General features: G+C 36.6%; 4 protein-coding genes across 5 annotated transcripts; 2 read left to right on the top strand and 2 right to left on the bottom strand.

The window, feature by feature from the left end:
* The first annotated feature begins 12,274 nt into the window (after nucleotides 1-12,274).
* On the top strand, nucleotides 12,275-44,696 carry LOC139115575 (myotubularin-related protein 9-like). Its single transcript, XM_070677815.1, is given in 15 exon segments — nucleotides 12,275-12,453; nucleotides 28,086-28,415; nucleotides 29,630-29,775; nucleotides 30,671-30,799; nucleotides 31,450-31,606; nucleotides 34,455-34,559; nucleotides 35,504-35,629; nucleotides 36,669-36,771; nucleotides 37,113-37,251; nucleotides 38,685-38,769; nucleotides 39,727-39,796; nucleotides 40,626-40,660; nucleotides 40,663-40,724; nucleotides 41,533-41,660; nucleotides 42,140-44,696. Coding segments are annotated over 15 exon segments (1,689 nt in total). The 5' UTR covers nucleotides 12,275-12,434; the 3' UTR covers nucleotides 42,195-44,696.
* Nucleotides 44,697-45,564: 868 nt separating this feature from the next.
* On the bottom strand, nucleotides 45,565-57,701 carry LOC139115573 (serine/arginine repetitive matrix protein 1-like). 2 transcript variants are annotated; one of them, XR_011548144.1, is made up of 5 exons: nucleotides 57,475-57,701; nucleotides 50,978-54,629; nucleotides 49,960-50,187; nucleotides 48,839-49,451; nucleotides 45,565-48,749 (listed from the first exon to the last, which is right to left on the bottom strand). XR_011548144.1 is itself a non-coding variant. In XM_070677812.1 (4 exons), the coding sequence occupies exons 1-4, from the start codon at nucleotides 57,504-57,506 to the stop codon at nucleotides 49,413-49,415; spliced, it is 3,951 nt and encodes a 1,316-aa protein (XP_070533913.1). In that variant the 5' UTR covers nucleotides 57,507-57,701; the 3' UTR covers nucleotides 45,565-49,412. The 2 variants fall into 2 exon arrangements, 1 of the variants encoding a protein (XP_070533913.1); XM_070677812.1 differs by having other exon boundaries at nucleotides 45,565-49,451.
* Nucleotides 57,702-58,058: 357 nt separating this feature from the next.
* Nucleotides 58,059-100,735, top strand: LOC139115574 (uncharacterized). The gene is made up of 15 exons (XM_070677813.1): nucleotides 58,059-58,225; nucleotides 67,308-67,457; nucleotides 77,613-77,794; nucleotides 80,717-80,839; nucleotides 81,344-81,463; nucleotides 83,270-83,392; nucleotides 85,665-85,787; nucleotides 87,344-87,552; nucleotides 87,950-87,995; nucleotides 88,982-89,115; nucleotides 89,904-90,032; nucleotides 91,227-91,341; nucleotides 92,602-92,736; nucleotides 93,664-93,789; nucleotides 95,713-100,735. The coding sequence occupies exons 3-15, from the start codon at nucleotides 77,641-77,643 to the stop codon at nucleotides 95,832-95,834; spliced, it is 1,659 nt and encodes a 552-aa protein (XP_070533914.1). The 5' UTR covers nucleotides 58,059-58,225; nucleotides 67,308-67,457; nucleotides 77,613-77,640; the 3' UTR covers nucleotides 95,835-100,735.
* Nucleotides 100,736-103,645: 2,910 nt separating this feature from the next.
* On the bottom strand, nucleotides 103,646-118,765 carry LOC139115572 (zinc finger protein 800-like). Its single transcript, XM_070677811.1, has 4 exons — nucleotides 118,682-118,765; nucleotides 118,386-118,445; nucleotides 114,923-114,989; nucleotides 103,646-114,350 (listed from the first exon to the last, which is right to left on the bottom strand). Exon 4 carries the CDS (start codon nucleotides 114,320-114,322, stop codon nucleotides 112,046-112,048), a length of 2,277 nt encoding a protein of 758 aa, XP_070533912.1. The 5' UTR covers nucleotides 114,323-114,350; nucleotides 114,923-114,989; nucleotides 118,386-118,445; nucleotides 118,682-118,765; the 3' UTR covers nucleotides 103,646-112,045.
* Between the last annotated feature and the right edge of the window lie 12,656 nt (nucleotides 118,766-131,421).

Here is a 131,421-nt window from a genome sequence, read left to right as displayed (position 1 = left end):
AGGGACATCTTTCTAGTCGAAAGCCTGGCGTCTTTCGGGCTCTAAAACCGCTACAGAAAACACCAAATCAATGATATTTTTGGTTGACTGGGCATGATATAAGTTCAACCTATTGGCTTAGTGTTAAAATTGGGCGAAATTTGTCTTACTTGCTCCTCGGGCAGTCCTCGGGCAGCTACGGGCAGCTACGGGCAGTCACGGGCAGTAATTAGTAGGACCCGGAGAACTCAGCAAGCTGGAGAGATTGGCCAGGAGGAGTATGCGACCACTTAAAATATATGATGAGACTACAGTGTTCTTCTATTTTATAGGTTTCGCCAAAGTTATAATGTTAAAACGATGTCAATATCATTCATGAGCGTGATGTTTGCAAATTTCCTTCCACCATGGTGGTACCTCCTTGCTTCAACACTAACTACAAGATGACATCAGCCGCACAGTGTGGTACATCGTGTTTTGCTTTTAATTAAAAAACCTTTAAACCTACGATTTACCACTGTCAAACCATGATATAAAACATTATTCATCCAACGATCAACAATTAAAGGTATACTGTCACCTGTTCCAATTTAGCCACTGTTACCATGGAAAGAGAAAATCTAACCTATCACAGATTTTAAGCGGGTGGCCACTTTTTAAAAACAGCGCCCTCATATGGGCATTTTGAATACCAAGGAATGCCCCTTTGACCATATATGGGCATATTCAGATTACAGGTGACTGTATAACTTTAAGTCATTGTTACTGCCCACACATTGTACCTCTCGATCGTATGCTCACACTGCTCGCGATCTGCAGAAACGCTGAGGCTGACCAATGTTTTTTCAGGGTTGAATGTCTTCCCGTTTGCTGGATGTTCAGCAAAATAGCATCAAAAAACTACATTTGCATGCGTATAAAAGCATCTGCTGACTGTGAAGAGAATATGTCATATGCAAGTGGCCGACCTCTCCCACTGGCCGAGTTGGTCGGCGCGAGCACTGGCCAAGCTCGCAACTGGCCCACCTCTCTAGTTACCCAATGGCTACAGTGTGATAGAAGTTAAAAGACGCGTATTTAAAAGTTTCATATGAAGAAAACTGCATTCAAGAGTCTTTTCAGTGGTAACATTAACAAAGGCACAGCTTGCCAATTTTAGTGTTTCGTTGATACATTGCTCGCTGGCTTAGATAAGGATACAGCCTTTGTGTGATGTCTCTATGGCAGGAAAAAGAGTGTAAAATTAATTGCCCATTTTGTGGCCAAGCAGTCATGCTATTAAATCAAGAATAAATTTTATCAGCTACGTCAATTTGAACCTATGAGACTTCTCTTAAAACCATTGGGCATGTGACATAGTTGGTGACATTTTTATAATGCTGTCTATATGTAGAGATAAAATCATAGGTTTTACCACAGTCCCTCCTTGTGGAGGGACCGTGGTTTTACTGAATCTTAGAAGCTGCATGAATTTTGTAGACCATTATCAACTTCTTATGCTATTTTGCCTGAAATTTCACTCACCAAGCACTAGTGGTTAGGTACTCTGCCAGAGATATTACTGAAATGCATAAACTTAGTGGTGACTAGCTAGTCACACTGTCTAGGTATGACGCAAGTCTTAAGAAACAAAATAAAAATCAAAGGGTTGTTGACACTGACAGTGAATGGATTGGGCAGTCACTGATTTAAAGTATGCTTATATAACCTCCACTGACAGTGAATGGATTGGGCAGTCACTGATTTAAAGTATGCTTATATTACCTCCACTTTTGCAATCTCTTTCATACAGATCATAGAGAAAGTCATAAAATTTCTTACTAAATTATGTGTGGAGATGGATACTTGTGTTCCGTTCATGTAAATCTAGTGATATGTAGATCAGTGGTGATTCTAGTTTCCACCATATGTTTTGAGATGAGCGATCACTCTGCTTGCCTACCGCTCCCGCAAATCAAATTCCGTGAGAGCGATTAGCCACATGCGCCACGGCTTGGACCATGAGAGTAATTAGCCACACGCGCCACGGTTGGGACCGAAGTTTTTGAGACCAAAGGCACACGTTGTATCCAAAATGTGACATACTCTTATCTCCTCCGATTTACGCGATTTAGCTAATAAAAGTCTGCTCTCAATGTTCAGTTCACTTCACTTCAAGTATGAATTACGTCTCGGCAAGCAGATTCTAGCAATGGGTTTCCCACTGAATGGAAATCATTGGTCATGGATTTACCGCAAACAAGTTTTTCAACTTGAAACATTTAGCAAGGTTATTGGGTAGAAGTGACTGACTCATACATTTAATTTTAGATGTAGCAGCTGAAGGACATGATTGTTACGGATGTGAGAATGTGCCACTGCTACCATTATCCTAGACTGAAAGATCCGTCGCTCGAGGACGCGCCCTACGCTCCCCTCCTCAGAGGCAGAGAGCGCCCTCACGTGATGGATCTTCCAGTCTACAATTATCCCAATTTACCACGACAAGGAGTTTCGTACAGTAGTGAACTTTACCATATATCTCATTTGCATGGTGTAGTTTGACATCTGCTGGCCTATAGACTAGTAAACATATGAATGCTTGACTTGCCTCAGATCATCAGCTGATTAATTGACAGTGTAAATTTCAGCATAGTATGTCACATTTATCATGGTGTAATTGAGCCACTAACTTCTGCATATACGGGAGCAAGACAAATAAAAAATGAGAACTTACATATCAAAAGAAATACGATGGTCAATAAAAAGGTGTGAATGACTCCATAAGTAGCTCCGTATCTTTATTTAAATTTGAACAAGTATATAATAACAAATGGGCAAGTTGGCAAGACTTCCGTTAGTCCCCCACCCTCCTGAAATCAGTTTATAAGGGGGTCTTTTCACTGAGGAAGCATGTCAAATGTAACTTTGGAAGGTTGCAGAGTCAGGCGGGTCAGGATTAGTAAAATTAAATATCCTTCAATAAATTTCTGCAAAGATTCCATTTATAATCATCAATTGTTGCATGGATCCTCTTTTTTAGGGTCTGTGATTGTAGGAATATGGTTTTCAATCAGCACAAATGCGATATATCCTGCATGAAATGAGAAAGGTGAAGGAAGGGCCCAAGGAAGTCTTTTGGGAAAGTCTGATATATAAATGCCAGAGAGGGAAATAACATGATCAATAATTTCATTCTGGATTCAGTGTTCTTTAGGAAGCATGTCATTTTTTAGCTCCCATAGCCATATGTATATATGGCAATGGAAGCTATTCTTATAGGCTAGGAAAATATCTGTATGTCTGTATGTCTGTCCGTCAACATCAAAAACTCCAAAACCGCTGTACATTTCATCTTGATATTTGGTGTGTACATGGATGATGGGCTGTAGATGAGATTTTGTTCAAATGAAGTTGTCATTGCCAAAAATATGCAAATTAAGTGAAAAAATGTAAAAACAGTCAAAATTGAAAAAAACTCAATAACCACTGAGCAGATTACATGAAAAATTAGCATGTAAGTACTTTGGGCTGACATGAAATGATTGTGCACATCTTGGGTCAGTATCTTGGACTTGCTATTTTTCATGAATTTTTTTGTAATTTTCTCCCATTTTTGGTCAAAAAATCTTCTTCTCTGAAACCACAAATCCGATTGATTTGAAACTTGGTATGGAAGTGCATAGGAGTGACCTTTCCCAAATTTGGGCAAATCGTGGTGAAATTTGCATATTTTTAGTTTACACGTCCATAGACTCCCATGGATAAGGCAGATCTCCATAGACTCCCATGTATAAGGCCACGAAAACTAAAAATTTAGTTTCTCATCATATTCATATAGCAAAAAGGATGCAGTGACACAATTTTTAGTCCCCACGGATGAAGTCCAGTGGGCATATCAGGGCTCGACGCAAGGTCAAATCATCCACTAGCCCGAAGGACTAGTAGCAGTTCATTTTTAGTAGTCCTAAATGAAATCTACTAGTCCTGCTCAAGCAAAGCCAAATGTTGCTCTCATGTTGTAAAGAGGTGTATATGACCATTCTCATATTTTTTGTCGCAAAGGTTTTTAAACCCAATAACTAACTTTCATGCAAGACTAGCACATTTGCTTACTGCAAAATGTTTAACTTTGAATCATATATAAACCACAAAAATAACCTGAATGAAATGTCCTGTGTAGGAGGAGAGGTCATGAAAATAGCCTATTACCATCAAGAATAAAATCAGACGTAGGAATGAATTTGTTGGAAAATTCTTCATAGCTCAGGTAGTGCGCCATTAATTTGCATAGAACATGTTTGTTCATAAAAGGGACAGATTTGTTTCTCCAGAACTGAAATTCATACAGCCATTCACAAATGTCCCTGTGGAGTGCCTTCATATTTTTGACATATATCACATTTTAAAATTGACCAGCTTGTGGGGAGGACCTCTCATTTGTAATAATGGTTTGTGAAAAATTTTGTTTTTAATAGTAAAAATGTTGCATTTTACCATTTCATGTGCTTGTGTCTTTTATGAGTTTTTGCCAGTTACTGGTAACAAAATGTGATTAGCACAAAAATAACCAATGACTCCCAGAAGTGATTGGATACAACAGTCTGATACACCCATTTCATATGTTGTTTTTTCACTACTGTTTTAAGGTTCACTTCACTATTATTGCCCCAATAATTTACACTTTTCCACTAAAATGGCAAAACAATAAGTTGCTAGCACCAATTTATTATCTGTGAGGAATATTCCCTCACCTGTAAAGCAGTAGCAACTTGCCATAGCACTGTTTTGGCAAGCTAGATGGCTCTTTTTAAGATCAGCTTCAATCAAGCTAGGGGGTCTTGACTATATATGGAGGTCAGCATGTGGAGGCATTCTAAAAGCAGGGTCAAGCGGGCTACGAACTATCGGAGGTGTTGTTTGGGAATGCCCCTGAAGAAATCTTGAGAAAAATCTTCTTTGAAAGGCAAGGACTGAAGGATACAGTGTTTGAAAGAAATTGTGGGGTTGCTCATGTTTTTAGGCGAAGTGATGAGCTTCAAGCAAACCAAAATACACGATGTGCAGACAATTCCGTTTGATGCTCAGCGTTGAGCCATGTTTCCCGGGGCGATGTTACTATGGCGTGTACAGTACAATTTGATTCTCCGTAGCAGGTAAACTGTTTCATTTTAAGTTGGTGATCAATAAAGTTTGCTTCACTGTTTCACTGTCCAATTTGTTTGGGTAAAAGTTAGTTTATTTTTATATAAAATGATCGAGGCTTGGTTCATTCTTATCGAATGAGTGGCCCGGCGTCCCATTAGTTTTGTAGCGATAAACTTTCCTGGACAACTACGGAACTTGAAAATTGCACTAGTCCGCAGGACTACCTCCGAAGACATTTTTACTAGTCCTCTTGAAAATTTACTAGCCTCGGGCTAGTGGGCTAGCGCTTATGTCGAGCCCTGCATATAGATTGGGTCATGTCCGTCTGTTCGTCCATCCGTGAGTCCATACGTTCACGCAGATATCTCGGATATTTTGACAAAATGTCATGTGACCTTGATGACCTTTGATCTCAAATATACATATTTGTCCATAACTCAGTAACCACAAGTGCTACCACCCTTCATATATGGTATGATGGGACACCTTATGACGCCACATATTGTACCTCATTAATTATGTGCATATCTAATTTTGAGCGAGCCAATAGAGCTAGAGGTCTGATTTTTGGTATATAGGGATAACTTAGCAATACAATTTTTTTGACGAAATATCACGTGACCTTTGACCTCAAATATACATATTTGTCCATAACTCAGTAACCACAAGTGCTACATCCTTCATATTTGGTATGATTGGCCACCTTATGACACCACATACTGTACCTCAATAATTATGCACATATCTCATTCTGAGCAAGCCAATAGAGCTGGATGTCTGATTTTTGTTATATAGGGATAACTATAGGAGAGAAATTTTTTGACCAAATGTCATGTGACCTCGATGACCTTTTACCTAAAATATATGTTTATGTCATAAATAAGTAACCACAAGTGCTATGTCCTTTGTATTTAGTAGGATGGAAGACCTTATGACAACACACACTTTACCTCATTAATTATGTACACATCTAATTCTGGGCAAGCGAATAGAGCTAGAGATCATATTTTTTTGCATTAATTAGCAATATAATTGTTTTTTCAAAATGTCATGTGACCTCGATGACCTTTGACCTTGATTATACATATATATATGCATATCTCAGTAACCACAAGTTCTATACCCTCCAATTTTGATAGGATATTAGACCTTAAGATGTCACATCTTGTACCTCATTTATAATGCGCATATGTATTTCTTGGCTGGCCAATACTGCTAGAGGTCTGATCTTTTTTCCCGATTTAGAACCATAACTTAGACATGCCTCATGTGTTTCAAATTGGGAACAACGACATAGACCTATGTGCCCATAGATCTGAATATATACACTCCAGTGATACTTCTTAATGACCACATTTTCCTGCCCCATCAAGACTAATACTCCTATTACAAGTGGGGACTATGTCATTGTAAATGACTTGCTGAGTTAATGGTGGTATCACAGTATTCGATATATCTAATTCTGTATGTTTTCCATTTTATATTCTGAATAAATACATTAAACATATTTCACTGTCTCCAGTACATTACATTTAAGTATTTTCACTTCATGCACTTTATCCCTTTCACACATGTTCAAATATCTGACCAGAGAACAAACACTAAATAGTCCAGGATGGGAGCTACAGTGTCATTGACGCTATTTTCTGTTTTGCTTGTTTATCTGTTAAATATCATTTGAGGTGCAATGGAATTCATTCAACCTGCAAAGGTATGTGCTTGCATTGTCATACATGTCACTCTATTGTGTGGCCCTACCCCATTATCAAATGCCATAATACAACGTCACACAGTGGTACCATGTAAATCCATTACAATTTATATGCATAAGTGACAAACACTCTGCATGTCAACATTTGAAAAAAATCCACACTCGGTCATTGCCATCGTTTTGACATATTTTGTTTTGAGAATTCAGGTCAGCAGATGTGTAAATTTTAATTGCTTACACATTTTAAGAACGCTGCAAGTCACTTGTTCCCTTGCCTAGGAGTCACATGATATACAAACACTACACAATATTTTTGCAGTCTAGAATATTCCATTTTGATATATTTCAAATCAACTGCAAATTCACAAATTATTTGGTATTTCTTGTGGAATATTCATTATCATGCAGAGATACACTGTGACAAGGAAAGATACAATTGTATGTGTTTATACCACGGTTTTGTGGAGGGACCCTGTTTATACCAAGGTTTGAGAAGGAAGAAAACCAGTTAGCCTGTTTGGCGCCCTCTACAGTTGATCTCTAGCAGTTACTTTGTCAATAAAATGTACTTTTATTGCTCAGACACTGGGATGAACAAATGTTATCGTGTAATACATTGCTTCCTTGATTTGAAAACTTTTTTTTTTATTTTCTGCATTTATAAGGAACCTGTTTTAACCTATCAGACATCTAAATGAGTCAAAATATAGATAACAGACTTTTTACCATTGTAGGATGAGCTCTGTCCTCTGAAGCAGCATAAAAAAATTATGACCATGTATTATTCTATAAAACACTCCAATTAAGAGGTGTCGGAAGTTGATGCCATGATGGTGGTAGTTCACTCAATGAGCTGGTATATCTGGAGTTTCGTTTGGCTGCACAGTCTACTGATCACGTAAATTTAATACCAGCGGAAAGAGAAATATTCTTAATGATATTTGCCCAATCTCAATATTGCAAATGTATTAGAAGTACCAGTTATACTCTTTTACAAACAATACTCTTCAAATCTCATTGAACTCACATTTGTTGTCCTCACAGCATGAATTTACTGAGGGGCTCTTGAACGTATATCTGATTCATGACGATTTTCAATTTCTTAAATATTTTTTATAGTCAAAGATTTGATCCCAAAAATTACTGAGTGTGTTTCCACAAAGCTGTATAGTGTGTTACACTCAACTACACTGTCAGGGAACCTGTCATGATCAATGTACTGTAATGATTATTAATGTCAAGGCAATGTTTTTAACCGTGTGATGGCGCCAAAAAACAAAATGTGTTTCTGTTATCGTGCCTTCAAGAAACAGGGTAGGTTGGTCGGACACTTTTTTATTTTTTTACTTTTAGATAGGGAGCAACCCATCAAAAAACAGCAAAATTTGGCAATGATTATTGAAAAATTAAAAAAATGTTTATGGTCAGAGGGTTTAGAAAGAGGGTAGATCAGGTTATTTGGAACATACATGTACATATTTTTGTGGGCCTAAATGCTTCTGTCAGAATGAATAGAGAAAACTTCAAATACAGGTTTTTTGGTTACATCACATGTAAATAATCTTATATTGACAGAGGTAATAGCATAATAGTCCAATGAATCAGACATGAATCATGGAATTCATGTAGACCTGGCAAATTTGATAACAACAGAATATCTATCAGGAACAGGGAATAGTGGTTTTACAGAGACCATATCAAAGCCACATGACCTTTGATTAAATGTCGGAAAATAACCTTTTGATGTATGACAATGCAGCCTTCACAATGTAAGGAGTATCAACCAATGCCTTGAGATGTCAATGAAAAATTAAATTCGTCTGACAAGCAGTATCAAAGAAGGTTTGACCAAAATTGATAAAACCGTTTCAATTCAACATGCTGAACATTTCAGATTTCATCATATTTGAACAAATCCGACTAAGGTGATCTGTATGGATCTCAATATCAAAATATCAGAGAAATCGAATAGAATTTATTTTTCAAAAGTGGCGTACTGTTACCAAATGCATGTGGAGAATGACAAAAAACTACTTAGGTATTTGGCACTGTTTCATTAACTTGCTGTACAGCTAACAAGCTTGAAATGTGATGGCATTTCACGGTTGAAATTCTTCTCCAATGCATGATAATATTAAAAGCCGTACACAAAGACGCAGAAAAGTAAACCTGATTCACAGTGGTACCAATGAGATTCAGCTGAAAAGAGTGTGTACAATCTGACCGAGTCAAGGAAAAACGGACTCCAGGAGAAATCACCATCATAGTAGCTTGAACTGACTCAGATAAAGGTGAATGTCAATAATATAATATGAATTGTTAAGATAAATAGTTGGTCTACAGCGATGACACAGAACCCCTTGCTAAAGTAATTCGATGTCTTGCAAGTCTCCTTACCCCAAAACTTCGTGCAATTTTCCTGTAAAAACCTGATTTTTCTCCAGTAAATGCGGATGATTGCCTAAAACATCCTGTCTCCCTGCCAGTTATATTGTAGCGTTACCTCATTTTATAGTTTTGATCAGATCTGTGATGGCCGTGAAATCTCAGTTAAAATAATGTATTATTATATTACGGCAGAGTCTGGTACAGCAAGATAGCCCTGATGAGAATTCAGGTTTTCATTGTCTGATTATGTTCATCCCAATAATAGGACGGCTTTTTTTTTGCTCCATGTGGTATACCATGACTTTGTGTACCCATCTAAATTATCATTTGTCAATTTTAAACCATGAAATATCTACAGCTGATGTACATGTACCATGCTAAGGGTTTCTACATTGAGTTCAATGCCCAGGAGTGTCTTGTCATAGATTTGTGTGCTTTCCACGTTGCCATGGTGATTGTTCCTTTCCTTCACCACAACGTAGTCATTATTTTAACACGTGTGACCTTTGAGTTCATTAACGGAAAGAAAACATGGATTGTATTTGAGATGTAATTTTAATATATTTTAGATGATCATCACAGGTCAACATTACATATGAAATTGAAATTTCTTATTGTGTCCTCTCTGATTAAAGTTATGCCTGTCATTGCTATATTACATTCAATTTCACTAATGATAGTAGTCTAGTGTGTGGTGCTTGAGTAGTTTGTGCCCGTCACGTCTCTTTCAGATACATAAACTTTCAATTTTATGAACTCACGCAATAATGGAATGCAAGCTGTAGCACATTTGAAACATGAAAGCAAATATGCATATCATACAACTTAATCTGTAGTTGCAGCATGCTAGTAAGTTTAAGACTGTGTCAAAATAAATTCTAGATTTCTTTTTTCTTTTAAACTTTTCTTCAAGATTTCAACCATCATACATCCAATAACATTTCCTTTTCACTATGACCTTTGACCTGTGCCTAATTTACATGATCACCCTTTACTTATTATAATTATTCATATCAACTGGAGTTAAATGTTACCTCATCATTCCAATAGTTCAAACCACACACAGTTACTTGGTGTTTTTTTGCATATGATAAATAACTCGAGTCGTACCTCGGATAAAAATTTAAAGCCCTATTAGCTGTATCAGTTTGCATTTTGTGTACCAAAATACAGCCATCTAATCTTTGGAGAGATGTGTTTTGATTACTGTCATTAGGCCATTAGGAAAGTTATTGGCGTTTGTGGCCTGTGAACGTTTGAAAAAGGTCCTATGGTTACACTTTGATAAGCATTTCACATAGGTTGCATTTGATTTGAAATATCTGACCGGAAAAAAAATGAAAAAGTCACGGCTATAATATGGGATTTTTCAAGTGTGCATTAAATATGTTAAAACTCCAACAGGTTTCACATTTCTGTGAAGTCCTAACATGTATATAGCCATGTGATTGGATGTCCGTTACATGTAGACAATTGACCCGGACACGGTATATCCGAAGTGTCCACAAGTGTCAACCCACTGAAAACCCACATAATCCTTTGATATATGTGTCTGCTATTTACGTAGATCTGATGGCTTTTCTGTGTATTAGTGTACACATCACTGTGAGTGGCATGTGAGAAACAGGCTGCATAGATGTCAATAGGATGCAAGGCTGTATACGCCTACACTGTGCTCATGTGTTTGTACTGTAATAGGTCCCATCAGACAGTCGTATTCCTCAGAGTTTTTGTCATCATGTCTGGCTAGAGAGGAGTGTTGCTGTTAAACTAAACTAGAGTGAAAAATGATGCAACTGGCTAGTTGAATCAAAAAGTCATTTCGTTTTTGTTTGTTATACAGCAGCATACTGTTTAAAACATTAAAATTGACAGATTATGAAATCCCATTTATTTTTTTGAATTTTATCTGGACAAAGATCATTTTAAGTCATCTATGTACTCAGGTGTGTAACAGGTAAATCAGGCCAACCCTTTTTACAACCCTCAAACCCTAAACTTTTTTTAATACACTGTCAAAAATCACTCATGATTTTGCCAGATTTGCTGTTGTTGATGGGTCACAGCCAAATATAATAAAAGTCTTGACAGACCTATCTCCTGAACGCATGTTACAACTTCAACAGAAACACACATTTGTTATGCCTAATTCTAATTGAAATAAGAATAAAAATCTATCATATATGAATTACATGTAGCCATTCATATTTTCTTTCAACTGATATAGAATCACGTCTGTTGTTTTAGAGAAGTATTTAATTTATTAACAAAGGCAAAATCTGAGGAAGTCAGCCCCCTTCAAGCATTACCTATGCATGTCGTAGACATGTTGGAAATTCACTGTCATCTGATCTGCTGATCGCAGCAAAGACTAAGTTAGCTATTCCCTTTCACCCAAAGGTTCAACCTTCATAGGGTCGACCATCCCATTTCGAATCACGGGGGAGGAACCACAGCGACAGTCTGATGATGAAAGGTCTGAGGTTGCCTTTGTAATTTGTTGTGAACCCTATCACCCCCATTCCTCATGTGCACTGATTCAAACGTTGTAGTATGAAATCATAGGACTGAACCAAACATTGTAGCAGACAGGGATGATAAAATTGAACTGCTCAACCTCTATGTGTACATACAGTAATTTAAAAATAAGTGAACAATAACAGTTCATTCAATCTACTGAAGCACACTGTAATGCTGTTCTCGCAAAACAGCGTCAGCCTCTCTACCTCGTTGAGAATGGAATAGTCTAACACCCCCTTAACAAAAGTTTAGTGAGCTGTCCTTGCCATTTTGAGTGTTCAGTATGGAAGGTGTTATTCTGTCTAGGCTCTCAGATCTGTTTTCCTATTTTGTCTCTTGACCTGTTGTGCTGAATTTATATCGTGAGAAAAACTTCATCTATAATTTACACACATTGGCAAGTTTTGAACAAAAAATTACAAAGTATCGCCTGTTTGAAAAAATCACTACAAACAAGAGCCAAATCATCTACAGCATACAAGATAGCAGTCAGGTGTAGAGGCTATCACCCCTTTCCCTACTAATGGAAGAACCCATACAGGTGAAGGGTATCCTTTGGAACCAAATGCATCCAGCGCGACCAAATAACACCAGTCGTAGATTGTCAGGTATCGTAGTTGTAGGCAGTGTAGGCGGGAAACGTAACATGGTTAGATGTGCATGCCGTAATGTAGACTATGTGGTGTGAGTCGGAGTTTCCAGTACAACAATGGATCACCAACATCAACGTAAGTGTCACAGTATTGAGATAAGAACTTTATAATTCATGATCAAGTTGCAAGGTCTTTGACATTCAACTGAGTGACACAACTGTCATCGTTTAAATGAACACGCCACATGACTCTAGCCAGCCATATGCCGATATTTATTGCATCAGTATTTGTCCGCATATTTCTATAATTCACATAGGAAAAAATTGAGCTTTATGAGGATGCTGTAGAGCACATTTTTTGTCGGGTTGTGGAAAAAGATATTTTTAATCCGAAAGGAATATACCAGTGGGTGAAAACAATTAAAATCTAAGTTGTTTTCATACTTCATTATTTTGCAACTCTTGATATTGTAAAATAACTTACAAAAAATGACTACTCTGGAAAAAAAATAATTTGGACCAAAAGGAAAACAAATATCACATTGTTAACCATATGTTGATACGAAATCATTGCCAATTTACTTTCATTATTAGGGATGGTTGGAATGATCCAATGCAAGATATTTATAGTTTCAGCCCATCTTCATCCAAACACTTTGGAACATCCCCATTGTCTACAATAGGATGGGTGGCTCTATAGATAGGGAAATGGGTTTGAAAGGATGGAAAATACCCTTGTCTTGAGTGAGGTTAATTTGCAACCACTTATATGCATTTCATACTGTGTCTTTGTTGCCGAATATCTCGTTTTGCATAAATTTGCATAAAGGCAGACCAGCAATTATAACTTGCCCTGTGATATATTCTATTTGTAACTGTGATAGTGCCCTTCTGGTCAGTGCCCCAGCAGGCCCTGCTAACAAAACATGTTTGAAATTGAAAACCATAATTAACATGTCGATGTCCTGTTCAACGTCTCTTCAAAAAATTAACTCCTGTAATATCCCGGTCAGCCTGCAGTTAATGTGAAATGATAAATTGTCAATTGGACTGAAGAAGAAATAGAAATGATATACTTGATATAAAGCACTTGTGTACTTTACAACATAGACACTCAAACATAATGACTAGATGTTCTTCATAGAGAGCTGTTCAAATTGAATATTAGTCTCAGCGTTAGTATCATTACATTCAGAATTGTGCCAGAATTGTCAGCTTTGCGTTTCAGTTGTACAGCATTTTTGTGTGCACTGATCTGTAATAACTTGTAGTATTTCAATCAAACTCATCAGTGTTTTTGTTAAGGTAGAACACACCTCGGGGACAGACATTCGCACTCTCAAACTTTTACAATTCTCTTATGATATACCACATGTCGGGGTTCATTTTAAAGCTCTTGGTGAAAGAAAACTTTTCAATGGCTTAGTTTTTCGAAATTCGAAATTTTTTTATTTTTCTCCATAGAGTTAACACAGGGATGGCGGCCATTTTGAATTTCTAATATCGGTAAATCTTGGGTAATTTGTTTCTCTAGCACAAAAATTTGCACGATGACCCCCTATTTTTATTCTTGATTTTGAAAGAGAATGATTGAAAGATCCCTTTAGGAAAGTTAGAGCAAAAGTTTAAGCCTTTCACTTTCGAGGTGCATACTACTTAAAGGCCGGTACCTCAGTAAGTGTTACCAGGGTTTCCCAGTCATTTTACCGGGGTTCCCCATGGTATATCAATGTAATCAAATTAGGGGACAGCAGAAATGTGATCAGGGTTCCCAAGTCATTTACCAATATTCCCCAACCTTAGCAAGAAAAACACTGCTCATACACTGGTATATTCTTCCAGATATTTTTCTCTTTCGTAAGGAACATTATGCTGTTTTACTGTATTGGAAGACATTGTTTTTACCAATACAGGGAAGTTATTTATATGCCAGGAAATATGTGGTGTATGTCATAGGTTATAATATTGGTTTTAAATTATGTATTTGTCTCTTTGATTAGAGATACCACGAACACACATAAATTTATGTAGAAAATTTGATATCAAAACTTGGTACTCATAATTGTGTGAATGATGTGTGCTTGTAATTCATAACATTTCATGATCTGTTGTGGTTCATTTTCTACAGTGAAGTTCCAATAATGGACATCTATGTAAAGAAAGTCAATATAAACTGTGACCCTGAAAGGCTGTGACTTTGTCATCCCTATACTCTTAATGCAATGGAATTCACTTGCAGTGGACTTGACCTCAGTGTAAAAGAACAATTTCACATTTAATTCTGTGCAGGTAATTTTTGTTCAACACTGCAAGTTTATACTACATGTATATACAGACCAGGAAGAAAATTGCTCATAGACATGTTGTGCTGTGCTGTGCAAAAAAAAAAATTTTTGTAAGTTCATTAAATAGATAACTATGTACATGCTGTAACATGCTGGTCATAGCTGTTTTAAGAGTGTAGCCAACTACCCATCAATCTGCTTGTGTGACAGTCTCCTACAGAGCTCTAAAATTATCCAGTATGTTATTCTGGTTATACCGGGCATTTAAATGTACGGTACGTGTAGTGTGGTAGCTATCGTCTTGTGACCAACAGCATACATGTAGTACTGGTCCTTATATGGTAACAGATGTACATTTCAAGGGTAGGCAATATGGCACAGTGCAGTGTGAAGTTGATCATGGCCTGTGACATACTTCATGGCGCACAGCCGAGTATTAAACAGATACTCTGAACAAATGATTGTAACACTCTGCCGGTGTAATGGCACGTTTGATAAGTTTGAAGCATATGTTTCAAAACTCCACACCATCTACCAAAACCAGTCTCTCCAGTGATGGAGAGACAGCGAGGTTGTAGAACATATTAAATTGTTTATGTGGTAAGAACATGATTTTAATTTCTCATGTTCAAAGTCAAGATCTGCCTCTTGACCAGAACTGAAAATGTTATACCAAAGCAATATCGCAGTTGGAGGATACCATGTTGATACCAGCCAGGGTTCAAAAGTTGATTGTACTAACAGATGAGATACATGTATGTGTATAGACTGCCTTCAGGGTAGCTATTATGCATGGATAGGATACTGTACCAGTCTGAACCATGTGTGACACGACATCCCTGACATCTGTCATTTAATTAGGACAATTAATCTGTTTATTAATATGGTAGGATGGCTCACTGGGCAAATTTTAATTGATGAGACTAAATGTTCTTTTAAGCCTATTACCTGAAATAATAGAAGCAGACAATGGCAATTAAAAAAATATTTGCATCCTGAACAATACAGTATGTTACATCAATGTAGTGTCTGAAACATACTAATGGTTTCACTAGCATGGTGTGGTCAATTCAGTTCCATTCCCTGGAATGATTTGGTAGGTACCTGGGACACGAGTTGAATTTATCATTTTTTTGCAGGATCTCTATCATCATAACTAGTAGTCAGTACATGCAAACATTATCCATATAGCAAGCACAGACAACGTACGTGTAGCCCGGTCAGCATATAAAGTTTTGTCCACCTCTTAGTGTAATGGCATTCATTAAATTGTTTTCAGTGTTTCATATGTCACAGCCTTGTAAGATAACAGAGCTATGTAAATAATTGTTTTCACTTCGAAGAAAAGACCATAGTCAGACTTGGTTCTCATAAAAACTAATAACCATTTATGTCATAGACATTTCTAATGCATAGTGTTTCTAATGTATACCATTATTTCTAATGTATACCATAATCAAAGAAATCCAATATATACTGGTATTTTGACCAAAATAGACTACCGGTATTTATTACTCAGGACATGCAAGGTATTGTGTGGGTATGGTAATAAATGTTTATATGTGAATAGCAATAATGAAAATAATCATATCTATCTATCTAGATCCATCTATCTATCTGTCTATCTATCTATCTATCTATCTATTTATTTGTCTATCTATCTAGCTATCTACACATTGTATACAGTATGTGTATATATAGATAATACCAGTTTTGCTTACATACATGTATGTATATGTACATGTGTATGTGTGTGTGTGTGTATGTATATATATATATATATATATATATATATATATATATATATATACATACATACATACATATTGTATATATATATATATATATATATATATATATATATATATACATACATACATATAATATACATATAGTATATGTATATGTGTGTGTGTGTGTGTGTGTGTGTGTGTGTGTGTGTGTGTGTGAAAGTTGTCCATCCTTTATTTATATTATTTCAAAAAAAATGAGTTTAGGACTTAAGGCAATGACGTCACTATCAAGTATCATTTATCTGCTGTGCCCTGTATGTAAACAGGTACATAATTCATCTGATTTATTTCTTTAATTTCACCAAACTCACAACCCCTTTGATTCATTTGCTGAAATATAAATTATATTTAGCACCAGTCTCTTGTCCCTCCCAGGAAAGCATAAAAATCTAGATTGATTGTGAATTATAATTGATGATTTTGCCATAAATTACCCATTTAGTATGGTTTAAATACCAGCTGTTGTGCTAATTCCCCCACATTTGTAAATATTAGCTCATAGTTTTGCTTTCACACAAGGTATTTCAAATGATCTCCTTAAACGCTGTCTTGTAATTGTGTAGTTTTGCTAAATCATCCACGTCTATCTCCGTAAGTAGCTTTTAGTCGCCCCTGTTCAACATGTAGACACAAACACCTTTGCATAATTGAAATATTTTTTAGAAATGTGTGAAAAGCTGTAACTTATTGGGGTGTGAGACCAAAACTAGAGAGAGGCTGTGCATGATATCGAAAGTGTCTGTCTAGATTTTAATGAACATTTTATAACATACGGCAAGCCTTTGTATTCTTTAATACAACCCAGCACAGTTGGGGAGACATTCTAATAACATCTCTCAGAGGAGAGAGAATCTAATTATTTCTCAGCTGGTATTGGAAGAAATCATCAGGTGGTGGATATGATTTGTGTGATGGGAATCACAATTTTAAGTTTGAAATGTTTTAATATAGGTTATAATGTTTGTACGACATTTCCCAGCAGCAAAACAAGTACACATGCGCACAGAATTGAATTTCTCTGTGCCTCCGACTACTCCATTTGATATACCTGTATACAGTATTTAGTATTCCATATCAAATTCTAAAAATTTGATTACAACATTTTTGAGAGCGTAATTCCTCATCCTGTACCATCCCCAGGGACACATATACACTCTTGAGAAGTCTGATTTGGATGTTAGCCAGTCTCCAGCTCAATTTGTAAATCTGCTGTCGTGCATATGGAACTTGGTGTAGATGTGTTTCTGTCTGATCGTGTATTGGTTTACTGACCCTTTTGCTTTCCAAGTAGAATTCATGTCGAAGACAGGCACTACAGATTGCCTGTTTTGTTTTTTAAAGCCCCAGTAATGCTAACTTTTGATGATAATTTCATTATTTTTATTTTAAATGTGTACCATAATTCCTTGTTCTTCTCCCCAAAGAATGTTTATATACACAGTATCCAGCTTGTCAACTCAGCCCCTATGGTTGTAAACTGCATTGTTATTGTTGAAAAGTGACTTCTGGTCCGGACTACAATTCATATGTAAACAATAAAAATGCATTTAACACATTTGAATGATAAGTTGACAAGCTAAATAGTGGGTGTTTCGACATTCTTTGGGGAGTAGAATAAGAAGTTACAATTGATATATAAAATAAAAATAATGAAAAAATCATTGAAAGTTAGCATTACTGGGGCTTTAATGTGAGTACAGTATATCATAAATACCTGCTCAATGAATACTAAATATTCATATCATGTGAAGGACAATGAAAGTATGGTTATTCATAACCTGCAAACCGTTGCCACTGGTCCTTGTCTTGCTCACTTCTGCTCCTTCAAATGTTGACTCCTCCATCAGTGTTCAAGGCATTCATAGGAACCGCAGGCCCAACACACACACATTAACACATATTGCCACCAAGAAGTCCGTACATTGTATTTCTATGAAATTTTAATTTCATTTAATACTTTGCGTCTTCAGAGCATGTCAGTACTGATAAGCTGACTTTGTTCTATTCTTAGTATTGTAAGCAATGATGAAATCATAAATATCGGTATTATCACAGAAAACAATACTCCTATTCAGAAGTACAATCCTTCAGCATTTTCGCTGAAAAATTTTTGTGCATTCAAGTCTGGCATTTTCTGTCAAAACAGAGTTTGTTTTTCACCGCATTTAATACGGCAGGTGTGTGATATCAGCTGTTGATTGATTGGGGGAGTGATAGGCACAAATTAACCACATGGGACACCAACAACATGTTTGTGTGTAAGAATAGGTGTCTGTCGATAACAGTGAAATGGCATAGGGTCATGCGTGAAGGAGATAGAACTGCTCTTACTGCGTACATCATCAACTTTTCTCCTATTCTGTATCTTCATGATATTCTCAACCTGGATGGAATGTCCTCCCCCACTTTTATTTAGCCAAGTAGGACAAAATAAAATTGTTCTGAAAAATATCGTACAGGTATCCCACAGATGCATATCCAAAATTTTCAACCCTTTGAGTGCTGTCATTTTTCCCGCCAAAATTTTTGTGCAACATTTTACCGCTTTTAATGACTTTTTTTGTTATTATCTTGATAGTTTTGGACCAGATGGACAGCACTTTTCATGGGCTTCAGTTTTTGATCAAAATTTTGGGGAAAATGTGAAAAAAATGTTTGGACCTGAAAAAATTGTTTTGGTTGTATTTTATGTGGGCGACAAACACAGGACAGCAATAACTGTAAGATGTGTTTTTTCGTTTAATCAAAACAAATTCATTTAATCAATATCAATGTTTTGTCACTGGTTGTCAAAATCATGGTGTGTTTTGCTTCGCAAGAGGTGAAAAAAAGTTACTCTACATTTTTGATCAAGCAAGAAGCATTTAAAAGTGGCCCATTTCCCTAATTTGCTGTTAATCAGATGTATCTTCAGTCGATTAAATGGCCTTATCTTTCTCTGAAAGAAAAACACAAAAATCCATTACATTGATGAGGTAGGCGGCCCAACTGTAAAGATAAAGCTTAACCATTTTTACCTTCTCGTGTCTATTTATAGACAGAGAAGGTATTAGAGTTGAAAACCAATGTGCTGCTGTCAAGAACTTCCGTCTGTCAAGACTTCCGTCTGTCAAGATCCGTTGACGTCATGCCATTGTGATGGGTCATATCATAAACTAATGGGGGTGTTCATGGCTCAGGTTGAGGTGTGGGAGAACGATTTTGAGCTATGACAAAAATCAAAAGGGAATTAGCGGCATAGCCACAATGTTAAGCCTTTCTCCAAGGTTTCTTAGTTGACTACAATCTATTACAGACTACTGAGCTGACGTTAGGGGTACTCACTTTGTGTTTGCTCACTCTGTGAGCACTAGTGTTGGTACTGAGTTGCGTGGATATCCCCTCATGGCCTCACGTGATCTGGGCCTGTTGCATAATATGCAGAGATGATCATATGCCGAGTCTGAAAACTGTCATTGTGTAAGCCTGTCGGCATTTTCCTTGCATTTTTTCTCATTTAATTTTGCAAAATATCGGCGAGTACCTCAATATTTCAAGATAACCCTTTCTTCCCAATCGTTTCCTGGAGTTTCAGAGTCATATGAACGAAAATGAGTGAAAGTTTTAGACAGGAAAATCGGACGTCGGCTATGTTCAATGTTTACAGTACAATCAGAAGTTTACGTGGAGGAATTAACCAACAAACACAGGAGTATTCATGATGCCCGCCCTCTAGAGGCAGACCCTCCTAAATGAAGTACCACATTTGATGCTTGTGGAAAGCTTGACCACACAATGGAGCATTTAAACTTTTAGAAAATGACAAACTGAATAAGAAGGTATTCGGAAAATGTCAAATACTGAGGAAAAATGCGCAAATATTCAAAATAAACAGGTTAACTGATTGGTCAGCTATAAAAAACAATGAAAATGTTTATGATCAAAAGTTTTTGAGATGCGCACATTTTAACAAATACAGAAGTTATTAACATTATAAATATAAGACCAAACTATTTTTTCAGGGATGGGACAGGTTGGAAATGAGGGGTGAGAGACAAGGGCACTCCTATTGCTGCATGTGGATGCAGCCACACCATTTCATTTACAGCATACTTACTCACTGTGTTGTGTTCAAGTTCCATATTGTACTGACTGTCATACAAGGATAACATAAGCAAATAAAATCAAATTAGAAAAGGATCGATGCTGTTGTGTGGATTTTGCTGAACATGGCTGATATTTCGCCCTATATATTTGGTATCCAGCAAAGGCATATTTTGATGTAAAGTCAAAATTAACACTACATTGCTGACAATATATTTTACCGTTTCTGCATGAATTTTTCTTTTTAAATTATAGTATATTAGTACTTCAAACAGATTAACAGTTATCGTGATGTCAACCCATAATTTTACATCACAAAGACTGTAATTCTGCCAATTTTTTTTGTTTTTCAGTCATTTTATAAATTTTGCACTGCACAAGATGATTGAACAAATTGCAATGTTTGAATTTGTAAACTCAAAGAATAAAAATCCTTTGGTCACAAATTAAATTATTTTTGAAAAGAAATTTACTCTTAAACACTTTTAGCATATATTCTTTACACGGTCATGTATTTCAAGGAAAATATGCCTATTAAAAACAGTAATTTCTTCACTTTCAATTTTTTTCAATACTATGACAATTATCAGCCATGAGGTTATACAAACACAAGACCAGATAGGCGTTTTTCATCATTTCCACAGGACTCTTTGGAAAATCCATTAAAAACAGTTAAAAGTGACTGGAAATGATCACTTGGTATACATTTAATTTACAGATGCCAGGTTGTGTATTTCACATGCACTCAGGTCAGTAAGGAAGTGCGTCATTACTATTTTGGACTGTTAATTCTTATTTCTGAATTGTTTAACTTTTTTCCACATTGAACTATCTATCTTTAGGCAGTTTATACTGTAGCTTAGAATTTTTTTGATTGATGTACACTGTATTTAATCATCTTTTGGGTTCTTTGGGTCCATATCCCACCTCATGCCCCTACATCATCAACTATTTACCAACAACTCCATGCCAACAACCAATTACCTGACCTGGCCACACATTAGAGAAGGTACAGCGTCATGACGGTATTTTGTGACAGAGGGAACTTCTTTATTTTAGTACTGTAGCAGAAAATTTTCAGTGATGTACAAGAGCAATTATGAAATTTTTCCTGAAGTTTAAACAGAAATCATTTGACATATTCTACTGTCATAGTAACTTGCCGCTTATTCATTTTTGTAGTTTTAAACCGATGTAATGTCATAAATTGAGGGGGATTACGGATGAAAATTTTTCAGAATAACTGCCTATCACCTACGCATATAATTCAACAAAGAGGAAATGCCCCAGTGCTCATCTACGGTATCATCTTTTAACTTGCTACATTCACGGGGAATTAGCATCCTAAATCGCTCACAGCTGTGATTGTACTTTTCACCTTTAAAAGGTCAATAGAAGCTGGTGTCGTGACGTTCTTAAATGTTTGCTGGTGGCCATAATCTTTCTCACTCTCAGCTCTTTTACACCCCTCTCACCATATGGTATAGCCCAAAATCCATTGGTTTCAATGATGAGTATGGTTCTGTTTACAGGGATACAGGTGTGATCAGGTTATAAAACACTGATGCCAACCAGAATCACGTTCACATAGGCAGATAATTTTTTTTACCAGGATTCCAAGGGCGTTGGGAATGCCTTTATGAAGAAACGAAATTAAATTCTAAATATGTTATGTACATTTATGCAATTAGGCTGTCTGTAATACCATATTGATACATGTAATTGGTACAAAAACGAATTTCTGTAGAATAATTTTTTTGTAGAATATTTTCTTCATCTTTTTTATACGAAATATCAGTAATTATCTCAATGTGGTAATTGTACCAAATGTATCCGACCCTGAAACTTGCTGACAGATTCGAATTCCCCTTAAGACTAGCATCCCACACCCCCTGCTATGTTCACACATCCTGTTTATAATCACTTAATGTCTCCTACAAATACAATACCATTTCTGAAAAAATACTGAATATTGAACATGATATTACTCTGTATTTGTATAATGATCAAAACATTTTTTTTTTGTTTAACTTTTTTTCGTCAACTAATTATCTTGTTGTTGAGACAAATGTGCATTATTCATGTAATTTGTACGTTTCCCAGCATGAAAAATAAATTTTTATAGTAACCTGACACTGGTAAAAGTCTGTGTGAAGCTCCATAATTTATCAATTCTCCAGTTACAGGTATCATCTTCAGTTCACTGATGTTTTTTTCACACACACTGCATTACACTTATTGATTTATCTATGTTCTGCTTCGATTACCAATTCTGTTCTGTTTGTGAAAAAAACACGAAGACTAAAAACAAGGACTTGCCAAGTATGTCGTGACAGAAATATCAAAATGGCCAGAAATTTCCTAGGTAAATGAAAGTAAACATCAAAAAATAAATTTGATTTTTGGTATTTACTTAATTATTAAACTCATACAGATTTATGCATATGAATAATTCATTTGCATTTCCTGTACATAATGTATGAACACCTTTGATAAAGAAATATTTATTTTAACAATAATATATAAAAGCAGAAGGTCCTCACTGTTTTTAGCAGTGAAATATTTTCCTGTCAGATATAACCAGTGTGTTCATCTCTATGTAATGTTTTAAAAGACTCTTCACCTTCATTGTAAATATAACACACTACTGATGTAGCGATGTACCACGTGTAAAGATTCAGATACCACAGATCAGTCTGTAGAAGTTGACATACATCAAAATAGAGTTGAACCAAGGTGATGTGATGGAGGACATGACAGTTTTACTAAGTCTGGGAGGCATAAGATATGCAGTTTGTGTATTTCCTGATGATATGCAAATGAAGGAACTAGAATATTTACAAAATGAGAGAGAGAGAGAGAGAGAGAGAGAGAGAGAGAGAGAGAGAGAGAGAGAGAGAGAGAGAGAGAGAGAGAGAGGGGGGGGAGAGAATAAAGAGAGAGAGAGAGAGAGAGAGAGAGAGAGAGAGAGAGAGAGAGTGAGATAGAGAGCTCAGTTTTGAAAGTTGTATGAGAAAGTGTCTCTATTGTTGTGGTGAAATCGCATGTAAGGAATTGCATCATAAATTTCTGGTATTTCTTCATTTTTATGATTAAAAAAAGTACCGGTATGACACGGCTGACAATTTTGTATTTTTTCCTAATTGTATTCAGTGTGTCATGTTACACCCAATGCCAGAATACAGCCAGACACCATTACTGCAGTCAGACACCTGTTGGATAAAGAAAGATAAAGTGTTTGGCCTCACTGATGCAATGCATGGTGCAGTACAGTATGAGATTATGAGGTTATTACGAAAATACCGCAAAGGATGCACGAGGACATTGGCGCAGCGTATCGCCCGACGCGAAGCTGAGGGCGATGCGCGGCGCCAATGTCCGAGTGCATCCTTTGCGGTATTTTCGTAATAACCTTATTATTACACATCTTACATTCCTGATCGGGGCATCAAAATGTCGGAGTAGTGAACGTTTTCGTGCAATGTCAACAATTTTTTCCCGATTTTATCGCGCCAGTGTGGAACGCTACCTCGGACGCGCTTCTGCAAGTTTTGGAGTGTGTGCACTACACACATACGTACGTACAGAGCGCGCGCGAGACTTGTTCTGGCACTCGTCCAAGGGGTCCCTTGAAACCGTTCTACAGTGAACGCGCAGATACAGCCGCAGGAATGGGGCGCCTTGAAACCGTACGTGTCACGGAACGGGCGCCAGTTCCGTACGGCTTTTTAGCGCACGCTAAATTCTATTGTTCTCGATGGTAGATGTATAATAATATGAAAATACCGCACTGGATATACGAGGAATTTGGCACATACCAGTATCATATATACAGTTTTTATTAGCTCCCATAGCCATATGTATATATGGCAATGGAAGCTATTCTTATAGGCTAGGGAAATGTCTGTATGTATGTATGTCTGTATGTCTGTATGTCTGTGTGTCTGTATGTCTGTATGTCTGTATGTCTGTATGTCTGTCCGTCAACATCAAAAACTCCAAAACCGCTGTACATTTCATCTTGATATTTGGTGGTACATGGATGATGGGCTGTAGATGAGATTTTGTTCAAATGAAGTTGTCATTGCCAAAAATATGCAAATTAAGTGAAAAAATGTAAAAAACAGTCAAAATTGAAAAAACTCAATAACCACTGAGCAGATTACATGAAAAATTAGCATGTAAGTACTTTGGGCTGACATGAAATGATTGTGCACATCTTGGGTCAGTATCTTGGACTTGCTATTTTTCATGAATTTTTTTGTAATTTTCTCCCATTTTTGGTCAAAAAATCTCCTGCTCTGAAACCACAAGTCCGATTGATTTGAAACTTGGTATGGAAGTGCATAGGAGTGACCTTTCCCAAATTGGGCAAATCGAGGTGAAATTTGCATATTTTAGTTTACACGTCCATAGACTCCCATGTATAAGGCAGATCTCCATAGACTCCCATGTATAAGGCCACGAAAAATAAAAATTTAGTTTCTCATCGTATTCATATTGCAAAAAGGATGCAGTGACACAATTTTTAGTCCCCACGGATGAAGTCCAGTGAGCTTATACTATGGATTGGGTCATGTTCGTCTGTTCGTCCATCCGTGAGTCCATCCGTTCACGCAGATATCTCGGATATTTTGACAAAATGTCATGTGACCTTGATGACCTTTGATCTCAAATATACATATTTGTCCATAACTCAGTAACCACAAGTGCTACCACCCTTCATATATGGTATGATGGGACAGCTTATGACGCCACATATTGTACCTCATTAATTATGCACATATCTAATTTGAGCGAGCCAATAGAGCTAGAGGTCTGACTTTTGGTATATAGGGATAACTTAGCAAAACAATTTTTTTGACAAAATGTCACGTGACCTCGGTGACCTTTGACCTCAAATATACATATTTGTCCATAACTCAGTAACCACAAGTGCTACACCCTTCATGTATGGTATGATGGGACAGCTTATGACGCCACATATTGTACCTCATTAATTATGCACATATCTAATTTTGAGCGAGCCAATAGAGCTAGAGGTCTGATTTTTGGTATATGGGGATAACTTAGCAAAACAATTTTTTTGACAAAATGTCACGTGACCTCGGTGACCTTTGACCTCAAATATACATATTTGTCCATAACTCAGTAACCACAAGTGCTACAGCCTTCATGTATGGTATGATGGGACAGCTTATGACGCCACATATTGTACCTCATTAATTATGCGCATATCTAATTTTGAGCGAGCCAATAGAGCTAGAGGTCTGATTTTTGGTATAAAGGGATAACTTAGCAATACAATTTTTTTGACAAAATGTCACGTGACCTCGGTGACCTTTGACCTCAAATATACATATTTGTCCATAACTCAGTAACCACAAGTGCTACAGCCTTCATGTATGGTATGATGGGACAGCTTATGACGCCACATATTGTACCTCATTAATTATGCGCATATCTAATTTTGAGCGAGCCAATAGAGCTAGAGGTCTGATTTTTGGTTTATAGGGATAACTTAGCAATACAATTTTTTTGACAAAATGTCACGTGACCTCGGTGACCTTTGACCTCAAATATACATATTTGTCCATAACTCAGTAACCACAAGTGCTACACCCTTCATGTATGGTATGATTGGACACCTTATGACGCCACATACTGTACCTCAATAATTATGCGCATATATCATTCTGAACGAGCCAATAGAGCTGGATTTTTGGTATATAGGGATAACTATAGGAGAGAAATTTTTTGACCAAATGTCATGTGACCTCGATGACCTTTTACCTAAAATATATGTTTATGTCAATAAATAAGTAACTACAAGTGCTATGTCCTTTGTATTTAGTAGGATGGGAGACCTTATGACAACACACGCTTTACCTCATTAATTATGTACACATCTAATTCTGGGCAAGCAAATAGAGCTAGAGATCTGATTTTTTGGCATATAGGGATTAATTAGCAATATAATTTTTTTTTTCAAAATGTCATGTGACCTCGATGACCTTTGACCTTGATTATACATATATATGCATATTTCAGTAACCACAAGTTCTATACCCCCCAGTTTTGATAGGATATTAGACCTTAAGATGTCACATCTTGTACCTCATTTATAATGCCCATATGTATTTCTTGGCTGGCCAATACTGTTTGAGGTCTGATCTTTTTTCCCGATTTAGAACCATAACTTAGACATGCCTCATGTGTTTCAAATTGGGAACAACGACATAGACCTATGTGCCCATAGATCTCAACATATACACTCCAGTGATACTTCTTAATGACCACATTTTCCTGCCCCATCAAGACTAATACTCCTATTACAAGTGGGGACTATGTCATTGTAAATGACTTGTTGAGTTAATGGTTGTATCACAGTATTCGATATATCTAATTCTGTATTTTTTCCATTTTATATTCTGAATAATTACATTAAACATATTTCACTGTACATTTCATTTAAGTATTTTCACTTCATGCACTTTATCCCTTTCACACATGTTCAAATATCTGACCAGAGAACAAACACTAAATAGTCCAGGATGGGAGCTACAGTGTCATTGACGCTATTTTCTTTTCACCTGTTTTACAAAAACCATACTTGAAAACTTTCATACAATAATTATTAAATAAAAAAACACTAATACATACTAGTATGATATTTTCCCATTTTTGAAATCATATTCCCGGCAAAAGTTTTTGCAACTAAAATCTTTTGCCTTTGATACATGTATTTGATTTTGTTTTTGATTTAACATAGACATTCAAATCTCTACATACTGTATATTTTGACTAGTCTGTTCATGATGTGAACACATCAGCTCAGCGCTTTTTACCATTAGCCCAAAGTACTGTGTGTTGTGAATTACTGAATAATTATTAGCTAGGTAACATACAGTAAACATTCCAACAATTTGTTGTAAACATTTTCTGTGTTACTGGTAAATAAATCACCAAATGAAAATTTAACAGATTTGCATCAGAGTTATACTCTGAGGTGTAACCAGACTGTACCATAGGGATTTGGAAATAGGGGTAACAGCATCCTGTCTTGAGGAGTTGTTTGTACCATGACTAATCTAGCCTTTCACACGGTATACCTGATAGTTCCCACTAGACAACATTCAGAAAAGTGATTTTAACATCTTAGTTGTCGGGGACAGTCAAGGATTGGTTCTCAGACGTATGAATCTAGTAAAAAATGTCTTCAAGGTCTGCACAAAGGCAACATCTCATATGTGTACAAATCAGTATGTCGTAGCTACTCAGTGGAGGTCCAAGAGGTTTTCGAGAAGCCAGTGTGTTGTTGATTTTAATGTCTGTCCCCTTTGTTGTGTGACATGATTCAATTTGGTTGCTAATAATATCCTGGGGTAATTTTTTGTATATGGCCAGTATTACAGATTTTTTTCATAAGCCGTATTTGTAGCCACTGTTCAAACATACAAGATGAAAGTTAGCAATTCAATATGTTGTGGTACACTTGATGTCATGTACACAGTTGCTTGTTACACATCACCAAAATTGTCCCAAAGCAAAGCTTTACAAATTACAAGTGTTCTCTGAAGCCGAACTTGTTTTTTCTTGTCTTCCAGGGCATCGGGTGGAATTTCACAGAATGGAATTTGTGGAATTGATCAAGACTCCCAAGGTTGATGGAGTTAGCCTACACCTGCCCTTCCAGCCTCCCGTTGAAGGCACTCTGTGTTTGACCGGCCATCACCTGATCCTGTCATCGCGGAAAACCAACAGTGAAGAACTCTGGCTGCTGCACAGTAATATAGACAGTGTAGAGAAGAAGTTTGTGGGATCCACGGGGTACTTAACTTTGAAGTGCAAAGATTTTAAAACAGTGTTTTTAGATATCCCAGGAATGGAGGAATGCCTGAACATTGCCAGTTCCATTGAGGTCCTCTCATCGCTAGGTATGTTTAACCCTTCTACCACAATGGTTTGGCCGAAACCTATTGTTATCAATGTTGAATGTGGACCTGTGAACAGGAAATTAGGGATGAATGGTTACAACATATTCAGATATTTGTTTTCTTACAATAATCCCATAACAGTAACAAATGCAGTGTTTTTTAAGGGCAGTAGCTAGGTAAATTTTATCCCAGTCATGTCACAGGGATTTTCCATATCAATATGATAATCATACTGTACCGGTATTATCACACAACAGCAATATTTCCAGGGTTCCAAAACCATTGACAGGCCTTCCTAAACCTTAGCAAAAAACACTGAAATGAGAATCCTTTGATGGATCTCGGTTTCTGGTGTCAATGTTTTGCTAAGGTCAGGGAGCTTAAGCTAACTGTACGTGTGATAACTACAGTAGCATCTCCAATGTGTTTGTAATTGCTTTGATAGACCAAAGGGAATATTCTGTTGAAATGACTTGGGAACCCAGTAACATTTACTAACATACATATAATGCACCTTGCTTCTTGAAATCCCAGGTTGTCAAGTCGTCTTTCTGTAATGATATTCCTGCTTTCCTTTCTGAACTTCACCATTGTAGTTATACCAATTCAATTGATGCAGGACATGTTTTAGATTCCATTGCATTACTGTTGACCTCTGAGTCTGTGCAGGATACTAGTACTGTGATCACAGATTACCCACCAGCATGGAAGACACTCCATAGCTCAGCCATACATGTACATGTGGGTCTGTACAGCTGTCTGTTTGAAGCCGTATTTGAAGGCACCAGATTGTTTTTATGTTAGCTATCATGACCACCTTCCAAATTTACCATCTGTTTACTGATATGACTAAGCATTTTCTGATGAAAAATTAACCCTATCCATGGATGGGGATGCAACTGCTGTTGATTTGGCACATCTGAAGTACCCTGGGGCTGATCTTCATCACAAAATCATTAAGGTTTTCTAAGGGGGCTCTTCCCATCTTAATGAAGTGGACCCCCTATGATTACGTAGATTTGTAAAATCGTTGCCCCCAGTATTCTTCAGTGTTGAAGTTCATTCCTCTCCTCTCCTGGTCACTACAAATTACAATTTACTGCCTATTTGAAAACATTTTGAACATCTCTCCTAGATACTGTCTCTATGGTAACAGCATTGGTAGTAGCAATCAGCGGGCAATCATATGAAACACGATTGTTCTGATATTACAGAATCTGTTTCCCTGACCTACCCGTTCTTCTTCCGACCGATGTTTGATGTGATGGAGGACGGATGGCAGGCATTCCTACCGGAGAATGAATTTGCAAGACTTCTAGGAGAAGAGTGGAGACTCAGCCACGTCAACAAAAACTTCGATGTGAGTTTTGCAAACATCGTTACAATTTTCCGATCATAAATGTATGTCTCAATTTATCTTTCTCAATACAGCATCCCAAAATAAACTTAGGATGCTGTATAGGTGGCTGACACATTTTAAACTTTGATTGAAGCCGCTGTAATCATCAGAACTAGAGCTCAGATCAATATTGCCTGAATGTGGTAGGAAAACACTCACTCATGGCTTACAGGATGTGGACAATTGTACATTCATTCAAGATATATATGTACATTGTCGTGGCTTGATCACTTGAAATTTGTGTTTTGCTCGAAAGATACAGGATGAGATGCTTAAGTACCGGTACAATACAATGGAAATAATAGGAAAGACTGACAGAACTGCATGAAAATGTCGGTATTTCAAAAACCTCAGATCTTGAATGTGTAGTAAATATAATATGGTACACATCTGAGTGCAGGTGTAGTAAAAATGTTTGGCAGCCATGGGTGATTGTTTTTCTGTGCCATTCTGATGATCATGTCCCAGCTGGAAGTCACTGATAATTACAGCAAGCTCATCTAAATATAGAAATGTACAAACCGTTAATTAAGAGGCTTGCTGTGAAGATTTTGGATGTAAAAATTACCAGTGTATTCAGTTCCTATAATAGTATATCATTAACTGTGTGAAATTGTACTATCTCTATACTGTATGAAATTGTACTATCTCTATACAAGCCTTGAATGCTATTGATGTTCCATATCATGAAGATTGATAAATTCCTGTCCAATACAGAATACATTGCATGATTTTAGGCCATGAATATTTTGCAGTGATTATCATCAATGTGTATTTGAAAATCAAAGGTAAAAATTCGGCCCTCAGTTAGTATGCCAAGTGACCTAACATGCTGACTGTCGTTTATCCCTCACAGGTTTGCTACTCATATCCCCAGTCTGTTATAGTTCCCAAATCAATAGATGATGCCACCCTAGTGAAGTCTGCGTCATTCCGTCATGGCGGTCGCTTTCCAGTTCTTAGCTATCATCACTCTCCCAACGGGGTAAGTAAGGAATTACTTTATGAACTTTCTTTTTTCAGAGCTATGATTAACCCTTCCACCATAATGGTTGAGCCCTACCCCATTGTTATCATTGGTGATTGAGGACCTGTGTACAGGGAATGGGGTGAACAGGTTAAAGTGAAGAAATTTGTGGGTAGCATTTCTCAAAGATTCAGTATTGCGGAAAACCACTAACTCCAGATCTCAACATTTAGCGTACCGTGCTTTTAACCTTACCACACCTATGTATGCCCAACCAGACATTTAAAACAATAGGATTGTTCCAAACTTTGGAGGCGACAGGGAAATCAAACACACCAGGTAAGCAGAAAGACCAGCAAACAAGGAGTATTGACAGTGAAAGGTAAAGCTCCACTCTATATGAGCATGAGGGCACACTGAATATTAGCAGTAGGTCAATAGTGTATTTTCAATCTTAAAATTGGTAGACTCCTTGATGCAGAGAAGCTGGCTCTGCGTCCATTAAGGAAATCAAAATCCAAGAGTTCAGAGAATTACACACCAGACAAAATTGTATCACTGTCTTATCATTCCTTAGAGATTTTAACGCTTAATGTTTTCATAACAACTCTTTTCAATTTGAAATACCGCAGCACATTTGTGATACCTGTTTGTTTGTATGCACACAGATGGTAATCATGCGATGTGGCCAGCCCCTGACGGGACCTAACAGTAAACGTTGCAAGGATGATGAGCGATTAGTCAACGCTGTGTTGGGAATTGGTAAGCGAGGATACATCATAGATACCAGATCACCCTCTTCAGCTCAGACTGCAAAAGCTAAAGGTATGTCTCTTGTCAAATATTATGTTAAGTAACAAATTTTAAATAATTTTCAGTTTTATTGACTTTGCACACTGCTTATTTGAAGCTCCCTTAGCTAGAACTTTGAAGTACTTACTCATATTCTCGTTCGGTCTGTAAAATGCACTTTCTTGTACTAATCTCTACATCACGTTGAAACGCCAAGTTTCAACTTGTCAGCACGTCCTGTATCTATCTTGTATAATGGCAGATATCATTGTTGATAATGGAGTTCATGTCTGGACTACAATGAATTCATCGATAATAACAGTGTATAATGTATGCAGTGCATTGTCTTGGCAAGGCCAATATTTTGTATCTATACATACTGTAGGGAGAAGAATGAGAAACTGCTCTCGTTTTACAGAACGAAATTGTCAAAAACAACAAAAATACAATCAAAAGTTATAGCTCTTGTCCTTTGATGACATCACTGTTGTTTCTTCATGCTGGTGCATTTAAGGGTCATAAGAAGCATGTAGATATGTTGATGATGTACGTATATAATATTTATGGGTATTTCTACTTGGGGAGAACAATTGTAAAGTTATCTCTCTGCATAACATAAAGTGTCGAGACATTTACATGTAAATTTTTCCTGTAAGTTTTGAAGGCTGATCATGAATGGTTTCTGATCATTGTGTGTGGCATTGTTTTGGAAACAACAATGAAATTTTGCAAAATATTTTGACAATTTGCTAGAATCCAAGGGCAGTCTTAATCACCGATCTCTAACTGCTGAGATGAAAATCGCAACAACACTTCAGAAAGATTCATAACACAATTGTCACAGAGAGCTTAGTTCAGGGGATACAATTTAACATGCTGTACAAGAGTGGAAGAGACTTACAGTATGTTATGAAAGTATCTGCTGATTCCTGTTGTTTGAGTCTAAGGTTATCAAAGTAATGGCTGTAGTATGAACAGGGTGGCCACTTTTACGTGTTTTTTAATGAAATGAATGGCTTTGTAACAAACTCAGAGTGACTCAACCCTAATCTTACATGTTACTAGATTTTTTGCTAAAATTTTTGAGTATTTTTTTGTAGAATTTAGCCATGAAGTATGTTGTATGCTGATGTATTAGTCTTGCAAATGTAGATGCTTGTTGGGTATTTTGAGATGATTTAATCGACAAGTTTGATTTGTTACATGTTCAGGAGTTCCTTCTGAAAGGTTTATATAATGATACATTCACAGTAATAATTCAATTTTAAATCTTTGTTGAGGCACATATAACTGCCCCATTTTCACCTTCAATGTCATGCATTTGTTAACTTCTATAGCCCAAAACTTTGTGTGTGATTGGACAGGCCTGTTGTTTTTTATCAGTACACAAAAAGCTTTCACATGTTCTGTCAGATATATATCTTCACTATGATTGATAATTCTAACTCCCATGCTCAAAGATAAAGGCAGTTACATGCACAGATCCTTGCTTGAGACACACATGATATATAGAAACGCATTTCAGTGCCCACTGAAAATATTATCTATGTATAATTCCGATTATCATAAAATGGATGTTGTAGATTAAAGTTTGATATCATCTCTGTGAATGTATTCCAATGAGACAGTCTTCTATCACTTTATGTATTATCCAAGTTCAGATCAAAGTCACCATAAAATGTTACCGGGATAGTATGTACATTTCCCATGCTAGTCATTATTTGTCTGTAAATGATGTATCTCCTGAATGACCCACCCTTCCCTTAAGGTACAGTGCGCTTTGGAAACACATTTTTTTTTCAGACCCTTTAACTTTTACATTTCTTTTCTGATGTACCACTTGTGGGGGCTTATTTTAAAGCTCTCGATGAAAGAAAAATTTTCACCATTGTAGTTTTTCGAAAATCAAAATGTTTTATTTTTCTCCATAAAGTTAACACAGGGACGGCAGCCATTTTGAATTTCAAATATCAGAATATCTTAGGTAATCTGTCTCTGTAGTACCAAATTTTGCACTGTAACCCCTTATTTTTTATGCTTGATTTTAAAAAAGAAAGGTTGAAATGTTCCTTGATAAAAGTTTGAGCAAAAGTTAAATCTTTTACTTTCGAGGCACCTACTACCTGAAGGATAAAGATTAGATTTTCTTGGAGGCCCTTCTAGAATAGCAAGTAGAACAGTTCCCGCTAGTATGTGTAGGTTTGTAAAATTAGTGAAAGTGTGCCTGGTTTGCATCAAATCTTGGCATTCAGTTTACAGAAACAAACTGAATCTAGAAGTATGACAGTAATGTACCGACCCTGCTTGTTTGTAAAACAAGTGATCAATGGCAAAATAGTGCTTTCCAACACATCCAACAGTGTTGTATTGCTTCCTGCTTGTGTGTGAATGTTTGCTCTCAGGTCTAAGATTTCCTTGAAAGGGAAAAAGTATACAGCACTACAATTTTGAAGGTTGTATACACCTCAGAATTGAAAAATTTAAAGTCCTGCTCAAAAGTTTCCTACAGGAAACTTTAAATCATTGATTTTCAAGATCAAGAACGAAAATCGAGGTCGCTGGACAAATTTTAGTACTGGAGAAACAACCTAAAATTTACTTGTTTAAAATTCAAAATGGCTGCCATCTCTGTGTTAACTCTATGAAAGAAATGATTTTGAGCTCATATTTGTTATGTATATAAATACCAAAAAGAGCTCATATGGTGAGTTGGTGGCGTCTGTATGTTTTTCTTACAAACAAGACAGTAAAACCTTCATTGCTTCAAAATAATTCAGCACAAGCAGCATACTAGATAAGCATTGAGAAACTTTGAGAGTCTGAATATCTGTCCCCTTTGGGGATTTTACCTGAACTCTCTGATTTTGTGCTTGGTTTCTAGGTGGTGGTGTGGAACCAGAGGCTCATTATCCACAATGGAGGAGAATTCACAAATCAATCGAAAGATTTTACGTACTTCAAGAAAGCATGAACAAACTTATTGAAGGTAAACAAGCTACAAGTCATCGTTGTTATCTGTAAAAACTGAGTAGAATATCTCCATGCCTGGACTGTTACCCTATGTTACCACAGTCCCTCCATCATGGACTGTGATATAACACAGTCAAATGGGCATAGAAAGATTCAACTGATATGGAAAATTATTCTGTGCAGGAGATTCTTAACCCTTCTACCACCATAGTTTGTCCCAATTGTGTTGTTTTCTGTGATAAAAGTGGACCTGTATACTGGGAAATGGGGGTGGAAGGGTGAAAATGTCTGATGATATGATGTATTGCAGTTGGCCTATGCCCATTTGTACTTTCTTCTTTGTTTCTTTGTCTATCTGTCTGTCAGTTTGTCGATCTGTCTGTCTGTCTGTCTGTTTGTCGATCTGTCTGTCTGTCTGTTTGTTGATCTGTCTGTCTGTCACATCATTTTTGGATTTTGTCTTTTAATGTGAGTGTATTTTCTGTCTGTTTGGTAGAGTCTAATAAACATCTTTTAAAAATTACTCTTCTTCAAATCTGTCATGTACTGCATGAGAACTGAAAATACCTGTCCAGAAAATACAGTGCACTAGTTGTCGTAGCTATGAACCCTCAGAAAGTGCAACACAGAAAACATTGATTTTCCAACACTTGAATCAAGCGCTAGCACTCATTTCATGAGATATATGTTGGTTTTAGAACATGAATTGGTATTTTTTCCTGTGATTGTTTGCGTTATACTTAAATAGCATCATGTTGCATGATAGGTGTATACCATAAGCCTTTTGTAGCCTACTTTGGTGAAGCCACATTTGATAAGAGTGTTCAATCATACAAATATCATAGCTACTGTTTTGTCAGCTGCAACTATTACACGTTAAATGAAAAAAAATTCTTCCGGGGAATAACTTAGCAACTTGCTAGAATGATTGATGTGTGTTTACTCTGTTTTGATGCGCAGCCTGTACAGATACCAACAGCAGTATGGATAAATGGATATCAAGATTAGAATCATGTAACTGGTTGAGTCACGTCAAAGATGTCTTGACAACGGCCTGTCTGGCAGCGCAGTGCATAGATAGGGAAGGTGAGCTGCAGCGTATCCTGGAAGACATGTCTTTGTCAAATATGACGCTCCTCAATGCACGTCTTGTTGTCTGATGTACATTTTTCCAACCAGACTTTACTTCAATGTTCACATTTTCAACCCTAAACATAGCATAGTTGATACTTAGGTTTTGGTGATGAGAAATTCTCCTTACTCGTATCTGATTCAGGAATTATTTTTTATCAAACCTTCCAATGAAGTAAATTTTCTTTTGCCGCACATAGTTTGGTACAGAGTTACAATATTCAACAACATTTAAACATAACACAAGGTAATGTTCATGTTGACTGTATGTTATAGGAAAAAAATATCTTTTTTTATCCAAGAATGCTTTTTTATGAAGAATAGCTCAAGTGACAAAAGATCAGACTTATCATGGATGTAGCACTTCACACATCATTGAATGAATGAGAATATTGTAGAAAGCAGAAATGACAATTCACACAAAGCAGTGTTGACACTGATGTACGATGTAGAGAATTCATGTTATGACACATGGCTAATGTGTCCTTCATCAGACAAGCACACACTGCTTTGCATAAAGTAATTGAATGCTGAGTGGTTTGTGCTTGAACCATCACTCTGTTTATTAGTAAAACCCTTTCCATTGAGTGGTTATACTGGATTAATGAACACGATGTGACGTATAGAGTTCACTGCAAAGTTGTGTAACTATCATAATAATGTCAATTATCATCAAATAAAAAAATTGTGAAAAATGTTCTCCACTCTTGAACTTGGCCATACATGTTGCTATAGCTACTATATTGCACGTATTTGTATTGCATTAATTTCTCTCCTAATAGCCGCCCATGTATGTTCAACTGAAAAAGTTCTTTTAATTTCACTTTAGGATATTACATGTATGTCAACAGACATAATATCCTCAGCAGACAATTGCAAAACCAAGCTTAGACTAAGGTTCAATATTTTAAAAAAATAGCCCTATATTTGCCAATGTTATTGCTGTTTTGGAGCCCGTAAATGTAGAAGTCCCTGTGTTTTCTCTTCACTACAGGTGCATCTGTGTTAGTTCATGGTTCTGAAGGTATTGACAGCACCCTACAAGTCACATCACTGGCCCAGATCATTCTAGATCCAGATTGTAGAACAGTCAGAGGGTAAAGTTCAAAGTTCATATGCAAATATTATGCAGTATAACAAAATTTTTCAAAACAGAATACATTGAAAGACCAATACAGGTTTAGTCCTTAGATTATCTACTTGAGATTAATCAATTTTCATCCTCATTGAGATATTTATTGCTGTGCATCAATTGTTGTGCATCTTATATATGCCTGCTATCAAACGAAGTCTGCAAACTGGAAAATCAGACCAACTTCAGGAAATACAGAAACGGTAATATCGGCATTCACACATGAAATTATGTAATTCAGATTTGACATCCATCATACAGAATCTCATTTTCTTTACAATATTTTGAATTCTTTCATTCCGGCAGATTTGAAGCCTTGATTGAAAGAGAGTGGTTACAGGGAGGTCATCCATTTGCCGATAGATGTGCAAAGTCTGCGTTTTCATTGAGTAAACCTCGATATGAAGGACCAGTGTTCCTGTTATTCCTAGACTGTGTATGGCAGGTCAGTCATTGTGATTTCCAGTATATATTTTGCCACTTAAAAGTACTTACTTTTTGTGATTTTTTTTCATTCATAGCAGATTTTTAAGGGTTTGGATTCGTTGTTCTATCGGTGAGATACCATTGTAAATAAGTCCCTGCAAAATAGTGGATACTCAGATCACAGAATAAAAGTGACTTATACCCAGTTTCCTGTTTTCAACTCAATCACCATAGTGCTGTGGGTTTCAGGCGATGAGAACGCAAACAGATTTGAGTTTGATAAAAGCCTATGTCGATTGACAATATTTAGTTGATCTCATCTAATATGTTTGCTGCATTAGGATGAATCCACCCAAGTGAAAAATGTTCTTTTCTGATTAAAGTTTTTCTGTGGACACTTTTTAAGGAATACAGCACAGAACACTGCCACGATGTCAGTGCATTCACAGTAGAACATATCGGCACAACTCCGATCTCCTGTTCAGGCAGCTTGAGTTGCCTGTGTACCAAGATCTAAACCAAAAGAATGCCAATATCATATATCATTTTGTCAATAGAGTGCAGTGATCAGGGATTTCATCTTTTGGCTGCTGACTGTCACACTTTGGCTGAGAGGCTGACATTGATTGAAAACATTGTGTTTAATATTTTCAGAAACCTGCATTCTCATAGTTTCAAATTGTCAGTACTATGACAAACCGTGACAGATGGCAAAATGTTTGCCCGGAACTACTAAGAGCAGTAATTACAATGAGTGGCTTTTTGTTCAAAATAATTTTTTGTCAAATCTTCTCATGTTTCATTCATTTGATCTCATCATAAAGGTAAATCGAAAGACTTTAAAACGTTTGCTCACACTTCCTATAATCAAGAATAAAAATCAGGTGCCACCATGCAATATTTGGTACTGGAGAAGCAGATTACCAAATATCTACTGAAATTCAAATTGCCACAAACCATGAGTTAAGTCTATGGGGAAAAAATTAAATTTTCGATTTTCACAAAAAAAGGCCAGTGACAAGCTTTATTACTCCTTGAGGTGCAAAATGAGCCCCAAATGTGATAAAATAATAAGATATTGTAAAAGTTTGAGAGTCCAAATATCTGCCCCCAAGGCACCGTCTACCTTAATTCAGTATGTTTTTTGACGGTCAAAAACACGAGCAGACTTTTCCTTTTTCTAAGATATATTTCTAGAACATTTTCCTTTCACTCCATGAAAAGTCAGTTTGAAAAAACTGACATTTTGAGTTGCATCATCATAATGTTCACTTGATCTGTAATGGATTGCATAACTAAGGTATCTTTGCTATCATAATATTGCTTGGTTTAGAGTTCTCACATTTCCATGGAAATATGAAAGGAATCTCACCTTGACGAACTGACTGACTGATTGACGTGATTTTGTGACTGAGAGAGTTGATTCCTCTACTGAATTGTGCTTGATTTCAGATATATCAGCAATTTCCATGTTCTTTTGAATTCAATGAGCATTTCCTCAAAGACCTGTTTCAACATGCATATGCATCTCAGTTTGGTAAGTGACCTATGTTATAGCCTCCCTCCCAGTCAAAAATTATCGTCCATCTGAGCAAATTGTACTCGTATTATTGTTCAAAATTGTCTAACCTTTTATATAGTAACTTGATCAGCATTTATCCTTTGATTTCTTGTCCTGGAGATTTTAGTTTGATTCTGTTTTTTGCAAATACACTACAACAGCCATGCCTTAAAGATACACTGTCACCTGTTCCAATTTTGCCACAGTTACCATGGAAAGAGAAAATCTAACCAATCACAGATTTGAACGGGTGGCGGCTTTTTAAAAACAGCGCCCTCACATGGGCATTTTGAATACCAAGGAACGCCCCTTTGACCATATATGGGCATATTTAGATTACAGGTGACTGTATACCTTTAACTTTACTGCTGATGCTTTCCATAAAATAAACTTAGTCAATTTGTAATGGTACTGTTTAGTTAGCTTCAGTGGAAAGGAACTTTTTGAGCTGTACTAGCTGATTCATTTTTTTCATTTCAATTGAAATTATGTTGTCTTCTACGGCACTTTGTTGTGTGTTTTGATGATATATACACCTTTGTCATTCAGTCTTTATGGTAATAAGTGCCTCAAATGTGAAAAACTTATGATTTTGCTAAAGCTTTCCTTAATGAAAGTTTCAACCATTCTCTCACCAAATCAAGAATAAAATTTTGGGGTCACTGTGCAAATTTTTGTAGTAGAGAAACATATAACTAAAGATTTACCTATATTTGAAATTCAAATTGGCCGCCATCCCTGTGTTAACTTTACGGGGGGAAATAAAATTTTCAATTTTTTGAAAAAGTAAGCCAGTAAAAATTTTTCTTTCGCCAAAAGCTTTAAAATGGTAGATCAGAAATGTTTGAAAAATTTGAGAGCCCAAATATCTGTCCCCAAGATGGATTCTATCATATGATGAGATTGAAGTATATGTTTGTTTAATTTGCATAGGTACTTTCTTGTGCAATAATGAAGCTGACAGAAAGAAAGTGAAGCTATCTACAAAGACAGTCTCTCTCTGGTAAGTGAAAAAGTCCAGCACATTGCACCAGTAAATCATCAGACAACACTCATCTGTCAGATTTAGACATCTTGTGTCTTTATGAGAGATTATCGCCTTTGCGGTCGCTCCCCTTTCTAGTCACAGAGACGAACATTTTGCAGCCATCCTATCCCCTCCGTTCTGTATCTTACAATCCAAAATTGCCACTGAAAACAATAGTGTTGCACTTAAGTGGCAGTATGGCTGAGACGAAGATGTATTGACAGCACACCTCTGTCTACTACATTTAGTTAGTTTACACATATTTCAGATCAACCTAACAGTTTAGATTTTTGTACCTGACATATGATATTTTATATTGCCTAATTCAAAGGCTCCACATGTGTTCACTGTTCTGTATTTAGCATTTCCAACAAGGTTAGGCAATATTGATTTGATAAAATACTGAATGGTTTTGACCTATGATAACACCAGTGTCAGTCCCTCATGTGTATGCATTGAATTGCCAAGAAGAAATCGGGTAAAATTTATCAGAAACTTCATTAACATGTACTGACATATTACCCTTACAAAAAAAAGACTTATTATGTGTTAAGATATCTGTGCTGTGCTGAATGCAGAAATTTGTAGACCTGTACGCAATGAAGATCAACTCCTAACCTGCAAAATAAGAAAGATTTTCTTATTACAAGGGTAAAGTTAATTCCCCCAAATGATTACTAGTATAAGATTAGTTTTGTATCGCAGGGAAATAAAAACAATTATTGCACTCCCCTCCATTTCAACCATCCATGAACGTAACAATGATAATCCTCCACTGTATTACTCTCTTTTCCATTCATTATAGGTCATATGTGAATCGACCGGAGGTCCTACAGACGTTTTGAATCCGCTCTATGAGAAAAACGACAATGTGATTTGGCCATCAGTAGCCCCGCAGAGCCTGGTAAGTCGTTTGTGATCGTTCCCTGATTACTGTCATTATCTGTGTAGAGGAGATCTTTGTGATCATCACTGTCTGCCTTGGGACATTAAGGGTGAATGGTTGAACGTCACAGCAAACGATGATGGCTTGATTTCCATGGTAACATCTCTAATATTAAATGGGAAGCAGTATTTCTTGCCTCTCCGCAGTGATATATAAGTTGTCAGAATTCAGAACGTAGGCTACTTATTTTACTAACCCTGTGTATGAATTTTACCAACCATAACTGAGATTCTGCTCATGGGCTCTACCTAGTACCTGTTGATTGTCTGATATCACTGTTACCTTCTAAAGAAGTGTGCTCACTCACTTTTCAAGTATCATGTCACACTGACTCTCAATGAGACAACTGACAAATGAAATGTCGCACTCTTAATGACTACAGTGTTCCATGATAAAAGGAAGCTGAAGACACTGTGTTACAGAAAAAGAAATACATGTAGATAAATGCACCTATAGGAATACATTATTCAATCTGCAATTTTGCAAGTGCATTCATTTTACCATTGTCCTCTCAAATTCCAGGTGTAACCAGTTCATTTTGATACTGGATTCATATAAATATCATATGTTTGTTCATGCAAGGAAAAATATTTGACAAGACAAATTTACCTCCCCATCATTGTTGGAAAAAGTGTTGTTTGTAGCACACCTGTCGTAATTGTTCCCTGCCTTAATGGATATTCTGTGTGAACTCTCTGTGTTAGCTTGAACTGCATGGCTTAATTTTGCACACAAGCTTTAATCAAAGTTTTTATAATTGATGTAGGTGCTGTGGACAGGCCTGTATGTACAGCATGAAGTTGATCAGACAGCGTGTGAAGATGCATGGAAGGAGATTGTCAGAATAAAACAACAAGACAAGGAACTCAAACTGAAAACAGTCAGGCTTAGAAAGTGAGTACTTGGAAATGTCCATTTTTGACACTAGAGGGCGCCACATAGCATAACTTCAATTTTTCCCACAAATCAAGTTTCATTGACAGTCTCACTCAGCAATGCTCGCTAACTTGCCTGGAAAAATGCTTTGAAAGTCAAGCATCAGTGTGAATAGATCGCTACACACATATACGATATAAAGCCATGATGTTTTTCTACATTGAATGTTGGTTCACATTTCACTTGTCCAAAAACTTTTCACACCATATTTAGGCTCTAACTGTATACACATGAGAATTGCAATACATGTAGCTTGTGTGAGTGAAAGTTTGTACTTTTACATTTGTGAAACATTAACACAACTGTGTTACATATGAATTCAATATTTGTAATGATAACAAACAAAACTTGCTGTCGATGGTAAAACTTACCCTGTATATACTATGTAAGATTTACGAGAATATTCATGTAAATTGACTTTTTGTTTCCCTCTACAGACAACTGCTTGAGTTACAGAAAGAAGCCGTAGAGAAGAATTTAATCGTGCAATGAGCTGGTCTCATCTCGTGAAGACCATATTTACCAGTGATATTTTTCCTTATTTATACCAACAAGATTGTGACTTATCATTGACTCACCATTAAAGGGTAGTTAGGGTGTTGTACCAAGAATGGGGCCTGGGGGAAAACTGAGAGATTGTTTCAACTGGTATTGACAATCTGTGCATATATGATACAACTCTGTCTTCAGTCTCAAGCCTTTGGAAATCCATTCGCAATTCAATCAGTGTTCTGTCGAGTGAAAGAGTACTGAAAATGTTTCAACAGGACGAACGTCTATGTTGTTTCTGTCTTTCTACATATTCTGTTAATAGACCTGGTAGTGACTTTGCAAACACAAGTAATATGACATCAGAAACATCCATATTATGCACTAGCCATACACTGTGTAGCGATCTCAGTCAAGATAAACAGATCCATGATGTCTTTCTTGAACGTTCAATCACCATTGACAAGATGGAAGCACGAACATGTTTGTCATTTATTTGCTTGTGAAGTGTCCTCAACATCTGTGTGTTTGCTGTTGATTTCCTCATACCAAATTCTGTGTATACCGTTACCTGTACTGGACAACTATGTGACAACCTAATGTTGATGCTGTACTAAACTACAGGGCATTTGGGACAGCAGGATTTGTAACATAAAGGTGTTTTATTAGTGTTGCTAGCTTTTGCACAGCGCCACCACAGGCTGTTGTGAGAAGCATTCCAAAATGGAATGTAGCCATAAGCATGATATTGCAATATGTAGTTTCATTCCACCTTGCACTGAACAGTCACTGTGATTCAACAGAAACATAACACCGGATAGATCAAGCCTTGTTTTTGCCCGTGACACTTTATTTTCAAAGCTAGTATGGGACGTCAATGAATTTTCTGAGTTATGATCATGTTTACTCCACCAGAGTAGCCGTCATGTGTGATAATAAAGGGTTTGATAATTGACATGAGTTAGGATTATCCATTTCATGCAATTCTCACAATGAATTAAGAATCGGGAAACAAAGATGTTATTAGATGAAATGCTTGGCTGTTGAATGAACACTGCTTGCACTGTTTTGATAGCAAAGGCTTTTGTAGACTATAGAAATGTTTTCTAAAATTAATACATTTTGTGTAGAATTATGAGTATGGCACTTGGAATTTAGTGTTCATGTGAAACGTCTGTGTGTCTGATTCAGGGTCAAGTTTTACACAAGTTTCACTGAGTGTATATTACGCCAAGATTTACCTGTCGTGGTAAGTGCAATAAAGAAGTGTAATTTATTGTCAATTTTGGGGAGCATTTTAAAGTCTTGTGTAGTTTTCTTATCAATTATGTCAAATGTGTAAAGTGGAGAATTACAGATACACGGGAAAGCAGTGGAGGTTTTTAAATTTTTTGTCCTGAAATTATCTCATGTCTGTTCATGAGTTGGTGCGGTGACCCTTTGATGACCTTTTGATAGAGTGTACCAAAGTGTACTGTGATTATCTATTTCAGTGGCATCTTTAGAGAGTGTGCAGTCTTTAAAATGTCAACCTTTCCACCCCTTGGCCTAAATGAATAGTTCCAGCGTCACCATTGTGAACAACAGGGTGCAAAAAGACTTGAGTGTGGATGGGCTAATGAACACGGTAAACTTTGTGGGTTAATAGAGAATGTAAGAAATATGTCAATGTGTGCCACAATGACACTTTTGTTTTTGTTTGCATATTGTATTGAGTGTAAACCACTCACCTGCTTATTAAACCATATTGGCAGTCATATTCCATGAAAAGATGTACACCTGATTGCGGTCCCAGGGACTGTGATCTGACGTACAATGTACTCCATCTTGCCAGTTTTGTCATCCACAGTATAGTTTGCATCTAACAGTAATGACTGCTACCACATTGTTATCCTGCTTTTGAGTTCAAAGACTTGGATATTATGGGATACACCAGTGCTTTTTCCTCAATTCATCTGTCTTCAACTGCGTTCAAAATGTCCCCTGAGCGTTTTGAGTCAGTTTGCATTCATCGAGCAACCTACATGTTGAGGACTTGCTCGTACGTAGCACAGATTTTGTATGTTCGAAAATAAGCATGCAGGCAAATTCTGACATTTTAAGTAGGCAATGATAGTAGAACATCTTAAAGAAACTTGCCATCAATACAGTGATGAGATCACAAACCTTGATTTGCACAGAAAAGACTGCCCTAGGTGTTCGGCTCTATATCACCAATAGTTGTCGATTTCTTCCCAAGTCAAGTAATGGATGCTGTAAATAGCCACATCTTAGAATAACATTTACCACTATTTATTTCACATGGATTGCAAGTCCTGAGAAATTTTTGTTCTGTTTTTTGCAGTGAAGTTTATCATGTCAGCGATTCAAAGTGGATTAACATATTTTTTAAAAAACTGGTTTCCATTTTTTAAGTTGTTCACTGTTGTTCTGATCCCAAGTAATGTATTTGTAAATGTTGTAATTGTGAAATAAAAATCCTAGTTCAGAATTATTGCCAGACAATTGTGTTTTACACGTAGAATGTCCAACTATATCATTGTATGCAATGACACAAATCAACCTAGGACAGAAATCGACGTCTTGAAATGTTACGCTTGTCATAGAGTCGTAGACAGTTACAAAAGGTGCTGACCAACCCATGTTCGGCAGAATCTGCAGGGTACTTCCCACAAACTCAAATCATGCCAGGAGTATAGAATTAATCAAAAATACTTGTCCAATCTGTAGTTTTTTACAGCCAAACTTAATTTATTTTCACGTCGATGTCATTTAAATATTGCACTCTTAAAATGCAATGCTGTCCTTTTGTCACATCTGATGTTGCTTGATTTAGGGCGCTATTGTTAGACATACACTCCCCATGTACACCTTTCCCAACACAATGAAATATGCCACCCATCAGGGTTACTCTGCCCCCACAGAGCAAGTGTGCATCCCCATGCATCCATCATATGAGGTCCTCTATAAATGTGAACAGAAGCGCTCTAACATTTAGTGTCACAAGATTTTGATTGTGTGAAGTCTTGATATGTGGAATATGTTTCTTCTAATGTATGAATCAATTGTCCACAGTTTAATGGCTGCCAAAAGACAGTCGTTGTGTTGGATTTGTCAATATGACAGTTTTCAGATTTGTGGAGAGCGCCCTCTAGCGATGAATCTTTCAGTCTTAAAATCTTGTTCAATGAGCAAACAAGCAACTGTTGCTCAGTACCAGCACAACTAGTAAATGGTGCTCATAATAATGTAACCACAGCAACGGCAGCAGTAAATTTTAGTTTCATAACCCAACGGTAATTCTTGGTGCCCATGCAGAGATCTGAAATGACTACATGACAGGTCTGTGACAAAGGAGAAACTTCCACACAAATTGAGGTCAGGTACTTTTTTAATTTCAAACTTTCAAGAAATGCTAATGAACAGTGACTTCACAAATAAACAAAAAACAACATATGTCTGAAATGGTCTACAAAGAACATGCAATATCGCTAGAACAAACAGAAAAATAACATACATGGCAACAAAAGTTGAAAATTACAGAACAGTCCAACCATTGACAGTAAACCTGACCTAGCTTGTCTGAAGGTAATTTACATTCTGTTAGAAATGATAGAACTACAGTACTGTAAAGTTCCTATACGAAGCTGCAATTTTATTGTGAAAACTTCTTTGGGTACACTTATATCAATTTCCTGATATTGACATGGGGCTTTTGTTGTGTGCTTGTACACATTATTCATTGAAAATGTTAATGGTAGAGTTGTTTGGCAACATGTGAGTTGCAAACATTACCATGCGTGATATAAACTCTAAATTTGTGTTAAAGTGATAATTTTGATGCAGCTTCAATTAGGAATTTTCCAGTACCACAGCAGTGCTATTACTGACAATTACAGTCTGTAAAACCCTAAAATGACTTGCTCATCAATAACTGTGGAAACACGACTCAGAACGTCCTTGAACTCAGTTCCTAATATTTTCCACCTGACTACAATGTAGATACAACTGAACAAAAATGTCTAACTATAAAATCGAAAACACAAGAGTCAAACGAAGGAACCAAGCAAAACATCCATCTTTCAGATGGTTGGTGGGTGGGCAGGTGGATCATCAGTTAGTATTCATATAACCATAGGCAGCACGAAGGGGAATACATATAATTGTGCTGACCATCACATGACCACTCTTGACCAATCAGCTACATTGTTTTGACCAACCCTGGGGCACTGTGCCGGTTGCGATTTAATCTGAAAACTCATGCAGAACACACACTGTGGAAACTACTAACCTAGGAGTAATACCGTGCTAGTCCCGTATACAGAGCACTCTACCAGTGCAAAAGTACTTTAATACACTGAAATACAACGTAGGAAATGCTTGTATCCCTGAAACAGATTTTCTCTACACTGTCAAACACTTTTATGAAACCCTTAACATGACTCTGTGATAAACAGAAAACAATTTTCACAGCTAGAAATCGTTAATATCAATGTTTGTGTGATCTGACAATGTGGCTACCATTGAAGGGAAAAGTTGGAAGAGGGCATTAAAATATTACACATAAAACTGAAAAGGAAATACATGTGCATTCTGTTTGGCAGTGTTGTCAAAAGATGAAATAGCTACTTCATAAATACCTCAAAAATGAATTATGCACATCAATTGTATAAAGTGTGAATTTCTTTAATTTCACATTCTCCGGCTGATACTTGCACTGATCTTTTGTGAACAAATTCTGATTCCCATATTCAATTTAGAAAGTCCAACACGTGAAACACAGACAAAAACTTGATAACATATTATATCTGCAGGAGCCAATCACCATCTCAAAGTTTGCTGATTTCATATTTCAAATGACCAATAATGCTGTAATATATGTAAATTAACTACGACTTAATTAAAGTTGAATGCGCTACGGGGACAGATATTTGGGCCCTTCAACTTTTATGATGCAATTTTAGTCTACCACTTGTGGGGGCTTATGGAGTAACTAAAGTTTCCACCAACTTATTTTTTGTGAAAATCAAAAATTTCAACACAGGGAAGGTAGCCATTTCGAATTTCAAATATCGGTAAATTTAAAGCAATTTGTTTCCATAGTACCAAAATTGCACTGTGACCCCAAATTTTTATTCATGATTTTGAAAGAGAATGGCTTAAAAGTTTCCTTGAAGAGATTTCGAGCAAAAGTTCAAGTCTTTCCATTTTTAGACATGCACTAACCATAACCTGTATCCAAAAATTCTAAATCTGATTTGATATTCTTGTGACAGCAACATAACTATACATTAGGATCATAACGATCTGCCAGAGAATGAAATCAAACTTACATGTTTAAAGGGCAGTAGGCACCTGAAAAAATTGACATTTTTAATTTTTTTCTCATACTTCCTTTACGAAAGTTAAAACCACTTTCTTTCAAACCAAAGAACAAAAATCAGGGGTCACGGTACAAATTTTGATACCGCATGTAACTGAAATTTTCCAAATTCGAAATTCAACATGGCTGCTATCTCTATGTTTAATGTATGGCGAAAAATTTAATTTGTGATTTTCACATAAACAAGATTTTGAATACTTCATTTACTCAACAAACTTCAACATGAGTCAACAAAAACAACATACCTATAAAGTTCTGAATGAGAGTAGGAATCCAGACACATACCACAGGTACACTCCACCTTAAATCATTCAAAATCAAATATAGATGTCAGACCGCGTTGTGCTCAAACAGTGTTCACCTTTACCACAGCGGAGGGATTGTGCTAGTACCTAGGGCGTACATGCACTTTGAATGGTCAAAAATATCTAAGTCTGTCTGTTATCAGAACATTGACAGTAAGTCGGACCTAGTACCTAACAAGATAGCCTTTTCATGATGTTGAATAATGACATAAAATAAAGTTTATAGTCACAAAAATTGAGATTAAAGTTTGCTATTCAATACATAATTTCAGTTTGGTTTCCTATTAACCAAAATAGTTTAGCCCAGACCCATTGCTATCAATGGTGACTACCGACCTGTTTACTGGGAACTGGGGATGAACAGGTTACGGGATAGTGTTGCTCAGTGACATAGCTTGCTACTATAATTTGGCTCAATGCTGTCTGAGTACTTGTACACACTAAGACAAAAATTAAAAAGGTTATGCTTTCTTCGATATCCTACATGAATAAAACAAGATCTGAATTGGACACATGTACAGACAGCTCCTTATAAGGAGACAAGTATATCCAGGTATAAGAAATGTACATTTTTGGCACAAGAGAGATATAAACCTAAGCAATATAGTTTGTTTGTTATCATGAAACACATCTCACTAGATTTTCAGTTATACAATGAACATATAACTGACCACAGTATCCTTGAGCATGTGAACTCAGGAGCAGAAAAATTTATAATGGTGAGGCAAGTCAAGCTGCCAAAAAAAATGCCCTTAAATGGACAACTCTCCTTTGAGAGAAATACTAACATTGTTTATTGAAGAAAACATATTTCAGGAAAGCGTTGCAGTATTTCAGTAGTTGCTTGAATCAATGCACATTCACTTAACCCTTTCACCACCATGGTTCCACCTAAACCCATTGTTATCGATGGTGATCTTGGACCTGTATACAGGGAGCTGGGGGTGAAAGGGTTAAACTATTCTCTTCAGCTGTGTACTTGTACATTAAAGAGAAAGCTGCTGCCTTTTTACACAAAATTTGATGGTAGCGACGCTATAGTCTTTTGATAAACAATGGACAAAGTTCAAACAGTGAGAAGTCTAGGACTCACAGAAAGCAGAAATAATTTTTTTTTTAAATTGCTGTATACTACAAAAGAAACTACTGGAAAACTAAGGAAATAAAATAAAGGATCTATTACGAGTGTCCCTTTCAAATGAAATTCAGCATTCTCTAACTGGACTGATACATTTCTTGTAGTACACAGGAATACCTTCGATCACATCATCTGTCACCAATTACCATTTCTTTTTCTTGATCATTAATTAATTATATTTCCCTTACATAAATGTGCACATTTACACAAAAGCATATTAAGTATATTGGAGTCTGTTAGAACACTACGAAGGGGATGAGAACACTGTAACAGGGGCTAAATCTACAGTCCAAAGTCTTGTACTGCAAAGTTTGATATCAACGACAAATGCCTCTGACTAGGAATACTCTCTGCTGTGCTAACAGCGAAAGAAAACTTGCAAGTTCTATGTACTCTCATTTTGTTGTACTGGTTGGTCTGTTGTCCTCTTCATGCTGAAAAATGAACACACAGAGAAGTGAAAATGAAATCTTCATGTACAGAAAACTCTGAAATTCAGAAGCTGTTTTAAACTCACTAGTGATACAAATATTAAAGGGACGAAGTCGGCCATTTTTCATGAATTTTGTTTGATACGAGATACTTCTTATATTGCTTGACATGTTGAAAGATACTGAATGAATGAGTGACCATGCATATATTCGACCCGGTTTTAAACACGATAAATAAAACCAACGTGCGAATGCATTAATGGTCATCACCATTTATTCTTTCTCGCAATGGGCCGAGTATATGCATGGTCACCAATTCATTCAGTATCTTTCAACATGTCAAGCAATATATAAGACAGTGAGTAGTGCAGTCCATTATTTCCATACAAACACTTTAATACAAGGAAAATTATTGACAGAGTACACTTCTATACCATCAAATAACATCTTTTCCATAAGCTGTACCAGATATATTTTCATCAATTCCTGTCAAAAATGTTTTAGATTTTACCTTTGTGTTTTCTTCCTCTTCATCCTGGTCTTTATCAAACATATCATGTGTCCACTGGGAATATCTGTCACTACCTCTGTCATCCCGTTTCCCCCAGTCCCGGAAGGACCCACCACGGCCTCTACCACGTCCAAACCCTCTTATAAATCCCCTTCCTCGGCCCCGACCTCGGCCACGGCCTCTCCTTGCCCAGTAGTCGATGCTGTTTTCGCCAACTCTGTTGTCATGCTGCAAATAATCAAACCGGTGAATGTAAGTATGAGCATTAACCCTTTGAGCGCCAACGTCAAATTTTTGTCACCTTTAGAATATATGCTCCAGTCAATTTTTTTCAGATTTTTGTCAAAATTTTGATAACAAACTGTAGCCAATTAAACATGATGTCCATTTGGTCCAAAATTATCAAAAAATTACAGAAAAATTCATAAAAATTGGTAAAAATGTTTCACCAAAATTTTGCTGGGAACAAATACAGCACTCAAAGGGTTAATCATTGTAAAGATTTAGCTCATTTGCTCCAATTGTCTCCATGAAAATGAGGTCTATTGACAGTTGAGTCGGTCAAAATTTTAAAGGTTCTAATTGTATATGTATATGCCAAAATAGCTTAATTTAATCCTTCAGAATCACAATCTGGTCAATTATGGACTGAAAGATTAAAAATAAGCTATCCTAACCAACAACAGTTGATTATTTAAAGACTTTCTGAAAAACAAAATTTTACCCAAAAGTACCCAGCACACATATGTAGGTTATGGCCTTTCCTTTACAATAAGAAAAATTTGGTCCTTTCCAACTAACTTCAAAGATATCAAATCCTTATTCCTTCCCCTTGTTATTGCCAGCAACTCTAATATAATGAATAATAGAACGGTATGGCTCTCTGACTAATTCAAATTCTTCTCTTATGATTTCAGAAATTCGTTCAAAATTTCCTTGAAACAAAATTCAATGTTTTCAGTTTCAAAATTGTTTACTACAAGGAAAAGTGAAACAAAAAACCCCAAAATTCTTTCACCTCATAATAACTTCCCCCTTTGGGAATTGCAGTTGGATTTCTGATCCATTCAGGTTCAGGAGGTGGACGTACTTCAGGCTTCTTGAAGTCAATCAGTTCAGGTTTTCGTTTCCTGTCATCTCTGCCATCTCTATCCCTTGTGGTGGAGGTTGGAACATTGCTGTCCTGATCTCGGCCATCGCGTTTTCTCTGATCACGTCTACCACTCTCGTGTCTCTCAATTTTGCTTCCCCTGTCCGATTTCTCCGTCAGATTTCTCCTTCCTCTGTCATCCCTAATAGATTTTTCACTGGTGCGACGACTATTGATGCTATGCCTGAGATCTTTCGGGTCCTTCGACTCCTTCCGATTTGATTCATGGCGAGAATCATCTCGTTTGTCACTGTACCGTTCTCTGCGCTTTTCTATTTGACCACGTAAGTCCCTGGGATCCCTGGACTCTTGAACAGTCCGACCAGGGGATCTATCACGATAGCTTTTTGACTCAGTTCGTTTCTCACTATCCCTTTTATATGAACGAACATATCCACCATCACCTCTCTCATTGCCAACATGCACTTCAATCACATTACGTGAGTCATCTCTTTTCTCCACATCCCTTGATATGGCCCCAAACCTGTCACTCAGACTTCTCTTGACCTGCAGCGCAGGCGCAGCATATTCCTTTGATTTAAGTCCTTGAATATTGATATTTCCTTGTTTGTTGTATGAGTCAGGGTATCCCTTTTCACTGACATATCTACTTTCCCACGATGGTGACGCTTGTGATCGGACAACTGCCACAACTCGTCTTTCCACCTGCCCTTCCTCGTCTTCAGCAAGGTTATGCTGTCGACCTTTAATGATTTCCTCCCGATCAAGCAGACCTTTCTTGCCTTCATTAGGTCGTCGTGGTATAACAACATCTGTAGGGTCAATGATGTGCCGAACTGGGGACAAGTGACCACCAGCCCTTTTGTGAATGTCTGTATGTAGCTGGGCAAGATCTATATTTATTTCTCTCTGTTCCTTTTTGTCCAGTTCTTCAGTGTCTCTGTGACGATCTTTCTTTTCAGATTTTCTCGGTCTTTGCTCGGGGCTTCTCTCCCTTTTATGTTTGTTCTCAGGACTTGAGGAATACCTGTTTTTCCTCTTATGCTTTGGAGATGATTTGCTCCGCTTCCTTTTATGACCAGGACTTCTGGACTTTTTGCGTTTTTCCTTTAGGTCAGGGCTTCTTGACTTTCTTTTCTTCTCTTTCTTTGTAGGACTGTATGATCTTTCTCTCTTTCCAGATCTATCACTTCTGCTCTTTCTTTTGTGACTATCCTCTTTTTCCTCCGTTCTCTCATGTCTGTTGTGTCGATCACTATCTCTCTTCCTATCCTCCTTTTCTGGCTTTTCTTTATCTCTGTTCTTTTTCTCTCTTCTCTCTCTACTTCTTTCTCGACTCCTTTCTGATTCTCTTCTTTCCTGACTCTTATTCCTGTGTTTCTCACTGCTCTCACGACTCCTATCTCTTTTCCTTTCAAGACTGTGGCTGTCTCGCTTCCTTTCCAGACTGCGGCTGTCTCTACTTCTATCTCTTTCCCTTCCACTTTTCTTCTCTTGGCTTTCACTTCTCCGTCTAGAATCTTTCCTCTCCTTGCTCCTCTCTCTTCCCCTGTCGGAATGTCTCCTGGGACTCTCTTCTCTAGTTTTTTCTACATCTCTCTGTTTGTATCTATCTCTGCTATCTGAGGTCCTGTCTCGGTCTCCATCACTTCTACTTGTAGCTCGTCTTTCTTCGCTCCTGTCTCTACGATGACCAACACCTGCTCCAGGGCTTACTTCACGATATGATTCATTCTTTCTATCAGGTCCTTTATCGGGGATTTTTCCATCATACCTATCACTTTTGTGTTCATCATCATTTTTATGTGGGCTTCGATGGCTACTTTTATCATGATCTCTACTGTCATCATGTCTTTTATCCCAACGTTTCCCTTGAATTCCTGTAGCTCTCCCTGGGGATTTATCTGGAGCTCGATCAGGACTCCTTACCCTCCCACTGTCACCACCGAGTCTTCCCAGACCATCATCTCTCCCTCTATCACTTGCAGCTTTCACAGGGCTTGCACCCATGCTGCGGTCAGGATCTTTTCTTCCCCTGCTTCTGAGCAACTCCCTGTCAAGTCTTTCACTTGGGCTTGCACAGCTACTAGAATCTGAGTCACTGTCAGAACTTCTGTCTCTCCTTTGAGTGGTTCCTTTATCAAGTTTCTCTGCATATCTATCTCTGCTTCTTCCTCTTTCCTTATACAGACCTCTGGAGTCTTCATATGGCTTTGTCAATGAAGAACTTCCTGGCAAGTTATCTATGTCTCTCAATCTAGGACTTGTTTGACTAATATGTCTCTTGTCATCAGTTTTGGATCTTTCGATACCCTGACTTCCGAATGGAGATTTTGATTGATCACTCCGTGCTCTCTCAAAGGACCTTGAACTTTGAATTTCCTCAGATGTTTGGCGTCGTCTCCTAGAGCTCTCAGCCTGATCATCTGGCGAAGCATCTCTGTATTTACCAGAGGGTGAATTTTTCTTTTCATGAGAAGATGAGCCTCTTCCTGGAGGAGAGAATGATCTTTTACCTTTTACAGTCGACGAGTATGGACTTTGAGATCTTGATCTTGACCTGTAGGAAGCATTTGAGCTTCTAGGACTCTTACTTCTACGCCCTTTCACAGATGAAGTTCTTCTTGGTGGTGATACAGAGGTGGGTTTTTTGGGGAAAGATTGTGACAATCTACTCCTATTCGGAGATGATCCAACACTTTCATCTGGCTTAAATTCTGACTTGGATGGTTTATATCCAGGTGAAGGAGATCTTCTCCTGATAGGTGATCTTGATGAACCTCTTGGTGAATGAGATCTTTGCCTTTTCTGAGGTGTTCTTGACCGAGATTTATACCCTCTACCCTGTACTTTCGATGTCTTCCTTGGTGAATCTGACCTTGACCTTTTCCTGGGAGACCTTTCTCTTCTCCTAGGAGAATATGACTTTGAACGCCTTCTCAGTGGAGTTCTTGATCTTCTCCTTGGAGACCTTGATTTTGACCGCCTAAGAGGTGATCTTGACTGCCTACGAGGTGATATTGACCTTCTCCGGGGTGACTTTGACCTCTTCCTTGGCGATCTTGATCTTCTTCTCGGTGACCTAGATCTTGACTTTCTCTGTGGAGATCTTGATCGCCTTCTTGGAGACCTTGATCTCCTTCGCGGTGATCTTGATCTTGATTTTCTCTGAGGTGATCTTGATCTTCTCCGAGGAGACCGAGATCTCCGGGGTGGTGAATAACGCCGTCTTCTCGGACTTCTAGACCTAGACCTCTTTGGTGAATATGATCTTCTTCTTGGTGACCTTGACCTTGGCCTTCTCCTTGGGGATGGTGGTCTTCTACGAGGAGATGATCTTGATCTATGATAGGAACGAGACCGAGATCTTCTTCTTGGGGACCTTGATCTTCGTCTTGGTGATCGAGACCTTGTCTTACGCCTTGGAGAATAAGACCTTGACCTCCGCCGCCTTGACTTGATGGGAGATCGGGAACGGGATCGACTATAATTTCTCTTCCTCCCTCTTGATTGGACTGAAGAGCTTGATGAAGAGCTTGTTGAGGAAGATGATGATGACCTGCATGAGATGATCAAGATATACACAGTTCTAAGAGACGGAATATATTTGTTGACATTGTCAAAAAGTTTGAGACCTTTGTGTAAAGCTGGATGCTTCAAAACTGAAATATAAATATAAATTGCAAGTTAAGTTGATGAGTCAATATGAAACACAGCCTTAGTCAATTCTAGTTGAGAACTGTTAAACTTGGCATGCAATGACTTCATGATAGAACTAAATTTTGTAATGTGTACAGTCTGTACAGATACAGGTAAATGACAGCAAATAAAAAAGACAGCAAACCAATCAACTACCCAGAAAGTCCGCTGACAATATTAAGACTTTCATTGGTATTTACTGGGGGATCTGTTAACTTCAATACAAAACTAGACAATGAATCTGGTGGCAGTCACTATCATGATTGATAGATCTGCTAGATGCTGATTTTAAAAACACACCAAAGGGAAAGGGCCAACTGTGTTACATTTTAACGGGACAGCTCACGTAATAGTTTTATCTCACTATCCTATTTCATCAATAACAGTCTTTACTGGGAATCAGAATGCATTCATTCAGATGTTTCCAGACTCGCTGCATGCCATTTTTAATAAAATACTCCCTGCAGATGAGTACATAATTTTTATAAACGCTTTCCAGGTGAAAAGACATCATTGTCGATCTCTGAATAGTCAGTGGACATGTATACACATAAAATGTTAATTGCTAATTCATATTTCATGACCTGATCAGAAAGCAATTTTATTAAACTTTGTATTTATTCAAACACTGACTTAAAACGTACATGAGAAAAGTATTTTATTCAAATAGGTTTTGCTACCCCCTTATTTCTTGCACTGACCCTATCCTTTGATACACTGAGACTTCAGTTACAGATCACAATGTCCTCTGCCATTTATTGAGAAGTAACTTCTGTCACCTGATGATGATTTGATCACGTGTGAGATTAACATTTCAGTGATCAGCCCAGTAAGAATCAACCACTTCACACCATAACTATATTGCATATGATTTAATGGTATCTTGATGATTATCTCACTGAAAGTGAACACGAGATCCTCATGCTGCAGATCGTATGCACTGATATACGGTATTTGTAAAAGTTATCCATACTAAAAGATATCAATAAGCTGTAAAACTCACAAAATTAAAGCTGGACCTAACAGCTGGTGACACGGTTCAGTTAGGAAATGGGTACTACATGTAGTACTTCACGATGTATACTGTATGCTACTTATACAACTGTTCTGTGCTTATCAAAGCAGAAAGTTGTTTTGTATTGCATTTTATTAAGAGTTAGGAGCCTCATAACTCTTGACAAAAGATCAAAATGTCGTGCATCAAATAAATTGGTTATCTTCTTGATACAGTGTCATATGCATTCATTGGTTCTGTCTCCTCCTGCCTATTTTACAGATACACACACACTCAGAGTGCAAGTTGCAATTCACTGGCGAAAACCATAGTATGTGTTATGCCATTGACAAGTTTTAGGAAAAAAGATCATGCATGCAAATAGCTACTACATTTTTATGCATACATTTTTGGTTTAATTAATTGTGTATGCTGAACTGTCTGATATCTCATGGATCTAGCATATTGTACAGCTATATGGACATGAGTACCAGTTTACTCACACCTTTTCCAACCCTGCCAAAACCAATTTGTCCAATATCAACTCATCCTGTACCAACTCGCCCATGTTCATATCACAGATATATCCCACTATGAGTATGACTTAGCACTAATAGCGGCGAAAGCGAGAGGTGAAGGCATACATCCTGATTGGTGCCCAAGATTGTATCACATGTACAAAAACAGTTACATGAGTAGATCAAAGGATATTTATTTTGCTGAAATCCCTAAAACTTTTCTGTGGGCAGTCTAGTGCAGGCAAAAAACACTTCAAAATTTACAGCCCAATGATTATGATTGCGCCAGCATTAGATCAATGGATAATCAACCTAACAATGTTCAGTCTGAGATGTTAACAGCCAAGAAAATAAAAGATGTGTTGCGAACCGTACATTATTACATGTACATCAAACGACGGGCGAGTTGGTATCAGGTGAGTTTGTTTTGGGCAGGTTGGAAAAGGCGTGACATAACTGTAATTCCATGGACATCATAATACTATGACCGTTTATATCTTGCTTGTACCTCCATGTTCATACAATCACCATATGCAGACTGAATTTGGATGCCAGGATGACCAGCACTCTTATAGCTCAACAGTCTGGAACTTGCGAATTGTACAAATATGTGGACATTGTATACTACTAGTTTCTACACTATGATTCATACATTACATTCACCATGTGTAGAACTAGAATGATTTTGGATGCCCTGATTTTAGTCCAGCACTCATCTTACCATTGTTATTTCTGCAGGCCTGTACAAGTACACAAAACATTGCAAGCTGCAGTAATTGTAGCCCCGACTCAGTGCTGTGCGCTGGCTTCTGTCGTATTGGTTGTTGTCGGGCCGGAGCAACAACACTACAGCCAACAACTGAAGACAGGAACAAGCGCGCTGTCCGAGCGCGCGTATACAAGTATAAAACAACGCTAAATTATAGACCCTCGAGAAAACTCGAGCCTGGGTCTATGGCTAAATCTACCCTCACCCAGAACAGTTGTGCCACGAGAAACATCATGATGTGTATAATTTAAGTCGCGTGAGCTCGAAAGCTTGGAGTTCTCTAATTTCTTAAACAGCATCCCGCATTCGTTGAACATAAACAACACGCAATGATCGACAACACTATTTAGATGGGGCATGGAGATACAAGAGCTAGAGTAGATGGGAAACAGCGGGCGCTCTACAAAAATGCGAGAAAACAAACCTTCTCCTGTAGCTTCTGCTTTCCCTCGGCATTCTTAAAATCTTACTCCCCGATGGAGAATTTTAACGTCAACTTTGAACTGAGCAACTATGTTATATTTTGCGATTGAAGTTGGCGTATCTCATTAAACAATGTGGCTCAATATCTGGTGGTGGATTCTGCATGTGGAGCGTCCCTCGTAATGTCATGAATAGACGCCATGTTCGATCATGTTGGGATATCCCTTTAACCACGTGCTTCCCGTGGCCAATGATATTTATCGGTACTTCTCAAGTCTTTTCAAGGGATCTGTTTCAAGGGTCCTCAATCTCAGAGAAAAAACTTATCCTGCCAAAGTTGATTGAATTTCCATGACACTCTGATGAGAAAGTGGTATATTTAGATACTGAAACTGATAATCCATGCTCTCTCGGATCAGAAATATAATATTAGACCAACAATAGATGGGTTTACAAACTTCTGTTATTCACTGTGGTTTGTAAAAAAGAAGTTGATTGGTCGATGCTAGAATGAAGCCCTTATTTTGACCCTTCACCTCAACAAATAAACATATATTATGCAAATATTTATGCCGGGCAAATTTGTGTACAGTACACAGCGAGTTCCGGTCGGATCGGAGAATAAACAGCCGAAGGTAGCTGTTGTTCTACGGCGGGAGTATAGATTTGTACAGGAGTGAACCGTTGCGAAAGACCAAGGATTTTCGAAGAGCTGCTGATCAAGGAGCGAGCAGATAATCGGAGGTACCTCGGTAAGTGTCTCGGTCCACGTCTGTACAAAATTCAGAAACAATGTTTCCCTGAAGAGATCGGAAATGAGGGTGAGTGAGGCCGACCGTGTCCACGAACAAAGACATTCTGAACTCGGTGGTAATTTTACCGCGAGGTACTTTTTGTAAGATTGCTAGTTTACTGCAACATAATTCAATCATTTACTGTAAAAATGTAAGCTTTTGCTGCAGGTATCCCTTCCTATGAGTCACGGCCCTTTCGTGTCTCCGACCAAAGTTGCCAGTCTGGGGAAGAAAATTCACAAAGTGTTATTTATTACGGCTATTAAAAGTTGCACGTAACTTTTTCTCAACTGATCACCATTTATCAAGTACGATCCATCAAGCCAAATATAAAGGTGTTTCCGTGTACACATTGTTCAACCTTGAAATCCCACCTATGTATGATTTTTCTATGCTGATAATCGGGTTATTTTGGGTTTTTTGTTTTTATTTTTTGTTTTGTTTTGTTGTGTTTTTGTTTGTTGGTTTTTTTGGGGTTTGTTTTTATTTTTTGTTTTGTTTTGTTGTTTTGGGGGGTCCGATTCCTAGTTCCCAAATAGGTTCAAGTTTATTCATGTTATTACAAGAGTGGATTTTAAACTTGTGAAGGGGTCTGTAAAATTTGCTTCACAAGTGTATAAGGTTAGTGTTCAATGATTTTGAGTATGTTGGCTCCGTCGTTTTGTTTTGTTTGTTTTGCTTCTGCAGAGTTGGCTTAGCATGCATATTTCTTCCCAGAATTCAATTTTATTTTTCAATTTCTAGTCATGTTAAAATAATTCCACAAAACCCACTGAGGAAGGAGGCTGCAAAACAGTTGCTTCGTAAGTTGCTTTGTTTTGTTTTTTGGGGGTTTTTTTATTTGCTTTTTTCACTGATCCCTTCCCAAGATCTGCTAGTCCGCAAGCCCCCTTCAATCAACTGCCCATATATGATATCACCGTAAAGACCAGCCATAAATTAGATATTTTTTCACACAATGAGAGATCAGACAGACATTTCTAAACCAAGGTCACACTCACTGAATTATACTTGCTTTTCTCCTTGCCTCAAAGTGAACTGCAAGTTGGTTTTTATTTTGCCTTGGGAAAAATGTACACTTATATTTGAAGAGATTTCAAGGCTGTGGGTGTGTTATTTATTTCCAGTGTTGTGATGCTGCATGTATGCCTAAAGGCCAGTGTGTACATTTCCAAAGATCTGGAATACATGTAGTTAAGAAATTCATTTTAATCACTGAAATTTTGTGAAAAGAATCATAAATGTGTTAGCCATACATACACTTGTAGAATAAAACTGTTTCAATTATGATGAAAAGGTGGTACCATATACATGTATGAGTTTAGCAAAACACGTTGAAAGCGTTGTTGTGATCCGCATAAGTAATAATGCGTATGTCAGCAAAGGATGGTCAGTGATAGAAATTCATCTCTGTCTGAAACTAAAAAAAGTAAATTAAGCTGTGAAGTTATACATAGAGTGCAGTAGAAATGGGAATATATGATCTGAAAGCAAATTAATTCAATGTTGTGGGTTGTATTCTGATCTAAAGTCAGAGTCAGCCCACGAGAAAGAAGTTGTGAATCATTTGAATACAGCTGACAAATCTGGACATGTACCTGTTACATGATTAACATCCATTGAAGTACAATCATGATATAACAAATGAAAATGCAAAGATCAAAGATCTCATTCGGTTCCAAATTCCTGTGCACCACTTCCAATTGTATGTTGCATTGCAATTGCCCCCTCTATTATTGACTTGTGGCAGTCATTCAATAGATTGATTGCTTGAAAAATCATCTGTCATGTGAAACAATCAAAATGACTATGATGCTCATGAATTTTTTTATCAGTAGGACAGATGTGTTTTCTGCCACAGTGACAAAACGCTAAAGCTCAACTGTTCCTTCTTCCGATGTCATTGTATTTATTTATGCTTGTGCTGCCGTACAAAAGACCTGAAAATGAAACTTTCTGAGTGAAAAATTGCCGTTTTATCTCTGCTGCCGAAAGTGGCACAATAAGACACATGAAGGTCAAAGTACAAAAAATGTAGTTTGTGAGTTTTTTATATGTAGCTGGCACATAGATGTACCGTGCAATTGAGATGGTATTTCCGGTAGATTTTGTATCGATTGATTCCGAATAATAGAGGGTTTCTTACATTGTCCCATCAGATTACCAAACATTTTGGTTTTGTGTACAACTCACAGCACACTCACTACCACCAACATTTTCACTACTAACCTCCATACATTTTAGTATGTTTCATGTGTGGTACTTATTTTTGAGTCAAAAATCAAATTTTTCATACACATGTGGTGGATAATGGAACATACAGTGTGTGCATACATATGCAGATGTTTCTTTCGTGTCGTCAACAGTGAGTGTATTTTCATTCAGCATGTGCACAGAGTTCAATATGGTGCACCACATGTGTTTTGCTTTGAAAGACTGGTGTGCTGTAGCTTTTGTGCCAATGTGATGCATTCCCCTGTCGGCCAACAAGTTGAGCTCTCATTTGGTGCTGTACATGTACATGAAGTGTCAGTAATCATACCTCCAGCTCATACACTGTGGTGTAGAACTGATGGAAAACATTTTAACAAAATACAGTTGAGTGAATGAATGAATGAATGAATGAATGAATGAATGGAGCCAGCAGATCATGTGGACCAATCAAAATTCTCCTAAGAGGATGATCTTTTCATCTTTCATGTAGAGAAGGGTGCTTCCATATGGCTTCAGTTTTTAATAATCAAAATTATTATTTTAGGAAGTATAACAAAATTCACAAAAATTCATTTTGAACAAGTTTCTACACACATGTAATTGTAAAGGTTACAATTCTTACAACATTTCTGATTTATCTGAGATGTTTTAAATCTCTGTTAGAAATGTACAGTAGGAACTCAGCCATTCTGTTCTTCAAGAATGTGCATTTAGTATTTTAAAGCAATGGCAACCATATTTCCTTCCCAGGAATATGCACATAATAGCTAACAACACCTGTCAGTATTGGCATTTATGCCTGTTGTATTTCATATCATATTGTCATATTTCGTGAGAAGTACTTCATTTCAAGTCATTTTCACATACGCATGTACAATACAATATTGAAACACACTTGCCTATTATAATACATCAATTTATGGCCATGCAGTACTAGTAGTATGCATCAATTTGACATGCATTCTTACATGCATGCATTGCATATATATATATAAGTTAAAAATGGTACTTGAAAATTTTGAAGAGAAAGTTAAGAAAGTGTACAGAAACTGATTGTCAAGAGCTTCAGATATATACGTAGAATTTATTTAAAAGTTCATTTGTTAGCGATTACAATAAAGGAAATGGAGATGTTTAATACTGTACTTGTGGTATTACCCATTTAACCATTCCTGCAGTTCTATTCTATTGATAAAAATTTTATACCTGCATAAAATTTGTACCTGTACAAGAGATGTATAACTCGTAGTGTATTAGACAGACAGCAATTATGCAGGCACCCTGAACTGCAGGTGTATGTTAATACACTTTGGAAATCCATCACATTGTTTAGAATGATGAATAAAAGCTAAAGTTGTTTGATTTTGATCATTGATTATCATGATACCCCATGTGAGGTGTTCAAAGTGAAATTATATATATAGCTGAGCTGACTTAGTGTACGGTGGCTTAGGAACACTACATCTACATTTATAGTGTAATGTTTTTTTTGAATAATCAAAAGACAAACAATACTCCAGCATCTAGAGTTGAGTTCCAATTTGGAGATGAAAAACTCAATTCTTTAAGATCACCTTCAACATGTCACACCATCCCTAAAACTGTAAACAGCAAACTAAACACAGAGCAATAGTATAAATAATTTCTATCCTTCTGAATAGTAACATTTTTTGTTCAGTAGAAATATTGGTGTGTCAAATTCAAATTTAAAGTTTTACCCACATATCATTTATAAAAGTGTATGGCACAATCTCTCCTTCACATTATTGCCCAATGCATTGTGTACCATAACCCATTCACCACCAAACCTGCTTTTGTCAATATCTTTTGACAGGGCATTTAAGGGATGTACAGGTTAAAGGTAGGAGATCTGTTCCATCTTAAAATCGTTCTTGTTAAGATCAAAAATATATAAATGAGGTTTCTTCAAGAAATCCTAACTTCAAAATATGTATATAACTAGACATGCAATGGACTTGAATTACAAAAACACAGCCACTTAAGATCTATTCCTACATGTGCGATAACATTCTTTAAAATAATTTTATATGACTTTTCAAAAACACCTCACATGCCTTATCTAGTATGTATATAATTATATATATATATATATATATATATATATATATATATATATATCTACCTTGAAAATTTGAATGTGATGCGTGTTTACATGCCTTAAAGGGGTGTTTTTATCAGCTGTATCTCTAAAAAAATTCATTAGTGTACACAACTTTCAACGGAGAACAAGAAGTACTATCCTGTAAACAGTCAGTGTCAACAAATACTAATGCGAGAACCAAGGATTGAGGACTCTGGCTTTAACTTCAAAAGTAGCTCTGGAATAGAAGACCAAAGAATTGACATGTTGATGCAGGGTCTGTAGTCTAGATAACATCAGAATTCAATTTCCTGTGGTTTACCCAAGGCAGCTGGCCATTCTAAGGTAGTATGCGCCTTGAAAGTGAAAAACTTAAACTTTTGCTCAAACTTTGCTTTAGGAATCTTTCAAATATTCACTTTCAAAATCAAGAATAAAATCGGGGGTCACCATGCAAATTTTGGTACTATAGAAACAAATAACTCAAGATTTATCGATATTTAAAATTCAAAATGGCCGCCATCCCTGTGTTAACTCTAGAAAAAAGGTAAAATTTTCGAATTTTGAAAAACTAAGCTTTTGAAACAGTTTTCTTACACCAGGAGCTTTCAAATGAGCGCCAACAAGTGGTATATCAGAAAAGAATTGTGAAAGTTTGAGCGTCTGAATATCTGTCCCTGACGCTCATTCTACCATAAGTGATACTGGAGATAAGTGATACTTGGGAGCTCCAAGATGGTAGAAATCACACTAAAACTATTGTGGTAGGTTTTCATTGTGCATTGAAATTCTAGATTGAGCAATTGGGTCTCACTTCGGGGTCTTTGCACTTAGAGACAGGCAACAGTTATTGTACCATTCAATATTGTCACTTGCTACTTCATGGCAGACATGCAAAGTGTTTCAGCTAAAGTAGCTTATCCAAAGCTGTTTCCATGGTCATTGGAATGTTACTGGAAAAGTTCCAGGTGTAGGTATACTCTACTGGTATTATGTATGCTGTGTTAAACTGACATATAGTCGTTCAAGGCAACAAGCTATTGTATTGTGAGCAGGAAAATTTTATGCAAATATTCACCATGGCAACCAGTCCCTTTGATTATTAAAAACACTTGCACGATATCAGGAACAGTGTAATAAAATAGAGCTATGAATTGTTCTGTATGGAAAAAGCATAGGGTTTCTCAGCATGATGTTCTCTGGTATGATATACTGTATAAACACTTTTTTCAATGATTTACAAGTTATACTACTGACAACCTGCAGTAACTACAAATGTAACACACATACAGTACATAAAGTTTGCCTGTTAATTCCATGCAATTGAATAAAAAGAACCATGTGCTCACTAGGTCTTATAAGATACACAATGCAAGTGCAATTGTTCATAACAAAAGACAGGTATTCCCTCAGTAAGATAATAATAAAAGTAAAACTTTGTAAATATACACATTATAAATAATGTAGTCTGTAATACTTTAAAACATAAATGAAATACATGAAAAATATGCAGATTCATACATGAAAAATGTCCAAACCTGTTTACACATTTCATATCATTTGCTTCAATAAAAATGAAATGTGTGTAAATGGCAGAACCAACACTGATGTTTTAATTAAGGTAGAATGTGCCTTGGGGACAGATATTTGGACTCTCAAAGTTTTATGATTCTTTTGTGATCTGCCACTTGTGGAGCCTCAATTTTAAGCTCCTTGAGAATGGCGTAATTTTTCGAAAACCAAAAATTTTATTTTTCCCCATAGAGTTAACACGGGGGTGGCAGCCATTGAATTTCAAATGTCGTTAAATATTAGGAATTTGTCTATTAGTAAAACTTTGCATGGCAACCACTGATTTTCATTCTTGATTTGGTAAGACATTGGTTGAAAGTTTCATTGAGGAAAATTTGAGCAAAAATTGAAGTCTTTCACTTTTGAGGCGTGTACGACCTTAATTGCCTCCACTTACAAGTCTTCATACTGTGTGGGTGCTTGTATCTGTGTAACAATGGTAATTTATGTTAGTTTACCCGTATAATTACCACAGTCTACAAGATGAGGTCACATACTGGTATGTAAGTCAAAAATACATGTACATGTTTGGATGTGCTGACTGGATGATGTCAGGTGTCTTAAATCCTTGTGACTTCAGAACAAATTCACATGTGAAGCTGCTATAGACAGAATAACTTGTACTACATGGATACATGGATATGCACAGACATGTACAGCACAGACTATACACGGTGTGCATAGCTGGTACAATACGTCCAAGCATCACAGCTTCTTTGTTATTATGCATTGCATATTTATTATCCATAAGAACAATATGGCAGACATAATTGTTTCCTGAGCAAGATCTTTTTATAACAAAAGGTAATGGAACTTGTTGTCATATAAAAGAATATTATGACAGTCAGCTGTAAATTACCATTGCGTGATCATTCTCATCATAGAAAGGTATACACTGTACAGGGTACATAAACAATAGAAGGAAACAAAAGTAACAGAATTCACTATTTTGACTTTGTGAATATAAATTTTTTTAAGTTTTGCAAATGCTTTGAAAATGAATGCTTGATAAAATACAAACTTCCATGTATATTTCCCTCACGTTATGAAGTTCAAATGAATTTAAAAAGTACTACTGTATCTTACTTTGTCATCTGCTAGTTGCTTTCATTCAAATCAGCTATTGTACTTGTCTGTTGTATCGTCAGTAAATTTTTCACTCGATACAATGCAAAATGTGTATGTATTTAGCCGTAACAGCTGAGGAACAGAATTTGCATCTCCTAAATAGTGCTGCCCCATAGTGCTGGATAATATCTACCAGTAATGAAATTTCAGAGACAAATCACCAGCAAATTCTGCAATTTTGCACAAGTTTTGGTGATAAATGCTGGTCTGCAATCAACAGCAATAAACCATTCTTGTAGGATAAGTACTGGATGGTTATTGCTAATTTTGATCTAAACATCAAAAAGGCATTGTCTAAATGTCATTTAGTTAGTGCTTAAAAGATGATAAAAGCCTCATCAATACCCTGGGCATTCTGGGAAAATGGAAAAACGTATGGAGTACTGTTCATCCAAATTAGTATTTGCATTTAAAAAATCTCACAATATAAAACTAATAAAACAGACAAGAATTGATAGTTGTACTCGACTGGTAACCATGGTAACAGACCTTGGAAATCTGCATGTTGTGTACATTGCCCTCATGTCAGGGAAGAGATTTTGATTGGGTTGTTAAATTGAAGGGCATCCTGGAATGATAATTCTTGTTATCATTACAGTATCCAGACATTCACTATGTACATGTACAGGTATGTACATAGTGGATATGAAATGCTCTGAAGGACACGGTGTAAATTGAGTTCAGTACATACACACTGGATATCAAGGTCAAGTTAGACAGCTGATAAGCTAATGCTTTGTTTATGTCACACGTTTTTCTCAGTCACTAAGGTAGAATTCACCTCAGGGACGTAGATATTTTGACCCTCAAATTTTCACAACACTTAGTGTTCTACTTTTGAATTACGTTACTCTTAAGCTTGTGTGCAGTAGAAATGAAGTTTTCAGAACCTTGTTTTATGTACCGGTATTTATTATTCAAAATGTGGCCGTTTTGAATTTGATTTTTGAATGTCAGTAGATTTTATGTAATTTGCTTCTCTCATACCCAAACTTGCATGGTGATCCCTGATTTTTAGAAAAAGTTGATAGAGTTTCTGCTTGGAAAGTTTGAGCAAAGGTGAAAACCTTTAGTTTAGAGGCACATTCTGGTATTACCTTAATGATAATTATGCACAAACTAAAAAAATATGCACAAAAACATTTGAAACACCCTTAATCAATGCAAATTTTTATAGGATGGTATTAGCTGAAAATGTTGCTGAGTAGTATGAGCAGATTTTCATTTTTATTGAATAGACAATATTAGGTATAAAAGGATCAAGTTTGTGGTGTCAGTACTCTTTCCATGTCTGAAGCTCAGAGGGGTCACTTCATAAATGAAGCTCTTGTTAAACTCCAATGTCTCATTGTAACAGCTAATTCATCATTTTGCATTATCTCATCGTGATGATTTTTTACAGCGTTGCCAGATTTTTGTAGCCCCAAAAAGTTTGTGGAAAACATACGTCTGACAGCATTCTACGAATTTGGCCTGTATTGTGAAAACTACATAGTAGTATCATGGCCAGAAGTTTAATACTTTGAGATACTGTGCTCATAAAGTTGAAATGTAGTATGGCTGGTATATTTTCCAGTCAGAGTCTTGCCAACTGCCAGGTTCACAGCATTGCTTGAGCCTTACCCATATCCTCCCGTTTTCCCTGTTCATGGGTCCATACCTACCTCAGTGAACAACAGGTTGGGCCAAACCATGGTAGTGACATGGGTGACAGAGCTTGAGAATCATATTGCATTGTATTTAAATTTACTGTACGGTGTTTGTCTTCAGGTGTTTCTAAGCTCATCACTGATTTATTATGTCTCTGTCATTATACAAGTATGAATTTATATTTTTTGTTAATACACTAGAATATTATAAATTTGTTTTTGCAGTGTACATTTAGTGATGAGCACCATGGTGAGAATACATTGCCCTTGAATCCATTTTTGTACATCGTACATGCAGAGCTTCCAGGTCAAGTTCATCCAGACAGCTGAATTAACCCTGAATGACACCTATTTTCTTCTTCTATTTTTCCTCCAGACGCTTGTTAGCTGATGCGTGCATCTTCACAAAGGTTACTGAAGGTCGAGAGTCACAGCCGTCGAAAGTTGCATGAATGGTCAGAGTTGTTGAGCCAGACAGCTTTGACTCCGTGAATGAACGGATTTCCATACATTGGCCTTGAACAAGGTAAGTACAATTGAATACTGGTAGTTCTCGTTTTAAATTTGAATTTCCTTTTGGGATGAACACACTGTTCACTTGGAAGATGTACCAGCCTGTCCATTTTGCTGTACATGTATATGTAATTAATACCATATTCTCAATGTTTGTCCAAATTTAGTTTATCTCAACAAGCATATTTTTCCTGTATTTTACCAGTTATCAGTCTTCTAAGAGTCTTTAGTGTAGAGAACTCTTAGAAATCATGCAGCTATCAATATTATGTCACTGAGTTATTCTAAGACTGTCATATTTGCAATGTTGACAAAGCACATTCTGTTGACTCAATTCCTTAAAATAGTATGATATAATCCTTCTAATGCTAAATGGAATCTAGTTAACATTTTGAATGCCGAAGTTATTTATGTTGCCTTTATGAAATATAATGCAGACAATTTTTTTCAGATCTGGACAAGTTTTTTCAGATTTTTCCTGAAATTTTGTTAAAAAATGGATTTCATGAATTTTCATACAAGCCAATGAAAATTCTTGTCCGTTTGGTCTAAAAATATCAAAACAATTTCAGAAAAATGTAGCACTAAAATTTAGGCGGGAAAATTACAGCACTCAAAGGGTTAATATATGATGTACATGTACATATTTTCCTCCCCTGTACCATACTGTCTCCATTGTTGTGTCGTAACAGTAAAGTGCAGTATTATACATGTAAGTGAAATTGTGTTTAACAGAACAGTTTTAGCAAGCATGGTCTGCAGTGAGAGGATGTTGGATGTTGGAAAATGACCATATCAGACCTAGAAGTCATTAATGTCTGTCAGAAAAGCTGCAGATCAACAGGTGGTCATAATGAGTATTTAGACAGATGCTACTTAATACTGTTTAATCATGTCACATTTCCAGAAATTTATGCAAATGAAGAGGAGTAATATATACAATTTCTGTGCAATGAATGAACATGTGCTTCAGTATGATCATCACAGCCAATGAAATACCTCAATGTGCTGTGTACAAACCTCCGATGTAACAAAGCCTGTATATTCTGTTGTAAGTCACTTTGCAACAATATGTGGCAGTTTGTATTTCAATGGAATATGTACATACACACTGAACATTTAGTTTTGTAAATCCCACCATTTGAAAAAAATTAGCAAGAATCTATTTTCAAGGACCTTTTTTGCATTGTGTAAGTTTTTGAGATACTGCCAGTCTGATTTGTGAAATTTGATTTTCAGGATTTTGCAGATGTTTTCAATCGCATTTCTTCAAATTAGGATGAAATTGTGATATTGTGTTTGACAATGATTTCCATTTTTTGATCAAAAGTTTGTGTGGTTTTGCTTGTTTGGACTTGCTTGTAAATTTGGTCAGATCACTAGGGTTCCTCTCATAAAAGAATAGCATTGATCGCAATGTCAGGTTTGTTACTAAATATTGCTGCATGTGCACGACCTTCGGCCAGACAACACTGCTTAAAATTCAGACAAATTTTGTTGTTGCATGCACGGCTGTTGTTGCAGCTTGTAGCCTGAGCCATAAATTAGTACTTGTGTGACTTTTTAGGTGCCATTGTAACACAAGCAGGTTTTGTTTTCGTTGTTTATGCGGAAAATGCTGACAAATATTTATTTATGCATATTAATGAGATAAAAAATGACATCATTTGCAATCAGTGCTATTGTTCAAAATGAACAACCCAACCAACAACTCTTATAGGGTCTTTGGTGGTAGAGATTTCTCTCGGGAAAATTATATCTGGTCAAAAACAATGACTGCCCCCCTCCCAAAGACATATATATCTGCCACCAAATACCCTGGTGAGCTGTTTTAGCCATAAAATAAAAGTGGACAGACGGACTGTCTTATCTCAAATGACATGTTTCAGTTCATGTTACATAATTCAATGTCAGGGGTCAATGTCAACATTAATTTTCACTGCTCACTGAGGGCGATGTTGCCATTGTTCTACTAGTGTATTACTTCTTTTACAAGCTCTTTGTTGCTCAAAAATTGATCTGGTGCGGCAAGTGGAACTGCATCAACAAACGCTATGCAGACGACATATTAATATTGCAACAGCCAATCAAATGCCTAGATTCGTGTTTATAATTCATCATCTGGGGCCCATGTCTTCCATTTGAAAATATAATAAACCCTGGCTCTGCCAATGAGAGCGCTTGATTTAGACTAGGCATATTATAAATTTAACTGTGACCTTATGACCCAGGCTCCAACTTTTAAGGTGAAGCTCTTGATTTTGATAGAAATTTAAAAAAGTCAGGTCAAATACTCTGATACAGTACAATCATATTACATAATGTCATATTCATGTGTCAAAATCAAAATAGCAACTTTGAAAGCAATACTGTTTCTTTTAAAACTGTAGTGCAGGTTGCACCATTATTGAGTTAAATACCAGCTTACAATAGATCAAGTCGTAAATTTGCTTTGATCACCTCATAAAAATTTTGAAGGACACTGACTTTCATAAGTGAGGCCATGCACACGCAGTGAAAAATCTGATAGACAGTTGGCATTCCGATGATTTTGCAATTATTTGCACGTTTCATTACACAGTTCCAAATATAGGATAATATTTTCAATTTATCTGCAAGACATGCAGCAACAATCGAATACAGTATTTATTGATGCAAAAACAGTTGGAATCATTATCGTTTCCCCTCCGCCCACATCTGCTACAACTATGCAACAAACAGAATAGTTTCAACAGTGAAGTATAGCGCCCTCACACAGTGGAACTCTGGTAGCAACTAAGCATGGTACAGGAACACTGGTAGCAAAGCTTGGTACTGGGACCTCAGTCTTCATTCTGGTTCAACAAAAATGTTTTACTTTTTGTCGTATGTTGTAAGTGCCATATTCCCACTAGGCCTATTATCTTGAAAATATACCCAGGTATCTGTAGGCTAGAGTGTGATACCACAGGTGAAATATATGCCTGGACAAAAGTGTTTTAATAGCCAGATGTTAAACACTGTGTGACCGTACATATAACACATACATCTGTCAATAAGACGTATGCTCCTATGCATCATGCATATTTTCATGTAAGTCCAGTTTTTTGTTTTCTGTCTGTTTGTCTTTTTGTTTTTTGGGGTTTTTTTTTTTTTTTTTTTTTTTGGAGGGGGGTTGTCTTGTTGTGTTGTTTTTTACTAGCATTGGCTCATTCAAATTGCAGATTGAAAAATTACCATGTCCTGGAATGAAGTCAGTGCAAATCGTCTTTCTCAGCGATTTATTCGTCCACTTGTCATCATCCATCTCACCTTATATTATTGGTAATGTGCATTGTGTATATATGTTCCAGGATATCTACATGTACCAGTATCCTGAGTGTGTATTTTGAGAAATTCTTCACATAAATGTGCACGTCAAGATCTTAGAAATCATCCCTACAAATTGAAAATGACATGCTAAGAATGTCATCAGGGACCAAGTAGAATTAGCATATTGGCATTCAACATGATGTAGAAGAAGAACTACATGTAACTTGACCATGACATTGTGGTAAGGTCTGAGCACAGACAAATGTAGACTTTTCTTGACTGGTATATCTTTTCATAATATGGATGTTCTGCTTTTCAGTGCATTTGGTTGGAAGAAATACCGAAGGTTTAGATAAGGAGGTTTCTTAATTATCATGCAGATTTTATATTTCTGCTCATATTTTGCGACTGCAATCGGATTGATATTTGCATAAAACTCAGGCAGAATGAATTTGTTATTACTGCAATACCAGTACTAATAAAATCAAAGATTAATTTCATTTTTGTGTGATTTGTCAATTTTTTAAGTGAGATTATACCATGCTATTTCCATACCTTACCTTCCACTCTTTAAACTAAAGGGACAAAGTCGGCCATTTTTCATGAATTTTGTTTGATACGAGATACTATTTTTATCGTTTGACATGTTAAAAGATGCTGAATGAATGGGTGACCATACATATATTCGACCCCCAGTTTTAGACATGGTCAATGAAACCATCGCGAAAACGAATTAATCGCCACGACCATTAATTCATTTTCACATTGGTTTCATGTATCGTGTCTAAAGCCGTTGTCGAATACATGCATGGTCACCCATTCATTCAGTATCTTTCAACATGTCAAACAATATGAATTGTATCTTACATTAAACAAAATTCATGAAAAATGGCCGATTTTGTCCCTATAATTTATCATTTTATTATAGTCAGAATATATATCCATTATACATAATACAGTACAAGTTTTATTCCATGAAGAAACGTTCTTGTGCAATACCTGATGCAATGCATGGTTCTAATATATGCAATGAATTCTAGTCATTGTAGTTCAGAATATATTTTATAATATGAAGTATATTTTCAACATCTTCAGAGATGCGACACATTTTGTGATATATTTACTTTTGAGTGTAGCTGTGAATAAAATTATAATACTGTAGACTAGAAATGAATTTTACAGCAATACATGTACATGTAACTCTATAATTTGCTTGTCGTGATGATTTCAATACTCCTATTGGGCAGTCAATATGAGTGTAAGAGACTGACAAACAATTTGTCTGCACATGGCTGGCACCAAAGGCAATGAAAAGTATCCCAGATGTTAATTGATAAATTGAAATCATAAAGTTTTTTATTACCGTAGATTCAAAGTATATACTAGTACTGATAGATCCCATGGAATACTATATTAAACTATCTACACATTTTAATGATTTTTTCATCATATTTCAATACTTCTCATAGTAGTGTTTTCCAGTGGGCAATCATGCTGTGATGGGAATGTTTCCATAAGACTATGCACTTCAACACGTGCAGTTTGATATTTCTCTTCATCTACTCAATAATTCACACAAAATTATTTTCATTTAAGACAGATATGTACCATGTCCATGCATGATCATTTGGAGTCAGTGCCTGGTTGAGGATTTATAGAATTACCAGGGCAACAGACGAAGAACGACATCAGGCTGTCATGATTAGATCAGTGTGATTACCGGTATATGGCCTTGTTTCTACGGGGACCAGCACAGCAAGCGCAATGTGTCTTCACATGATTTAGGCAGGCTGTATGTTAGATCAACCAGCCATGCCCCTACCCCCTTCCACCCATACCAAGCTAGTCCAACTCTAGTCTGACCCAGAGTTAGCTCATTGATCAGGTGCTGGACAAAGAGTTGAACCACGCCTGATGTGTAATTGGTCTGCAAAGCATTGTCTGGCAGACAGCACAGTTAACTACTTTTAATGTTGAACTATTTGTGTCACTTCTTTTGGCCTCTCCTGTCCATTGTTTTGCAGAACAGTACTATCCCTTTCAGATATTCATTGCAATGTTTTGATTATAATTATATCATATCAGTATATTGATTAGCACAAATGCACCCATCTGATTGGTCAAGACATGAAAATAACCGTGCTACGTTTGTGAAAACGCACACAGTTGGAACATGCACAAGCTCTCAGCTCGAGAAAAATTCCTTTTTTGATGTTTCACCCTGAATTTCAATATACTTTTATAAAATGATAGCAAGGTTGCCAAGGTCCTACCTCAGCAAGGGGATTTGACCAATTTACTCCTTATAATGTACTCGCTACCACTCTTGCATGCATGTTTATGTCTAGACTTGGTTCAAGTCTGTGATTTGTGAATGTTTGAGTGGAGTGAACGCAATGATTTGTATTCTGCTTTCATGTGAAATGCGCGCGTGAGTGGACGCAATGAGTAGGGTGAACGCGATAAGTGGAGTGAACGCTGTGCAGCGGAGTTTCACCCGGAATCACAGACTTGGCTTTCTTGCACGATCTGCATTGCTATAAATTATTCATGAGATGACGTTTTCTTTACTCATATATTATTCATAAGATGACATCACTAAATTTTACACATTGGGAGGAGTTACCAATTGACCCAAACGAGACGTGCATAAAACTCACATGGCGTTGTTGACAAAATGTCGAGTAGGATCACTCCCACAAAAGTCAGCACGACCTCTGTTGTATCACCGAAAACGCGTGAAAATATCTGTGTTGTTTGTGGGGCCCATGTTGCAAAATGCGAAAATCGTCGCCGGTTATTCAAGGATGGAAAAAGACACCGTCCTTACAGTTGTAGCCTGATCTCTTACGTGCCCAAAGCGATGGAAATCAAAACAATGTGGGCGACTTCGTATGTCAGTGATTTTCCGCTGCCGGTTGGTGCGCAGACGAACACATATTTTCCCTCAATGTAACTCTCAACAAGTTTTCTTTGGTAATCTCGCATGATTAGCGATGGTCGACCGATCAGTTGTAAAACGCAGTTGATGTACGAACTTGATGCCATTATTCGCCAAGATATAAAACGTACTCGATGTCTAGCTTTGCACTGAGATGACAACAAACTTTTGAATGCATGCAGAGCATGCGTTCTTCTTATTGGCCAGAATAGCGGCGGGGCTGTCAATCATTTTGTATTTGCTCTACGTCACTGTGTACACAGTCAGTCTCACCGCCTGTACTTGCAAGAAGTCCAAGTCGGTGAATCCGGCAGAAACTAACTCACTACTGCGCAGACTCAAACTCGACGCATTCAATAGCTGGGAAAACCTGGCGTGAGCTGCCAAATTCCGGATAGGTTTGTACGAAATAGGAGAGACACAAGAGAAACTATTATAAATGATTTTTTTTTTTTTTAATTCACCGACTTGAACCAAGTCTAGTTTATGTCATGAACTGGTCAGAATCTCGAGGTGTAAACCGTCACTGAGGTGGTTTATTGCATAGTCAGTGTACATTACATACTGCATGATACATCACGGTCCCTCTACAAAATGTGAATACATGTACATGTCATCGGCTGAGAAGTCACATTCTCCTTTCTACTGAATGCAGCTACACTCCCAAGTATATGTAAACATACAATCATGTACATCAAAGACAATCAATAAAATCCAATTTTGGTAATGCAGCTAAAAATGCTTGTTTAAACTGCTTCTTAGTGAAGCATTCATGTTGTGAGCCTCACAAATAGGCGAAAAGGTCATGACATTCTAAGCATTTTTTGAAGTTGAAGGTTGATCCACCTCAGGAGTTTAGATATGATATTTTTGGCTGTTTTCCTTTCCACCAGAGTTTAGTTTACTGTCATGAGGATTTTCTCCCCCTCCTGTTGAAATCCCCCACCCCTGAATGTAATTTGTTATGTCCCTTACTCAGAAAAGTGTTTGGTAATCTGTGGGATTTGCATATATTACCCATGACATCATATTCTAAAATTAGATATAGCATGTTTCACAGGTAGCAGCCAGTGAGCATTTATGTGTTCTGACAGGTTGCCTAGCAATATGATAAAGAAGTCATAATTAAGTTCCCTGGGAGCTTACTTAACTGCGAAGTTCAATAAAATTGAAAAGCACGTTTACTGCACTCTCAAAATGCACTCAGGGCAATCAGGTACAAACGGTTCTAAGGTAGATCTCTGGACTCTACAACGTTGCTCACACTGCAGCATCAAAGGATAATCTCTAGACTGGTTATGTAAGTACTGTTTTTTTTTAGTGCAGTGAGTTCAGATACAAGTGATGCAAATATGACTATTTCATGGTGTAACTGTGTTTAACCCTTTGAGCGCCACAGTCAATTTTTGTCACCTTCAAGTGTTGAAACCTAGACAGTTTTTTGTAGAATTTTTCCAAAGATTTGATCAAAATCTGTAGCCGATAAAAAGTGATATCCATTCAGTGCAAAACTGTCATAAAATTACAAAAAACTTCATAAAAATTAGTAAAATTTTGAGCTAAAATTTTGGCGGGAAAAATTACAGCACTCAAAGGGTTAATACTAGGATCAGGTTCTACATGTTTGTGTATCACATACATGTAGTTGAAGAATAATTTTCTTTCAAAGTCTGACCAAATGCAAGATAGTAACCTTTATTTAGTAGTATTAGGGTCAATGGGACAAGTATAAGAATGTCAATGAAACTTTTTCAATCACAGACATTGTGATCCAATGTCCTTCCATCCCATTGGAACATGCTGCACTGGTTTGAAGTCCTGAGAGAAATGTACCATAAATTTTGTTTATAATCAAGGTGTACTCACTATAATCCTTTGGGGTGACTGAAACCTAAGAGATTCTTTACTTACGTACTATCAACCCGAAGGCGTTGCCAGACCTATACTAGTATTCAGTGTTGTCCACAGCTTGGAAAAGCAGAGTTGCGACCAATTTACATAACAATGTATAATATGCATATTCTTTTGTTATGGAAATGTATTCTTTTGTACAGTTATTAACATATGAATAGATTGCTCCCAGAACAGAGGGGTGGCCCTGCCCGAAAATCCCCTTGTGGAGAAACTGAATATATTTTGCACTTGAGTATTTTTGAAACTTCCTTGTGGTTTGATAGCAGAGCAAAAATATGCAACAGCCAGATGTTTGTACTGTATGCACATAACACTTATATATCACCGTACTCTGTTTCAATCTATATTAATGGTTTGCGTGACTGTGAAAATTTTATTTGTCATGCAATGTTAGAAAGACCTTGCACTGAGCTGCAGTACCAATGAAAACTTTGCTCTCTACAGATTGTAAAAATACAATACGATACCCCTCTAGGATAATAGCTGATATGGAAGGAAAACCAGAATGAAACTACAGGTCTTTCTGCTGGGCTGTGAACACACACATTTTCTTCGCAAGTACCCACAGAACGTGTTGTAAACCAGACATTACAAAGTTTGCTGACTTATTTAATCATTGGTAGAAAGTCTCTCTGGTCTTTAAAGAAATATCCCTAATTTGTAAAAAACATACCAAGGGGTTATGGTCTTGGCAGAGACGGATCACTATTTCCAGAAAACAGGTGCCAGTTTATGACCTCTTTCAAGTAGACAGAAAGGCAATTGACTGCTACCTTGAAGTTGAAGGTTGATTAGTTTAGGTTAATTGGCTCTATTGAAGACTGGAATGAAGATGAGCGAATGATTGAGGTAGACATTGATCCTACTGTGATGAAGCACTGTACATGTATACTGTTACATTGTGTGTGTCTGTGTAAACACCCTGAAAGATTAACCATACTTTGTCCTAAAATTCAGGTACTATATGCCTCGGGGACAGATATTCGGACTCAAATTTTCACATTCTTTTCTGATTTACAATTTGTTGGGGTTCATTTTAAAGCTCTTAGAGTAAGAAAACTTTTAACTGGCTTAGTTTTTCGAAAATTGAAAATTTTATTTTTCCCCATAGAGTTAACACAGAGATGGCAGCCATTTTGAATTTCAAATATCAGTAAATGTTAATTTGTGTCTCTAGTACCAACCTTTGCACAGTGATCCCCTGATTTTTATTCTTGATTTGGTAAGAGTATAGTTGAAAGTTTCATGCAGGAAAGTTTGAGCAAAAGTTTAAGTCTCTCACTTTTGAGGCACATACTACCTTAACAGAGAAGCCTGTCAGTGGGAAAATAACATCGTGACATGGCAACATCAATCATATGTAATTAATGACAGTCATGTACAGCTATATGTTTATGAACACTTAAATAATTCATGTTCACACATATAACAGTCTTGTGAAAGGACAAAATTTTTGTCCTTTTTTCTTTTTGTCAGCTAGGCATTGTATACGATTATGCAAATATTGTCAGACAGGTTGAAATTGTTTTGACAAGTCTAATGTGTGGCATTTTTACATGAATTTTGGAGTTGAATAAGGTAATCTATTTTCTTTTGGCAAAAAAAATGAATGGAAAGAACATCAAAGGAACAGCTAAGGGTCTTTTAGTAAAATTGAATGCGAGAGCAAATACGCATGGTACATGCCCCCATATGAATGTTTTCAATGTACAATAGTCTTCAAATTCAATGTGAAGTTGATGCTGTCAGGTTATTGTATCAGAGAAAATATGTTCAAAGTCAAATAACAAACTCATTTACATGTGAAGTAGTCGTGCAGCCCTTTTTAAAAATATCACCATATTGCATTCACTGATTTCTATTCAGAGAAGGCGCATCGTATTGTGAAATACGGAACAGAATGTCACAGACGTAAGCAGAGGAAGATACTTTTTGGTCAAGAAGAGAAATGTGATTTCATAAACGTGAATATGGTGTGGCTTTAGCAACGATCGTCATATTAAGTTTTTGTTTCTCTGACAGAGTACATGAGGAAGTTCAGAGTTTCAACATGGATGTGATATTGGACTGTATATGTTCATTTTCACCGTGCTGCAGTTGTTACCGATCACGTATCACAGCCAACGGATGGGACCTGTACGAACCATTGCTGCAGGAAGAAGAAAGAATCGCAGTGAATGATCTACTTAGTTATCTGAACAAAGGTAAAAAAATACCTCAATTACTTCTGGAATATTATACTGTGCGTATTATGCAAACTGCAAGTTTTGAAGCTGTCATTGGTGTACTGTGTATTCATCGGTTCTGCCAATCAGGGGAGGGGGGTTGAGTGTTCAGAGCTACAGTATATGGTTATAGTGTCTGCACATGCAGTTTCCTATATGTAAACCATTCATGTCTTCCACAGCAGTCGTAGAAGCAAGTCAAAATGCTTTTACATGTCCTTGTAACTATATCTTTTAAGGTAGTATGCACCTCGAAGTACGGTAAGACTGAAAACCTTTTGCTCAAACTTTCCTCAATGAAACCTTCAACCAAATCAACAATAAAAATCAGGGGGTCCCCCTCTAATTTTCATACTAAAATACAACTTTTCTATTAAAACATTTACTGATATTTCATATTCAAAATGGCAACCATCCCAATGTCACAAGTTAACTCTATGGGGAAAATGAAATTTTTGATTTTCGAAAAACTAGGGCAGTGAAAATTTTTCTTACTCCAAGGGCTTTAAAAGGAAACCCAACAAGTGGTAGATCAGAAAAGAATTGTAAAAATTTGTGAGTCCACATGTTTGTCCTCAAGGCACATTCTACCTTAAATATGACAGTGTACAATGTGGAAAGCATTCTTCTACACCATTCACCAGTCTCATATTGTCTTTTGGTGCAGCTATGACTGTATAGCACCCTTCAAGTTGGAAAGGATAAAATTGTTGTCTTTGTTGATATTCTCGTTAATTTTTGTATGATTTGAGAAATCCATGATATTTGTCACAATCAAAAAACATTTTGATTGTCAACAAAAAATATATATATTTATCCCCACTTACAGATCAGTTCAGATAAAGAAAAAAAGATGACATAATTTCTGAAATGCATGTCACTTTATATTTATGGCAGCAATGCATGCCCAAATCATTGAACCTCCACTTTGTGCATATCCAGATATCTACCCAGCACTTGGCATAATATTGCCAGTTGTACAAGCACCCAGCACTATACTGGTATATAATGGAATACCCTGTAGCTACATATCCATGGGATTGTACAATGTTGGTACTGTGCATGCATTTACTGCGTCCCAGTTTTTCCTGACCCAAAACAATAAGTTCTTCTATTTATGATAATTAATCTAATTCGCCTATAAATAGTTCAATACAGGTGGTATTCATAGCGGCTCGTCCAAATATGGAACATGTGGCTTCAGAGGGACAATTTTAATTTTGTGGTGGTTGTGTGTGAGTGACATTAACGTCAAACCAGTCAATACATCAAAGTGTAACAAATTTTATTACCAGAACAGACAGTCAAATATATTATAAATAGTCATGTCTGTATAGAATTTTTTCTTTGGGATGTCAGATGTATATAGTTTTGTCACAAAGCTGACAATTTTGTGCCGACAATTGGTGATGAATATTCATAAGATTGAATTAAGTTTGCAGCATGTACAGTTTATCAATTAATATATTTTCTTGCATTATCCAATATAATAGATTACTGCGAACATTTAGTCAAACAATTTCCATGAAAGAATTTCACTGTTCTACCAATCAGTGAGGAAGTATGCATCAGTGTAAATGAAACCAATAGTCTTAACCCTTTGACTGCTGTTTTTCCCACCAAAATTTTAATGCAATATTTTACCAATTTTTGTGAACTTTTCTGTAAGGGTTTTCATAATTTTGGACCAAATGGATATCACTTTTCATCAGCCACGGTTTTTTATCAAAATTTTGGCAAAAATCAGAAAAAAATTAACTGTAGTATATTTTATAAAGGTGACAAAAATTGACTTTGGCGCTCAAAGGGTTAAATGCTACTAGACCTAAAATGCTAGATCTAAAAATTAACTCAACAGTCAATGAAAATTTCTTAAGATGAAACTCCACTGACTAATTCCACTAAGTGCCACAAACAGAGCTATTGCTGAGGTCGCTTAGAGAAACAAGTCTTCTTTAAGGTAGTTCACTCCTTGAAAAGGAAAGACTTGAACTTTTCCTCAAACTTTCCTCAAGCAAACTTTCAACCATTCTCTTTTAAAATCAAGAATAAAAATCAGAGGTCACTGTGCAAATTTGGTACTAGAGAAACAATTACCTAGCATATACCAATATTTGAAATTCAAAATGGCCGCCATCACTGTTTTATTACTATGGGGAAAATGAAATTCCCGGATTTCACAAAACTAAGCCCGTAAAAACTTTCTTTACTCCAAAAACTTCAAAGTGACTCCCCCCCCCCCCACACACACACACAGAGAAGTGGTAGGCCAAAATAAAATAGTAAAAGTTTTAGAGTCTAAAGATATTTTTCGGAGGTACATTCCACCTGTTATGCCTCCAGTACAGTAGAACTCTTATGATGCTAATTTTGATAAATGAGGTCAAGGCATACCGGTATACTGTAAGTAACACGGCATGGTTTCCTAATCTCAATCGTTTTCTCATATCAATTTTATTTTTCTATTAATGATCCTGCTGATATCGTCTTTATTAATTGGTTATCAGGTCAGAATTCTCATCAAAAATTTCAATTTTTTCTAAAAAATTTATTCAGTGATTCCAATTGAAAAATTGTAGTATTTCTATGCTAAGGCACTTTGCATTTGACATTGAACACCCTTAATTGATGTACAGAAAGCAGTTTAATTATCTCTTTTGAGCTATTGAGATTCAATGTTGATATGGTGGAATATGAAATATGAACTTGGCAGGGTAAGGGTTAATAATAACTACACAGTATTGGGCTAGATTGGATATTGAGCCTCTCATTTGAGAAGCTGCCCTTGTGGTGGCAACTTTTACTTAAAATGGTTTCATTACAGTAAATTCTGACTGTGTGTATGTGCATGCGTGCCCTCAGTGACCCCAGGGATCATTTCGTTTCTTTGCCATGTTACAGACAATGGTGAGAAGACGACAATCAACGATGACAGGCTGAGGGCACTGCTCATACTAACATACAGTGACAATGTAGAACTGCAGAGATCAGCAGCCCTTTGCTATGCAGAAATTAGTGAACGATGTGAGTATGAAAGATTAACTGTGTCAGTTGGCGTACATGTACATTGCAAGAATATAAATTGGTGCATCACTTCCTCTTGTTGCCAAAGAACATTATCACATTAGTCAACCTGAGAATCAGTCCGTAAGAGTTTATTTATTTATTGACAATGTCAGTTTTCCTCCCCGACCTTAGGGATGAGCTGCCAGCAATGCATCTGATACACATATGGGTCATATTATTTGAAAGGCATTACTGGAACATAAAAGGCCTTAATGAAGCTCTTTAGATGTTGTTCAGAATTTCCTCTGGCAAACTGGTTCACTTACCACACGATCTACATTTCTTGTGGAATCTTACAGAGCCAGTCGCAATATAACAAGCTGAAAGTTAAAGAGTTTCTACATGTACATACAAATGTTCTAAAACAGAAAAAAAAATTATGGTGGATATGTGTGTATCATTTGACATTTACTAAAAAAAAGAAGTTTTAATAATTTTTTACAAATTTTTGACCCTCGACAGTGATGCAACCAGTAACACTGAATATGATGGAACCATTGGTCGTTTTACTTCAGTGTAGAGACTTAGAAACGACCAGAGCAACGACGCTTGCTGTCAGCAACCTCGCCATTAATGGACCAGGTAAACTGCACACATGATGGCAATTTAATATCACAGTGTCTATTCTGACTTTCGGTAATTTCATCGTGTTATACAGTTGTACAGGAATTTTTACATAAGCAAACACACATGCAACTTTGCTGATCAAGACATGTGTTAACGCTTTGAATAAGCTGCATTCTTTTTAGTGTTTTTGAATCTTCATTGCAATCAACAGGTTTTTAGTTTAGCTAAAACAATATCCTCACCATGGTAAATATAGAGACAAGTTTGAATTAGCGACATCTTAAATTAGTGAATTGACAGACTTAGCAAATTTGCTAAAAAAGGATGCGAGCTAATAAGACATGTTTTACAATAGGTAAAACCACGCAGTTTATCAAGATGCAATATTTTATAATCTGTTAGCTTGGCTTTCTATATCGTTTTCTGTATCTCAGAATCATAGATGAAAGTAGAAATCGACAGGCTATTCATTTTTACACTTAACTGTGCTGTAAAAGACTGATGTAGTGAAGAAAATCAATTAAAAATCATGGGAGATATAGCTCTAAAAGTAATGCAAAGTTGCACATATTAAAACATTATAGACATGTTTGCAATTACGGCCTTCAGAATTTCTGCCTCTCTTCCAGGCACAAAATCATTCTCTCACCATTTTGACAAAGTCAAAAAAGAGCTTTCAAAGAAGACCATTGGTCATTTTAATAGGACAACACATGTTATATATAATACTATTTTAAAACACTGACCTTGGAACAGACAATATGGTTTGTGAATGAAACTGAAAATTTAACTTCTGTACTGTATATGTGAACCATGACAAAGCACATTCACTCAGTTGTCTCATTTACATGCACTGGAATATTATGCAAATAATAATTTGTTTGGTAACATTGAGTTTGCGGTGACATAAAATTCACACTGTAAAGGTATGGAACGAAAAATACCTGATGTGCAAGAATTGTTTGCCTGGCTGTACTTGAGACACATGTACTGTTTCATCAACAAGATCTGTGATAATGGACTTTTTAGATTGCTTTATACCGGTGTGGGAAATTGTCAGTTTTCCTTCTAAAGTATCAGCAACATAGTTTCAATGTTAAATTTGACCCATGTGTGGAGAAACTGTTACAATTATAATCTAAGCTTAGGTGTTCATGTCTCCATAAACTATTATGATCATTGCACTTTTTTCTCATCAATTTTGTAAATTCGTGGCTGATAAGTTCTTAGAGCTCGTTTTATTTTTACCAGGGTTTCAATCAGAATAGGGGACAGCAGAAATGTTACCAGGGTTCCCTATAGTCATTTTACCAAGTTTTCCCATGGTATATTAATGTAGTCAGATTAAGGGGAAAGCAGAAATGTTACTGGGGTTCAAAACTTATTTAGCAATGTTCCCCAATCTTAGCAAAAACACTGTTGACATAAAAATGGTTTCTTTTCTGTATAGATTATTTTTAAATAATTTTCAACATTTCATGTTTTCTTGAAAAATTACAAAATTTATGACATTGAATTTCATTCAACAAAGTTAAATTGTAGAAATTGTCTAGTAAAATGATGGAGCATGATCACTCTCCTAAGCTGTCTGACCAAATCTCTGACCAAAAATTTTCCAAATCGGGATTGAGATGAAGGTAAATTTGCAATGAAATCATATGTAAATTGTGAAACTTTTGAAAATTTTCTCGTTTTCCATTCCAAGGTTAGCAATCAAGATAACATCATCCACCAATGACCTGCTAATTTAACAATTCGTAATTATTCATTTGTTTTTGTTAATTTATTTGTTTGTTTATTTGTTTGTTTGTTTACTTTTAGACACCAATAAGGAAGTAATAATTCAGAGTGGTTGTGTCGGCTTACTTACCAATCTGATGTCATCTCCCGATGTTGAAGTACAATGCAATACTTGTGGATGTATAACAACACTTGCCACCACAGGTACTGTCAACATACTGTTCAGTCTTTGGCACTTTCTAATGTGTGTTTGTCTGCATATGGATCTTCATGAATTTATGAAAAAAGAATATCTTGATAATTTGCATGTAACATATTCATCTGTAATATTTTTTGTTTCTCTACATATCTGTCTGTCATGTTTGATCTCAGGTGTGTATGATTATACTTAATGTTCCTCAGTAATAATGATGGCAAAGATCATCGCATTTGCCCGCTCATATCTAGTCTTACCTTCTGCCTGTATGATATGCTGCATGTACGCATTTTATATGCGACAAAACACGTCAAAGACAATATGAATCACACTGCCATGTCTTAGTGGTATTATGCCCTTAGGCAATACCTTCAGCTCAAATTTCTCTTTTAACAGAGGTTGTAACCTAGACTGTACCATATTTAAGGCAACACGGAAGGATTCAAAGCGCACGTTGGTTGCTATCGCTGGCAACATTCCAAATGCACACTTTTGCACGTGCAAAGTGTTACCGTTCCGTTGTTTTCTATGGATTTTCGATTCCTGGTATTTTGAAAATGTTCAAAATCTTTCAACTCTCTCAATTTAGCTGATTTTTGGTACGATTATTGAAGTCATAGATGAGAATATAGATAAGCATGCGTTTCTAAAAATTCTGGACAGTTTATGAGATATCACCGTAAAACCCTTCAAAACTTCACAAAATGACACAGTAGATATTTTCCTGTTAAAAAAGCGTTTGTACTTAACAGATAACCTAATCCATGCTAGGGGCTCTAAACAGGTATCTCACGTGTTACATTCTGAAATTTTGGAAAATTTGGTGCAAATTTGTAGGAGCTGAAACGTTTCAAAGTAGAGCTGTGAAAATTTGTATATGCTTGACGTCACTGACCAATCGCGTGACAAACCTGCATCTTTTGGAATTGTATGGTTCTGCAAATCTTTACTATGTAAAGAAAATCATGAAAACTTTGCATTTTGATTGATTTTGGAAATTACCCTTAGCAACCATTGCTTAGCAATTTGATCTGGGGGCCACAATGCTGGATAATGAGATACATTATTAGTAGTAATCTGAGAGTATGACATCATACAATTTACTGGTATTGACAAAGCTGTAATATAATTATGAATATCGATATCAACTGAAAATGAACAGAAAGATACATTGCATCCAACAGTGCAGCATGTTCTGTAAATTCTGTCGAATTCTAAAACTAGCATTTTGCAAGAAAAGCACTATCACCCTGAAGCACAGTAACATTCCTGTCACAAAGTATTACCGGTATGTCCTCCCACATGTAACAGATGTAGATCATGGTCAGACGATTATTTTTTCAGCAGAGCAAAAGAAGACAATATGAGTTACTCTGTACACAGATGCATGACCATTTGATTTTCAACACTGTTTGATCTAAACTTTAATTCTGTTGTTCACATCACTCTGATCTTTTTCTCATATTCCATGCTGTCATTTTTAATTGAACTGAATTTCAATTTCATGGATTAAACTCAATTATGTTCTTCTTTCTGTATGAAATGATATTTTCCCACTCCATTGAAATCAGCCATTGGGTCAAAGGGCAAAACATGCAGTCTAATTACTAATATTATCTTTAAGGTAGCATGCGCCTCTAAAGTAAAAGATTTAAACTTTTGCTCAAACTTTCCTCAATGAAACTTTCAACCATTCTCTTACCAATCAAGAATAAAAAATCAGGGATCACATCATGCAAAGTTTAGTTCTAGAGAAACATATTATATATATTACCTAACATTTACAATATTTGAAATTCAAAATGGCTGCCATCCTTGTGTTAACTCTTCACAGAAAATGAAATTTTCGAGTTTTTGGAAAATCTGAGATGGTAAAAAGTTGTCCTTCTCCAAGAGCTTTAACCCTTTGAGACCTATAATTTTTCCCACCAAAATTTAAGGGCAACATTTTACCAATTTTTGGGTATTTTTTTGTAATTTTTTTGATAATTTTTGACCAAATTGACATCGCATTTCATTTGCTGCATTTCTTTATCAAAATTTTGGCACAATTCTGACAAAAATGTGACTTGGGTTTATTCTAGAAAGGTGACAAAAATTGACTTTGGCGCTCAAAGGGTTAAAATGAGCCCCAACAAGTGAAAGACCAGAAAAATATTCTAATAGTTGAAGAATCCTAACACCTGTTCCCTGAGGTACATTGTACCATAATCTTTATTCCCAACACTTAAGAACTCTGTACGAAATACAAGTTTGAAATTATTTATCTCCACGACACAGATGCAAACAAGAAATCCATAGTGGCTGCTGGTGGCATCGGCCCTCTACTGGTGCTGGCCAGATCAACAGATATCCGTGTACAAAGAAATGCAACGGGTGCTCTGTTAAATCTAACACATATACGTAAGTACAATACAACGTTTTGTAACTCACCACACAACGCATCCAGGGACTTGTGAGGTTACTCAGGTTCATTGACCTCTGACCCCTGGTCCCATGATGCCTTACATAACGCTCAATGTCAGACAGTATTCAAATCAACTTATCACTATTTATAGCAAACAGTAAGCAAAACCTTATTTTGCCCCTCCCAAACAATTAAAACTAAATCCATATTTATGTTGTTCAGGGCAATTTCATGGCCAATTGAAGGTCAACAGTCTGTATTTTTATAAGTTTAATTCTCCAACAGAATTGGGTCCAAGCTGCTCTGTGCATGCTGTAAGCATCTAGTGCTTATGACAGTTCTTGGAAACTGATAAAAATTGCTGTGTTGTTAACAATATCATTCAGTGGGATTGGTCAAAACGTGCTGGAAGCCCTCCATGCAAAGAAAACAAATATTCATAGAAGTATCGAGAACTTGAAACTTCATCTAATTAGATGAATCCATTGACTCATCTACAGAGAAAGTGGGTTTTTACATGTGCATTTTTAAAAGTCATATCCTATTAAAGTATTTTTAGGCAAAGACATTCACCTCTGAACTTTCTCAACTCAAGCAAGTTTGACTTCAATTATTCTTTAATTTGGCATTTGCCTGTTGGATGATATATTGAATAAACATTAAAATTAAAAAATTGAAAAAAATCCCACAATCCGTTGTTCCTACAAACTTTGAATGGATAAAAATAAATTGGCTGTACATCACTCATCGCTGACACCAAAACTATGTCTGAATTCATGTAAAACAATTTTTTGTGTGTTTTCACCGACCATATGTGAAAAAATTAAACCCTAGATGCTTATCCGCCCAGGGACAGAGTCTGTGTAGTGTAATTGTTTGAATCAAATTGACTAACACACAGACATCTGTCATCTATTATTCCACTCAGCAGGTAAATTTTCCATTTGTTCACATTTATTGCCAATTTTTTATCCTTTTTCAAGCACATAGAATTTTATTAAACCCTCTTTGATCACCATGGCAACGGAAAAAAGCTGAGAAATACAAGTTCATAGCAACAAACGATAGTCTAACTGCCAGTTGTATTGACACCAAATATCCTGATACACGCTATTGATTAGCATTGAACAGATGTAGTGCATTCAAATGAATGAATTTGAACTTTTGGAATACGGAGTAGTTTGATCTGCAGTTTCACAGAAAATTGATCACACTTTCAGTTGCTTTAGTCATGTAATTGTGAACTTAACTAACTGTAACCCCTGGGAGAAAAAGATTGCAGTATTATATTTCTATTCACTCAGAAACACCCCTGTGAAATATACCAAAGAATTGTGAATCTGAGTGGGATAGTCACATTACAGTGTGGCAGCACACTGGGCCTTGTTGCCATGGTAATCATTCAGTAATAAATAAAGCAAACATTTCTAATGTCAACAAATCAGAATATTTTATAATTCTCACATTTTTGATCTTGCTGACAATGGATGGTGTCCTTGCTCAATCTTGTGCAGAACTGCTTGCTCATTTATACCGTGTTTCCTTTCTACAGAATCTAACCGCAGTGAGATGGTCTCCAAAGGTGCGATACCGTTGTTTGTGAACTATCTCAGATCCAAGGACTCAGAAGTGGTGTACTACTGCACAGCGGCTCTCAGTAACATCGCAGTGGACAGTGATTATAGAACCCTCATGATTGGCATCGGCCATTACGATATCATCAGATCACTTATCCAACTGCTGTCTTACCAAACAGAAAAGGTAATATGTACAAACATTCTTCTCTCTTGAAGTTTCCCACTTGAGCTTTCAAATATGGTGACTTGTTCAACTCAACAATTCCCAGTGTTAAAATCTAAAAGACTACGCAAATTTGCCAGAATATCTCAAAATGAGAAAAGTTGCAGTTCAGTGGTTTGATATTGTCAGATAGGATCTGTTCCATTGAACTTTACCACAACTTCTTGTACCAACTCATCATGAAATTCAAAAATTCTCCATCCATTCTACGACCAAAAAGTTTTGGAAATCAATATCAGCATGGTTGTGCTTCAATATAATGAAGTCAAATCTTTCTGTATTTCCCGATTCAGAATTCCCATGAATGCTGAATGACATTATAACGAAGTGCGTTCCTGTTTATCTATCACATTTTCAGGTGAAATGCCAAGCCTGTCTGGCTTTACGGAATCTAGCATCGGATGGTAAGTGCACACATGTTATTACCCGGAGTTTAAGTCCATTGCACAGTAGAATAAATCATAGAAAAAATTATGATGTGTGTATTCTGTGAAGTACATTGCAGTATAACCACCTCCTGCTGTGGGCATGCAGAATTTAATTTTAGAATATTGTAACCCACCCAGGGCATAAAGCAAGAAAAATACTTCAAACTCTCATAAGTAGGTAGTATGGTCTCACGTTTATATCATAGGCTTGAAATTTTTCTGTGAAAGCAAAACTGAACACAGAGTTGCTAGCAGAGAAATTTAATTGAAGCCATATTGGCAATGTCTTTCTGCGTTCTTTACATGATGTAAGTTTTTAACTAAGTTGTGTCATCTTAATCTACTCACAGAGAGGGGTGTAACTGCGAGTTATCACACTTTTACAAGAAATTTATTAGTAAATTTGAATATTAGACATACTAGCTAAGTTTGTACCACAAATTACAGCCACCGGTGTAAAAGCTTGCTATGACAATTTTGACGTTCATGCCCTGAGAAAATTCAACAAAATTATAATAATAAACCATACTTTTTGTATATTTTGATCAAGACTGCGTAGAAGTTTAAATGTTTTGTGAAGCTATTTTGTAATAAAGGCTTGTTAGTTCTAGGTGTGTAGTGATGAGGATGCGGCTGAAATGGCTGTCAGAATCTGAACTTACAGTGTGTTTTCTTCCGACAGGCAGTAGATGGTGATTGTATCATAACCAACAGAGTTTATAGCAATAAAAAGGGGTAATTTAGAGACATTACCAGAATAATTGAATTTGATCCTTTGAAAGGAAAATATTATCAACAAAAACACCAAGTAGGCTCTGATCGGTTTTGATTAATTTTACATGATTTTGTGTGATCGTTCAAGGCAATCACTTTGTGATTTAAAAATTAATTTTGAAAAATGAAATCATTCCTTTTGTGATGATTGAAAATCTCTCTTTTCTAATCAATGATTGAAATTTCAGATGACAACCAAGTGACAATAGCACATCTTGGTGCATTGCCTCATCTTTATGAAATAGTCGTCAGTGGTGTCAAAGACACACAGTGCGCTGCTCTGGCTGCTCTCAGGAATCTATCCATTCATCGTAAAAATGAGGTCAGTTAACCCTTTCACCACCGTGGTTTGGCCCAAACCTATTGTTATTGATGGTGATTGTGGACCTGTTTACAGGGAATTGGGGGTGATAAGGTTAAAATGATTTGCTGATTTTACCCCTTCCACTGATCAGTTTTGGTACAACCCAATTGCATTGTTTGCAAAACTGGATCTCCATGATGAGAAATGGGGTGAAATATTTAATTGCTATTCTTTAGCAGATGCAGCAAGCCAATATTTCATATCGTAGATCATGTTTATTAGTAGTTGTCATGCAACAGAACTCAGGACATCAATTTCGCTCCGTTCTGTCTCTACTGTTCTGTGTTTTTTTTGCCAAGAGCAGTAAACCAGTAAATTTTATCATAGTCTCCATTTCATCAAAGCAATCATAAAGTTTACACCATCATTGTCACCATGGTTTCCAAAATTTTACCCATGATCCCCCACAATAATGAAAGCACTAAAATATATTAAGAACCCAATTGTTTGTACCATTTTTGATTATCATAATAGAGTATTCAATCAAACATGGACATGAACCACTGATAATGAATTATTGTTATAGATTAGCATATGTAAATTATTGTCATCAACATACTATGATGTCATTCTTCAAGAAAGAAGTTGTAGATTATATGCTTTGATTTTTAGCGTCACGTTCCTCAGCAATTCTATTTTGAAATAAATTTTAAAGAGTCATTGGCATTTCAAGTCAGTCCTGACACTTTATGACAAACCCAACATTTTATGACCAGCTCTGTCGGTTAATTGCTCATTTATTGCAGGTAACCATAGTTACCGAGGGTTTTCTGCCCGAGCTGTGTAACATTTTACAAGACCCAGACAGTCTGGCAGAGAGTAAATGCCACGCTGCGGGAACAGTACGTAACTTAGCAGCTGGTGACCAAATCAAGGTGAGATAAAAAAGAAAGATTGGGGAAATTTTGCCTGAGGTACATCTACACACAGCACTGTGCCTTGATATTGTGAAGATAATCTTTATGATACCTACAACAATATGATATTGTGTGAAGGATCCAGGTGGCAGATTGCTGTAATAAAAGCTGATAATATGATGAAACGCAATATGAGGAGAAAGATTTCCGCATCGAACACTTTCAGTTAGATACTGAGTGTCAGCATGTGTATCTAGAATACCTGTGATGATCGTATTCATACAGCAAAATTTGTGTGTCACCGGCAAGACAAGAAAACTCTGCCCACAATGCACAAGTGTATAAATCAACATAATTCTAGGGGGTCAGGTTGCTTCTCTAAGTTATGCACATTGCCTGAGTTATGCTGGAGAACCTCCAAGTACCTGATGATTTTCATAAGAAAAACTTTATCCAGCGTTCTTCATTGCACTATATTACATAAATTCTTGTATGCTAATTGCATAATCTTTACCTTGAAATTTTGGAATCAGTCCCAATGGCAATGTTTGATTGTGAAAGAGTCAGACAAGTTTCATAATATTATGTCACGTAATGTATAGATGTTATCATAAACGGATGGCATTGATCACCACTTTAAGCAAACTAATCTTGTTATCTTTAAAATTGCAGCAGTTGAAGTCGTTCATTTTGGTGAAAAAAATCATTTTAAATAAAATGAGAGAAAATTTATGAAATATTTCATTGTTCAATATGCTTGATTTAAGGTAGTATGCACCTCGAAAGTGAAAGACTTAAACTTTTGCTCAAACTTTCCTCAAGGAATATTTCAACCATTCTCTTTCAAAATCAAAAATAAAAATCGGGGTCACCATGCAAATTTTGGTACCAGAGAAACAAATTACTTGAGATTTACCAATATTTGAAATTCAAAATGGCCTCCATCCTTGTGTTAACTCTAAGGACAAAGGTGAAATTTTCAATTTTCAAAAAACTAAGATGGTGACAAGTTTTCTTACACCAAGAGCTTTAAAATGAACCCCCACAAGTGGTTGATCAGAAAAGAATTGTAAAAGTTTGAGAGTCCGAATATCTGTCCCTGAGGTATTTAAAGCAGTTCACGCTTTTGTACTTTATCACCAATTTAGCGCATTCTGACCAGCAATTTGAAAGATTCAGATAAGTGACATATTCTGTGTTTTGAATCGACAGCCAATACTACACAATGGTACAGTTGATAGTCTTCTTGTCAATCTCCTGGAGCCGTCCACACCTACCAGTGTACAAATTGAAATAACAGCTGCCCTCGCAGTCTTGGCCGGTGATGGTAAGTACCAGACTGCAGTAACCTGTACTTTATGGTAATTGTGTTCCATGAACAACACAATGTTGGGAAACCAAATTAACACACTCGCAGACAATAACACACTGACAAGTGATCTGTGATATATGGAGGAAACGATCTTGACCGTGAGTGTCACAGAAACTGTACACACATGATGCAATGCTTAGATTTTGGTCACATTGCAGGGCATGTGGCAGTACATAGGGCAAGGTATGAGTCATTCATTTATGGTAAAATCAATTATCTGTTTATCAAGGCAGTTGAGAAAGCATTTCAGCATGCTAGGCTAATATACTCGGTTAAACTTGCCATATGTTAAACAAGGACTGTACAGGAAATGGTGAAAAAATTTATCGAGACTAGGATTCATTTCACTAGCAGAGATCACAGTAAGATTGCATAACATCAATTCACCTCTTCACATGGTTTCTATACACAAATTATCATTGATATTGTGTTGATCCTTTGAAATCAGTGTTCAGTTTTAATAGACCTTTACATCTCAAGAACAGGGACTTTTGCGTAAGGAAGTAAGTGCCTCAAAAGTGAAAGACTTAAACTTTTGCTCTTACTTTCCTCAGTGAAACTTTCAACCATTCTTTCAATAATCAAAAATAAAAATCGGGGTTCAAAGTGCAAATTTTGGCACTAGAGTAACAAATTTCTAACATTTATTCACTATTTAGTAAGAAAATGTTGAAAGTTTCACTAGGGAAAGTTTGAGCAAAAGTGCAAGAAAGTTTGAAATGTGAAGTGGCAACCATCACCCTGTTAACTCTATAGAAAAAATAAAATTTTTGATTTTTGGAAATTCAAAACTGAGATTTTTTCTTACTCCAAAAGCTTTGAAATGAGCCCCATGAGTGGTAGATCAGAGAAGAGTTGTAAAAATTTGAGAGTCCAAACCATCTGCCCCTGAGATGCATAATGCTACCTCAATGTAACTTTCAATCATACTCTTACCAAATGATCAAATCAAGCACAAAAAATCAGGGGTCACTGTGCAAAATTTGGTACTAAAGAAACAAATTACCTTAACATTTACCAAAACATGTATCTTGAATTCAAAATGGCTGCAATCTCTCTAAGAACTCAGATGGTGAAAATTTTCTCATTCCAAGAGTTTTAAAATGAGCCCTTAACAAGGGGTAGATCAGAAAAGAAGAGTAATAATTTGAGAGTCCGAATATCTGTCCCCAAGGTATGTTCTACCATAAGTGTGAATTTTCCTTTCCAAAACAGATGAGGCTAAGATGAAACTGACAACAGAGAAGAACGGCAATACATTTGCTAGATTGGTCAACTTAGCTGCATGTTCACCGGATAGAGAGGTCCAATACAACTGTGCTGGTACCATTGGACAGCTGGTACAAATAGGCAAGTACTTGCCCCTTCACAATAATGGTTTCACCCACTGCTTTCTTGTATTGTTATGGACCATTGTATGGAGAACTGGAGTAAAATTTGAAAAGGTTAAAAAACAATGATACTTTAATGAAAATTTATTTGTTCTTAAAATCAATTTAACTTTAAATTAATTACCAACAGGTTAATTTCTGATTTTTAACAAATCTTGTTCCGTCATTTTTAACTAGTATTGAAAGAACAAGTTTTAATTATTCTGGAAAAAAATACATCTGGTTTTCAACACTAGGTTGGTTTGTTTTTGTGATTATTCTCAAATAATCTATCATCAAATCTATCGTGGTTTGTTGACCATGCCGTTGTCTGAAAGTTACCATGGTTTCAAGGGCCCTGTAGGAAGACTAATTCAATTCTGTCCAACTAAACTTCATGATCTCACCATCATAAATCATGTAATACGATGAAAAATACATTAAACTGAAAGTTTTGATGTATCCATTATTACATACGATAAAATATGCTGAGATCACCTGTAATCAGTCATTTCAACGGTTTACTTATCGCTGTTGTTTTGTTAAACTGCAAAATGGCAACACAATGTGTGGGCTAATGTGCAGCATCTCAGTTGGCTGAATCTTACCGTTATCATTGATTTATACGCAATAGCCTCCCTAAGTTGCTGTGAATAGTGAAAATCGACCAATCAGATACAACCTTTCTAGCCTGCTTCACATCAACAGCAACATTAGATCTCTAAACACTAAGTAATAAATTTATTTATGGGGTTAATGCATTGTGAGGGAACAAAACTGTGGGTATAAACATTGGTTGGCAAGATGCAAATAGTTACGGGAATATATCTTATGCAGTGCATAACCAGCATAGCAATTGTGTGATTGTAGATTCACTAATTTTATCTGTGGAATTTTTTCCTGACAGATTTTGATGAGCAGCTGATTGCCTCCAATCTATCAGGACTGATGAAATACTTGGAGAGATTTCTGCAGAGTGCGGATGTCAGTTTTAATCATATTGCATTGTGGACGTTGATACAGCTACTGAAAGGTATGTTCCTTTGTGGGATCAATTTCCAATCTTTCCATACATAAGTAATTTACATGGTACCCTTTGAGCGCCAAAGTCGATTTTTGTTGCCTCAGAAAATATACCCAAGTCAATTTTTTTTCAATTTTTGCCGAAATTTTGATAAAAAACTGTAGCAGATGAAATGTGATGTCCATTTGGTCCAAAATTATCCAAGTAATTGCAAAAAAATCTATAAAAATTGGTAAAATGTTGCTCTAAAATTTGGTTGGAAAAATTACAGCACTCAAAGAGTTAAATATGCAAGTAATTTGCAAATGATATACTGCAGAGCTACCTTCACTTTGTGACATGCATTTTTAATGAATCCATTGTGAATATAAAACCGCTGTCAAATTTTCCTCATTCCCAGGCTATATGGAATTGGCTAGAATCATTTTGTCTAAAAGTCTTTGTTTTACAGGATGGCCTTCATGGTGTACAAGCATATAAATGAGCACAATTTTACAGTGTACACAATTATTGTGACATACTTAATTAACTTAGCCTCATTCATTTACTTTGCAATGAAAAGAAGAGTTGATTCTCTCTGTTAGTTAAAGTCTCTGTAATACTATTTTGTCTATGGGGCTGTGGCCTGTTGTTATGTAATAAATGATTAATTGATTGATTGATTTTACAGTATGAGACACAAGATTTCTGACCCCAGTGTTCAATCTTTGTCGTAGAAAACAACAAAGCCACATTTAGAAATGAGAAACTACAATATTTTTCACTCAGTTATTGAGCTACATGTAAATGTTTTGAGTTCTACTTTGTCAACAAGTCATGCAAGTGAGATAAAATTTCATGATGAAATACAGTTGATGAATATTGTAAAGTTGTGGCATTTAAGATATTTTATTTCTTGCAACAAAACACAGCAAAAATGAAATTACTTGTCGTCAACCAAATATCAAATATTGTGAATTCCAGCAGGACTCATGCATATGTCAAACCCAGGGACCCTTACCCTTTTGTATGTGACATATGTCAATACAAAAACAACAGAGTAAGTGCCACTGATGCATATCCTCCACATCTTGTGATTCCAAAAATAACAAAACTTCTTCATAACATCTGGTGATCCCAGTTATGACGTTGGAGCTCAGCTGGTTTTTTGTGTTATTCTGGCTTTCACCAACATGAAAATTTGAACTTTGTCATTTTAATTAACCCTTTCACCAACATAGTCTGGCCCAAATTACCTATTGTTATCAATGGTGAATGTGGACCTGTTCACAGTACTGCCAGGGTGAACAGGTCGGCCTCTGATAAAAACCAAATATTTTTTCAAGCAAAGGGTTTCTGTGCTCAGATTTCAGTGGAGGGGGTGGAATGCAAAATGAAACCAGAACAGTGATATTTTTATGAACAGCAAAAATGGCAGGACTCCAAGCTACTATATTTAGAAAGGAGTATTTTGCTCAGAGTCAAAATTTAAGGAAAATTGAAAACGCAGTAAGCATTTTTTGAAGTTATGAAAAACTTAAATGAGGAAAATATCTTTGAATCAACTCCGTGTACACTGACAAATTCCACAGAGCAAACAAATGTAAAAATTTCAATTTTTGGAAAGTCACCAAAAAAATTAATCAGTGACATGTAAATGCAGGCTAGTGAAAAAGTTGGCATCAACTGAAAATATCATGCTGTGTGTGATTTGAAAATTTTCACAACTTTGAATTCTCAAAAATAAGGAATGAAAAATTACATTACTGGTAGTTAAAATTGTGTGGTTTCTACTTTTCATGAAACAATTTTCCTGACAAATGCATAAAGCTGGATCTGTAGTCAGTGTGAATGGTTCAGCAGGCCACAATATATATACTGCCTGATAAAGATGGGTACAGTATAGGTGAGTCAGTGACTTGATATTCAAAGTGTCTTATTTTTGTATTTCAGATCCATATCTTAAGTCTGTCTTCAATGAGAGCTCTTTACTTAAACTGGTGGAAAATCTCAGTTTTAGTGTGCAACCTCAAATCAAGAAATTGGCAGAAACTGTTTTGGCTACACTCAACTAGCCAAAGGTGGAGGTGTTGTACACGTGTCAATGGAGGTACATTCTTACCCAACAGGATGGACCAGAACTCTGGTTAAAAATTAAACACTGCGGGAAAACTGTGTGCCAAGTCACCACTGTGAAGGAAAAGGTTTAAAAGGAAGGGGAATACAGTGTCAGTTTCTGCCAAATTTTATACAGGTACAGCAAAAGAACTTCTGGAGAAGTTTGCCAGCAATGAAAAAAGGCAAACCCTTGAATAGTATGAGTTATTTTTCTACAGGAGACATCACATTCCTAAATCTTATGTAAAATTTTAAATGATACTCTTTTAATGCAGGATGTACAATTTTACCAAAATACCAAATATTTCTTGATTGTCTCCTTCAAGAAGTGAATATTTACAATCTTGAAACACAAGTCCCAAATCTACATGCATTCTTCCAGACATTAAAAACAATGTATGTGCTATAAAGAACTTTCTGTCTGTGGCCTGTGACATGCGATATTAGCATTTGTAGAGTTACTGTAAACAAAGATAAACTTATTACAATGCAAGCAGGTAGAAAACGGTCACCTTATTAATATTTACATTATTCATGATTGAGTTTTTTTTCAGACAGAGATAAAGATTGATTTTGTTTGTTTGTTTGTTTATTTGTGAAATCACTCACTCAAGTAAGTTAAAGGTTACAGGGCATATATATTATGTTGATACGATTTGTTGTGAAGTTTTTATCCACAGTTTTTGAAACCAGCTCCTGCACAGTACTTTGTTCATTACTAACCCGTGCTGAAAATTATCTTTTAATTATATTTTGATTTTTTAAAATTTTGTTTTTTGTGATCTGTGAATTGTTTTGAAATCAACTCAGTACACAATGGATAATTGATGTTCATCTCATACAAAGAAAGAAGACACTTTCCTGACTATTTTATATGTCAACTTTTCTCCAAAGAACTTTCCGGCTGTTTTGATGCTTATTGTTAGTTTACAATTATTCTTGCCTATTGATAATCATGATTCATATCATGGATTTCACAATTCATATCGTATTTGTTTTTTGGGCTGTGTTTGTGCTAGTCCAAAAACAAGAACTACAGGGTTCATATTTATATGGAATGCCATGAAAATATCAATTCAAATAACAAACACAGTAGGGTTTGGGTCTTATCTACACAAAAAAAAAGACATTTCTATTTGATAAAAAGCTTTTTTCTCGTAAGTTTCACTTCACAGTTCCTAGAATGAAAACCCTGATCAAAATTTTAAGAGATAATGCTTATCAAGGAAAATTGGGGTTTGAAAGAAATCTTCCTGAATTTAGATTTTTTTACCGATCATGTAACTTTTGATAAGCATAACTTTTGATATGCATGCTGCTGCTCCGTCGCATTCAAATCAATGACATTTACCCTTGTACAACGTCCTGTAAACGTCAATATTTTACTAATAAAGGTCACAAAAATAAAAGTGGCTTAGCTTCACCTTTTTTTAGTGAATTAAAGAGCAACTGCTGTTTTGGGAACAGTCAGACTGGCACCATTCTGTTGTATGGATCCAAAAGTACGAGTCTGAATAAAAATTATTCTCCCAGTATGAACTGTAGAGGGCATGCTTACTGACAGCATGCCCTCTGACATACTATTTTTATCACAATTAAGGGGAAATCCATTTGTATATTTCACCATAAACCAGTATTTTACTGAGATGACAAGACTGTCTCATATTATAAAAGAAGTCGCATTGATAGATTGGTTTTAAAGGAGTTTGCACCGCTTTAAAACACCATGTAATGACTATCACATATGTGAATGGTATTGCTATTCCTTTTATATACCTATGGTCGTTATATAATATTTTTAAATGTGAAAGGGAAACAATGGTCACCATTTTAAGGTTTTTCTCTGGTCAGAAAAATTAGATACTTTTCAATAATCAACTGCGTACTCAAAGTAAATTTAAATCATGTATTAAATTTCATGTATAGCCTTTCCTTCTGCTGTCATTAGCTCAGTGATCCTGGTCGATACCACCAGTACAAATTATTTTTCCAACTGGGGGCCTGTCTATCAGATTATTTCACAATGCAAACAGTGTTACCATTGTACTGACAACATTGCCCCTTTTGTCAAATTTTCAGCTTCTGTTGGATTGTTCATATGAAAACTTGGTTCAACAATCATGAGTCAATTAATGTAATTTGAGACACAGATGTTGTGGTGAATCTACCTAGAAAGGAAACGATTCAGTATCTTCATTCCTCTTTTCTGGTTAACCCCTCAGATGCAATGTTGAGGTCCGATTCTATCACTTCATGTAATGATAGTGGACCTCTCCATTTTTAAAAAAGGATGACAGGGTGAAAAAGAACTTTTAGTTGGACAATATCCTGCCGTCGCATCACAAAATCTATGCACAGAAATGAAATGTTTCATATTGACGTTTCCTAAATTCTACCTCTTGGTCAACATTTCAATCCAGCACCTTTCCGGTCAAAATTTCAGGAAAGAATCACCATTTTTTTTAATGACTTTAAAATCTCTTGATTTTATGTGATGTTACTTTGAATTTTAATTCTTTCTATTGTCGCTGAAATTTAATGGTCAGAAATTTTGAAGTCAGTATAAGTAGACAATGTTTAAACTTTGTCTACCCTAAACACTTTCATTATGAGGAAAACAAGCAGTGATGTTTAAACTTTAGCTGTACGTGACACCACCTTGCTCGGCTTTCAACAGCCATTCTTACTTTGGCTGATATCAAAAGAACTTTTAGTAAAACATTTTGATATTTTTTGTTAATTGCAGTGACATTGATGTATCTATGTGTGCTTAATTAGGAAGAGACCAATTCTAAATACTCAGTTTTACTTTAAATTTTAAACTGTATGGTAATTTCCTTCGATAATATCACCGTCTTTTCTTGTGCCATCTTATGTTGTAGGCTGAGGTACATATTAGAAGTCTAGCCCTTTGAAAAAAGTATGGTAAAAACACGATTGGTATAATTTGGGATAATTGGATGGTGAAGTATATAATGTTGATTTAATGTGCAAATGTAAGCTCATCTGCTTTTCTTTTTTGAGTTATACACTTATTCTTATGAGTAATTTGTAATATTGCAACATTCAGCTATAGGGCACCTAACAATTTTGAGAAATTTGAAAAATATGAAGATCCAATTATCCCAAATTAGTTCCAATCATGTTCAGAATTCTGTCTCTAAATGCCACTGCCTTTTTGTATTTTTGTGTTGTTGAAAGTAATAGGGTAGATATTACCATGGGGACATATATTCAGACTTTCAGATTTTCACAATGCGTTGCTGATGTGCAGTTTGTGTGGCATGACTTTTAAGCTTGTGCATGACATTAAATTATCACTGGCTCTAGTCTTTTGAAATTTGTGAACAAAGGTTATATTTTGAACTTCAAATATCTGCAACTCTGGGGCAATATGTTTCACTACTACCATACTTTACACAATGACCCCTGATTATTATTCCCCAATAGTGAAAATAATGGTTTACAAGTTTCCTTGAGGAAAGTTGAGCAGAAGTTAATCTCCTGTTGCATCATTCTCATAGAGGTGAGCCAATTTGAAAGTATGCTTTGTCAGCAAAGCTATATACCACGTCAACATGTTTCCAGATTCTGACCAATGTAACTGATTCCTCATGTAAACATGGACAAAAACAATGTGTAAAATAATTGGGGCTATTTGTCCTTTTAGCTATTGCTTGTCTTTCAACGGTTGAAGACGAGCGTACACGGTTGAAGTTCACATTACATTTTGTCGTTGGATACTGCAGTGTTGTAGCCAGGACGTCTCCAAAACAGAACCCGTTGTCCCCCATTCTCGCCTACTGTGGGTAACCTCAGGCACACTCTTGAGTCGACTGTGTTCAATGGGTGTAGTCTGTAAGTATATCTGATACTGATGATGGCCTTTGTTTTGCATGATTATTTTGAGGCTTATGTTTACGTACTTTTCAAGCTGTGATTAAAGTAGCTAAAACGCTTCACTTGGTCGTCGTCTGACTGAGCTGTGACTGGAGGCAGATACGGTATACTGCTACAATTGCCTGAATTAAAGCATAGCGATGCAGTCCTGGCTAAGCTTGAATTTTGTTCTGTAAAACTAAGTTATAATTTTGTTTTGTAAAACTAAGTTATAATAAATTGATACAGAATTCTATTGACAACTGACGCATTTGTCTCCAAAATGTGCAAAATGTCCCAAAAAATAAACAGAAACACATGGGACATTGTGTCCCGTGATTTAAAATTCCTGGCTGCAACACTGGATACTGTGAAATAAAGTTCAAGTTTATGGTACGCATTTCCTCTTATAACCTTTTTTCATGTGCAATTTTGTAATATTTAAGTTCCACAAGTTTTTTTATTATTCATTTACTTACTAATTTATTTCTAGATGTTTGGGTTTATTTTATTTGCTGACGAGCTTCTTAAGGAAAAAGGAAACACTTTGCTTTTAACATAAAATATGCAGATACGCGCTCAGCCAAAATGTATGTTTTTTTATACCTCGTTGTGTTGTATTTACGTACAAATCAGTTTTTAATGTACGAAAACTTTTCCATGTGGTAATTAATTATTTCAGCTTTAAAAATCATTGGTGAACTTGTCCTTTTTTTTTATTTTGCAATGGCTTTGTCGATTCAAAACTAGCGTTTTCAGCGTTTTAATAGACTCTCAATAAAACATTGTGTAACAGTCGCCTTTGTAGCACAATTTGACAAGAACTTATTCCTCTTTGTACATTTCTTATATCTGCATATTTTTGTTGGTCGCCCTTTCTGATAAAGTTTTTTGTGTATGTATATATTCATGTAACCTTCAGATGATTGGATGAAAGGAACAGTATTTACAGCCAATAAAGATTAGCTTTCACAACTAGCATGAGCCACTTATGTTGGTTTTATTAGTCCCCACGGACACCGTCGGGGGGGGGGGGGGGGGGGGGGGGGGGGGGGGGGACTTATAGGTTGGTCATGTCCGTGCGTTCACGCAGATATCTCAGACATGCCCTGGTCAATTTCTTTCAAACTTTGCACAAGGATAGTACCCTACCCCATACAGATGCACATTGATTTGTTTCACAATGCAATCAAATTTGGCCGTGTTAGAGGACTTTTTAGTTTACACCTCCATAGACTCCCATGTATAAGTCAGCTCTCCATAGAATCCCATGTATAAGGCCAAGTAAAATAAAAATTTGGTTTCTCATCGTATTCATATTGCAAAAAGGATGCAGTGACACAGTTTTTAGATGAAGTCCAGGGGGCTTATAGATTGGGTCATGTCATTCCGTTCACGCAGATATCTCAGATATTTTGACAAAATGTCACATGACCTCGGTGACCTTTGACCTCAAATGTACATATTTGTCCATAACTCAGTTACCACTAGTAACCTTATGGCAACACACGCTTTACCTCATTAATTATGCACATATCTAATTCTGGGCAAGCGAATAGAGCTAGAGGTCTGATTTTTGGCATATAGGAATTAATTAGCAATACAATTTTTTTTTTCAAAATGTCACGTGACCTTGATGACCTTTAACCTAGATTATACATATTTATGCATAACTCAGTAACCACAAGTTCTATACCCTTCAATTTTGATAGGATATTGACCTTAAGATGTCACATCTTGTACCTCATTTATTATGCACATATGTATTTCTTGGCTGGCCAATACAGCTAGAGGTCTGATCTTTTTTCCTGATTTAGAACCATAACTTAGATATGCCTCATGTGTTTCAAATTGGGAACAACGACATAGACCATATATGTGCCCATAGAGCTCAACATATACACTCCAGTGATACTTCTTAAAGACCACATTTCCCCGCTCCATCGCGACTAATACTCCTATTACAAGTGGGGACTATGTCGTTGTCAATGACTTGTTCTGCGAGTTTTCCGCACGATGTTCCTTGATACCACATCCATACAAATTGTTATTTCATGCTGTAGGTTCCATCACACAGTTATCAATCATTGGACAGTTACCAGTAGGGCACAACAAACTTTTTCTGGTGAAGTCTTCTGGGACACTTTCTCATAGCTTATTGTTAGTGACACAATATAGCTGTCTCTTGCCCTCAACAATATATTATCAGCTTTAGCAAAGCACAGCTCAGTAAGCAGATTTGGCGAGATCAAGTTTCACCGAACAGAGCCGTCATTGAGGGCGCATCAATGTGCAGTACAGCTTAGAAGTTAGCAGCTAATAAATAATTAGCTCTCACAGAGTCCGTCTTCATGTTACATGCTAGGACTACCAGTATATCTGTATAATTTTTCCTTGCAAACGTATTAAATCTCATCTGCCTCACCAAGACATGGTTGACAAACTCAGAGAAGTGGCAGGATTGTGACTTCAGTTGCTTATGGCAACAAACAATACCACAGTTGATGAGATTTAATGATTTTGGTTGTCAAATTGAACCAATCAAATGTGAAAGTCCCTAATTTTAAATTATTGTACATGTTTTAATGAGTAATTTTTCTACTTTTTATCAGTGTACCAGTAATTGTGTACTTTTTTGTTCATACTTCAGTGTATTTTATATTTGCCTCAAGCATGTTAATTATCCTGGTAGAGTTATAAAAATTATCATTTCTAAGAAATCCCTCGTAAATTGTTATGTTAATCTCCACTCAATACAGCAGATAATTATACAGACATGATAATGAGTACCACCATGTGAAAAATTCCTCACTACAGCTGCATGTGTCATTTCGCAGTCCTCTCAGTGTTGTTTGCATTAAGTGTATAACATGCTGATTGACAGAAATGAACAAACCACAGAATGATAAGTTTGATGGCCGTGTTTGACATTTTCTAAGTTCAAACAATTTCATTTGGGTGACGGTAAGATTTGTTCATCTACAGATTCATTTTTGAAAATGCCATTTCAATTTTCAGTTAGGGTGGTATGGTCATTGCTCGAGGGCGCTTTTCACATCTTGATGGAAAGAGAGTGGTCTGCAGAACCTCCTTTTGGTGCACACACTGGGAAGTTTGCTCAGTGCAATCACTTGTCATTCCTGCACCTGGTACACCGACTGATTAACCCTTTGAGTGCTGTAATTTTTTCCCTCCAAAATTTTAGAGCAACATTTTACCAATTTTTATGAATTTTGGATGATTTTGGATCAAACGGACATCAAATGCACATCACATCTCATTGGCTGAAGCTTGTTATCAAAACTTTGGCAGGAATCTGTTTTCCCTCCAAAATTTTAGTGTAACATTTTACCAATTTTCATGAATTTTTCTGCAATTTTTTGAATAATTTTAGATCAAACGGACATCACATCTCATTGGCTGAAGCTTGTCATCAAAACTTTGGCAGGAATCTGAAAAAGAATTGTGACTGGGATATACTTTATAAAGTCAATGAAAACTGACTTTGGCACTCAAAGGATTAACAATAAACTGACAATCGTGACTTATGGTAATCGAACAATACAGACATTACAACAAGCAACCATTTCACTCTTACAGGATTTACCCTCTCTCAAACACATCTGAAATATTTGAAATCAACATTTTATAAATTGTGGATCAAATGTACGTGTACATTAAATTCCCTGATGGAGTGCTGTTGATGCAGTCAAACTTGTCTAAACCCAACTCTGCACCAGCTGTCTGCCTCCTTCGTACATACATATGCAAACAGAAATGCGTACACAAACAGACAGAAAATCCACAGACTCAGTCAAACACCCAGTGTAGCACAAATGGTGTATTCTCCGACAGACAGTAAAAAAAATTGACCACTTGAGATCACACATACTGGATATTCAACATGAACTTTAATACACATTCTTCTGAAAGCCTATATTGCACAAAAAAGAAATAAATAAGTGCGTTGCAAATACAAAGCTGCTATAAGTACACAAAAACCTAAGTTCTGAGTTTAGTGTAAATTAATCGCAGAGAAGATCTTTACACTGGGAGTGCCACATCATGGCAGAATTCAAGAACAAAATATAGAGCCACAGAGAATATTCAGAAATTCAATTTGGTACAAAGTGGTTCTCAAGTGGCAGATAAAAATTTCATTTGTAATTACTAATCAATGGTCATATTTCTGGGAAATGAGTTACAGCCAAGAATTTCAACATTTATAATACACCTTTAAAAGGTGCCAAGCATATGGAAATCAAAATGGTTGAGAAATTCATCGTGCATAGCTTAATTCCAAAGTACATGTATGAGATCTCAGTTCATCTAAACAAAGTTGAAACAATCATTTCTCAACTAATAGATAAAAATACAGTATATTTTTGAAGTGTAGATTTCAAAATGGTATCAAGCGAAGATAAGTTTCTGATATAATGCAACATTTGGTTTGCAGATATAATACTGTGATTTTAAATGTGGGTAAAGTGTTGACTAACACGTTTTAGACCTGTTTATCTTCTAGAGGGGTACTATTGACAGGGAGAGACCCTGAGGTATAACATGTAACAATGTCAGTTTCCTGGCATTCTCATTGAAAACATTTCAGAAGATGAACAACTATTTGATCAATGAAGATGAGTAAAATTTTTGACAGTATCTTTGTATGTTATAAAAACCAGCCACATCTCTACACAGCTGAAGGTTCACCTTTGTATGACGAATATGCGTAAATTATCAGCTACACTGATCACATATGTTCAACTCAGATGTGTCTTTGAAATACATAACTGGGCAGCTTTTGGCGACTGCAAATCTAAATATGATATACTCTGGTGAAATTCATTGTATATCATTATATCAAAAATTGTTCCATGAGTACAGTTTATGGGTTTTCATAGAAGTTATCTATTATTTCACTTATTGGGAAAATCTCAATCAGGACACATACCCTGCAGCATAATACCTGATAAAATAATATTGTCCGATGTAAGCTCTAACTTTTTGTGATATATGTAAATTAAATAAAGAAAAGATACATCTATAAATTTAAATAAACATCTTTAAAATAATATGAAATAATGTGGTTGAATTGTATGTTGCTCTAGTACAAAACTAATTTACTAAATTTCTTGAGTGGGGACATAAATAATGTTGAGAGAAAAACAATACACATTGCTGGGAGACTGGATACTATGAGCCAATTATTGCGATGCTAGAATTAAGTGCCGAGTGCTGGGCTCAAAATTCACTCTTTGAGTGAAAAAGTCTTGGGACTCTTCAAACACATCACACAATGAATCTGGATATTTTACGGATACCCAGAACATTTAAGGAGGCTGATAAATTGTAAGTTTCTAATACAGATGTAACCAAGCAACACAATTGTAGTAAAGTTCGCTTCTTTCATTTCACCATGTTAAAATCTTTACCATCCACAAGTTTTACATGAAGATAACTACATTCAAATAAATCTTGTAACACTTGATAACAACCACAGCAGACCGATATAATATTGATTTCTATGGAAATTTGTGTATCTGATGCTAAATAATCGAATCACTTTTGTATGCTTGTACCATGTTTGGCCGTTAGTCAACTGGTCTAACTTAAAGGTATACTGTCACCTGTTCCAATTTTGCGCCAGTTACCATGGAAAGAGAAAATCTAACCAATCACAGATTTTAAGCGGGTGGCCGCGTTTTAAAAACAGCGCCCTCACATGGGCATTTTAAATACCAAGGAACGCCCCTTTGACCATATATGGAAATATTTAGATTACAGGTGACTGTATACCTTTAAGGTAGAATGCGCCTAGAGGACAGCTATTCAGACTCTCAAACTTTTACAACACATTGCTAGTGTGCTTGTTTGAACTCATTTTGCAGCTGGTTGAATATGTCATGTTTGCCCATTCTTATTTTCGTGACAAAATCCAAAATTTATTTCACAGAATAGTGACCATTTTGAATTTCGGATATCAGTAAATTTCGGGTAATTTGTTCCTCTGGTACCAAAATTTGTGTGAACTCTGCTATTTCTCCATAATTTTGAAAGAGAATGGTTAAAAGTTACCTAGAGAAAAGTTTGAGCAGAAGTTAAGTCTTTCAGTTTTGAAGGGTGTACTACCCTCATGACTCCGTGTTGACACAAGCACAGGCAGTCCTACCCTCTTCATGACTAGTGCATACAAGGTGTGGATTACTCTGCTTATCATCTTCTGTAAATATAAAACAATTACACAGTTTGCAATACAATGAAAAGTGCTACACTATAGGCCAGTAACATTTTACATAAAACCTGATGTAGTAATTCCACAATCTCAACTCTTGGCTGTCTTATTTCTCGTAGCACATTTCATTCATGGGGTCAGATTCAGGGGAAAGTAAAGCCAGTCTGCAATGTACACTGGACACAACTCAGTGTCACAACCAGAGAGTTACAAAAATTGGTTCAAAAGGTGCAAGGACAACTTTAACATTTCTGTAAAAATATCAATGCAAGCATCACAGAATCTAAACAGTCTGCTACAACATATGCATCAGTAGTCAATTTACAATTCTACTGCTACTTACCAATAAAATAAATCTGACTCCTACAAGGTAATCTGACTTCTACAAGATAATCCTACAACATCGTCCAGACAAATTGAAAATCACTGATGTATGGCTTACTGGATAAGAAAACTATCTACCAATGATTTTCAAGACTGATTCTTGGGCACCAGGGAGTTCAGCTGCTAAACATGATAAGTATGCCAAGTTCCTTATTCAGAACACATGGTAGCATTACTTTAATACAACCTAATTTATCCTATAGTTCAAGACTGATAGATTTGCAATGTTGAAAGTAAGAGATAAGTTTTGTCCATGATATCAAGTGAGTTCATAATTCCAAAACTATTTAAAATGTGACTAAGACCTAAACATTTATAAATCAATATGTTATACAGAAGATGGAGATATCTAACTTGGAATACATTTCATAGCTACTTGTATACCCTGAGTTCAAAACTTCCACGTATGATTTCAGGTTCAACATTTTATAATATGTTCCAGAGTTGTGTTAAGGGTAGCAAGCAGGTAAATACTTTCATGGTTGGCTATATTTTACCAGGTTTTACTTGGTGCATTGCAGCAATCTAAACAGGTTACAGCAGAAATGTAGCTCAATTCTATAACCATTCAAAAATCAGTTTGTGTAAGGTCTCTAAACTCACAAATGCTCCTGAAGCCTAAGTTACCTGGCTTCGAAAACAGTTTTACACTAGAATCTTGAGTACTTTTTTGGTGAAATGGATCATACCACAAGAAGATGGGGTGGGACAGGTCTACCCTGCACATTTACCCCTGATCTAATTTTGTGTTTACTTCCTTCCAAAATGGGTTCATTATACTCTTACTAAGCTTCACAGACATTGACAAAATTGCTCATTCTTCACAAGCAGATGCGGCATTAAATTTGGCAATATCCTACAGTTTATAACTACATGGTTTATTTCAATTATACCATCATAGTAATTTGAAATTCTGGCATGAAACGTCAAACAGGGTATTTTTTTCTAGCCGAGAGTTCATACTTGTTCAAACCGTGCTATATTGTGAATATAGCATGGTATTTTTCACGTCTCGACCAATCAGGTCGCTGCATTTTCGCCATCAATATACTGGTATGATATAATAGATGATATACCACTGTGACAATATATAAAGACTCTATACCCCTGATTCAGTGTAACATTGACACATCTACACCTGTTTCACACTTGATCTTCTTAAAAGTTGAAATATTGCAATTAAATACAGGGTAATCGGAAAACTTGACTTGTTAACAAATTCATTTCACTAGGTAGGCTTCGTGTCATTATGGCACCATTACTACAAAAGTTCAAGCTTCAAATATGTAAAGTAAGCAAGGGGTTGAACATAGATGTAATGGAAATATTGAAGAGAAAACTATGATCAAGTTGGTATTCTTTGTTGCATCTTGAAAATGATTTTGACAGGGACAAACCCTGCCACATAGTGTTTTAGGATTGTGGAAATCAAGCAGCTTTTTTTCATACAATAGAAATAAATCCATAGGCATTCAAATCATGTAACTGTTAAAGGTAGTGAACACTGCATATAACAGTGCGACGTTGACTATAATGGGACTCAGCAACTTGAATAATACAATATAAATGAACAATGTTTTGGACAAATGCAGAATAAAAGTACAGGTAACAACAACAGGTTATGTGGTGAATTCAAAAGTCACAATGTACATATACCTAAATACATCAGGTAATTTCAATACAGAACATGCAAAGTTTGAAAACTTTGGAAAATCTCTGTCACACAGAATTTATAAAACCTGCAAGTTTTGCATCACATTTTCAGCACAATGCACACTTTAGCTTTCATACAATTTTAGCTTCATAACTATCATAGTATCAGCACACATTATGTAGAAAAAATAAACAAACAACAATCTCTCAACAATCAGTTTTCATTAACCCTTACACCACCGGAAGCTGCACTTATCCAACTGTTATCAACGTGGTTGGACCATTGTACAAAGAAATGGGGACGTAAGGGTTAAACTAATCAATGCCTACTCCCATTACCTAGGCTTCACAGATTCTACAACTTACAGACACAAGTTAAGGTAGAATGTGCCTCGCGGACAAATATTCAGACTCACAAACTTTCACAATCCTTTTCTGCTATACTATTTGTGCGGCCTCATTTTAAGCTCTTGGTGTAAGAAAAATTTTCGCCTTCTTAGTTTTTCAAAAATCGAATTTTTTTTCTCCACAGAGTTAACACAGGGATGGCAGTCATGTTGAATTTCAAATACCGGTAAATCTTGGGTAATTTCTTTCTAGTACCAAATTTCAACTGCGACCCCCAATTTTTATTCTTGATTTTTAAAGATTATGATGGAAAGATTCCACAAGGAAAGTTTGAGAAAAGTTTAAGTCTTTCACTTTCAAGGCATGAACTCATAAAGGTAGAACATGCCTCTCAGACAAATGTTTGTACTCTACAAATCTTATAAAACTATTCTGATCTGCTACTTATGTGCCATTCACTTTGAAGCATCTTCAGCCAATGAAGCTTTTATCATCATCTTTTAGTCAAACTTCAAAATTTGAGTTTTCCCTGGGGGAAACAGCAATTTCAAACATCAGTAAATTTAACGTAATTTGTTTCTCTGTTACAAAGGTATGCACAGTGACAACGAATCTTTTTCCTTGATTATGAAAGCAAATGGTTTTAAGTTTCCTTGAGGAAAATGCACAAAATTTACAAATGTTCCATTTGGAGGCACATTTTACCACAACACATTTCAAATTTTTTCTTTTTTTTTTTTAAATTTCTTTTCTTAAATATTGAAATTTGAAATCTGGCAATAAGGCCAGAAATTGTCAAGGTAAAAATGTTAACAGGTACAAAATATTGAAGATTTCTATGTAAGTAACAAGGCAGGAAGACAGCTACAATGACCATCGGCAAATTAGGAGTCATTCAGTTCAAGCAATGTACAGACTATGTAATCGATGACAAGCAAGACACAGTGTATTCAGTTAAAATTACAGCTTTTCTTTTATCACATTCTCAAATAGACAGCTGCAATGTCATGAAATTTCCATAATAATTCCAAACAATGAGAGATATTTGCAGAAAATCTCTGCACAATCTCCTCACACTAGATAATGTATATCACTTATTACCAGTCAATGAGGACTTTTTATCTAGCTGGCGTGCAAATGATGACTGTCAAAACACTGAAATGCATTTCTGTTGCAAACCTCTACACACACACACATGATGACCTAAATTTTAATGTTATCTTGATGGTACAGTTGACCTGTTTGTCATAACTGTGGCTTATGTTGACTTTATGATGTAAGGAAAATAACTGACTATACAGCATTACTGTTTTTATCCAAACACTACTTGAAGACTGTGCAACACTTTCTAACCATGCTCATAATACCATGTGATTTCATTTATTTGTACATTAATTGGGCATGCATACATTATTCTGCATATCTTTCAGTACACATCTTGCACTTGATTTCCAGTGCAATAACAAAGTGTATATATGAGATGTATGACCTAAGACCACAACAAACGCCAGCAACCCTGGTAACCCGTAACACAATAAAATTGTCTGAATAGTGTGCTCTCCTTTTTAAAAAGTGAAAGCTACGAGTCTTTGTCTCAATTTGCAACTCTAAACTTTGCATGAACTCAGATTCCTGAAGTTTGTATTGGTTTCTGTTTTTTCATACAGTAGATTTAGACCAGTCTCATAAAAAGAGCCATAAGTTAGTCCTCCACGCAATTTGCAAGTGCTCCAGTATTTAATGACACTGAAAGGTCACAGGTGCTTGTCAGACATAAAAGCAGCTAGAAGTCCTTGCAGAGACCCTTGATGCAGACTTTTTCCATCTACATGATAAATCAGTCTTCCCCCTAGCACTGACATTTCTGCATATCTCGTCTTGTTTGTGTGTACTTTTCATGAGTCTTTGATAAAGCAATTTCTGCACATGGTCTCTGCTTGCTTCTGCAGGTGGTGAGGAAAATTTCATCAAGGATTACAGAAGCAAAATTATTACTATGATTTGCAACCAAAAGTAAAACCATTATGTAAACTTTATGATATTGCAGCTACCATGTATCTTGATGAAAAATATAGACATTATCAATCACTTACAAAACTCACATATTTGAACAACAATTATTGATATGACAACGAAATGTACAAAGACAAACAGTATTTGATAACGAACACATATACAAACTTACATCTATCAATCTATAGTTCAAGATATTACAGGCTTCTGTTAGTCACAGTATCATAGCATAAAGCACCATAGCATAAAACATTCAATTACATTGTATTCTATTCTACATGATTTTCATCATCCTTCCTTGCTGTGTGAATCACTTGTGTACCACATACACAAAACTGAGACTAAATACTATGTGCACAAATATCTTTGAAAAGTTCACTAACACAATTTGTATACCAGGTTATTAATCTCAACATGACCACACAGTTCATTCTGCATACAACCAAAAGGTTTTCTCAAACAAAGGATGTTTGTCCTTCTTTAGTCCACATTAAACTTTACCAGGGCATATAGACAGTTGACACAAAATTTTTGACAGTACAGTACTGTACTGTATTTCTACTTTTTAATGTACTTACTATAATATCCCTTGCAAAATATATGTGTGATTAAAGAAAAATCTCATAAGTTTTACTAATTGGGTGAAAATCTACTGGAAATTCACTTTAAATTTCTGGTTTTGAGTTGCTCAGAAAAGGAATCTTCAGAAGTTTATCACTTCTGATGATACTGCTCTTTCAAGTGGTTCCTTGATAATGACTGAAATGTAAAAATATATATCCATATTGTACAACTAATTGTGAAAATGGAAGTAAGCAGTTCATCACAAGTCTTTTGTCATGGGCCGGTGGTTTGTCTTGCAAAGATCACACCATATAAAGATGTATTTCTAAGTTGCTAAACCTGTTGATGTACTGGGAAACCGAACAAATCTGCACTCAGTGGGTTATTTCAAAGCTAAAATTTATAGTACAAGATCAAACTGACATGACCCCTCTATTCTTATCAAAAGTTGCTCAATTAAAATCTAGGACTTACAAACGTCAATTAAGCTGCAGGTTGTAATCAATGATCGAATCAAAATCCTTCTTTTGAAAATCTCTTAGTTCATTTCACACCTCTGCCACTGTTGGTGATAAATTTCATTACTAATTCAGCAGAATGAAAGATCAACACAAGAATCATTATCATTTTAGTTATTGTTTACAAATCTACAAGTCTCATCAACCACTATCTCATTCACTTGTGGTAATTAAACTTATTCCAAGTAGATTAGTGTTTGATGTATGCAAGCACTACCTTGGAAAAGTATAACATGAATAGTGAGACTCAACACACACATCCACATTCATCCATTCATTCATTCCATTCATTCATTCTCTCTCTCTCTCTCTCTCTCTCTCTCTCTCTCTCTCTCTCTCTCTCTCTCTCTCTCTCTCTCCCTCCCCCCATCCCTCCTCCCCATTCTGAATTGCAACTTACTTCATACTCTACCATTTTTATACTTCAATCATTCTGATTTAACATTCTATTCATCAAAATTTGGTTTCTTTCACATTTCATGCCATTTTGGGGAAACAATAAAAGTCACATTAGGATGTATTTTGAGATGTATGGTACTATTTCAGCTAAACTGTCATCTATTTTCCTTTGTTGAATTCAGTATTGCACAGCTCTCATTTCACTCATTAATTTACTCAACTGTTCCTCTGTCTTAATTTTTCGAGAATGATTTTGTGTCAGGTGCCTCTTAAACCAAGAATAGCTGTGAGACACAAATGCACAGAATTTACATTTAAATGTGTTATATCCTAAGTGCCTTGCGGCATGCTTCTTCAACAGCTGAATATTATCAAATTGCTTCTTACACCTGAGACAGCGCAGGAGTTTTTCATTTATGATCATGGCAATGGCTGCCATTTTGACAGGGTTGACATAGCCTGATCCACTTTTGGATGGTGGTTCAACTTTATCTGTTTTAGCTGCCACTGGAATTCTTTCCAGTCTGATCAGTGTTCTTGGACTGGAGCCTGGAGAGGACTTGGTACTGCTAGCTGCTGGGCTGGTACTTGTTGTCTGCATGGGCTGTGATGAGGGACTTTCCTTCTTCACTTCTGAGGAACTTGCAGTTGTAGTTTCTGAAGTGCCGGTTTTGTTGAGAGATGAATTGCTACCGGAATACGACAGCCAAACACCACTCTTCATGGATCGAATAGCTGACTTTATGTGTTCTGCACTGTGGAATTTTTTGGCATGCTTCCGAGCTAGATGTCGCTTTAGGTTTGAATAGTCTGTTGTTTTGAAGGCACAGAACTTGCACTTGTAGCTATTGTAGCCAAAGTGATTTCGGACATGATGGCGCAGGGAATAGATATTGAAAAGTCTTTTGTTGCACTTCTGACATTTCATGGCTTTGGCATCTATGAGTGCTTCCACTGCAGCCTGTGCTTTTCTTGTCTCTAAAATCTTGGAGGAAACGCTTTTCATAACTTTGGAATCCTGTTTGGTCTCCGCATCCTCTTCTTTATCACTACCCTGGTTGGTGTGCTGCTTTTCATGCCTGGCTAGATTTCTCCTGCTGGCAAAGGTCTTTTCACACATCGAACACTTGTGAAGCTGCAGTGATGGGCTTGTTTTGCTACCAGTTGCACTATCACCTGTCTGTTCGGTGATCCTCTCATCTTTCTTGTCCCTTGGTTCATCTTTGACCTTTAAATCACCAGATTTTTCCTCTTCTGTCTTTGTTTCTGCTTTAGGGCTGGTAGTGGGACTGGTTTGGGCAACTTTGTGGCTCTCTTTGACCAGAATGGTGTAAGCCGCAACCTCTTTGTCACTCTTGATGTCTAATTCCTTGTTGGTTGTGATGCGGTTTGACAACACCTGTTGGATCTCCGCATCTGTGGCGTCGTGTCGAACGCGCAAGTGCTGCTTGAGATACTCCGGAGAATAATTGAAATAGGAACATGTAGTGCACTTATACAGGTGCTTGCTGTGAACACGCATGTGCCACGCAAGGGAGGTGCGATTTTTGCATATCTTTTTGCACAGAACACACATAGGGTGGTTTGGGTTGGGACCACTAAAAGGCTTCAAATTTTGAATTCTAGTCGCAGCAAAACTTTTAGCTCTACTAGTGTTATTTTTATTACCCAAGACTTTTTTCTTGACATCCTGTTTACTTTTGACTACTCCCTTGGGCTTGAAGATTGTCTTGATGGTCTTTATTTCAGTCTTGGCAACAGATCTAGTATCATATTTCTTATCAGGGCTTTCAGGCTGTACAACTACAACTCCAGAGTGCGCTGCTCTTCTCGCACTGATTTCTTCGATGAGACCTGATGTATCCAGGGGCCCACTGCCAATCACTGTTGTAATTCTCGTGGGTGGGCTTTTGTTTGGTGATGTCATCTTCTGCTTTGCTGTCAGTATCCGTTCCCTTAGATCGCTTGACTTTGGTTTCATCAGATGCTGGTAAACTGCCTTGGAGGTGGACTGAATGGGTTTGAACACCAGCATGCAGTCAGTCTTTGGTGGTGGCTCTGAGTCACGACTGACATTTGAACGTTGGGCATCTTCTGCAGTCTTGGCCTTTGGTTCAGCTCCCTCTGATACCTCCAATTCTAACTGAGGCATCTCCTCACTCACCTTCCTAAAGATGTTCTGCACATCTTTATTTGGATTGCTACTGGACAAATCTTTGGCGATACTAATACGGTCTGTACAGTATGATTTTTTGTGATCAATGAAGTTGGGCAGGCCGCGGAAAAGACTGCGGCATATTCGACACTCATAAATTATGTCTACCTCATGCTGCAGAAGCATTTTCAAATCTGTCGTGCCGTAGCGGAAACAGTCAAAAATCTGCTGGACACCATTTTTGGCCAATATAACTGGTTTTTGAAGTATTGTCGGATCTTTTGGTTTCGCCTTAGCCATTTCTGCCTCTTCTTTGTCAACAATTTACCTTAAAGAATAGAATTATGAATCGTGAGAGAAATCAATACTACATGGCATAGAAAATTCACACATGTAACTATCAAAATTCAAAACTATGTTAGTATGTTGCAATATTGTGAAGTACGTCCTGTTCATTATTCATTACACAAAAACAACAGTAGTATCAGTACCTAAAACATCACGCATTCAACAGTACAAGGGAAGAAATCTCCAAAATGTGACACCTTCATAACCTTGATAGTGCAAGTAAACACAAACTGAGCATACGGTTCATTAACACAACTCTCTAACATAATTAAAATTTAAAATAAGTATCAAATAAATTGAAATGAATCAAGAGTGCCAGTCATACTCAATTACATACACCATTTATGAATTTTGTAAAATACCAATCGATGAAATACTTATATATACATGTAAGTGTTTTCAATTTCATCAATCCTATTCAAAAACTTAGAGCAGTGAAGTTCCCGTGAAATGATATCATCTTCTCAGTTCAACTAATCTTTTCCAGAGTAATTTTTAGGTGAAGTGGCAATTTCCCAGAAAAGTGGCAGAGAAATGCATTTAGTAACCTACCAATGACCTCTCATGAAACAAGATACAGCTCTGATCTGTGACTTTTGATGGACAGGGATGGTCTTCACTGCAAAAAACCAAAACACAGACATTAAATACTGCATTGATGCCCCATACCTGTAATTTGATTGTGTTGGTTACATGGTGTTCCCTAATAAATGCAAATTTGAAGATCAGTGCATTGCTCTGGAGTACCACACTCACCCCTCGTCAAATAGTCTACTGGCTCAACTGCATTACAAAAAGTACTAGGGTCACACTTAACGGCAATGGTAAAAAGTGTTGTTTGTAAAACCTTTTAACACAGGAAGTGACACAGAAAGAACATTTAGGAATGGTTCACTGGAAAATACCGTAATTCCTTTTTTCCCAGAGATCTTCCCTGATAAAGATTAAGTAGCATTAATCTTTGGAACTGATGATCCAACAATATAAAGACAAAAGGGCGACAGTCTTTCTCACATAAAAGGTGAACGCGATGGACAGGCTTTTCAAAAACACTGAAGTCACATTTCTATTGCTAGTCTGGGGACTTGCTTTGTCAATTTATGTCACTCTAAGTCTAAAAATGCTGAAAATACCTTCATAAGAAATACATGTATGGTGATTCTTTCTGTCACCATGACTTTATGTTGAAAAATACTATACATACATGTATTCATTCATTCATTCTGCACAATTTTACAGTATGACAAATGTAAAGGGAGAGGTTAATGCCATAATATAGCATATGCTGAATTAAAAATTTCAATCATTCATCAAATGTCATATTCTCGTTCACTTTCAAATACATTATCAACAACTTGAATAAGTTCATATCTTTGTGACAATAGTAACAACTGACAGATCAAAAACTGACGATAGGTTTACAACACAGAGGTGACTTTTGACCAGGATAACAAGTTGTAAACAAAGGAATTTCAGCACTGCAAGATAATTTGACCCATTAGTCAATTTTACATGCAGTTCACATAATCCTATTTTCACCATCATCTTACACAATTGGCTTGGTGATAACAGAGAAATCCCGACAGACCAACCCATCAATTTGACAGACATCTTGTGATATCTGGTAAATTATACACACTGCAAGCCTGGAAGCAGTCTACAGGTTCCGCAAACATACAATTTGATATCAGTATACGATAGACTTCTCCATAGGCAGTAGCACATCAGGGTGCTTCTATCCATATTTGCCAACTTTTTGATCCAATTCAAGAGCTCATTTCAAATTCAGGGAGTAAGATTACTTATATTTATCAGTCACACTTCCTTTTCAATGTGTCCCATTCATCAATTATCTTCAATCATGGACTTCCTCTGTCCATAGTCAACTAATTCACTCCATTTTCCAGTATGCAAATCAGGTAAACATAGTCAGATGACCTTCCTGAAAGGTGTAAAGGCAAAATAATCCTAACCTGTTGCTCAGAAAATTCATGCCAAACTAGAGAGAAGAGGATGTGCTTGGTGAATTAAGTCATATTTTTTTGAAAGCAGTATAGTAAGTCCATGCAGTTTTACCACTGAGAGTTTTTGTTTTGCCACAGACAATAACTTAAATTAGAAAGATCAAAGCGTACAAATTTCATCTTAAAGGAGGGGGATGTAAGAGAATAATGTTCGAGACGAGAAATGAACACAGATTTGTCAGTCAGTTGGTTCGCTTGACATAAGCATGTTCCTCACGATACGTTTTTTCACAAGAGTCAACATTTTTTAGTATGAAGCCTGCTTAATATTAAAGGGTCACATTTCAAAAGATTTGAGGCATTTTCGGACAAAAAGAGGAATTAAGTTTTAATTTTACATTGAACTTTGATGGCTTTGAGTCAATTTTCTATAAACTGAGTACACTCTTAATCACAAAGTGTCCTGTAGTATGAAAATTATTATGACCAATTTACTGACATGTACTATGAGACAAGATCATTTGCATTATACACTGTGACATAACTAACCATCATTAAAATTCTCATGAAAAGCAAAAGTTCATAATGCCAGGTTGGATTTGGTTGGGGGTGGGTACAAACTTTTCACATCAAAGTATTTGCCATTTAATACTGATGCCATTTTTATATCATTAAATCAAAGTGAGTAATGAATATTGAAGCTAATGATAAAACATAACTGTCATTATTGATAAGATCATTTCTTATCAATTGTTTACATCCTTTCAGTGCTACTATTTACATCTTATGAACAAAAAAAACACTGGTAAGACTTTTGGTGCAAATTATAACATCATCCTATTTGATTCAAAGCATAACAAAAGTTAACTGCTTACAGTGGTATGTATTTTGTTTGAGTTTTGTCCTCACACAATAAAACAAATAACCTTCCTGGTTGATTTTGAATCGAAGCACAATGTATGTAGTGCCACAGTGTTTCAGAGAAAAATTGCATAAAAATGACAGGTCATCATGGGACCAATACAGTTGGCTTTTAAAAACTGGGTCAGGTAACGCCTTCCCCTGTGACACTGACTACAAAACCACATGACCTCAAGATCTGTCAAAAAAGCATGAGTGGCAAATTAGTCAGTCTGCGGTCAAAACAGGAAGTTCGAGAAAAACAACCCGCGCCATACTGGAGGTCTTGTGGTATTCCTCGGTTTAAAGACTATAACCACTCGACGATGAACCGATGAGGTCATCGTAAAAGGGGGACATTTAGTAAATACTGTAAATAGAGACTGTCGGCTATGGCGACAGTGTCACAATCTGCGACGCACATAGTACATACCATAGCCATGGCATGGCACACAAGTTCCATTCACTAAACGTCATTGTTGAACTTCTTCAACAATATTTATTTTGCAAGTATTTCACGGTGGTTCGTGAAAACTCTAAATTTACGAGTTTTCGTTTTAAAAATGAACTTATAAAAAATCACTTCTATTATATGTGTGACAATGAGATCGCCACAAAAAGCTTCCGGGCCATTGGTACGGTCATTTTGCACAGTGTATACTGTCTGTCCAACACTTTCCACAGGACGACGCTGATGTACCTCATTTTTTTCACTTGAAACAAGTATCAAAAGCAACATAATAGCCGGAATAAACTCTGAAAGGTATTTGAAGTGACCGATACAAACTCTGCCGGTTGGGTCGATACGGAAATGACAATACAACGCAGTGATTGAGGGTCTGTTGACTGTGCTGATGGGGGCCAAAGACGCCACTGGTCGACTGCTTGCAAAGCCAGCAGTTTTGACGGCGCATAATTGTCAAAACACTTCGGTATGTGTTAAGTGTTTCCTAAAGACATGACTTGCCGCAATAGTTGGGCGTCGGGGTGCAGAGAAACACGAAAATTCGACATTTGAACAGAAAATCTTTCTGGAAAATGATAATTTGCCGATGACGATGGTTGACTGCCATTGGTCGGTGTGGTTCAGGATGGTCATCAATACCAAAAAATACTACAAAAATAACCAAACTAAAATAGAGATAAAATACCTTAACGCCCGCCTGATGCTGCTGTCTTATCTACTCAACAAATTTCACCAAGTGGTAGACCTGTAATTAGAAAGGGTAAAAAAATACGGCAAAATGATGACGATAAAATCGGTTGAGACTGCCGATCACCGTCTGACGAACATAATGAGTCCAAGTGATATTGAATACGCCAAATTTAGTCCCGAGGAAAATTCTTGAAAACCGTATCTTTTAGCGAAATTTTCTGCAAAAAACGGCAAAAATTTAAAACACAAACTATTCTGATTTAAAATAATTGAAAAATGTGATATTATTACCATGAAACACGTGAACAAAGGCAAAATTTTGCCAACAATAAATGTGCCTATGAGAAATGGCGGCCATTCAGAGAGCTCTTCGATTACCCAGAATGCCTCATCACTGGCCCTTCCGAACAAAAGATATAGGGTAGTGCACTAAGATTGGTTATTTTATTTTGTATACTTTATTCACAAAGAAGTGAAAAGCAAAACAGTGAGGGGTAAAAATCTCTTTCGTTCATTTTGTTCGCAAACCAATATAACGTTTGTGCACTTTCATTGATTTTAACATCAATTCTGGCGTCGTTTGGGTCACCGTTCTAATCTTCATCCCTTGTGGGGCGCAAAATGGTTTCTTCCAGTTTGACAATGAAAATTGACGCTTCCCAAAAATCCAGAAATCTGCCACATTCTGCCACAAATTGTGGATGCTGGTGCTTTTGCAGTTTGCAGTCATCTTCATTGTAAAATGCTTAGTCCATGAAGACGAAGGTATAAAAAATTAAGAAGCAATTCTGGCGAAGAGCGACGAATAAATGTTTTGATATTGGCTGAGTGTGCGGCTGGCCTGGATAATTTTGTCCGTCCATTCACCCATCCTTTAGTCCTATTTCTCGACAAAATATGTCGGCCTTTTTGTCCCTGCTATCATGTCTGCGTATAATTGTCCGCTACACATGATAACGATTCAAGATTCGAAACGGTAAAAGATCTGAATAAAGCGCATCCAGCGTTCTTTCTCTCTGCCGCGAGCATACATCATTACAAGGCTCCCGACTACAAGTAGCCTACTGTATGTCGGAAAGTCATGCACAACGTCACGTCTACCACCATTTGCCGAAACTGGGTCTGTTGTACAATACACGCAATATCTTCCCGGCTCTCTGTGGCAATTAAAAAACAACTTCGAAGAAACATCACGGTGAAGTTACGTCGACAATCTCGGCACAAGCCTAAGATGGATGTAGATGATGCGAGGATGGGCAGGCCAATTCGCGTGCAACAAGCACGACAACATTGTTTTCCTTTCATTAGGCCTACAGTGATCTTGTGGATTTGCCCCCTTGGAATGTTCAAACTTTCCAGCACAATTATAGATTGAACTTTCTTGAACTCAGCTTTCAAACTTTGGATTAAAGTACTGTCTGAATATATCAACTAGATGGTCGGGAGGTTAGTTTCTCTGTCTCCAACAGCCGAAAATGATTGACTGACGTATACGTCACTTTACAGACCTCGGCACGTTCTCACTATGTACTCCTTGCTACAAACTTCCCTCGTCCATATCGAACAAGCATATGAAGATCAAAGATAAAGTCATATTCATCACATATTCATACGTACCATTAAGTTTTTTATAACTCCACCTACCAAGTCGCCGACTCACATATTCCCTGATCATGTATCAGACAGTTTATCCGTCACTTTAAATCCATACATCAATTAATCAGTCAATCATTATAGGCCTATATCGATCAATCAGTTCTTCATGCGTCGATCAACATGTTCGCTAGATAATTCATCAAACTACACCGTTCATCAAAACTAACCGAATTTATTTTTCTGTCGTGCTTGGATAGCTAGCTTGCTGGCTGGTTATTTCCCAATCAATCTATGTATCTATCTATCCTTTTGTCTGCCTGTCTCACTATGTATGTATGTACGTATGTATGTATACTGTGATCATTGAATGACAGATATCAACTTCGGCAACAATCTATGTACATCTATCAATTTAATAATCTTGTCAAAAAATACCACGCCTGTATCATTCCATCCACACATACTGGTCCTTGGTATAGCGGATCCGAAACACGTATATTTATTGATCACGTGTGTTCCCGTCTGCTCAGAGCTTGTCAAATCAATTTGCAAGCGCCTCGTATTTCTTTGGTCAACTTGCAAAATGCTGTCGGGTTTATCCACCCGCTTACAAGCTTCGTGTGGAATTTGCAAACGTCACAATTGTTAAAGACGGAGAATAATTTCTGTCCAATTAAGTAATCTTTTCATACATCGCACAATTTGCAACAGGACTCAAAGCTTGTGCGATCTATCGATGGTCGTTAGGACATCGCTCTTTCTCAAAATAAAATACTCGACGAACAACTACACAAACATATGGAAGCCAAAGAGCACGACATTACCCGTAACACAAAACAGTAACAACTGCGCCAGAAGTACAGGAGTGAACTATCATACTCACATGCAACTCTCCTACCATTTTAAAGATCTTAATTTCATGTGGTTTAAGTTGTATTCCGAGGAATTCATTCACCACGGTTAAAATGCATATGCTGTCCCATCAACTGTCTAAAACGCCAGGCTAGAACAACTATTTTCAAGTTGTTGCTTTATTTTTATCTGCCCTGTCTGACGGAAGCATAATTGATGAAAATATAGCGCGCATGCCACAGAAACGTTTGTTTTAGGACAGTTTACGGAGGTAATCATGATCTCTAGTTACATATTAAACTGGGGAACACTTTTAATGAGATCCCTTCTATTACTAAATGGCTGAAGTTAGTCGTGTGATATAAGTAATACACATTACCCTGACACTTGGCAATTTTAGGGACTAGTCGAATCATTTTCATGGGGGTTCGCAAAAAACGTGCAAGATATCATTAATGCAGCTGGGAAAAATATTAATTAGGAGTAAAGCCCCTTATATGTTCATTTTATTTTATTTTATTTTTCATCATGTTAACGAAAGTTAGACGAGACCAGTTTCAGGAAATTCACCCATCTTTTCTCAGCACGGTTGAAGGTTATTTCTACCAGCATTTGAGATAAAAACACTGACGTGACCCAGGCAGTTCGACCTCCGAAACGCCATTTTTATGATCTCCCCAGCGACAGACCGTCATTAATGTTACACCGCATGCCGTAGATATGTTAACTACATTCATCGAGGCTCGTGACATAGTTACATAGTCTATGTATGATTGGGCCTGGCCATCCCGTGTAACCCGGATGTAGATAATAATACATGCAGCATAGACCCTAAAAAAGAAGTATATGCCAGTTTTGACTTCAGACAGTATTGGCGCCGAAAATAACTACGATATTCCCGCTGCTCGACCGGCAAAGGTATCAGAATATGCTTGCTCTGTCAATTTGTTGTCTGGGTAGTCGGGATAATTGTGACTATATTGAACAATATAGTTCATGAACTTCATATGATGTAAATGCAAACATAAGCAATGACCCTTGCGATGACTTGTCGGTGAAGAGATGCGCAGGAGAAACTCCACTCTGCCGAAAACGGAACGTGAACAAACACGGAAGATCTATAACCCCGATACAATTATATTCCGTATGTATTCACATTGCAGATATAATAACGGTAAAACGAAGACACAATGAATTCCGAAGCTGTATGTGGGAGTTATTATTAATTGTAAGACTGTAATTATCAATGCGAAAAGGACATTTTAAAGTTAATGAATCGTATAATTATGACGTTGCATTGAAAAAACGTGCCTTTCAAACCAACGGAGGTGACCAATTATAGTGTATCCGTTTATACTTGCTATTAAAAACAAACAAACACTTGACGACAATTCTCAATATTTCATAATGACATTCATATTCTGCCGTCGCGGTGATATGGTGACGAATCCGAACTGTAATATCATGTATACATCTTCAATTTACCTATTTCACACTAGTATTCGAGGGGTCAAGTGGGTCATTAAATGGTTAAAGGCCGGAGGTTAAGGCATTTTGGGGCTGGATGGGGCGAGGCCTCACACTATTGTTTGTGTTGTGTATCAATATATATATGGCCTGTTTTTTACACGCACGCGCAACGACTTCTGTACATTTGAAATTGAAGTGTTCGTTTATTAATTATCTACTCAGGGGACTTTCAGAGGGTTTCACATGAAGATTTTAGGCGTACAAGCAAAAATGCAAAGTCACACCACACTACCATCCTGCAGTGCATGTGTAACCCATAGACAGTAGTCTACTGTCAATGCATGTGTAACGAACTGTTGCTTAGCTATGTTGTATCATTGTCATTGAGAATTCTGGGAGTGCTCAAGTTCACTGTCACCGCGATTGCTGTCAACAATTTCCGTAATGAATATATCTGTCCTGTCATGAAAGTAGCTAGATCAGATTAGTTCGGTTATGTGAGAACGAAATTTGTAATGTCATGTTGTCACTGATATATTTCATCTTTTCGACCCATACAAAAACTTCATCAAAACGAACTGCACGTCATATGTATAATGGATTGTTTTCAGAAATTGCCCAGATATAGATGAGGACTTAGTTTTCTGGTTAATTTCGAAGACTAGTGTATTAAACGTACAATGTTGCTTAAAAGGAACTTCATGGTCTAAAGAACGGGTCATCTGTTTTTGCACATGCGCTGATTTCAAGTCATATTCTCATTGATGTAGTCCGCTTGACACATTCTTATATATGTTAAAACTGAAATGTGTATATGTTTATGTGCAACCAAAATATTTTTGTCTGTAATTTTTATTTAAAACAGCCCGCATTGTTTTGAATGATTAATTTAAATAAACTCATATTGATTACATTTGTTTAGGTACTACGTTAACATGTTCACCCCCAATTCCCTGTAAACAGGTCCACACTCGCCATTGATAACAATGGGTTTGGGCCAAACCATGGTGGTGAAAGGGTTAAAGCTTCCTCTCCGATGAGGGTCTCGATGATGGCAATGGCCACCGAGATCTGTTCCTCTTTTAATACAGGTAGTTTGCGATTTTCAACCTATGAATATACTTGTCACAGCGTTGAAAATTTCAATGTAATAGAACTTGGTTATTGTACTTGTTCCCAAGGCTCCTATCACATGACCTGTAACTTCTCACATGAAAAGATAACGTCGGGAACTCATGAATCACCAACTCTATAGAGCTCGATCGTAGACATTTTGTCGGGAAGCATATCTTGTTAATTGTGATGATTTCTTGACAGTTTTGCGTTGAATCAATTGTTCAAACTTACTTTTTCTTGTTTTATATAAGAGGAAACACGTTGAAATCCGTGGACATATCCGTGGGGTTGTACTGCTTTTATTTTGTATATGTGAACATGGTTGCCGTCACACCTTCACAAAGAGATGTGCAATGTCACTCCGCGGGAAATTTTTGGAAGGAGTTGAATAAGAAATCTCATCTCGCTCCCAAACTGATAGTAAAGCATATGCGATGTGAGGTTCATTGGTTTTCATTTCCTATGTCATTACTATCCTCGTCATCTTTCCATGAAGCTGGGTCTTTGTCGTCTGAAAACCAATTCAACTCTGTGATACATATTGTGCGATGCAAGTTGCAGTGTACATTTCAAGTAGTGTATAATACTGACTCAAAGTTTGGGAGTCAAGAACGCTATCATGGCATATTTCTTTCAAGGGCATGATGACATGACGTCAAGCAGAAAATCCGAAACGTGACTGCAAGCTTAAGTATTTAAATCCCACTACCCTTATGAAGGCTTCAAGGGTTGTGATCTAAGCTACACAATGCCATCTCAATCTTTGTACTGCAACGAACCAATACTTTACATGTTGTTTCTTACCCACTAGCATCGTCAATGATAATGATTGAGAGCGTTCTCAGAAACTATGTATGTATGTATGTATGTATGTATGTATGTATGTATGTATGTATGTATGTATGTATGTATGTATGTATGTATGTATGTGTGTATGTGTGTGTGTGTGTGTGTGCGCGCGCGCGCGATGCACGGATAAACGTAAGATACGCGTAACAATGTGCTCTTTAAGCTTTTAAAGGGCTGGTGAAGAGTAAAACTGAAAATTTTATTGCTTGTTCATTTTGACGACTTAAATGGTCAAAAAAACATCAGCATTGGAATTTTTCAAAACTGCCCTCCCAATTCCGAATAAAGGCCCTAGCGACGCCCTTGGATACGAAGATACAAATCTTCGGTAATCTTCGGCAAATGTCGGGTATGACGTCATCCGAGGACATCGATAGCTGACGCTATAGCTGATAGCTATTCACGCCAGTGCTTTAATTTGCACGCACTCTCCAAATCCATCGTGAAAAGCTGTAAGGCGGGCTAGGGACAGAGAACTGCTAAGCGTTGTGTCTCTATGCATCGTTCTCATTCAGAATCAAAATTGTTTCACTGGCCGAAGGATGAAAATCTGGCCAGAAAATGGACCAAGTTTGTGGAAGCAAAGCGGATTAATTTTACCCCTGTAGCCTCGAGCGTACTTTATTACAAACACTTGCCGATTGTTTTGCCAATCACACGGAATACGATCGCGGATTTTCCAGAAGGCAAGCCCTAATTTATAGGATTATTAAGAAAACTAGTGATTGGCTAGGTTATTTTGGTGGTGTAGTTCTACCTCACGAGTTCTCGGTAACCAAAGACAACGACGACTACTGTGCTTGCTTTCCAAGCATTTCTATGTGGCCAAACCATGTGTTGTGCAACATCGTATATTTACTGCACAGCAAACGATCTCATACGCCCGGGATCATGCCATTCACACTCGATGACGAATTCAGTGTACAAGTTACAACTACAACACACCTAAGCTCAAATTATCGAAGAAATTCATCTGTGAAAAATATCAGAAATTCATATTTAAAACGTGAGCGTAGAATGTTTGACTGTGCGTGGCAGGGCGTGACCTTGGACACAGTACAGTCGGTCAATCTACATTTACAGATTGCTGGGAATATAAATGTACAGTGAAATACTGAGACAGGATTATGGAGAACAATTTTCCAAGTTTTATACGGGCATAAATTTGAGGGTTTTGAATCTCATGTCAAAGCTATGTCAATGATTTAAAGTTTTCGGCTGTATACATGATTGGATTCGGAAAACACCACACTACAACACTAGCAACAGATCATACACATTTCCACCGGTTTCTCGATGTTTCGGCACGTAGTAGGTTTCGGCCGGAAATTTTCACAACCCCGATTTATTTGGCCCTGACAGCCTAGCCGTTTCAACCTTTATCAGCGTAGCCTATAGTCTATATCGTCTTGTCAGGACTGACATGAGACGACAGTACGATAATACGGGCAGTGCGAGCGAGCGTTCTCTCTGAAGCCAGTGAAGGACTACCATAAACAGTACCATAGAGCGTAATATGGACAGTACGACTACGAGCGAGCGTATTGTCAGTACGACTGACACAATTTGCTAGAGTAAGACTTACAGCTACCGCGTACAGTCCAAAATCTAGCTAACATTTGTTCGTCCTGAGAGGACGAATAGACACAGTTTTGGTCGTGGTAATCGACTACTCTAGTCGCCATCGTATTACACATGTTACACGCAACAACAGATCATGCAGATACGCTGTCCCCCCCCTATTGACGTCACACATCCGGGTTTGATTTTTCGCGCCAAAATGTGACTTAGCTTCGGAAAATGCACTTTTTTCCACTAAAATACGCTCTTAAACCATTTTCCTGCTGGAAATTTTTTGCGCTTGCCTTTCCAAGCATTATTTAACGAGTGAAAACAACCTTTTCAGCGATTTTATTTTTACTCTTCACCAGCCCTTTAAGGCGGTAAGTCACTGCAATGTAAATTTACGAAAGGATCGAGGCAACAGGTAAAAAGGCGACCTTGCGAATTATGTGTCATTAAAACCAGAACGTGACTGCTTATGGGTCATTGCAATGCACAAGAAGAGCTGCATCCGGAGTGTTAGCGTTGATGTTGGAAGGATAAACTGTTAGTTTCGCTACAGTTCCCACACGTACTATCGACCGCTTATAAACACACCAAAATATATTGTCTAATTAAAAACACACACAAAAAAACAAACAACATAAAACGATGCCAGTGTAGAAACGTTGATTTTTTCTTACTTTCTTTCAGGTTTTAACCGTGGATTCATATTACGAGAAAACTTTTCAGAGTACAGAATGGCCTAAGGTGTAACTCTATGTGATTGTCCTTTCAGAAATGATAATTCTCCGGTATCAAATAATGGTACGGGTGACATTGAACCTTTCATAACGTTACAATGCAACCGCTTCAAGCATTGGTGATTGGAGCACTGCATGTGAAAAAAGCTACATATTAAATCCTATCGTATACATGAGTGTGTAAATCGGCAAAGGGCAGGCGTTCCACTTTTCATGAAGATTCACCGGAATGACGTAGATATTACGTAACTACCGGTGATCCGTCACGCAGAAACCTTCCTTATACTGTCAACCCACTTAATGATTCAAGGAGGCATGACGAGAGCAAATAACTGAGAGAACTTGTGAAGAGACCATTTACTTGTGACAATAAGTGAAAAATACTCACGCTACACATTCCCGTCTCAACATGTTGTTGTATTATCTATTAAAAAGACATTTTCTATTTTCTATCATATATTCGTAATTTTTGTTCTGCAAAATAGCTACTTTTCTTCTTATATACATACATATACATACATAGATAGATAGATAGATAGATACTTTTCTTTATATAGCTACTTTTCTTTATATATGTGTGTGTGTATACGTCCGTCCGTACTAGTATGTACATGTATGTATGTATGCATGTATGTTATATGTGTGGATGGATGGACAGACGGATTGATGGTTGGATGGTCGGATGGGTTCGTTGGAGGATGGATAGATGTATATGTGTATGTATATACGGTAGTTTATCAATCGTTTAGCGTTATATTCGAGCGGGAAGCTGAGGGAATGTGCTTCTGCTATAGATGGAGTTCATAAGATGTAGCTCGCCCTTCACTAAAGAAGCGTAGACTCATCTAGAATATATGTCGCTAGTTCTGTCATTTCTGTTCCTGGCGTCCTAATATCATATTAGACGTATTTTGAGTTGATTGTCGATCAGTGCATTGTGAGCCCGTGTCCCTTGTATTCTGTTCAGGTATATGGCGCTGTGTAGAGCAAACGCACTGCATCATGGACATCTGCAGCTGCAATTTTTTGCAATTTGGTCATAACTTTCGCGCAACCTTGGTGAAGGAGACTTGCGCAGTCTTAACAATACGTGATGAGAATCTCGCGGATCAACGTGAAGAATAAGTACAAGGCAGTCCAGTTTGATACAATAGTCGACAACATGTTTACAGTATATTCATATTACGCTAGTTTCGATGAATGTAATATAATATACCATTATTTGTCATGAATTAAGTTCGAACCAACAATCAATTTAATAAAATACTACCAGTATTAAAGAGATAAAAACAAAATTAAGGTAAACAAAAAATCTGCTGCCGAACAAAGGTATGTAGACGAGAAGGTTCTAGTCGTACGGCTCTTTTTTATTTCTTTATAACAAGAATAAACTCGGGCCTTCTTAAATTGGGTTCCTTCAGAAATATGTGGACATTCCCGGCAAATTCCTGACATAACTGTCTGTACAAACAATTTGCATCTTTTAACCCTCTTTAGAAAGTGGTTGAAAGCCTTCGTTAATGCAGGGTGTCGAGTATCTGGAGCTTTATTTAAAAAAAACTAGATAAAGACGATATCTATATTGTGACCGTCTTTTAGGATGAATTGTGATATCTTTAAATAAAAAGTGGACAAGATTGCGGTTAATGGCATTTGTACGTCAATGATGGTCTTGTAAATCTTTCGTTGAAAAAATGTCGGGTGATTGTATGACACGTAAATGTTAAACGTATAAGGATTAGAAACAAACTTTGAAGAGCCAATCATCTACTAAAATGATTGGAACTAATTTGGGAGAATTAGATCTTCATGTTGTTCAAATCTCAATATTTCACATTACTCATAAAAACAAGTGTATAACTTAAAAAGAAAAGCAGATGAGCTTACATTTGCAGAATAAACCGACATTACTTCACTATTCAATTCTCCAAAATTAGCTCCAATCGTGTTTACTGTGGGCAACACTCCTTTAACCAGTCTCCGATTCCCTTTGAACAGGCCCACACTTACTATTGATAACGATGGGTTTGGGTCAAACCATTGAGGTGAAGGGATGAAAGATATATATCCTTGACATTGAACGGCAAATAGATACATGCAACATTTGAATTGGACAGGTTCGAGAAAGTTACTCTCCAACCACTGACCACTTCTTAATTAATTTACCAAAAAATAAGACGATGGCTTCATAAGAGGGACAAAGTCACTATCTTGTGACATTGTTTTGGTAATCTTTATTTCATTAGAGGAACTATTCATGCTATTAGAGGAACTATTCATGTTGAATATACAATTCAATTCAATTCAATTCAAATTACTTTATTGTCCATTAATGAAAACACGCACATCCACAAATGGAAAATTTTCTTTCGACACCACAAATCTCCTGACTTACAATAAAAACAGACACACATATATACACAGTCTTGGGGAAAAAACAATAAATTACGTATAAAATTCTGAGTTTAAAACTGCCACAGCTGAAGGTATAAAAGACTTTTTGTACAAGTTTTTACGCGCAAAAGGTACCTTAAGTCGTCGACCTGACGGGAGGATTTTAAATTCAGTGCTGAGTGGGTGTGTTTGATCCTGATGGATCTGAATGGCTTTCCTCTTCAAAGATTGGTAATATATTACTGAAAGTTGCCGTTGTTTTATACCAACAATCTTTCCTGCCAGATTGACAACTTGTGTTAATCTCATTTTGTCCTTAACTATTAGAAATTTCCTGTCGTCAGATCTCTACTCTCGTCCGGTATCCCTGCCCGTAGCTATGACAATAAATACAATGACATATTCATATGGTACATACCGGAAATTACGTCATCAGCATCTTTACATTTTACACGAATTCGCAAGGTGCAAAGAGCTCTGATGATTGATAGGGTTGTACTCTCCCAGGTAGTGAATATATCATATTTTCTTAACACACATCATCCCATGATAGGGGTGAAAAGGGTTACAACAGCTCAGAAAAGAAAAAAAAATAAATAACAATGTCTCATAAATCTTATTCAAGGAAAAAGTCTTAACGAAGATACTACATGCATATCGCAAAAACAAGAGATTAAGAATACAGTCAGTGACTATTATCATAAACTTTTGCTCATACTTTCCCCAAGGAAACTTTCAAACCCAATATCAAGATTAAGAATCAGGAGTCACCATGCAAATTTGGAACCAGAGAAACAAATTACAATATATCTGAAATTCAAAATGGCCGTCAACCCTTTGTTAACTCTCTTGGAGCAAATGAAATTTACTATTTTCACAAAAATAAGATACTGAAATTTTTATATACTTCAAAATAAGCCCACACAAGTTGTGGATCAGAAATGTATCGCAAAAATTTGAGATCCCGAATATCTGTCCGAAAGACGCATTCTGCCTTAAACACGTTGCAGTGAGGAGGACAACAGCAATAATTTTTCTCATCAAACAGAAATAACTGAAATAATTTGAAAAGACAGTGACCTTAGCCCTTTAGCTTTCAGCAAAAAATGCTCATAATAGTACGTCAAAAGAAGATTAGCGTTGTACTGATGTATATATAAGATAGTCACGTCTGATAAAAATTATAACCATGTCAATGAAACTATAATCCATGCAGGTATCGCAAAAGATAATGACGATCATATCATAGAGAATGACTGAATATTTTTAATTTTAGGAGTTGATGGCACGAAGGTCTCCTTCAAGCAATCAATAAAAATTACAAATATCCTGGTCGTACTGACGATAAGGAACTATCGCTGAGAAGTAAGGAACACAATGAAACATTGCATTTTATCGTTATGATACTTGAGGCGCTGATAGAAGATCAATCAATGAAAACAAACGAAAAAACAAATAAACAAACAAAGCAAATCCCGATGTCTCATTAATGTACACTCAACTCATATTGATACAAAGATCCCCTGAAGGTATCATGCCTATTAAAAATCCTATACTTATCACCAAGAACACGTCAACGTGCACAATCAAGCTATGAAAATTTAAATCTCCCATAGGATCAAGTGGGCATATGGAATACTTGTGGAGGGACCGTGGTCTGACTGCAACCTTTACAGGCCAGCTTATTTGCATTTTTTTGAACATTTCGTACCCTGTTTTCATTAAGTGAGGATTTCTAAGAATTTGATATTTAATCAGTCTTAAAACACACTTATAATTAGAATATCTTCTCGACTGGGCAAGCGAAAATTAAGGATGTGGTTACTTTGATGATTAATTACTTTATTAAAAGTGAATTTATTTAGTGTAATGAATTCCGGGGCAACGACCAGGACCCAAAAAACGTAACCCGCAACAGCAACTACCCTATGTGATTCACATGTATAGTAATTGTTCACCTCAGTACTATTGCCACTCATAAACTGTGGATTTGGATCGGAGAGAGACTGAAGTACATGTATCTTATTAAGTCCTCACTGTACATTTGTTCAAGGCCAGGAAGTAGTTCATAAAATGTGTTGCGATCGTCGCTTCTCAGCAGTAGGGCGCCGCTTACGGCCACTCTTCAACGTCCACTGAAGTGATTACAACTGCACCTTCTTCACTGTCATTATAAATGTCCCTAGATACGGATAAACAAAGAGAAATCTAACAGAACAACCACTTGCATTATCAAAATTTGTCGAGAAAAAAATCACAAGTTTGGAGTGCAGTAAAAGAAAAAAATTACTAACCCTATAGTTTGCACTCATTTCCAGTAAAGTTTTAAAGTTTGCCAAATTTGGTTGGGATCGAGTAAAAGTTATACTTAACGAACACTTCGAAAATGCACTGTAATGTATACAGTCGCAGTCTATTCAAGATATGAATTTTAAAAAATCAGCTTTC

The sequence above is a fragment of the Ptychodera flava genome, chromosome 17 (assembly GCF_041260155.1).
Source record: "Ptychodera flava strain L36383 chromosome 17, AS_Pfla_20210202, whole genome shotgun sequence".
Classification (NCBI taxonomy): domain Eukaryota; kingdom Metazoa; phylum Hemichordata; class Enteropneusta; family Ptychoderidae; genus Ptychodera; species Ptychodera flava.
The sequence above is the reverse complement of the archived record's forward strand: the minus strand, read 5'-3'. Positions and strand labels throughout refer to the sequence as shown.

Coding starts and splice junctions, on each gene's coding strand:
- LOC139115574 (XM_070677813.1), top strand. CDS start 77,641: ATGGATGTGATATTGGACTGTATATGTTCATTTTCACCGTGCTGCAGT. Junction 77,795..80,716: donor ACTTAGTTATCTGAACAAAG/GTAAAAAAATAC, acceptor GCCATGTTACAG/ACAATGGTGAGAAGACGACA. Junction 92,737..93,663: donor TGGACAGCTGGTACAAATAG/GCAAGTACTTGC, acceptor TTTTCCTGACAG/ATTTTGATGAGCAGCTGATT.
- LOC139115572 (XM_070677811.1), bottom strand. CDS start 114,322: ATGGCTAAGGCGAAACCAAAAGATCCGACAATACTTCAAAAACCAGTT.
- LOC139115573 (XM_070677812.1), bottom strand. CDS start 57,506: ATGCCGAGGGAAAGCAGAAGCTACAGGAGAAG. Junction 50,188..50,977: donor AAGGGGGAAGTTATTATGAG/GTGAAAGAATTT, acceptor GATTATTTGCAG/CATGACAACAGAGTTGGCGA. Junction 49,452..49,959: donor AAGAGGAAGAAAACACAAAG/GTAAAATCTAAA, acceptor TTCATTTTTCAG/CATGAAGAGGACAACAGACC.